At 37.4% G+C, this 144,179-nt stretch overlaps 5 protein-coding genes across 6 annotated transcripts; 1 reads left to right on the top strand and 4 right to left on the bottom strand.

Moving 5' to 3' along the window:
- Positions 1-62,348: 62,348 nt before the first annotated feature.
- Positions 62,349-66,334, bottom strand: LOC122037915. 2 transcript variants are annotated; one of them, XM_042597390.1, is made up of 3 exons: positions 66,082-66,334; positions 63,832-64,093; positions 62,349-62,590 (listed from the first exon to the last, which is right to left on the bottom strand). In XM_042597390.1, the coding sequence occupies exons 1-3, from the start codon at positions 66,247-66,249 to the stop codon at positions 62,523-62,525; spliced, it is 498 nt and encodes a 165-aa protein (XP_042453324.1). In that variant the 5' UTR covers positions 66,250-66,334; the 3' UTR covers positions 62,349-62,522. The 2 variants fall into 2 exon arrangements, with proteins under 2 accessions (XP_042453324.1, XP_042453325.1); XM_042597391.1 differs by lacking the exon at positions 66,082-66,334 and adding an exon at positions 64,757-66,025.
- A 16,296-nt stretch (positions 66,335-82,630) lies between these two features.
- Positions 82,631-86,922, bottom strand: LOC122037914 (YTH domain-containing protein ECT4-like). The gene is made up of 9 exons (XM_042597389.1): positions 86,727-86,922; positions 86,136-86,209; positions 85,845-85,998; positions 85,565-85,641; positions 84,793-85,380; positions 83,923-84,486; positions 83,629-83,841; positions 83,416-83,562; positions 82,631-83,143 (listed from the first exon to the last, which is right to left on the bottom strand). Exons 1-9 carry the CDS (start codon positions 86,758-86,760, stop codon positions 82,892-82,894), a joined length of 2,103 nt encoding a protein of 700 aa, XP_042453323.1. The 5' UTR covers positions 86,761-86,922; the 3' UTR covers positions 82,631-82,891.
- A 2,617-nt stretch (positions 86,923-89,539) lies between these two features.
- LOC122004843 (CHD3-type chromatin-remodeling factor PICKLE-like) lies at positions 89,540-114,256 on the bottom strand. The gene is made up of 28 exons (XM_042559663.1): positions 113,877-114,256; positions 112,059-112,196; positions 111,826-111,980; positions 111,507-111,668; positions 109,558-109,799; positions 109,363-109,458; positions 109,138-109,274; positions 108,838-109,053; positions 108,661-108,768; positions 108,075-108,125; positions 107,651-107,750; positions 106,298-106,440; positions 106,114-106,223; positions 103,509-103,563; positions 103,285-103,391; positions 103,110-103,188; positions 101,977-102,180; positions 100,564-100,717; positions 100,371-100,476; positions 100,053-100,127; positions 96,521-96,582; positions 96,366-96,442; positions 92,653-92,780; positions 91,662-91,827; positions 91,432-91,560; positions 90,278-90,401; positions 90,118-90,182; positions 89,540-90,047 (listed from the first exon to the last, which is right to left on the bottom strand). The coding sequence occupies exons 1-28, from the start codon at positions 114,027-114,029 to the stop codon at positions 89,706-89,708; spliced, it is 3,684 nt and encodes a 1,227-aa protein (XP_042415597.1). The 5' UTR covers positions 114,030-114,256; the 3' UTR covers positions 89,540-89,705.
- A 20,405-nt stretch (positions 114,257-134,661) lies between these two features.
- On the top strand, positions 134,662-135,711 carry LOC122010994 (non-specific lipid transfer protein GPI-anchored 21-like). The gene is made up of 3 exons (XM_042567447.1): positions 134,662-135,047; positions 135,136-135,174; positions 135,252-135,711. Exons 1-3 carry the CDS (start codon positions 134,693-134,695, stop codon positions 135,464-135,466), a joined length of 609 nt encoding a protein of 202 aa, XP_042423381.1. The 5' UTR covers positions 134,662-134,692; the 3' UTR covers positions 135,467-135,711.
- Positions 135,712-138,063: 2,352 nt separating this feature from the next.
- Positions 138,064-142,918, bottom strand: LOC122037913 (type IV inositol polyphosphate 5-phosphatase 7-like). The gene is made up of 14 exons (XM_042597388.1): positions 142,074-142,918; positions 141,898-141,985; positions 141,474-141,539; positions 141,306-141,390; positions 141,105-141,209; positions 140,495-140,998; positions 140,266-140,407; positions 139,887-140,080; positions 139,686-139,794; positions 139,281-139,429; positions 138,936-139,168; positions 138,747-138,820; positions 138,556-138,598; positions 138,064-138,452 (listed from the first exon to the last, which is right to left on the bottom strand). Exons 1-11 carry the CDS (start codon positions 142,101-142,103, stop codon positions 138,952-138,954), a joined length of 1,689 nt encoding a protein of 562 aa, XP_042453322.1. The 5' UTR covers positions 142,104-142,918; the 3' UTR covers positions 138,064-138,452; positions 138,556-138,598; positions 138,747-138,820; positions 138,936-138,951.
- Between the last annotated feature and the right edge of the window lie 1,261 nt (positions 142,919-144,179).

Raw genomic sequence — 144,179 nt, 5'->3', positions numbered from 1 at the left:
ATCGGTCTGGTGACCGATCCACACACACAACAGATTTGTTCGCTGTTTCTACAATTCTTCCACTTTATTTGATCTGCCTAATTCATATGATATAATCCTTTGTGCTGTTAGCTTTTGAGTTTACAGGATCACAGGTATCATTCCAAGCCTAATTTCAAATTAAGTCCATAAGAGGAATACGACAAATGGCCTTTCTGGTGTGATTCGCGGCGCATGGTGCATTTGAAGCATCAACGGCTACTGGTGTGATCTGGCTTGCGATCCGCTTGACTCCTGGTGATTGGTTCGAGCTCAGAAGACACCAGTGAAGGCTGTGATTTCATTGGTGTGAGTTCAGAGAACCAGGTAAGGAGGAAGAGGGATTGGCTGCAGCGATGATTCTGTGCAGATTGACCACGATCCGTGACAGCAGAGGACAGGGGCTTAAGAAGCAGTAAAAAGCGAGAGGAAAACACAACAAAAAAGAAAGAAAGTTCTGTTGATCGTTGAGGTGTGCTAAGTTCTTGAGCTCTCGGGTGAGAAACTGCTGTCTGTGAGTTCTCTGTTTCCACTGATCCTCGCGTGGTTGTAAGCGATAGTTCATTCTTCTTTGCCACCGAGCTCTGTAAGTCTTGTGCTTTAACATATATATTTCTTGATACTTTGTGGAGAGGTTACTCCACCGAGAAGGAGGATCTTTAGCCGGAATTTTTCCGGGGTGCGATCTACCGAAGATCGAGGGGTCGTCCACCTTACGGACACGCCAAGGAGTAGGGGCAAGTTATCCCCGAACCTCGTAAATCCTTGTGTTAGTGTGCTTGTTTCCTCCTTGTTTTAGTTTCCTAATTCCGCTGTGCTAACAAGTTTCTTTGTAGAAATTTGTGTTTAAGTTTTTAAGAGGCTATTCACCCCCCCTCTAGCCATCTAAGATCCTAACAAACTCGACCCGATGGCGGTGGCTAAAGATGGCAGCAGCTAAGGTTGGAGCATACTGAAGACAGTGATGGAAAAAGGTCATAATAGTTGGAAAATTAATTTCCAAATTTATTGATTTTATTTAATGTGATGTTTATGTGCATGTGATGTATGCTAGCATAGGTTAAAATCCTCATTTTAAATAACTAAGTGAGAGAGGGATTTTAAATAAATCTCATGGTCTCCATTACTGGTTTGTAAGTGATGCAACAAGCTTGCGTGTTGGCTCTGAGTGCCTCCCTCCACAACGGATGAGTTTGTTGCGGATCACTAGATCAAACTTCCTTTATGGATAGTTATAGGAAATTATTTAGGAGTGTGTGATCTACTCCAACTGAAGGGGCACAATCTTATTTAATGGACTAACTATCAAGTAATGGTATACACTTAAATGCATTCAATAGTATCCTCCCCAACGAAGTCACTGCTATTGTTTTGTGTGACCAAAGAAAAACCAACTATTAATTTTATTTGTCATAAAGTTAGGATGGCAAGATAATAAAATTAATGGGTTACACCCTCCTCTTACAAATGTTGAATTTGTATACGTCCACACTAATGTGGCATGCAATATTCACGGTGATTTGAGGTGTTGGTTAATTTAAAATAGTATTGTTTGAGGAATCAATATTATTCTAAATTTAGAGTCTTGACCAAAGTTTATTTTGTTATTCTTAGGATGACTTTCAACCCACTGGCCATTATACTAAAAGAGAACAAACTTACTGGTCCCAACTATGTAGATTGGAAAAGGAACCTGGACATTGTTCTTACTGTTGAGAGCTATAAGTTTGTACTGACTGAGGCTTGCCCTGATGCACCTAATGGTGACTCTACCCCAGAGGAGATTGAGTATCATAGGAATGGGTAAAAGCAGATGAGATGACACGGTGTTACATTTTGGCTTCAATGTCAAATGTATTACAATATCAGCATCAAGATTTACCAATAGCTTATGATATAATGAACAATCTCAAATAACTCTTTGGGCACCAGAGTCAGACTGCTAGGCAAGAGGCAATGAGAAAGCTAATGACAACCACCATGTCTGAGGGGACAGCCGTAAGGGACCATATCCTCAAAATGATGGTTTATCTGAATGAAATACAAGTCCTTGGAGGAGAAATCAATGGGGAAACCCAGGTCGATATAATTCTCCAAATGCTACCCAGAAGTTTTGAGCAGTTCCGCCTGAACTATAACATGAACAAAAGAGAGTATACGTTGGCGGAACTTCTGACAGAACTACAAGCAGCAGAAGGAATATTTCGTCACAGTTCTCATATTAAATATGCTGAAAATGATTCTACTTCTAAGTCGAAAGGCAAGAAGAAGAAGAAACAGGTCTTTTCAGCAAAGAAGGTGAATAAACCTCAGGGTACAGGACAGAAAGCTGGAATGAAGAAGCCGAAGGGCAAGTGCTTCATCTGCAAGCAGTCAGGACATTGGAAGGCGGACTGTCCTCGTAGGAATCAGAACAATAAAGGTATATCTCATACTCTAGTAGTTGAAACATGTTTAGCCGTGTTATCTACTAGCACCTGGTGTGTAGATTCAGGAGCCACTGATCATGTCTGCAATTCTTTCCAGGAGTTCCAGGAAACCCGACGACTATTTGAAGGAGAGATAACCGTCTACATGGGCAATGCTACTAAGGTAGCAGCTGTTGCAGTGGGAGACGTCTACTTATCTTTTGATAGGAATAGAAATTTGATTTTAAGAAATTGTCTTTATGTACCCAGTTTTAGAAAGAATTTATTTTCAGTTTCTAAACTGTATTTGGATGGATATTCAGTTTTCTTTAGTAACAATGTGGTTATAAAGAAAAATAAGGTGATTATCTGTTCTGGTGCATTGGTTGGCAATTTATATACTTTAAATCCAATTTCTCCCACAAAGAAAAATATGGAAATTAATAACACATCTTCTAACTCTAATAAGAGAAAAGAACCTTCGGAAATGAACCAAACATATCTTTGGCATCTAAGACTTGGTCATATTAGCTTAAGTAGGATTCAAAGGCTTGTAGCCGATGGACTCTTGGGTTCATTAGAGTTGGAAAACTTTCCAACATGTGAATCCTGCTTGGAAGGTAAAATGACCAAGAGACCTTTTAAGGCCAAGGGGTATAGAGCCAAAGATGCGTTAGAACTAGTTCATTCTGATTTGTGTGGTCTTATGTGTATCCAGACAAGAGGTGGTTATGAATACTTGGTCTCCTTTATAGACGGTTATTCAAGATACGGATATATTTACCTGATGCGCCGCAAGTCTGAATGCTTTGACAAGTTCAAAGAATATAGGGCTGATGTGGAGAAACGTCTTGGTAAAAGTATCAAGACACTACTGTCTGACCGTTGTGGCGAATACCTCTTTGGAGAGTTTAGGAATTACTTATCAGAAGTCGGGATTCAATCCCAAATGTCTGCACCTAGTACACCCCAACAGAATGGTGTGGCAGAATGAAGGAATAGGACTCTTATGGAAATGGCTAGATCGATGATGAATTATTCAGAATTACCAAATTCGTTTTGGGGATATGCTTTAGAAACAACTGTGTACATTCTGAATACGGTACCTTCTAAAACAGTTCCTTCTACTCCCATGGAATTATGGAATGGGCGTAAGCCTAGTCTGAATCATATCCGGATATGGGGTAGTCCATCACATGTGCTGAAGGAAGATACTGACAAGTTGGAATCACGTACAGAAGTTTGTCTGTTTGTGGGATATCCTAAGGGAACGAAAGGTGGTTTGTTTTATAATCCTAAAAATTAGAAGATCATTGTTAGCACTAATGCTCGATTTTTAGAAGAAGATTATGTAATGAACCATAAGCCCATGAGTGAAATAGTTCTAGAAGAAATAAGGGAGGACACGTCTACTTTAGTACCAACAGTACAAGATGAAGTACCACTAGAAACTGCAACACGTGTCACACATGATACACAACTAGAGACAGTGTCTCATCGTAGTGGGAGGGTTGTTAGGCAACCTGAGAGATTCATGTTTTTGGGAGAGTCTTCAGACTTGATCCCAGGTAAACATGAACCTGATCCCCGAACATATGACGAAGGACTCCAAGATATAGATGCAGTATCTTGGCAAAAGGCAATGAATTCTGAAGTAGAGTCTATGCATTCTAATAAGGTTTGGGAGCTTGTAGAACCACCTGATGGTCTAAAATCCGTTGAATGTAAGTGGATCTATAAAAGGAAAAGAGGGACAGACGGGAAGGTAGAAACCTTCAAGGCAAGGCTTGTTGCAAAAGGGTATACTCAGAAAGAGGGAATCGATTATGAGGAGACTTTTTCGCCGGTAGCTATGCTAAAGTCTATCCGGATACTCTTATCCATTGCTGCTCATATAGATTATGAGATTTGGGAAATGGATGTCAAGACACTTTCCTTAACGAAAATCTTGAAGAAAACATCCATATGAAGCAACCAGAGGGATTCATTGAAAAAGACAAAGAGCATCTAGTGTGCAAGCTCAATCGATCCATTTATGGACTGAAGCAAGCTTTAAGATCTTGGAACATTCGGTTTAACGAAGTAATCCCGTCATATGAATTTATTCAGTGTCCAGATGAGTCTTGTGTATACAAAAAGTGTAACGGAAACATGGTGGTATTTCTTGTACTATACGTAGATGATATTTTGTTAATTGGCAACAATGTCAAGGTATTATCGGACGTAAGGGTATGGTTGTCCAAACAATTTGATATGAAGGACTTAAGAGAATGTGCACACATTCTTGGGATCAAAGTTATAAGGGATCGCAAGAAAAGAATGTTATCTCTATCCCAAGCTTTATATATATATACAATCCTTGCTCGTTTTAGCATGTAGAACTCCAAGAAAGGTTTCTTACCTTTCAGACATGGAGTAGCCTTATCTAAAGAGATGTCTCCAAAGACATCATAGGAGATAGAGGACATGAAGGTAGTTCCTTATGCTTCGGCTGTAGGAAGCCTTATGTATGCAATGCTGTGTACGAGACCTGATATCTGTTTTGCCGTGGGCTTGGTTAACAGATATCAGAGTAACCCTAGACAAGGACATTGGACTGTTGTGAAGCATATATTAAAGTACCTAAGAAGGACTAGAGATTATATGTTAGTCTACGAAGAAGACGATTTGCTCCCTGTGGGTTACACGGATTCAGATTTCCAATCAGATAGGGACAATAGTAAGTCTACGTCAGACTATGTGTTTACTCTGGGAGGTGGAGCCATTACATGGAGGAGGAGTGTTAAGCAAAAATGCGTCTCGGACTCAACCATGGAAGCTGAGTATATGACAGCTTCTGAGGCAGCCAAAGAAGTTGTGTGGCTCAGGAACTTTCTAATGGACTTAGATGCATGTGATTCCTGGTTTGCCCAAAATCATCACAATTTATTAGCGGTGCAGTTGCAAACTTGAAGGAACCACGAGCCCATAAGGCAAGCAAACATATAGAACGCAAGTACCACCTGATACGAGACATCGTCAAGCGAGGAGAAGTTGTCGTCGCCAAGATTGTATCAGCAGATAACCTGACAGATCCTTTCACTAAGGCCCTTCCGGTGAAAGCTTTTGATCGGCATGTGGGAGGGATGAGAATCAGATGTATGGCAACAGATATGGCAGCTTAGTCTTTTAGTATAAGTGGGAGATTGTTAGAGTGTATACTAAAAACCTAGCTTTTGTAAACATTTATTTTTGAAATAAAAGAATCACATTTGGTCAATATCTACATTTATTTGTTAAATGTAATTGTTCAATTAATTTATATAGTAGATAACATGGTGAGTGGTGTCACATACAGAAGATCATGTTGTCTGTTCTTTATAAATTATAAACAGTTGCACACGACTAAGATGGAAAGGAACAAACCATCGGAATAGTCGTAGTATAATTAAGTATTAGTTTATCTTGATTAATAAATTACACTGATACACTCTAAGTGTATTGAGTAGGACCATTTTAGGTAAGTTCTTTTTGTACTGACTTAATAAAAGAACTAGACCTTAGTTATTATGGAAGTGTGTGCTCTTAATCCTAATATAATAACAAACACATATATTTAATATTTATTTCTTTAACTTATCAAAGGGTGAGGTTTAGCTCAATAAATCAATATGCCCGATAAGTTGGGAAATGATATTACTTATAGTGTGTGTTGTTGATTATAGAAGGAATCTGTGTCCTAGATATCTAGGTTGAGAATGTCCCCAAGAGGAGCTCATAAGGATTGTCATGTTAAACCCTGCAGGTGGACTTAATCCGACATGACAATAAAGTTGAGTGGTACTACTCTTGGAGCTAGATATTAATTAAGTGAGTTGTCAGTAACTTACTTAATTAGTGGACATTCGTTATCTTAAACACAAGGAGACTAACACACTCATGATAAGAAGGAGCCCATAATGTAATTTGGGAATGGTGCGGTAGTGCGATAATAACTCTCTAGTGGAATGAGTTATTATCGATGAACTTGAGTAGTGTGTTCGGGGCAAACACGGGATACTCAAGCACATCGGAAGGTCAAAGCCAATTTCTCCTCTAGGTCCTTGGCGTAGCCTCATTATAGCCTCATGTCCATTCAAATGCAAGACTCTTCTTGGTGTACAAGAAGGGGGCCGATCCATTGCTTGGTGACCAAGCAATGGCCGACCACAACTTCTTCTATAGGGGTCAGCCCTATTGCTTGGTGACCAAGCTAGTAGGGGCCGACCATAATAATTCAAACAAGGAGGGTTGTTTTGAATTTTTAAAATCTTCTCTTTGTAGAAAACTATAAGTTTTAAAAGAGAGATTTTAATTTTTAAAACTTTCCATATTTGAATTAGGCCACATGTTTTAATAGAGAGTTTTAAAAGTTTTAAAACTTTTCTTTTTAACCATCCTCATGGTTTAAAAAAAAAAGGAAGAGAAGTTTTAAAAATTAAAATTTTCTATTCATGTTTAAAAGGAAATTTTTGAAGAGAAGTTTTAAATTTTAAAACATGGTTTTAATTTTTAAAATCTTTCTTTTTTAACATCCACTTTAGGAAAGAGAGCTTGTAAAATTTTATAAAAGAATTTCTTCTTGTAAAATTTTATAAAAAAAATTATTTCCTTCCTCTTATGGGGGTCGGCCACCCTTGCTTGATGCCCAAGCAAGGTGGCCAGCCAATTGAAAAAAATAAAATCATCAATTAATTTTGGTAATTGATTCAATCAAGAGGAAAGAAAAGGAAAAATTAAAAGGGAAAAGTAAAAATTAAAAGGGAAAAGGAAAAATTAGAGGAAGATTTTAATTTTTGTAAAAATCTTCCCTTATTTGCCTTGGACAACTAATATAAAAGAAGGGGTGAGGAGGCTTCATGACACAATTCTTATTCTCTTGCTTGGAGGATCTCTTGGTGGTCGACCCTCTCTCTTCTCCCTTTCCCTTTGCTCTCTTCTCCTTGGTGGTGGTGGTGGTCGGATTTTAGAGGAAGAGGAAGAAAGCTTTTGGGTGGTGTTCATCTTGGAGGATCGTCACTCACACGATGTCCAAGGCAAGGCGAGGAATACGGCAGAAGATCTCAAGGTCATTAGCATACAAAGAGAATGTATAATTAGCAATTATTTTTCGCATCATGCTAGTTATTTTTCTTTGTAAGAATTCCAAACACAAGAGGCATTAGATCTAGTTTTTTGAATTAGTTTTTCGAGTTTGTGTTTTCTTTGTTTTCGAATTTGTGATTCGATTGTTCCTTTTGGTTAACTTAGAGTTATTTAAGGAAATTAAATATTATCTTTCCTTAAAAGGCTTTGTCTAGGAGGTGGTGGTTGTTCCCATATCCAAGAAGACCATGTGCCTCGTCAAGCAGTCCTAGAAGCCAATTTTGGAAATTAATATTTAATGGAATTAATAACATAGGTGGATTTGAATCAATAATGTTAAGTTCCGCTTGCGATTCAAATCTAAACAATTAAGAACAGATAAGTTAAATTTGGAATCAATTGTTGGAGTGTATACTGAAAGCCTAAGCTTTGTAAACATTCATTATGAATAAAGAATCACATTTGGTCAAATTTTCTACATTTAGTTGTAGTTGTTCAATTAATTTATATTGTAGATAATATAGTATGTGGTGTCACATACAGAAGATGATATTATCAGTACCTTATAAACAGTAGCTCACGACCAAAATGGAAAGGAACAAACCATTAGAAGGTCGTAGTGTAATTAGGTATCAGTTTATCTTGACTGTATAATTACACTAGTACACTCAGAGTGTATTGAGTAGGACCATTTGAGGTCGTTTCTTTTATACTGACTTTATAAAGAAACAAAGACCTCGGTTATTATGGAAGTGTGTGCTCTTAATCCTAATATAATAACAAGCACATATATTTGATATTTATTTCTTTAATTTATCAATGGGTGAGATTTAGTTCGATAAATCAATAAGCCCGATAAATTGGGAAATGATATCACTTATAGTGTGTGTCGTTGATTATAGAAGGAAACTGTGTCCTAGAGATACTAGGTTGATAATGTCCTCAAGAGGAGCTCATAAGGATTGTCATGTTAAACCCTGCAGGTGGACTTAGTCCGACATGACGATAAGGTTGAGTGGTACTACTCTTGGACTAAGATATTAATTAAATGAGTTGTCAGTAACTCACTTAATTAGTGGACATTCGATATCTTAAACACAGGGAGACTAACACACTCATAATAAGAAGGAGCCCAAAATGTAATTTGGGATTGGTGCAGTAGTTCAATAATAGTTCTCTAGTGGAATGAATTATTATTGATAAAATTAAGTTGTGTGTTCGGGGCGAACACGGGATACTTAATTTTATCGAGAGACCAAAACCAATTTCTCCTCTCGGTCCCTATCGTAGCCTCTTATTTATAGAGTTCTATACCCACCTATACCCACCTTCTATACCCACCCAATAGGGGCCGGCCAAGCTAGCTTGGGAACAAGCTAGGGCCGACCTAGGTATAAGATTGGGTGGCCGGCCCTAGCTTGAACCCAAGCTAGTAGGGCCGGCCAAAATAAATTAAAAAGAATTTTTATTTTTATTTTTATTATGTGGAAGAAATAATTTATTAAAGAGAATTTAAATTAAATTATCTCTCTTGTAAAATTTACAAAAGATTAAAGAAAGAGATTAGATCTCTTTCCTTATTTGTAGATTGGTGAGATATTTTATTTTCTCTTTGAAAATTATTCACATGTTGTAAAATTAAAATTATGGAAATTTCTTTTTATTAACCATGAAGAGATTTTTTGAAGAGAAATTTTATTTTAAAATTTCCGGAAACAAATAAAGAAAGTTTTAATTATTGATTGAAACTTGTCCAATTTGCTTCCTCTTGATGTGGCCGGCCATTAGAGATTAATTGGGGAAATATTATTTTATTTTTCTCAATTAAATCATGTCAAGGAAATTAAGGAAATTTTATTGTAATTAAATTTCCTAATTTGCCTAGGCCAAGGAATATAAAAGAAGGGGTGAGGGTGCCTTCAAGAGACACAAGATCTATTATTTCACTCCCTCTTTTGTTCCTTGGTGTGGCCGGCCATCCTCTCCCTCTCTTCCTCTTGTGGTGGCCGAACCTCTCTCTCTCCCTTGGAGCTCTTGTGGTGGCCGGATACTACTTGGAGAAGAAGAAGAAGAAGGAGAGAAAGCTAGCAGCTCTTGGAGCTTGGTTAGTATTTTGGTTTTTCTCCTTGGTGAAGTTTTCCTTTGTGGCCGAACCTTGCTTGGAGGAGAAGAAGGTGGTTGGTGGTTTCTTATCTCGGTAGATCGTTGCCCACACAACGTCCGAGGTTAGAAGAGGAATACGGTAGAAGATCAAGAGGTTTTTCTACAAGGTATAACTAGTAATTTTTATTTCCGCATCATGCTAGTTATTTATGGAAATAATACCAAATACAAGAGGCTTACGTTCTAGAATTTTGAATATGTTTTTTCGATGCTGTGTTCTTTTGTTTTTTCTTTTCCTTGTGATTTGATTGTTCTCTTTGGTTAACCTAAAGTTATTTTAGGAAATTAAATATTAGCTTTCTATAAAAGGTTTTGTCTAGTCGGTGGTGGTTGCTCCCATATCCAAGAAGGCCATGTGCCTCGCCACGTCAGTACTGGGAACCAATTATGGAAATTAATATTTAATGGAATTAATAACTTAAGGAGACTTGGGTCGAACGTGTAAAGTTCCGCAGGAGATCCAAGTCAAAACCTAAAAGAACAAATAGATTAAGTTTTGGATCAAACGTGTTAAGTTCCGCAGGCGATCCAAAATTTAATTTAAAAGAACACATGGTAGCTAGGAAAAGGTTCAGACCTTTGTACAAAATTTTTGTACAGTGGAACCTATAGGTTTTCCGAGTAGCAACCAACATCAATGATGTTAAGTTCCGTTTGCGATTCCTAATTTAACTTTTAAAGAACACAATAGGTTATTTAAGGAAAGGTTCGACACTTGTACAAAATTTTTGTACAGTGGAGCCGGTATGGTTTTCCTAGGACTAACCAACACTAGCTTCACTCACTAGGACTTTTCAACTATCTAGCTTCACTCAGCAGAATTTTCCCCACCAAGTGTCTAGTCAACATTGATCCACCTGGGTTTTCTTCTTCTGCCAACCTTCCCGTTGACCTTTCCTTTACCTAACTTCCAGTTAGGACTTTCCCAATCAAGTATCTAGTTAACCTTGACCTACTTGACTTTTCTTCTTATCAAACTGGTCAAACCTTAACTAGAGGGGAATTGTACCAATAATCTCCCCCACATAGACAATTGTGATAGATCGAATGGGTGCGATAGAGGGGGGGTGAATATCGTGCCATTTTAAAACTCTTATTTTTCTTTGGAAATTAGAATCATGTAGCGGAAAGTAAAAAGACAAGTTCGTTTACTTCGTTCGGAGTCTAGGTCAACTCCTACTCGAAGGCCCGCGATCCTTGACCGCACCGATGGGCAATCCACTATAACCCTCCTTTCCGAAATCCTTGGAAAGAAGCATAACGTACAAAATGAGCAAGATAGTAATATCCTACTATCTTTCTTAATTTAATTACAATGCAAGCTAATAAAATATACCGACAAGTAATGGAGTTGACGCTTTGGTCGGTACTATCGGACAGAGTGACTTGCAGCACTGATGAAGACTTGTAGCACGAGCAGTTTGCAGAAGAGAACTTTTTGTCGATCAGAAAGTATTGTTTAAGCCTCAAACCTCAGCCTCTTTTTATAGGTGTAATGGACGTTCGGTCGACCGATCCCTTTGTTCGGTTGACCGAACCAACTCCCTTCCTTCCTGGCTGGAGTCTGACGTTGGCTCGATCTTCTGGCATTAATTGCTCATTAAGGGTTCAATCGATCGATCCCATTTTTCGGTCGACTGAACAGGCTCCTTCCCTGTTCGTCGAGATTTGCCGAGATTCGCATTTACTGTGCATTAATGTTGATTGGTTCGATCGACCGATCCCCGGGTTCGGTTGACCGATCAGCTCTGTTTCCTTTTGCTTCTGATCGATGCTGATGAGCTGGCCTATGCTGAGTCAACTTGGTTCGGTCGACCGATCCCTACGTTCGGTTGACCGATCCGGCCAAACCTGCAACACAGAATTAAATAAAATATCCCTGTAACACAAAGGTTAGCACAGTAATATATATAATGCATGAGTAATATCAGACAGTAAAACTGTCTTGATCTCAACTTGGAAACATTCCCGGTTTCTTCAGTTGGATCAGCGATCTTAGGTTGTTCCTTTCAAGAACCCGACCACACTGTCGCTCCTCCAATTGTTTACCTCAACTTACCTACCAAACATGATCCTCCAAACATGTTTGGACTTTGCCTGTGTTGGTTGGTCCTAGGAAGATCATACCGATTCCACTGTATAAAAATTTTGTACAAGTGTCGAACCTTTCATAAACAACCTATTATGTTCTTTAGAAATTAAATTAGGAATCGCAAACAGAACTTAACATTATTGATTCCAAATTTAACTTATCTGTTCTTAATGGTTTAGATTTGGATCATAAGCGAAACTTAATAGTATTGATCCAAATCAACCTATGTTATAAAGTTAATTAAATATTTATTTCTAAAATCGGCTCCCAGGTCAAACATGGCGAGGCACTAGGCCTTTTTGGGTATGGGATCATACACCACGGCCTCGACAAAGCCTTTAATAGAAATTCAATATTTAATTTTCTAAAATAACATTAGGTCTAACCGAAAATAACAATCTAATCACAAATTCGAAAAAAAAAAAACACAACTCGAATTACAAATTCGAAAAACTAGAATCTAATGCCTCTTGTGTTTGGAATTCATACAAAGAAAAATAACTAGCATGATGTGAAAAATAATTACTAGTTATACCTTTTCTTTGTATGCTAATAACCTCGAGATCTTCTGCCGTATTCCTCGCCTCGCCTTGGACGCCGTGTGGGCGACGATCCTCCAAGATAAACACCACCCAAAGCCTTCTTCCTCCTCTAAAATCCGGCCACCACCAACACCAAGGAACCAAAGAGAACAAGGGGAAAGGGAAGGGAGAGAGAGCCGACCACAATAGAGAGCTCAACAAGAGAATAAGAATTGATAATCCATGAGGCCTCCCCTCCCCTTCATTTATATTACTTGCCCAAGGCAAATAAGGAAAGACTTTTTACAAAAATTAAAATCTTCTTCTTGTTTTTTCCTTTTTCCCTTTTATTTTTCTTTTTCTTTCCTCTTGATTGATTCAATCATCAATCTTTGATTGATTAATTGATTGGCCGACCCCTTGCTTAGGCACCAAGCAAGGGTGGTCGGCCACTTAAAGAGGAATAAAAATTTTGTAAAAATTTTATAAGCAAAGAAGGAAAGCTCTTATAAAATTTTACAAGCTCTCTTTTAATTTCTTAATGTGGATATTAAAAAAGAAAAGTTTTAAAAATTAAAATCAAGTTTTAAAAATTAAAACTCCTCTTCTAAAATTTCCTTTTTTAACATGGTTACAAATAGAAAGTTTCAAATTTAAAACTCCCTTCCTTTTTTCCAACAACCGTGAGGATGGTTAAAAAATGAAAGTTTAAAACTTTTAAACTTTCTTTTAAACCATGTGACCTAATTCAAATAAGGAAAGTTTTGTAAATTTAAAATCTTTTTTTTTAAACTTGTAGTTATCTACAAAGAGAAGATTTTAAAAATTCAAAACACCCCTCCTAATTTGAAATATATGTTGGGACCGAAAAGTAGCTAGAGGGGTGAATAGCTCGTCGCGCACTTCGTGTTCTTCGTTGCTTGCTTCTTTGATGATGTGCAGCGGAAATTCAAGAAACAAAAACATATAACGCTAACACTTAAGGATTTACTTGGTATCCACCTCACAAGAGGTGACTAATCCAAGGATCCACGCACACACACACACCTCCACTATGTAAACACTCCTTCTCGGTAACTACCGAAGGCGGAAGAGCCCTACAAGACTCTCAATACAAGAAGAAAGGAAAGGGCAGTAAAGAACAAGCAAAAGCTTACAAGAAGTGCAGTAAAAGCCCTAACCCTAACTTCTCTTTTTCGCCTCTTGACTTGGACAATCCTTCCAAGAATCTTCAAGATCTGGTGTGGAGAGCTCTGTGGAGAAGCTGTGGAGTCGCTGGTGAAGATCTGAGATGTTCTGAGAGATTTCTCTGTGAGAGCTTCCGAAGGAATCGAGCGCCTGCTGCTTAATACGACGCCAACGGTCAGATCCCGATCGATTGGATTGCTCCCAATCTATCGAGGAGGCTTTGGATCGATCCACTGATCGATCCAGAGCGCCTCTGTGTTCTAGAAATTTGCCTGGATCGATCAGCGGATCGATCCAGGGCTTATCGTGATATATCGCAGCTTCCCAATCGATCCACTGATCGATTGGGACCTCTGGATCGATCGACTGATCGATCCAGCAGGCTACTGTGCGCTCGCGATTGCCTCCCAATCGATCCACTGATCGATCGGGATGAAGGCTTCTCGCGGGGACACCCCAATCGATCGGTCAATCGATTGGGCTCCAGTCAATCGATCGGCTGATCGATCCAGCTGCTGGTTTTTGCCCAAAACCAAGTCCCAAGCCCCCAAACCAATCATCCGGTCAACCTTGACCTGTTGGTTCATCATGCCTAGCATCCGGTCACCCTTGACCTGCTAGGACTCCCTCACCAAGTGTCCGGTCAATTCCTTTGACCCACTTGGACTTTTCCTCATCATGCCAAGTATCCGGTCACTCCCTTGACCTACTTGGACTTTCACCAGATGTCTGGTCAACCTTGACCCATATGGACTTTCCCCGTGCCTGGCTTCACTCACCAGGACTTCTCATCCGCCTGGCTTCACTCACTAGGACTTCTCATCTGCCTAGCTTCACTCACTAGGACTTTCCATCTGCCTAGCTTCACTCACTAGGACTTTCACCTGGCTTCACTCACCAGGATTTTCTTCTGCCTGGCTTTACTCACCAGGACTTTCAAACTGCCTAGCTTCACTCACTAGGTCTTTCACCTAGCTTCACTCACCAGGATTTCCACCTGCCTAACATCCCAGTTAGGACTTCCCAGTCAAGTATCTGGTCAACCTTGACCTACTTGAATCTTCTCCAACCAAACTGATCAGACCCTGATCAGAGGGGAATTGCACTAAACAATCTCCCCAAATGAATAACTGCACCTGCACTTGTCCATATCATCGAAGTCTTGTATTGTCAAACATCAAAACCCAAACCAAGACTCAAGCTTGGTCAACCAGGTCAGCCTTGACCTGAGGGATATTGCACCAATAATCTCCCCCTTTTTGATATTTGACAATACCACATTTAAGTTAGGCTAATCTCATAGCCTCAACCTCCTTCATGCCACTAGGTAATGAAGGCATAAGTTAAACCCTTCATTCTCCTCCTAAGAGGGCAAACTCCCTCTAGGTAATGAAGTCCTAACTTAAACCCTTCATTCTCCCCCTATTGACACACATCAACAACTGCCCCATCTTTGGGCACACATCAACAAATTCACTTGTTGAAAACTCTCCCCCTGAAGAGTTGTTCATCGTTGTTCACAACTTCACTCGTTGTGATCAACACGATAATGAAAGTCTCATACCCTTCATTATCCTTAACCCTACATTCTCCCATTAATATAGTCAAATGTCCATCCTTGAGCATTTTTAACTTAAACCACTTGAACAATGAGGATATCCACTCCCCATTAAAGTTCAAACGCTCAACCTTGAGCATGTTCTGAAAAGAAGGTTAACCACCTTCCAAGGTTCATGAAAAAAAATAGTTTTCATGTCTTTAAAGAGGCCCTCCCCCTAAAGACATGGTGGTAACTTCTGTCATTGCACCAACAATGACTTGGAATCCCTAAACCTTTAGGAAACCCAAATTTAGAAGTTTTGAGGTTCAAATATTCAATATTTGAAGCAAACCTCAACCTAAACTTCTACTTAGTCTCCCTTAACCAATTCATCCTTGTTTTCAACATGAAAACACCCTTTTTATGTATACTAATGTATTTTTAAGGGTTTGGAATGGTTACCTAGACTAACCATGGTTCAAAAATGCTGAAATCAGGCTTTACCAGCCAAAATCAGCAACTTCGATCGATTGGAGTTGGGTCCCAATCGATCGGACCATGCTGAATCGATCCACTGATCGATTCAGGAGGGCTGGATTGATCGGTGGATCGATCCAGACGGCTTCTGTTCACGAGAAGCCTGTTCTCAATCGATTGTCCGATTGATTGAGACCCTTCAATCGATCGGTTGATCGATTGAGGTCTGATAGTTGCTGAAATTTCATTTCAGTCAACTTCAGAAACCCCTAGAAAATTCTTCAAAATTCCAAAAATCGTGAAAATTTGTGTAGACATTATTTAGGGTATATATTTTCAAGAAAAAATAGTTTTCTAAGAAAATACATCATATTTTCAAAGATTGACACAAACTTGAAAACTTGTAAAAATTTTAGTGTTTTCTTCAAGTTTGTGTCTAACTATTCAATGGTGATTACTATAAAAAAAAAATAGCCTTCACCAAGGTTTTCCAAAATCATTTTAAAACCATTTTCAAAACCAATATCCCACCATGTTTCTTGGGCTTAATGCGCATGACTTGTACATTAGCTTTCCCAATGATGGGAACACACATACTATGTGTTTTGATGAACTTAAAACTCAAAAGAATGCACTAAATCAACATCTTGAGTTTTGTTCATCATCCTAACATCTCACTTGTATCTAATGTGCACTAAAACACATACAAGTCATCTTATAGGTCTTTGTGAGATGTAAAATTTGGTCTTTCCCTACTCTAGGGATCATGCATATCTATCTAGGCATTTTTAGTGGTAAACATCCACCAAGGATGTTACTTGTTGATTCCACTTGTTTATAAATGCCTATAAATGCCTTTTGTCCTTAATTTTAAGGAAATAAACATAATGCATGATAATGTTATGGAGTACATCAAAATGAAATAGCTTTCAAAAGAAAGATTCTTATAACTACATGATGTATGTATGACATGACATGGTATTTTTATATTTTTCATAATAAAAGATGAATGCAAAATACAAACTAAATATGATGTCATGGCATATAGTGAGCAAGCAATCATGGCAAGGTTTAGCATAAATAAAATACCTAGATTACCTATCTAAGTATCCTTAAACCTTAGCTAAATTAAAAATTAAACCTAGATTTCCCTCTAAATGCTCCAAGAAAATGCCAAAACCTAAATTGGCATTTCTAATTCTCTTGATTAATTTATGCCAATTGAAATTAAGTATATTCCTCAAGTGTTGGCATATTTCATTTTTCCACAGGAGTAACACTTTAAATTAAGGCTCAAATTGCCTTTAATTTCCTAAGAACATACCAAAATTCCAACTTGGTAGTTCTTATGATTTTCCCAATATGTGTCATTTTAAAATAAAATCAATACTTCTTAAATTTGGCACATTTTACTCTTTCAAAGAGTAACTCAATAAATCCATTTCATTTTCAAAGGTTAATAATAACCTTGAAAATGCTCTTTGAGTGTCAATTTCTTCAAAGTTGGGTTACCTACCCTTCTTCTTAGAGTTGACACTCTCTAACCCATCTATGGGGTAGAGAAGATGCTCCTAGGAACCCAAAACCTATTGGTGCTCCTTGGATGCTCTAGGTATTCACTAGGGATAACTTCCTTAGATACCTTCCTAGTGACCTTGTTTGGCTTCTTAGAAGCCTTGGTCACATTTTCTAGGTCAACCCTAGGAATTGCTTCCCTTGTGACCTTTTTTGTGACTTTCTTGGACTTCTTAGAAGTCTTAGTCACATTAGTTGCAAAAACACTCCTAGGGATAACTTCCCTTGTATTTTTGACTTGCCCACTAGGCCTAGGGTTGGTTCCATAGCTATATGGAACCTTATGATAAGAAATTACATCCTTCTTGGTTTTAGGTTTGTATCCCAAACCCTTATGACCATTGGATGACTTTGATACTTCTAGACCTAGGTTTTGACTCTTGGACCCTTGTGTCATATTTGTGATTTTTCTAAGAGTCCTCTCTAATTTATCAAGTCTTGATCTCAAGACTTGATTTTCCTTCCATAATTCTTCAACCTTAGGTTTTTCACTAAAACCTTGACTTTTCTTCTTCTTAGGCACATACCTAGAATCCTTAGGGTTCTTGCCTAAGTTCCTATCTACCTTTCTAAACCTAGGTTGAGAGGTCTTAGCATGATAAGCTTCATGATTTTCTTTAATTTTATCATGCCTCCTATTTTCATGGTAAATAGCATTAAAATGATATAAGTTAGAGCTAGCATGCTTTTTACCATTATTCAAAGGAGTAGGCTCAATAAAAGTTACCTTCTTTTTTTACCTTGGAGGCTCCCCCTTGAATTGAACTTCCTCCTTGAGCCTTGACCACCTTCTTCCCCTTAGGGCACTGACTTCGGTAATGCCCCTTTTGGTTGCACAAGAAACACACAATGTGCTCCTTGCTCTTCTTTGTTCCGGGGATGGTCTCCTTGGGTTTCTCCTTGCTCTTTTGTGTCATTTGGCCCTTCTTCTTGGCCAATTTAGGGCATTTACTTTTGTAATTCCATTTTTCCCTACATTCAAAGCATATAATATGATTTTTATTATTAATCGAAATTGTTATACCTTTTTGTGTAGGGATGGCACTTTCTCCTTTAGATCCGGAGGTGGAGGCTTCCTCTTGATCCGATAATGATGATACTCCTCCATTTGATTTAGCTTGACTTGTGGAGGTGGAAGCTTCTTCCTCCACTTCTTCTCTTGACCCGGATGTAGAAGATTCTTCTTGCTCTTGATCCGGTGTCAATGAAGATTGCTCCCCCTCAATCCTAGAGGTGGAGGCTTCTTCATCTTCATCTTGTACATGGAACAAGGAGTATGCTCCCTCCTTGCCCTCTTCATTGCATTCCGTTGAAGATGAGGCTTCTTGGACTTCTTCTTCGGAAGTTGAGCATCTCTCAACCTCGAAGTCCTCTTCCTCTTGATCTTGCTCCAATGAGTCGCCCTCTTTGGATTCCTCTTGATTTGGTACAGTGGAGGGTTCTTCATGGATTGTTGCCAATTTGCTCCAAAGCTCCTTGACATCATTGAATTCTCCGATTTGAGCCAAAATGTGGCTAGGCAATAAGTTGACCAAAAGCTTGGTCACTTTATCATTTGCCTCGCTCCTTTGAATCTGCTCTTTGCTCCATTTGCTTTTCTTGAGGACTTTTCCCTTTGAGTTCGTTGGAGCTTCGAAGCCTTCCATAAGAGTAAACCATTGCTCTATTTCTATCATAAGAAAATTTTTTATTCTTGATTTCCAAGAATCGAAGCTTGTGGATGTGTACGGTGGAGCCACCCTTGTGTCAAATCCAAGTTCATCTTGGAATTGCATCTTGAAGTTGAGCTTCTTGAAATCTTTGACTTTTGATGAATTTTCTCCGACTTCTTCACCCTCTAGCTTTGCTTGTTTTGTTTGCCCCTTCCAACGATGATTCCGGTGAAGAGCGACCTTGCTCTGATACCACTTGTTGGGACCGAAAAATAGCTAGAGGGGGGGTGGTGAATAGCTCATCGCGCGCTTCGTGTTCTTCGTTGCTTGCTTCTTTGATGATGTGCAGCGGAAATTCAAAAAACAAAAACATACAACGCTAACACTTAAGGATTTACTTGGTATCCACCTCACAAGAGGTGACTAATCCAAGGATCCACGCACACACACACACACCTCCACTATGTAAACACTCCTTCTCGATAACTACCGAAGGCGGAGAAGCCCTACAAGACTCTCAATACAAGAAGAAAGGAAAGGGCAGTAAAGAACAAGCAAAAGCTTACAAGAAGTGCAGTAAAAGCCCTAACCCTAACTTCTCTTCTTCGCCTCTTGACTTGGACAATCCTTCCAAGAATCTTCAAGATCTGGCGTGGAGAGCTCTGTGGAGAAGCTGTGGAGTCGTTGGTGAAGATCTGAGATGTTCTGAGAGAGATCTCTGCGAGAGTTTCCAAAGGAATCGAGCGCCTGCAGCTTAATACGACGCCAACGGTCGGATCCCGATCGATTGGATTGCTCCCAATCGATCGGGGAGGCTTTGTATCGATCCACTGATCGATCCAGAGTGCCTCTGTGCTCTAGGAATTTGCCTGGATCGATCAGCGGATCGATCCAGGGCTTATCGCGACAAATCGCAGCTTCCCAATCGATCCACTGATCGATTGGGACCTCTGGATCGATCGACTGATCGATCCAGCAGGCTACTGTGCGCTCGCGATTGCCTCCCAATCGATCCACTGATCGATCGGGATGAAGGCTTCTCGCAGGGACACCCCAATCGATCGGTCGATCGATTGGGCTCCAGCCAATCGATCGGCTGATCGATCCAGCTGCTGGTTTTTTCCCAAAACCAAGTCGCAAGCCCCTAAACCAATCATCCGGTCAACCTTGATCTGCTGGTTCATCATGCCTAGCATCCGGTCACCCTTGACCTGCTAGGACTCCCTCACCAAGTGTCTGGTCAATTCCTTTGACCCACTTGGACTTTTCCTTATCATGCCAAGTATCCGGTCACTCCCTTGACCTACTTGGACTTTCACCAGATGTCTGGTCAACCTTGACCCATATGGACTTTCCCCGTGTCTAGCTTCACTCACCAGGACTTCTCATCTACCTGACTTCACTCACCAGGACTTTCCATCTGCCTAGCTTCACTCACTAGGACTTTCCATCTGCCTAGCTTCACTCACTAGGACTTTCACCTGGCTTCACTCACCAGGATTTTCTTCCGCCTGGCTTCATTCACCAGGACTTTCAAACTACCTAGCTTCACTCACTAGGTCTTTCACCTGGCTTCACTCACCAGGATTTCCACCTGCCTAACATCCCAGTTAGGACTTCCCAGTTAAGTATCTTGTCAGTCTTGACCTACTTGACTCTTCTCCAACCAAACTAATCAGACCCTGATTAGAGGGGAATTGCACCAAACAATCTCCCCAAATGAACAACTGCACCTTCACTTGTCCATATCATCGAAGTCTTGTATTGTCAAACATCGAAACCCAAACCAAGACTCAAGCTTGGTCAACCAGGTCAGCCTTGACCTAAGGGATATTGAACCAACAATATAGTGGTCGACCCCTCCTTTGCTTGGGCACCAAGCATAGGGTCGGCCCTCTTGAGGAGATGGTGGCCGACCCTTGGCTTGGTCACCAAGCCTTGGGCCGGCTCCCTTCTTGGACACCAAGATGGACTTTTATATGGATGGACTTGAGGCTTTAATAAGGCTACGACAGGGACCTAGAGGAGAAATTGGTTTTGGCCTTCCGACGAGCTTAAGTATCCCGTGTTCGCCCCGAACACACAACTCAAGTTCGTCAATAATAACTCATTCCACTAGAGAGTTATTATTACACTACCGCATCAATCCTAAATTACATTATAGGCTCCTTCTTATCATGAGTGTGTTAGTCTCCCTGTGTTTAAGATATCGAATGTCCACTAATTAATTGAGTTACTGACAACTCATTTTAATTAATGTCTTAGTCCAAGAGTAGTGTCACTCAACCTTATTGTCATGTCAGATTAAGTCCACCTGCAGGGTTTAACATGACAATCCTTATGAGCTCCTCTTGGGGGCATTCTCAACCTAGATTACTAGGACACAGTTTCCTTCTATAATCAACAACACACACTATAAGTAATATCATTTCCCAACTTATCGGGCCTATTAATTTATCGAGCTAAATCTCACCCTTTGATAAGTCAAAGAAAATAAATACTAAATATATGTGCTTGTTATATATATTATGATTAAGAGCACACACTTCTATAATAACTAAGGTCTAGTTCTTTTATTAAGTCAGTATAAAAAGAACTTACCTTAAATGGTCCTACTCAATACACTTAGAGTGTATTAGTGTAATTTATTAGTCAAGATAAACTAATACTTAATTATACTACGACTATTCCAACGGTTTGTTCCTTTCCATCTTAGTTGTGAGCAACTGTTTATAATTTATAAAGAACTGATAACACGATCTTCTATGTGTGACACCACACACCATGTTATCTACAATATAAATTAATTGAACAACTACACTTAATAAATAAATGTAGACATTTGACCAATGTGATTCTTTTATTTTAAAAATAAATGTTTACAAAAGCTAGGCTTTTAGTATACACTCTAACAATCTCCCACTTATACTAAAAGTCTAAGCTGTCATATCTGCTGTCATACATCTGATTCCCAACCCTTCAACATGCCCATCAAAATCTCTTGCCTTAAGGGCCTTAGTGAAAGGATCTCTCAGGCTATCATCTGATGCAATCTAGGCGGCAACAACTTCTCCTCATTATACGATGTCTCGTATTGGGTGGTACTTGCGCTCTATTGTGTTTACTTGCCTTATGGACTTATGGTTCCGTCAAGTTTGCTACTGCACCACTATTATTACAAAAATTGTAATAATTTTGGACAAATCAGAAATCATATCTAAGTCCATCATGAAGTTTCTGAGCCATATAACTTCTGTGGCTACCTCAGAGGCTGTCACATACTCAGCTTCTATGGTGGAGTCTAGAAAAGCACCTATGCTTAACACTCTTCCATAGATATGACTTCACCTCCTAAAGTAAACACAAAAACCCCAAGGTCGTCTTACTATTGTCCTTATCTTATTGGAAGTCAAAATCCGTGTAACTCACAGGGATCAAATCATCTGCCTGGTAAACTAGCATATAATCTCTAGTCCCTCTAAGGTACTTTAATATATGCTTTATAGTAGTCTAGTGTCCCGGTCCTGGGTTACTTCGATATCTGCTAATTATGCTCTGGGCAAAACAGATATCCAGTCTCATGCACAACATAGCATACATTAGGCTTCCGACAGCCGAAGCATAAGGAACTGTCTTCATGTCCTTTTATCTCCTTTGATGTCTTTAGAGACATCTCTTTAGATAAAGCTACTTCATGCTGAAAAGGTAAGAAACCTTTCTTCGAGTTTTGCATGTTAAAACGAGCTAGAATTGTATGAAGCTCGGGATAAGCACAACATTCTTTTCTTGTGATCACTTTGATCCGGAGAATATGTGTGCATTCTCCCAAGTCTTTCATATCGAATTGTTTGGACAACCATACCCTTACTTCTAACAACACTTTGATATTATTTCCAACTACCAAAAATGTCATCTACGTATAGTACAAGAAATACCACCACGTTTCCATCACACTTCTTGTATACACAAAACTCATCGAGTCACTGAATAAATCCATAGGTCTGGATTACTTCATTAGACCACATGTCCAAGACCTTGAAACTTTACTTCAGTCTATAGACTGATTGAGCTTGCACACAAAATGCTCTTTTCCCTTTGCAATGAACCTTTTTGGTTGCTTTATATGAATGTTTTCTTCAAGACTTCCATTAAGGAATACTGTCTTGACATCCACTTGCCAAATCTCATAGTCCAATAGATAAAAGAATCTAGATAGACTTGACCATGGCTACCGGTGAGAAAGTTTCCTTTTTCAACAAGACTTGCTTTGAAAGTTTCCACCTTCCCGTCTATCCCTCTTTTCCTATTGTAGACTCAATGGCTTTTACACCATCTAGTGGCTCTATAAGCTCCCATACTTTATTAGAATACATATATTCTAATTCTGTATTCATTGCTCTTTGCCAAGATGCTGCATCCTTATCTTGGAGCGCTTCGTCATATGTCCGGGGATCAGGTTCATATTCGCTAGGGATCAAGTCCAAAGACTTTCCCAAAACATGAATCTTTCAGGTTGCCTAACAACCCTCCCACTACGATGAGACAATGTCTATAATTGTGTATCATTTGTAATACGTGTTGCAGTTTCTTGTGATATTTCATCTTGTATAGTTGGTACTAGATTAGACGTGTCCTTTATTATTTCTTTAAGAGCAAATTTACTTATGGACTTGTGGTTCATTACATAGTCCTCTTTTGAAAAATCGGGCATTGGTGCTAACCATGACCTTCTGAATTTTAGGATTATAAACCTCCTTTTGTTTCTCTAGATAACCCTCAAACAAGTGAACACCTATCCATCTTATCAGTGTCTCCCTTCATCACATGTGCTGGACTACCCTGAATCCGAATATGCTTCAAATTAGGCTTACGCCTATTATGCAATTCTATGTGAGCAGAGAGTTCTGACTTAGGAGGTACTATGCTCACTTCCATTTCCAGAATATATCCTTAAAATGAATTTGGTAATTTTTTGAATAACTCAACGATCTAATCATTTCCATAAGAGTCCTATACCTTCTTACTACATCATTCTATTGGGGTGTACCAGGTGCAGTTAGTTGGGATTGAATCCCGTCTTCTGATAAGTGACTCCTAAACTTTCCCAAGAGGTTCTTGCCACTACTATCTCAGCGTAGTGTCTTGATACTTTTACCTTGACGTTACTCCACATCAGCCTAATACTTTTTGAACTTATCAAAGCACTTAGACTTGCGGCGCATTAAGTAAATGTACCCGTATTTTGAATAGTTGTCTATAAAATTGACGAAATATTCGAAACTACCTCTTTCCTGAATAGTCATAGATCCACACAAATCAGAATGAACCAATTCCAACACATCTTTAGCTTTATACCCCTTAGACTTAAAAGCTTCTTGGTTATTCTTCCTTCCAAGTAAGATTCACAGATTGGAAAGGCTTCCACTATCAATGAACCTAAAAGTTCATCGGCTATTATCCTTTGAATCCTACTTAAGTTAATATAACCTAGCCTTAGATGCCAAAGATATGACTGGTTCATTTCCGAAGGTTGCTTTCTCTTATTAGAGTTAGAAAATGTGTTATTTTTCCAATTTGTCGTATCGTGGAAGTTATAAATTGCCAACCAACGTACCAGAATAGATAACTTCCCTCTTTTTTTTTATAACAACTTTGTTATCAAAAGAGACAGTATATCAATCCTTAAATAGTTTTAGAAACTGAAATCAAGTTCTTTCTAAAACTTAGTATGTCAAGACAATCAATGTTTTATTCCTTTCAAAGGATAAACATCTCCCACTGCAACAGCTGCTACTTTTGCAGCGGTGCCCATGTAGATGGTATTTTCCCTTTCATATAGTTGTCAAGTTTCCTAGAACCCCTGCAATGAATTGCAGACATAATCAGTGGCTCCCGTATCTACACACCAGGTACCGGTAGATAACACCACTAAACATGTTTCAACAACTAATGAATAAAATACACTTTTATTATTCTCATTTATGAGAGGGCAGTCTACCTTAGAGTTCAAGTTTTGTTTCCAATCCTAATTGGGACTACTAAGTTTATTCTATAGTATAACAACTAGGGGATTGCCAAACATTTGAAATCCTAAGAATCACAAAAATATTTGATCAAGACTAACACCTTAAAATCCCCATGAATTTTATATGTCACGATAGTGTGGACGTATACAAAATTAAAGAGGAGATTTTATCCATTAATTTTATTGTCTTGTCAACCTAACTTTATAATAAATAAAATTAATAGTCGGTTTATCTCTGATCAAATATTTGGTCAAAACTTTGAATTTAAAATAATATTGATTTCTCAAAACAATATCATTTAAATTCACCAACACCTCAAACACCATAAATTTTGCATGTCACGATAGTGTGGACGTATACAAAATTAAACATTTGTGAGAGGAGGGTTATACCCATTAATAACCTTGTCAACCTATCTTCATGACAAATAAAATTACCTCAAACACCATGAATATTGTATGCCACGATAGTGTGGACGTATACAAATTCAAACATTTGTAAGAGGGGTTTTACCCATTAATTTTATTATCTTGTCAACCTGACAAATAAAATTACCTCAAACACTGTGAATTTTGCATGCCACGATAGTGTGGATGTATACAAATTCAAACATTTGTAAGAGGGGTTTTACCCATTAATTTTATTATCTTGTCAACCTGATAAATAAAATTACCTCAAACACCGTGAATTTTACATGCCATGATAGTGTGGACGTATACAAAATTGAACATTTGTAAGAGGGGGTTTTAATTTTATTATCTTGTCAACCTATCTTTATGACAAATTAATAGTTGGTTTTCCTTCGGTCACACAAATAATAGCAGTGACTCCGATGGGGATGATACTATTAAATGTGCTTAAGTATATACCATTACTTGATACTTAGTCCATTAAATAAGATTATGCCCCTTCCGATGGGGAAGATCACACGCTCTTAATTAATTTTCTATAACCATCCAAAATGGAAGTTTGATCTAGTGATCCGCAAACAAACTCATCTGATATGGAGGAAGACACTCAGAGCCAACGCGCAAGTTTGTTTGCATCACTTACAAACCAGTAATGGAGACCGTGGAATTTATTTAAAAAATCTCTCTCCCACTTAGTTATTTAAGGTGAGGAATTTTAATCTATGCAAGCATACATCACATGCACACACACACATCACAGTAAATAAAAGCAATAAATTTGGAAATTAATTTTCCAACTATTATGTCCTTTTCCATCACTGTTCTCCGTGTGCACCAACCCTAGCTGCTGCCATCTTTAGCCACCGCCATCGGGTCCAGTCGTCGCATCTATCTTGCTTCTTATTTCGCTGCGCCTCTGGTCCTCTAATAGCACCACATCTCGCAAGGATACGATCCGCGACAAAAATAGAATTTTACATATATCGATCCTATATTCCACGAAGGAATGTACATGTAATCTCGATTAAAAATAAAATTCTAGGGCTAATATAGCTCCTGCTGTATTAGTCACATACAATCATGCACACACAAAAACAATGCCCTTGACATGTCCAAGGGTCCAATCACACACAACATCCATAAGTCATAATAGTTGGAGCCTGCAACCAAAGAGTTAGCACATCCTACTATTATCCTACCTAAATTATGTATGGCATGTGCATAATTAACTGAAAACCAAAACACACAGAGGTGAACCCTAACTCTGTTACCAATTGTTGGTTGGTCCTAGGAAGATCATACCGGTTCCACTGTACAAAAATTTTGTACAAATGTCGAACCTTTCCTAAATAACCTATTATGTTCTTTAGAAGTTAAATTAGGAATCACAAACGGAACTTAACATTATTGATTCCAAATTTAACTTATCTATTCTTAATGGTTTACATTTGAATCACAGGCGAAACTTAACAGTATTGATCCAAATCAACCTATGTTATAAAGTTAATTAAATATTTATTTCTAAAATCGGCTCCCAGGTCAAACATGGCGAGGCACTAGGCCTTCTTGGGTATAGGATCATCCACCACTGCCTCGACAAAGCCTTTAATAGAAATTCAATATTTAATTTCCTAAAATAACATTAGGTCTAACCAAAAAGAACAATCGAATCATAAATTCAAAAAACAAAAAAAACACAACTCGAATTACAAATTCGAAAAACTAGAATCTAATGCCTCTTGTATTTGGAATTCATACAAAGAAAAATAACTAGCATGATGCGGAAAACAATTACTAGTTATACCTTTTCTTTGTATGCTAATAACCTCGAGATCTTCTGCTGTATTGCTCGTCTCGCCTTGGACGTCGTGTGAGTGACGATCCTCCAAGATGAACACCACCCAAAACCTTCTTCCTCCTTCTCTAAAATCCGGCCACCACCACCACCAAGAAACCAAAGAGAGCAAGGGGAAAGGGAAGGGAGAGAGAGCCGACCACAATAGAGAGCTCAACGAGAGAATAAGAATTGATAATCCATGAGGCCTCCCCTCCCCTTCTTTTATATTACTTGCCCAAGGCAAATAAGGAAAGACTTTTTACAAAAATTAAAATCTTCTTTTTGTTTTTCCTTTTCCCCTTTTATTTTTCCTTTTTTTTCCTCTTGATTGATTTAATCATCAATCTTTGATTGGTTAATTGATTGGTCGGCCCCTTGCTTAGGCACCAAGCAAGGGTGGTCGGCCACTTAAAGAGGAATAAAAATTTTGTAAAAATTTTATAAGCAAAGAAGGAAAGCTCTTATAAAATTTTACAAGCTCTCTTTTAATTTCTTAATGTGAATGTTAAAAAAGGAAAGTTTTAAAAATTAAAACCAAGTTTTAAAATTTAAAACTCCTCTTCTAAAATTTCTTTTTTTAACATGGTTACAAAAATAGAAAGTTTCAAATTTAAAACTCCATTCCTTTTTTCCAACAACCATGAGGATGGTTTAAAAAAGAAAGTTTTAAAACTTTTAAACTTTCTTTTAAACCATGTGACCTAATTCAAATAAGGAAAGTTTTGTAAATTTAAAATCCTTCTTTTAAACTTATAGTTATCTACGAAGAGAAGATTTTAAAACTTCAAAACACCCCTCCTAATTTGAAATATAGTGGTCGGCCCCTCCTTTGCTTGGGCACCAAGCATAGGGTCGGCCCTCTTGAGGAGATGGTGGCCGACCCTTGGCTTGGTCACCAAGCCTTGGGCCGGCCCCCTTCTTGGACACCAAGATGGACTTTTATATGGATGGACTTGAGGCTTTAATAAGGCTACGACAGGGACCTAGAGGAGAAATTGGTTTTGGCCTTCCGACGAGCTTAAGTATCCCGTGTTCGCCCCGAACACACAACTCAAGTTCATCAATAATAACTCATTCCACTAGAGAGTTATTATTACACTACCACACCAATCCTAAATTACATTATAGGCTCCTTCTTATCATGAGTGTGTTAGTCTCCCTGTGTTTAAGATATCGAATGTCCACTAATTAATTGAGTTACTGGTAACTCATTTTAATTAATGTCTTAGTCCAAGAGTAGTGCCACTCAACCTTATTGTCATGTCGGACTAAGTCCACCTGCAGGGTTTAACATGACAATCTTTATGAGCTCCTCTTAGGGGTATTCTAAACCTAGATTACTAGGACACAGTTTCCTTCTATAATCAACAACGCACACTATAAGTAATATCATTTCCCAACTTATCGGGCCTATTGATTTATCGAGCTAAATCTCACCCTTTGATAAATCAAAGAAATAAATACTAAATATATGTGCTTGTTATTATATTAGAATTAAGAGCACACACTTCCATAATAACTAAGATATAGTTCTTTTATTAAGTCAGTATAAAAAGAACTTACCTTAAATGATCCTACTCAATACACTTAGAGTGTATTAGTGTAATTTATTAGTCAAGATAAACTAATACATAATTACACTACGACTATTCCAACGGTTTGTTCCTTTCCATCTTAGTCGTGAGCAACTGTTTATAATTTATAAAGAACTGATAATACGATCTTCTGTGTGTGACACCACACACCATGCTATCTACAATATAAATTAATTGAACAACTACACTTAACAAATAAATGTAGACATTTGACCAATGTGATTCTATTATTTCAAAAATAAATGTTTACAAAAGCTAGGCTTTTAGTATACACTCTAATAGCCTGCTCGGTGTCTGATCACCTGATCCACTAAGACCTTTCCTGCAATACTATATTAGCCAACAACAATAATAGTAATACAGAATATAATGGTAAACCTAATCCTAGATTACCGAGATCCGCTGGTCCAGTCGATCGCGCGCGGTCGACCAGAAACCATCCGATCAACCTTGCTTGGAGTTCACTCCTCCAAGACTTCTCGTTACCTAAGGTTACCACCCCCTAGGATTTTCTCCACCTGGCTTCACTCACCAAGACTCAGTATTCGGCTACCCAGGGATCAGGTCCTCCAAACCTATCCACCTAGCTTCCATGATATATCGAGATTTCCCTTGCCTCAGTATTCGGCTACTCAGGGATCAGGTCCTCCAAACCTATCCACCTAGCTTCCACGATATACTGAGATTTCCCTTGCATAGCCTCCAACTAGGACTTCCCTTGCCTAGCCTACAACTAGGACTTCCCTAGATCAAGCTCCATACTTAAACATATTTGTTTGACATTAAAACCTTGGAGGTCGATTGCACCAACAAATTACAACTGCAATCTCTATATATTATCAAATATCAAAGCTTAAACATCAAGACTTAAACTTAATCCAACTCAAGCTTAGTCAAACTGGTACCTAGGTAAATTGCACCAACAATAAAAACCCTAAACAACACAAACTCCCAACACTTTGCCTTTCGTCTTTCGTAATTTTCTCTTCTGCAAACTTCTTCTCTTTTGCACCCTAAGTGATCTAGTAAGTTGCTCGTTCTTTGTTTGCTTCGCGTTCTCTCATGCTCAAGAATCCTTCACCTCCTAGTATACTCTTACTTGCTCGAATTTTGATGAGTCTGGTAGAGTTTACATCCGCTCTAGGTATGAGATCCTTAAGAGTTATCACATCGTTATCCCTTCTCCAAATGGTCATCCTCATTATCCTCCTCTTAATCACATTACCTTCTTTAAGGACCAACTAGTAGTCGGTCTACGTTTTCTCATCCCTCCATTCATGTCAGAAGTGAGTCGATATTTCAATGTTCCTTTGTAATAATTTGCCTCGAATGTCTTTCGATACATGTGTGAGATGTTCATGTTGTTTTGCCAATTGGACATTCCTCCTACACCATGTAATCTTTATTTATTTTCTTACCCCAAGAAATCAGAGTCCGGGGTCTTCCTTTTCAAATCTTGCCCGAAATTGATTTTCTTCGAGGACATGCCTTTCTCGAACAAGGGCTGGAAATCTCACCTCTTCTTCATTGAGATGCTTGAGCTTGCCACTTGGTCTACCGAATGACAGTCTTCCCTTTCTCCTCTTACTAACCTAGAAAATTATAAATGTGACCCATCTTTTATCTCATACTCCACTAAGCTGAGCGAACAATGCTTTAAAATCCATAAATGACTATGTCAAGGCCTTTTGTACTTGTTTGTCTTGAGCCCCATCTGAAAGAAGCTTCCCTGCTCTTTTGGTAAGTCTTGATAACTTGGTCATTACATTATCACTAACTACGGTTTTTTTATTTTATACAGTGGATGTCATTTTTGAATCCTTGGTTGTTGATGAGATTAACCTAGAAGAAGAAGAGCTCCTTGCTCAGGAGTGGGCCTTGTTAGCTGAGCGAGCTCCTCAACCGACCGTCCCTTCTAGTGGGGCCTCTGGCAGTCGGGCAATTGAATCTAGTGCGAACATTGCTTCTGGGGAGTTATCACTCGATCCTCTCTAGGTGTCTGAGGGTTCCCATTTGAAGGTGGAGGCCATCCTAAAAAAGAGACGTAAAAGACGTAAGCTCGTCAACGCCCAAGTCCCTGAAGGATGAGCACCCTCCACCGAAGCACCCTCCACACATTTATCTTCTACCTGAGAAGAGCCCGTCTGGGAGGAGGTGCAAACACCATCCTCCAAGCATTTAGTGCGTACCTTATTGTGTCGCAGTTCTCCAGGTGGTGTCTAATCAGATAGAGGTCGTTGAGGATGTCCTTCAATAGAACGTGTAGTTGTGAAGTCGTCTCTCCAAGAAGTATTATAATATTAAATAAATTATTTAAAAGTAAATCTCTTTTATTTACCTTGGACTCATCAGTTCCTTCGTGTAGCTTTACCAGATGATCCCACAGTTCTTTAGCGTTGTCGTAGGGCCCAACTCGGTTCAAGTCTTCCATTGTGAGCTCACACTAATGGTGTTGATCGCCTTATAGTTTACTTGTGCCTTCTTGATCATTGGGGGAGTCTAGTCTTCTGGTTCTAATGGCATTCCATCTTTCATTGGAGGTGTGTATCCTTTCAGTATTGTGAACCAAAGTTCGATGTCGGACTTAAGGTAGCACTCCATTCTATTCTTCCAATAACTGAAGTTCTCCCCTTTGAACAGTGGAGGTCGGACGGTGCTATATCCTTCTTGATAGGAATTTGTCATACTTGTAGTCACAGAAATAATAAGAGAAATTTCTAAGACTCTTGTCTTGGGATTAGTAGTGCGAGATAAATGAAATAAGAATACAAGAAAAAGGAAATTTTTAACAGAAAAGAAAAAGTTTCAAAAATTTGCTTGAAAAACTGTTAAGTAATTTCAGAGTTACCGGACTCTGATACTAATTGTAGGATCGAAAGAGTGCAATAGAGGGAGGGAGGGTGAATATCTTTTTAATACTCTTTTTTAAAAAAAAAACAAAGTAACACAATGGAATATAGAAACTCATTTCGGTTACTTGGTACGAAGGCTATGTCAACTCCTACTGCAAGACCCGTGATCGTTGATCGCACCATTGGGCAGTTCACTAAAACTCTTCTTTCCAAAAACGTCAGAAAGAAGCAATGCATACAATGAAATGAGTAAGATAGTAATAGACTACTATCTTATTAGAAAATAAGTAAAATACACGCTTTAAAATAAATGTATACCGACACTATATGGGAGATGAAGCTTAGTCGACACTTAAATAAAGTAGACACTTGCTTGAAGATGGGTTGCAGAGCAGTAACATGAACAGAGAGTTTCCACAACGATGAACAGACAACTTCGTTATTTTCTTCAGACCTCGAGCTCCACTTTTATAAGAATCGGTACTATTCGGCTGATCAATCCTTGGGTTCGGACGACCGAACCCGCTCCCTGCCTTCTTCACTTAGATCTGATCCTCGGGCATTAATGATGTTTAATGGTTCGGTCGACCGACCTCTCTGTTCGATCGACCGAACGGTGAGCTTTCCCTGTTCATCGAGATTCTTCATTAATATGCCATTAATGTCTTTATTGTTCGGTGGATAGACCCCCTGGTTCAGTCTACCAATCAGGCAATCTTCCTTCTTTGCTTCAGTTCAAACTGATCTGTGCCACATCATAACTGTGGGGTCGACCGATCCTTTTGTTTGGTCGACCGATCATAGCTTGATCGAACTTTTCTCTGCTTTGGTCTGAACTTGTATCTGCTCTGAGTTAGCCTTGTTCGGTCGATCGTTCAGGCCAAACCTACAAAACAATGTTAGACAGTGTACTCCTGCAAAACAGAGATTAGCACAGTAATAATATATATGATGCATGAGTAGTATTAGACAGTAAAACTGTCTTGATCTCAACTTGGAAACCTTCCCGATTTCTTCAGTTGGATCAGCGACCTTAGGTTGTTCCTTTCAGGAACACGACTTCACTGTCGCTCCTCCAGTTGCTTACCTCAACCTACCTGCCAAACATGAACCTCCAGATATGTTTGAACTTTATCGCTTAGCATTGGATCGGCCACCCAGGACTTTCCCTCGATCTACCGGTCCTCCAAACCTATCGAGCTTCTCCGCCAAGTGTCAAATCCTCTTGACCCACTTGGTCTTTCCGCCTGGCTTCCACAATCTACTAAGTCTTTCCTACCTAGCCTCTAACTAGGACTTTTCCGGTTGAGTAAATAGCCTGCACACTTGGTCAACTTGTTAGATCATAATAAGACTTAACTTGAACCTTTGACAACATCAAAACTTAGGTTTGACTCTGGTGCAACCTGCACCAACAATTAATAACTGCCCAAGCGGAGTTGGCGGCCTACCAAGCGGGGAAAGATGAGCCCTTTGAAACAAGGAAGAAAGCCCTCCTTCAATCACATAACTTCAATGCACCTATCACCAGCTCTATCAATAAAGCCCTTCTTCTTAGAGCTAGTAGTGTGTTGGAGCAACTAAGGGAGGGAGGATATCTGGCCTCCGAGCCCCCTACTCGTTTCCTTGACAACAAGAAATTGATTCAGAATTGCCCGCCCAACTTGTTTCCAAATTGTAACGGCCACCCTTCTTACTACTACTACTACTCTCTAAGAGTGACCGTTACTTATCTACTACTCTACTTAACCGGTTTATTAAAAATCTCTAGGAAAACCCTACCGAAAAATTTCGGCAGAATCTCCCCTGTACCGGTGACCATTTCCCATAATACAAGCATAATATACTCAGCCACAGGCGGCTGGAACAACCACGCAGTATAATATCACAAATAAAAGAAAGAAACTACCCTATCAATAGCAAACATCAATATCACTCCATCAATAGAACCCAACTACAAACGCGGAATAAACTTAAATACAATATTGACTCATAATAGCATTAAAAGAAAACTAAAGAACTCTAAACAGAAATGTCTTAATAATTCCTTAGCAAACTCTTGATCTCCCCATAGTCCAGCCATCACACACCTTCATCACCACCACCTTGTCGCCTTCCTTGCTAAATCTTTTCCTTTCCTTTATCTGCAGTAGGAGGAAGTGCAGTCTATAAGCATAAAGCTTAGTGAGCGCTATCTACTCACAAAAACTCGATATGCATGTATATAAATAAAAACATGCTAAAACTGAATGCTAACATATAAAACTACTCATGCTCATATATATAGCAAAGGAAATCACGCTAACTGAAATACTAAACATGTATAGTTTATCATGCTCATAAACTAATAAAAGAAGCATACTAAACATGTAAAACTACTAAACATGTAAAGATACTAAACATGTAAAACTACTGAACATGTAAAACTACTAAACATGTAAAGCTAAACATGTAAAACTACTGAACATGTAAAACTACTAAACATGTAAAGCTAAACATGTAAAGCCAAACATACTGAATAATCTAGTAGCAAGGAAACAATTGAAACTACTACTGCATGCTTCAAACAACAAGAAACTAACTTCCTAATTTTAAACATATTTGAAGCTTGTTTCATTTGTTTCAAAACTTATACTTTAATACTTCAAAATAATAATCAACTTCTTTTGGGCCCGGCATTGTACCACTTTGCGCGCATTCTTAATAAGAATCGAGGTAGCTAATCCCGAAACTACTAAGATACTTCTAGGCCTTGTGCCTAGGGGCAACTTGGAGCCCATCCCTTGGACCTTGTGTCCGGTACATGCCCTTTAAAAGTAAAATACTTTTTATCTTAATTACTTCTTCTTTAAATGCCTTGGCATTTTAATAGACACCTTGTGTGCCAAAAATCCCTAAAATCTTGACTTTGGGATTTACTTAAGGCCTTGGCCTTTCTCTTTCTTTTCTTTTTCTTTCTTTTACTTGTTAATACTTCTAAAAGTATTTAATAGGATTCTCATTTTTCCACTAGAATACATGGCTATTCATGCATATTAAAATAGCAAATGAAAACAACTTTGAGCTTACTAATCATGCTATAAAATAGAGCAAAAGAAAGCAACTTTGAACTTACTAATCATGCTATAAAATAGAGCAAAAGAAAGCAACTTTGAACTTACTAATCATGCTGTAAAATAGAGCAAAAGAAAGCAACTTGGACTTTCTAAACATGCTGTAAAATAGAGCAAAAGAAAGCTAACTTGGACTTACTAAACATGCTGTAAGATAGAGCAAAAAAAAGCTAACTTAGACTTACTAAACATGCTGTAAAATAGGGCAAAAGAATGCAACTTTGAGCTTTCTGTACATGCTGTAAAATAGGGCAAAAGAAAGCAACTTTGGACTTTCTAAACATGCTGTGATAAGAGCAAAAGAAAGCTAATTTGATCTTTCTAAACATGCTGTGATAAGAGCAAAAGAAAGTAACTTTAAGCTTTCTAAACATGCTGTGATAAAAGCAAAAGAAAGCTAATCTAACCAAGATTACCTAACTTGAAACGCTAAAGATCAAGGGCTGTTTATGCCCATCTGCATGGCCCAAAAAAAAGAAAACAACTTGCTGGAATTTATGGGCAGTAGGTAGATGCATAAGGAGACAACACTGAAATGCTACAGAACTGAAAACAGGAAGCAGAAATTGCTACTGAAATGCTGGAAATTCAGTAAGCACAGAACCTATAGAAGGAAAACAATCCTACATGCTTAACTTAAATCATTCATCTTCTTCCTATAAGACTCACGGTAGAAAACTAAAGAACCCAAATAAAAACCTTTACAACGTGCTTTGAATTCAAAATGAACAAAGAACACAATTTCTTGAGCTTAACATGCTATGCTCATGAAAAGGAAAGGGCAACTTGCTGTGCAACCCAAATACTAAGTCTAGGGTTCATGCTAGGCCTCGGAAGCAAGGAAAAATCAAAACGGAAAACCCGAAACAACTCCTACTGCAGGTGAGAAGCAACTCACCGACGATTCTTGGACTTACAACCGGAGAAGGAGGGATCTAGGGTTCGGGTAACTCAAATTCTAGCGGCTCCTTGCATCCTCCGTGCTCCCTTCGACGAGGGTTCGTGAAGACGGGAAGAACCTCTTGGATCAAACCCTTGACCGACCACCGAGACGAAACCCTAGCTTCGTTCTTCAATTTCGCCCGAGAGGAGTCGGCGCCGCGCAGCGTGAGGAAGAGAAAGGATTTTGAGAGAAATTGTTGATTTTCTGAAAATCCAAAACCTAATCCCCTTTCTTATATTCGGGTTTAATCAAAACTATACCTTAAATATAATCCATTCTTTCCTTAATTAACAAAACTCACCGGCACAGTTGGTTAACCGGTTTTTAACCGAAACAAGAGGTCTCGGCTTCAATCCCTCAGCCGCGCATTTTTTCCAATTTATTTTAAACGTTCCAACTATAGCTTAAATATATTCCGCTACATACTTGGTTAACAAATCACGCGCAACCCAGTTGGTCAGCCGGCTTTTAACCGAAGCCACAGATCGCAGCTTCGATCCCTCAGCCGCGCACTTTTTCCCCATTTATTCCCTAATCATTAACTATGCTATAAACTTAATTCTCACCATATAAGGTTAACAAAACCGTGTAGCCCAGCTGGTTAGGTCGGTTTTGCTTAGGTCAGTCAGACCCGAGGTCGTGGGTTCGAATCTCACCTTCAACGTTTTTTTTTAAAACTTCTTTCTTTTTGTAACCCTACTAAACGACCTCCAAAAATTACGTAAAAATACTCTAAAAATTCCTAAAAATCTCTAGAATATTTTAAAAGTATTTCCAAATATTTTTATGGACTTTTAGAACTTGAAATAAGGAAAATTGGGTCGTTACACAAATTTACTATAATGTACTTTGTCTTCCTTTCTTCTTTTTCTATCCATCATATATACAGTTAAGTTTCTATTGAATTTTTCATCTATCTTTACTTTAATGTTTGGTTGTCTAATAGCTTTTGCTTTCCCCAAGTGTGTGTGATAAACTAAGGACAACGGAAATCCGTCCGGGCCAACGTCCAGACGAGCTATAGTGAGGTGAGGAAAACTTAGGGAAGGGCAGTAATTTTTATAAATCGTTCGGCCACAAATTTGTCCAAACTTTAAGGTCGAACGAGCCATAAAAAATGTTGCTCTTTTAGTTTAATGAGGCAAAACTTGAAATCGTTCGGGCTTAAACTCGTTTGGGCAAAAGTCTAGACAAGCTATAATGAGGTGAGGATTACTTAGGGAAGGACATCAAATTTTAGAAATCGTTCACCCTTAAACCTGTCCATGATTAGCTCTGCTCGGAGTTAAAACTAGTCTGAAATGAATCAGACCAAATGTTTGATTATTTTTCCTTTGGACAAGTTATAAAAACTCAATCGAGTTTAGGACTGATCAGGCTTCCCTAAGGGCTTACGCAAAAATCAAAGTTTACATTGATAAATCCATCGATATTTCGGGCTAAGTACCTATCACATCAATTACAAATGCACACTTCCTATTGGTAACACGTGTGAATTCACATTGTTATCAGTGTACACCTTTCCACACACCCATCATTTTATCTTACCATTCTATGGTCTGAAATTTATCTCGCCTTTTATTGTTATGATCCGATGGCTCTGCTCAAAAAGGCTTAAAAAGTAACTTTCGAGGATTTCATAAGAAATTCTCGAGAACTTTAGCGCATTCACTTCTTCTCCTTCTTCATTGTTTCCCCACTCGTCATTCTCTTCATCTTCTTTCTTAAAATGGCTGAAGATAGCGCGTGGTACACACTTTGTTTCTCAGATCTTCACGCTCTGGATGTCAACGACCTCCGTTTTAACTATGGGATTCTCACCTATATAGTCATACCTAAAGGCCAAGATTGTCCCCACCTTCCTCCCACAGAAAGCATCATTGTTTTTAAGAAGCAGGTTGTAGCGGGGCTTCGCTTCCCTGTCCACCCTTTCTTTGCCGCTATCAGTCAATACTTTCATATTCCATTTCATCAACTTATTCTAAATGCCATTCGCATCCTAAGCAAGGCCACTATTGGTTTCCATCTATTTGGTCCCCCTCAGATACGCTATTCTAAATGCCACGCTTGTTTCATCATTACTGATTCCACCTCAGGGCGAGTGGAGAAACAAATACTTTTTCATTTGAGTTCCAACTTCTTCGTCTTGGCCAACTGTGTGGCAACAACACCTTCTCCTATCCCGGATTTGGGCAATATTCGCACGAATTTGGCTTTGCGCATGCCGTTGGTGAAGCTGAGAGGTCTAAAGTTCAGTCTGATCTAGCTAATTATAGAGAGCTTGTTATATATTTTTAGGCTTAGCCCTGTTGACCTTGGATTACGCGCCACTTTTGGTAAGGAATTTTCTCTCTCCCTCAGTTATTTATGAATATTTTTCTCATAATATTCACTTATTTCTGTAGTAGAGGCTATTACCCAGGCCTTCCTTTTCAAGAATACTCGGATAAAGGAGGATATTTTAAACTAATTGGCTGAGGCCCAGCTAAAGGAGCGCAAAGCCGAGCAAGCCTCATCCTCTATCGACTGCCTTCCCCCCATGGAAACCCTTATAGAAACCTCCTCTTCTAAATCCTACGATTCGGATATTCCCCTCACATTTAAGCGCAAAAGGCCTCAATCAAAAACTTTGGATCTACCTGAGAAACTATTGGATGAGTGGACTTCACTTGATATTACCGAGGTTTTTTCCGCTCAAGGAAAAGAACCCATGCTAGTGAAACGTCGTCAATCTAAGCTTGTTATGAATTTGACCAGTCCTACACCTATGCCTTGTGCGATCACACAGGCTTCTGAGCTAATCGAGACAACACTGGAGCCTTCATCCACTCATCTAGCGTCATCACAAGCCTTAGGTGTTCCTTCCATCATATTGGGGAGTTCTAGACAAAAGTCCATTATGCAACCGGCCAGCCCTACACTTGCGCCTTCTAGGGTCGCACGGGATCTTGAGCCGGTCAAGACAATATTAGAATCTTTCCCATATACTCGTCCGATGTCACCAAAGGCTTTCGGTGCTCTTCCTTCAAGGCCTAGTTCTCCGACTGACCCTCATTGTTATTTCAAACAAAGCTAGGAGGCCCCTTAGCAGAATCTTGGGTAAAAGCATAGAGCCAGTTGAAAGGGTCCACGACTTTGGCACGCGTAGATGAGCACGCTTAGAACGCTACTGTGGTAAGCTCCTAACTTGGCCTACCTTATGAATTAGGACCTCATTGTTTATTCCTTTTAGCTTTATGCCTATGGGTTGAACCTAAGCCAATTGGCCATGGACCTAGAGCGGGATAACAAAATCTTGAGAAAACAGGTGAAGGACTTAAAAGCTACCACGTCCGCTCCAAGCACCGAGACGGCTAACTTGCGAGAAGAAGTGAAGGCCCAAGCCGGGCTTCTCTTAAATATGGGGCAGACATTGAAGGAATTTCAACAATTGATGGATTCTCAGCAAGTGAACAAGAAAAAATTAGAAATCTTGCTATAGACCAACAAATCTAAACTCCGAGTAAAAAGTGCTATAGAGCCAGAGTCATTTCCGACATGGCTCAGAAAAATGTTCTGCTAGAGGAGCTGAGACTCTCTCACGCATTTGAATTCTCTGAACGAACTAAGGAATTATCCTACAAGTACTTATTGATACTGGAACAACAGAGAAAATTGGATATGTAAGAAGCCTAGCTGAAATCACTACAAGCTGAGTTAGACTCTGTAAAGGCTAAGCTGGAAACATACAAGGCCAGGTATGATGAGTGTTTTGAGGTTAGAAGGAGGGCTCATCTCGACTCTCCCAAATTTAGTAAAAAATTTGCCAAGTGCATTTCAAGAACGCTCTCCCATGCAACCAAGGAGTTGTCCAACAATTATGGGAGGACAGCTATCTATCAGCAAAACCTCCTCGGCAATTCATAAACTGTTACCGACTTCTCAAAGAGCTTCCGAAGGACCTCTTGAGCAAATTTGACTAAGCGTATGATAATATTTTTCATATTGTGTAATCCCTGAAGGGAATGAACTTTAAATGTCAAAGTTTGTATAGAACATTATTAAATCATACCTATTTTCTTGTATGTCTTCGAAATCACTAATATTTCTTGTAAAATAGATTTCGTGTGACTTCTTCCTGAAATATTTATCGATCCACATAATAAACTGGATGGGCTAATAACACCGAACAAAATAATTAGGCCGAGTGAATGAACTATCTTATAAGATATTTCTAGGCTGAATAATATGTTAGGCGATCTATTAATGCTGAGCAGAACAATCAGGCCAACCGACCATAATTTTTTTAATATATTTATGAGATGACCTCTGAATGAATTCTTTATAATTGATTGCCAGACTGAATACTAAATCAGGAGAGATGATGATACTGAACGGAATAATTAGGCCAGTTAATACAATGGAACCCTTATAACTAGAACCTGCATGGGGGTTTCGGGTGTCCGGAATGTAAAGGTGTGAGAGCACGCTCGCTTATAACCCGATCGAATGCTCGAGAGTCTGGAATTTGAAGGCATGATAGCATGCTCGCTTATAACCCCTCCGGATGTTCAGTAGTCTGGAATATAAAGGCGTGAGAGCATGCTCGCTTATAACCCTGTCGGATGCTCGGGAGTCTGGAATATAAAAGCACGAGAGTATGCTCGTTTATAACCCGGTCTGATGCTCAGAAGTCTGGAATATAAAAGTGTGAGAACATGCTCTCTTATAACTCACCTGGAAGCTCGGGAGTATGGAATATAAAAGTACGAGAGCATGCTCACTTATAACCAGCCCAGAGGCTCGAGACTCTAGAATTTGAAGGTGCTAGAGCATGCTTGTATATAACCCAGTCGGATGCTCAGGAGTCTAGGATATAAAGGTGTGAGAGTATGCTTACTTTTAACCTGGTCGGAGGCTCGAGAGTCTGGAATATAAAGGTGTGAGAGCATGCTTCTTATAACTCGACCGGAGGCTCGGGAGTCTGGAATATAAAGGCACGAGAGCATGCTCACTTATAACCCGGCCAGATGCTTAGGAGTTTGAAATTCGCTAAGACCTATTGAGATAAAATTGTCTTCATTTTCATTGAGTAAAAAATATTTAAAGTACTACATCAATGCATTATAAACGTATTCTTAGGTCCTATAAGGCTGTAGGTGGTTGTCACTCCAAGGTCATTCTAAATTTTTCCCATCCGCGTCCTAAAGATAGTAAGAGCCCAAGGCGAGCTCTTGCATCACCTTATATGGTCCTCCCCACTGTAACTCCAGCTTGTTGACATCCCCAACCGGCTTGTACCGCTTCTAAACCAAATCACCAACCTAAAAAAAATCTAGAGATTGCCCTTCTGTTATAATTTTGCCTCATTCTTTGGCGGTATGTCATTAGCTGAGCTACCGCTTTATATATGACTTCTTCTATCAGATCAAACTCCAAAAGGCGACGACCGACATTGTCCTCGTTATATAGCTGCCTTCGATCAGATTCCATGCCAATCTCAACCAGAACCACTACTTCACCACTATAAACCAGATGAAAAGGAGTTATACCTGTCGCTTCTCGAGGGGTTGTAAGATACGGTCATAGTACGCTGGGTAGCTAGTCAACTCAGCTTCCTCCAACGCCATCTAATTTGATTTTAAGGCCTATGATGATTTCTCTATTTGTCACTTCTACCTGGCCAATACTCTAGGGGTAAACCACAAATGTGAAGGCATGTGTGATACCATAGGTTGAACACTACTCTCAAATTTTTCCTGCCTTAGAATTGTCTTCCATTATCTGAAACCAGTTTGTGTGGAATTTCAAACTTGTAAATAATATATTGTCATAAGAATTTGATAATCAATTGCTCAATTATATTGGTCAATGGCTCTACCTCCACCCATTTTGAAAAATAATCCACTACGACTAGTAAGAATTTTTTATGGACAGGTGCAAGGGAAAAGACCTCACTATATCCATACTGTAACGACCCACCTTCTGGGTACTAGGCTGTAAGGCGAATCGCTACAGTTAATGCTAAACTATACTGTGCGGAAAGCTGGGCTAATTAAAATTTTGCTAACTATTATCTTTGAAAAACTAATCTGAATGTTCTAGGTGTACCTAAGAGTTGTACACATGCTAGGGGAGGGAAACTGGACATCCCAACTGAGCTAGGGACTATAAACTAAACTTCCCAACTACCTACCGAACCTGCCGATCGATCCACAGATCGATCGGAGCTGCGGTCGCTCTGATACCACTCTGTAACGACCCACCTTCTGGGTACTGGCTGTAAGGTCGGTCGCTACAATAATGCTAAACTATACTGTGCGGAAAGCTGGGCTAATTAAAATTTTGCTAACTATTATCCTAAAAAAAAACTAATTTGAATGTTCTAGGTGTACCTAGGAGTTGTACACATGCTAGGGGAGGGAAACTGAACATCCCAACTGAGCTAGGGACTAGAAACTAACCTTCCCAACTACCTACAAACCTGCCGATCGATCCACAGATCGATCGAAGCTGGGGAGCGTTCTGTTCCCAACTGGATCTGTTCCCAACTACCTACAAACCTGCCGACCGATCCAGTTGGGAACAGAACGCTCCCCAGCTTCGATCGATCTGTGGATCGATCGGCAGGTTTGTAGGTAGTTGGGAAGGTTAGTTTCTAGTCCCTAGCTCAGTTGGGATGTTCAGTTTCCCTCCCCTAGCATGTGTACAACTCCTAGGTACACCTAGAACATTCAGATTAGTTTTTTTTTAGGATAATAGTTAGCAAAATTTTAATTAGCCCAGCTTTCCGCACAGTATAGTTTAGCATTATTGTAGCGACCGGCCTTACAGCCAGTACCCAGAAGGTGGGTCGTTACACATACCCCACTGATCGAATGAACAAGAGACAATGGAAGTTTTCAGCAACTCTGTGGGGTGATGTGGGATATTCTGGTGCTTTTGACAGGATAGGCAGATTCTTACTAATTGAACTGCATCAGCTTGTAGAGTGGGCTAAAAATACCCAGCCAGTAATATTTTCTGAATGAGAGTCTGGCTGCCCGTATGACTTCCACATGAACCCTGATGTACTTCTTGTAAAATGTGTTGCACGTCGTCCAGTCCAACACATTTGAGTAAAGGACATGAACAAACCTATTTATAAAGATGGTCTCCGATCATAGTGAATCGACCGGCTCTTTTTTTGATCATGCTTGCTTGCTCTCCCTCTGTTGGTAAGACGCCCTACTGTAGAAATAATATGATGGGTGTCCCCCAATCACTCTACAATTTAAAGTCGGTATGTCCTTCAATGCAAGTCACTAACAGTGTTTGTTCTATAGGCTTGTCTAGGGTCCATGGAACTATGGAGGAAGCTAACTTAGCCAAGTTATCCATTGTTTGATTTTCTTCCCGAGGAACCTTTTGTATGATTATTTCTTGGAATCTGGCTCTAAGCTTCACGAATGTCTTTGCATAAAGCTTGAGCTGCTAATTATTTATCTTAAAATTTTTTGCTAATTGTTGAGTAGCCAACTGAGAATCTGAATAAATTAAAATCTGAGCTGCTCTCACATATCTGCAGCTTGTAAGTCAGCTGTTAATGCTTCATATTCTGCCTCATTGTTGGTGTTAGTACCCCCAAGGTAGTTTTGATGTGATCAACCAAGTCATGATAAGTCATATTGGTATTTAATCCCCTATGTCTAAGTGTGCATGAACTTAGGAGCATAGAAAGTCGAGCGAAAGACGTAGCTAGCGAAAAGGACGACATGAGAGAGAGCTGACGGCCTAGTGCGTCTGAGGGACAAGATGCTACAGAAGAGTACACTGGAGGATGAGAAGGAGGCGTGCGACGTTTCAAAGGGACGAGAAGCCGGAGCGGAAGACTGCTCGAAGACCGGAAAATGAGTTCAGGTGAGCCCTATTCCGGATGGCCGAAATCAACTAAGTGAGAGGAGACGGAGCGGAAGACCCGGAGCCAAGTAAACGGATGTCACATTCCATTGTGACAGGGATAAAACTTTTGTTGGTTGCTACTCGGAAAACCTAGAGGTTCCACTGTACAAAATTTTGTACAAAGGTCTGAACCTTTTCCTAGCTACCATGTGTTCTTTTAAATTAAATTTTGGATCGCCTGCGGAACTTAACACGTTTGATCCAAAACTTAATCTATTTGTTCTTTTAGGTTTTGACTTGGATCTCCTGCGGAACTTAACACGTTCGACCCAAGTCTCCTTAAGTTATTAATTCCATTAAATATTAAGTTCCATAAAAGGTTCCCAGTACTGACGTGGCGAGGCACATGGCCTTCTTGGATATGGGAGCAACCACCACCGACTAGACAATACCTTTAATAGAAAGCTAATATTTAATTTCCTAAAATAACTTTGGGTTAACCAAAGAGAACAATCAAATCACAAGGAAAAGAAAGAAAACAAAAGAACACAACATCGAAAAATATATTCGAAATACTAGAACGTAAGCCTCTTGTATTTGGTATTATTTCCATAAATAACTAGCATGATGCGGAAATAAAAATTACTAGTTATACCTTGTAGAAAAACCTCTTGATCTTCTACCGTATTCCTCTTCTAACCTCGGACGTTGTGTGGGCAACGATCTACCGAGATGAGAAACCACCAACCACCTTCTTCTCCTCCAAGCAAGGTTCGGCCACAAAGGAAGAACTTCACCAAAGAAGAAAACCAAAATACTAACCAAGCTCCAAGAGATGCTAGCTTTCTCCTTCTTCTTCTTCTTCTCCAAGTAGTATCCGGCCACCACAAGAGCTCCAAGGAAGGGAGAGAGGTTCGGCCACCACAAGAGGAAGAGAAGGAGAGGATGGCCGGCCACACCAAGGAACAAAAGAGGGAGAGAAAATAATAGAGGTTGTTTTTCATGAAGGCACCCTCACCCCTTCTTTTATATTCCTTGGCCTAGGCAAATTAGGAAATTTAATTACAATAAAATTTCCTCAATTTCCTTGACATGATTTAATTTAGAAAAATAAAATAAATTTTCCAAATCAATCTTCAATGGCCGGCCACATCATTGGAGAACAAATTGGACAAGTTTTAATCAACAATTAAAACTTCCTAATTTGTTTCCAGAAATTTTAAAAAATAAAAATTTCTCTTTAAAATCTCTTCATGGTTGATAAAAGGAAATTTCTATAATTTTAATTTTATCAACATGTGAATAATTTTTAAAGAAAAAATAAAACATCTCTCCAATCTACAAATAAGGAAAGAGATCTAATCTCTTTCTTTAATCTTTTATAGATCTTTTACAAGAGAGATATTTTAATTTTAATTCTCTTTAAATTATATCTTCCACATAATAATAAAAATTAAAATTAAAATTCATTTTTTATTTAATTTGGCCGGCCCTACTAGCTTGGGTTCAAGTTATACCTAGGTCGGCCCTAGCTTGGTTCCCAAGCTAGCTTGGCCGCCCCTTATTAGTGGGTATAGAAGGTGGGTATAGGTGGGTATAGAACTCTATAAATAAGAGGCTACGATAGGGACCGAGAGGAGGAATTGGTTTTGGTCTCCCGATAAAATTAAGCATCCCGTGTTCGCCCCGAACACACAACTTAATTTTATCAATGATAATTCATTCCACTAGAGAACTATCATTGAACTACCGCACCAATCCCAAATTATATTTTTGGGCTCCTTCTTATTATGAGTGTGTTAGTCTCCCTGTGTTTAAGATATCGAATGTTCACTAATTAAGTGAGTTACTGACAACTCATTTAATTAATATCTAAGTCCAAGAGTGGTACCACTCAACCTTATTGTCATGTCGGACTAAGTCCACCTGCAGGGTTTAACATGACAATCTTTATGAGCTCCTCTTGAGGACATTATCAACCTAGTATCTCTAGGACACAGTTTCCTTCTATAATCAACAACACACACTATAAGTGATACCATTTCCCAACTTATCGGGTTTATTGATTCAACGAACTAAATCTCACCCATTGATAAATTAAAGAAATAAATATCAAATATATGTGCTTGTTATTATATTAGGATTAAGAGCACACACTTCCATAATAACTGAGGTCTTTGTTCCTTTATAAAGTCAGTATAAAAGAAACGACCTCAAATGGTCCTACTCAATACACTCTGAGTGTACTAGTGTAATTATATAGTCAAGATAAACTAATACCTAATTACACTACGACTTTCTAATGGTTTGTTCCTTTTCCATTTTGGTCGTGAGCTACTGTTTATAATTTATAAGGTACTGATAACATCATCTTCTGTATGTGACACCACATACTATGTTATCTACAATATAAATTAAATGAACAACTACAAACAAATGTAGACAATTAGACCAAATGTGATTCTTTATTCATAATAAATGTTTACAAAGCTTAGGCTTTCAGTATACACTCCAACAACTTTATCCCCCTCCAGGCGCCTAGAACTCTTCCAAGCTCTCCGACCAAGGCTATAAATACAGCCCTGGTCCTAGTAGTGAAAAACAACACTTGTAAATGCTTATTTTTGTTCCACTACTTGTTTGTGAGTCATCAACGCTATAAGTGGACATTAGTGAGCTTTTTATCTTCCTTGAATTAACAAGCTCCCCGGTTGTAACCAAATAAACCTTTTGTGCCTCTTCCTTTCTTTATTTAGTCTCTTATTTCTTTTATGCAAGTGTTAATTCTTATAAAGCTATAAAGTTTGAGGAAGGTTCATTTTCTTTTACAGGACTATTCACCCCCCCCCCTCTAGCCGGCTGCCAAGGGTTCTATAATTAGTATCAGAGCTAGGACACTTCAGGAGGACTAACCGTCGATCGAAGTAAAAGAAATGGTCAGAGCTAGCATCTGTCCACCAACGTTTGAGAGGGAGTTCTCATTCTGGAAACAAAAAATGGAGGTATTTTTTTAAACTAATTTTGATATAATATTTTCTATGAAATTTGGTTTTGATGTCCCCAAAAGAAAAGATGGAAAAGAACTCGAGGAGCATCTTTGGACTTAGACGCAGTGCGACAAATTCATAGAAAATTGTAAAGCCGAGTTCCACCTACTGAGTATTCTTCCCACTTAAGAACTCAACAAAATAAGTAACTACCAATGCGCATAAGAACTATAGGAAAAGTTCTTGGAGCTCTACGATCAATCAACGAAAGAAGAATCTGATTATGCTACGGATACCGACTCGGCTTCAAAAGCATCTAGATCCAAAGAGATTATCGAAACAACGCTATTGCTGAATACCTACCGGAACAGTGCTATTGCTAAATACCTACCCGAAAATGATGAAAGCATCTCAGAAATAAGCATCAAGAGCATCAATGAAGGGGGAGACATTGTAAAAGAAAGCAACAATAAAGGGGGAGCATCTAACGATGAATATATGGTAAGTCAGGTAAGTAAGCTTCCTCCAGAGTAATTATTTAAAATTATGCAAATATTAGATAAATCATTATATAGAAAGAGAACAAAATATGTAAAATCAAAGAAAGAATATGCATACTTAAAAGATGAATTTCATAAATTAATAGATGAAAATATAAAATTAAAAGATAAAATAGAAATGTTAGAAAAGAAAAATTCATGTTTAAATTTTTCGTATACTCCAGAAAGAAATTACAAATATCATCCAAAGCTTAACTAGTATTTTAAATACCTTAAAGGCCATATTGAAAAAGTTGATAGAAAATATATTCCTAAAAAACTTTTGATTAATCCAGTAGGTAGCAACCTATATTAGATTTTAAAGTCAGTTTTAAAGTGAAAAATCATCATTCATGCTTAAATTTCTTGCATTGATTTAATTTTCTTACTTAGAATTATCAATTTTTTAAAAAAAAATTGTTTCGTATAATTTCTATTTGAAATTAATTCAATCCAAACTCTTCTAAAAAAAAAGGAGTTCAACACCTATCAGTAAGAAAAAAATATTTTTTTCTTTTACCTTTGAATCATTTTTTTATTATATCTTGCAGTGTAATTTTTTTTACAAATCTTATTTTTCAATGAATTATTATCAAGTTAACTATCAATGAAAATTTTTTTTCCGTTGGTAACTTTTTTTATAAAGTATCTATCTAACTGTAAATTTTTTATCAAAAATCCTTGAACAATAATTTCTTTTGAAATTTTTTTTAATTGTCATAATACATACTCAGAAAATTTCTCAAATCTTTTTGTTCAAAAACTATTTTTAGGATTTTTTAAGAAAATAATTCATTTCTACTTAAATCAACTCGATAATTTAGTAAAAAAAAATGGCTTTGATTATGTTTGCTTTACTACTATCAAAATTTTTAGAATTTTTAACCAACTAAAACTAATTTTTTATCTTTTCCAAAAAATGGTTTATAACTTACACAAAATCTAGATTTTCAAAATTTCAACTTAATGATTTTTTGGATAATAATTATCCCTTAGACTTTGTTTTAGATTTTTATTTTAAAATATCTCATTTTTAATATGATCAAAGGGGAAAAAGTGAAGTTTAAGTCTAGGGGGAGGGTATCATTAATTTTTATAATTTTTGTAGATTATTATTTGCAAAATTTAACTTGTTATTATTTGTTTATGTTTGTTTTTCCCTAACTTAACTTGGGATTGCTCACATAAAAAAAGAGGAGATTGTTAGTACCCCAAGGTAGTTTTGATGTGATCAACCAAGTCAGGTTAGGTGTTGTTGGTATTTAACCCCTGTGTCTAAGTGTGCATGAACTTAGGAGCGCAGGAAGTCGAGTGAAAGACGCAGCTAGCGAGAAGAACGGCACGGCAGGGAGCCGACGGGCTCAGTGCATCTAAGGGACGAGGTGCTACTGAAGAGTATGCTGGCGAATGAGAAGGAGGCACACGACATTTCTGAGGGACAAGAAGCCGGAGCGGAAGACTACTCGAAGGCTGAAAAATGCGTTCAAGTGAGCCATATTCCTAATAGCTGAAATCACCCAAGTGCACGAAGCTGGAGCGAAAGACCCAGAGTCAAGCGAATAGAACTGGAACGGAAGACCCAGACCAGAGTTTTATCCAAAACTCCATGTGTCACATCCGTTGCGACGAGGATAAAACTTTATTCCCTCCAGATGCCTAGAACTCTTCCAAGCGCCCCGACCAGGGCTATAAATACAGCCCTGGTCCCATTAGTGAAAAACAACACTTGTAAATGTTTATCTTTTGTTCTACTACTTGTTTGTGAGTCATCAACACTATAAGAGGCTTCTCCGCCTGACGGAGACATTAGTGAGCTTTTTATCTTCCTTGGATTAACAAGCTCCCCGGTTGTAACCAAGTAAACCTTTTCTGCCTCTTCCTTTCTTTATTTAGTCTCTTATTTCTTTTATGCAAGTGTTGATTCTTATAAAGCTATAAAGTTTGAGGAAGGTTCATTTTCCTTTATAGGGCTATTCACCCCCCTCTAGTCAGCCGCCAAGGGTCCTAAAGTTAGTAGTCTTATAATTGAGCCGAACAGATAGTTATATTCTATCATCTCTGGGTGATATCATTAGAATACTTATTCCACTACCTTGCCAGGTGGATGATCCATCCACATATATCTTCCAAATTTCTTCAGACTTAGGGTATTACACTTCTGTTATAAAATCAGCTAAGGCTTGAGCTTTAATGGTCGCTCGGGGTTGATATTGTATGTCATATTTACTGAGTTCTGTGGTCTAATTGATCAACCTCCCAGAAGCTTCAGGATTGACAATCACTCAACCCAAAGTGTTGTTAGTAAGTACCATGATTGGGCAAGAAAAGAAATAAGGACATAACCTCCGAGTAGCTAAAACCAGTCCATACACTAATTTCTAGAGCGCAGTGTAATGGCACTCGGCTTCTTTTAATAAATGACTTAAAAAGTATACATGCTATTTATATTTTCCCTCCTGTCTCACTAACACTGATCCAACTGCATGCTCATTGATAAATACACTCATAAAGGTTTACCCGCCACTAGCTTAGCAAGTATAGGTATAGCAGACAAATAATTTTTTAACTCCTCAAAAGCTTCGTCATAGTCAACATCCTACTGGAATTTGATTGCTCAATGGAGGATATTTTAAAAGGCAAGTTTCGATCAGCCGATTGGGAGATGAAACAAGACAAGGCTATGATCCAATTGGTCAGTCTTTGCGCCTCCTTCAGATTGCGCGGGAGAGTCATGTCTTGAAAGGCTTGCACTTTGCTCAGGTTGACTTCTATCTCTCGCTCAATCACAATGTATCCCACGAACCGGCCGCTTTTTGCTCTAAACAAACATTTATTGGGGTTAAGCTTCAATCTGTATTGCCTTAAAGTCTAGTAGGTTTCTTCCACATCGGTGCACAGGTTGGTCGCCCTGAGGGACATAGTAAGAATGTCATCCACATAAACCTCCATATTTTGCCCAATCTGTTTTCGAAACACTTTGTTCATAAGCCATTGGTAAGTAGTACCTGATTCATTAGTCCGAACGGCATAACATTATAGTAGTAAGTGCCTTTAGTGGTTATAAAGCTAACCTTCTCTTGATCATCCTTGGCGAGCGGTACATTAGGCTTCCCACAGCCGAAGCATAAGGAACTGTCTTCATGTCCTCTATCTCCTTTGATGTCTTTGGAGACATCTCTTTAGATAAAGCTACTCCATGCCTAAAAAGTAAGAAACCTTTCTTGGAGTTCTTCATGCTAAAACGAGCAAGGATTGTATGAAGTTCGGGATAAGCACAACATTCTTTTCTTACAATCCCTTATGACTTTGATCCCAAGAATGTGTGCTCATTCTCCTAAGTTCTTCATATCAAATTGTTTGGACAACCATACTCTTACTTCTGACAACATTTTGATATTGTTTCCAACTACAAAAAATGTCATCTACGTATAGTACAAGAAATACCACCACGTTTCCATCACACTTCTTGTATACACAAGACTTATCCGGTCACAAAATAATTCCATAGGTCTGGATTACTTCATTAGACCAGATGTCCAAGACCTTGAAGCTTTGCTTCAGTCCATAGACTGATTGAGCTTGCTCATAAGATACTCTTTGCCCTTTGCAATAAACCCCTACTAGTTGCTTTATATGGATGCTTTCTTCAAGACTTCCATTAAGGAAAGCTGTCTTGACATCTACTTGTCAAATCTCATAATAGATAAAAGAATCCGGATAGACTTAAGCATGGCTACCGGTAAAAAAGTTTCCTTTTTCAACAAGCCTTGCTTTGAAAGTTTCCACCTTCCCATCTATCCTCTTTTCCTATTGTAGACCTGTTTTCACTTAATGGCTTTTACACCATTTGGTGATTCTACAAGCTCTCAGACTTTATTAGAATACATATATTCTAATTATGCATTCGTTGCATTTTGTAAAGATGTTGTATCTTTATCTTGGAGTGCTTTGTCATATGTCTGGGGATCAAGTTCATGTTTATCCGGGATCAAGTCTGAAGACTCTCCCAAAAACATGAATCTCTCAGGTTGCCTCACAACTCTCCCACTACGACGAGGTACTGTCTGTTGTTGTGTATCATTTGTGATACGTGTTGCAGTTTCTTATGATATTTCATCTTGTACAGTTGGTACTAGATTAGACATGTCCTTTATTATTTTCTTAAGAACAAATTTACTTATGGGCTTATGGTTTATTATATAGTCTGTTTCTAAAAATCGGGCATTGGTGCTTACAATGACCTTCTGATTTTTAAGGACTGCAAACCTCCTTTCGTTTCTCTAGGATTACCCACAAACAAGTGAACTCTTGTCCAACTTCTCAGTGTCTCCCTTCAGCACATGTGTTGGTCTATCCCAAATCCGAATATGCTTCAGATTAGGCTTTCGCCTATTCTACAACTCTATGGGAGTAAAGAGTTCTGACTTAAAAGGTACTATGTTCACTTCCGCTTCCAGAGTATATCCTTAAAACGAATTTGGTAATAACTCATCATCGATCTACTTATTTTCATAAGAGTCCTATACCTTCTTTCTTCTACACCATTCTGTTGAGGTATACTAGGTGCAGTTAGTTGGGATTAAGTCTCAACTTCTGATAAGTGACTCCTAAACTCTCCTAAGAGGTGCTCGCCACTACAATCTAACCGTAGTGTCTTGATACTTTTACCTTGATGTTACTCCACATCAGCCTAGTACTCTTTGAACTAATCAAAGCACTTAGACTTGCGACGCGTCAAGTAAATGTATCTTTATCTCGAATAGTCCTCTATAAAAGAGACGAAATATTCAAAACAGCCTCTTGCCTGGATAGTCAAAGGTCTACACTAATCAGAATGAACCAATTCCAACATATCTTTGGCTCCATACCCCTTAGACTTAAAAGCTTCTTGGTTATTTTTCCTTCCAAGTAAGACTCGCAGGTTGGAAAGATTTCCACTACCTATAAACCCAAGAGTTCATTGGTTATTATCCTTTGAATCCTACTCAAGTTAATAAAACCTAGCTTTAGATGCCAAAGATATGATTGGTTCATCTCCGAAGGTTGCTTTCTCTTATTAAAGTTAGAAGATATGTTAATATTTTCCATTTGTTGCATTGTGGAAGTAATTAGATTTTTAAATTGCCAACCAATGTACCAAAATAGATAAATTTCCTCTTTTTCTAGATAACAACTTTGTTATTAAAAGAGGCAGAATATCAAGTTCTTTAAATAGTTTAGAAATTGAAAACTAGTTCTTTCTAAACTTGGTACGTAAAGACAATTTCTCAAAAAATCCATGTTTTATTCCTCTCGGAGGATAAACACCTCCCACTGCAACAACTACTACTTTTGCAGCAGTGCCCATGTAGACGGTGATTTTCCTTTCATATAGTTGTCGGATTTCCTGGAACCCCTGCAATAAATTACAGACATGATCAGTGGTTTCCGTATCTACACATCAGGTACCGGTAGATAATACCACTAAACATGTATCAACTAATGAATAAAATACACCTATATTGTTCTTAGTTCTAAGAGGACAGTCTACCTTAATGTCCAAGTCCTATTTTCAATCATTATAATTGGAACTACTAAGTCTTTTCTATAGTATAACAACTAGGGGATTGACAAACATTTTAAATCCTAAGAATCACAAAAATATTTGCTCAAGACCAACTCCTTAAAATCCACATGAATTTTGTATGCCACGATAGTGTGGACGTATACAAAATCAAAGAGGAGATTTTATCCATTAATTTTATTATCTCGTCAACTTTACTTATGACGAATAAAATTAATAGTTGATTTGTCTTTGATCAAATATTTGGTCAAAACTTTGAATTTAAAATAATATTGATTCCTCAAAACAATATCATTTAAATTCACCAACAACTCAACACCATGAATTTTTCATGCCACGATAGTGTGGACGTATACAAAATTGAACATTTGTAAGAGGAGGGTTTTACCCATTAATTATCTTGTCAATAAATCTTTATGACAAATAAAATTACCTCAAACACCGTGAATTTTGTATGACACGATAGTGTGGACATATACAAAACCAAACATTTGTAAGAGGGGGTTTAATTTTATTATCTTGTCAACCTATCTTTATGACAAATTAATAGTTGGTTTTCCTTCGATCACACAAATCATAGCAGTGTCTCTGATGGGGAGGATACTATTAAATGAGCCAAAGTGTATACCATTACTTGATACTTAGTCCATTAAATAAGATTATGCCCTTTCCGATGGGGAAGATCACACGCTCTTAATTAATTTCCTATAACCATCCAAAATGAAAGTTTGATCTAGTGATTCGCAAACAAACTCATCCGATATGGAGGAAGACACTCAAAGCCAACGCGCAAGCTTGTTGCATCACTTACAAACCAGTAATGGAGACCATGGGATTCATATATTAATCCCTCTCCCACTTAGTTATTTATGGTGAGGAATTTTAACCTATGCTAGTATACATCACATGCACACACACATCATAGTAAATAAAAGCAATAAATATGGAAATTAATTTTTTAACTATTATGCCATTTTTATCACTGACCTCCGTGTGCTCCAACCCTAGCGGTTGTCATCTTTAGCCACCGTCATCGGGTCAAGTTGTGGCATCTATCTTGCTTCTTATTCCGCTGCGCCTCTGGTCCTCCGATAGCACCACGCCTCGCAAGGATACGATCCTCGACAAATATAGAATTTTACATACATCGATCCTATATTCCTTAAAGGAATGTACATGTATTCTAGATCGAACAAAAATAAAATTCTAAAAATAACACAGCTCCTGCTGTATTTGATACATACAATTATGCACACACAATAAAATACCCTTGACATGTCCAAGGGTCTAATCACACACAATATCTATATATCATAATAGTTGGAGCCTGCAACCACAAAGTTAGCACATCCTACTATTATCCTGCCTAAATTATGTATGACATGTGCATAATCTATTTGAAAACCAAACACACAGAGGCAAATCCTAGCTCTGATACCAATTATTGGTTAGTCCTAGGAAAATCGTACCAGTTCCACTTTATAAAAATTTTGTACAAGTGTCGAACCTTTCCTTAAATAACCTATTGTATTCTTTAGAAGTTAAATTAGGAATCGCAGACGAAACTTAATATCATTGATTCCAAATTTAACTTATATGTTCTTGATGGTTTAGATTTGGATCGCAAGCGGAACTTAACACTATTAATCTAAATCCACCTATGTTATTAATTCCATTAAATATTAATTTCCAAAAATGACTTCCAGGACTGCATGGCGAGGCACATGACCTTCTTGGATATGGGAACAACCACCACCGCCTAGACAAAGCCTTTTAAGGAAAGCTAATATTTAATTTCCTTAAATAACTCTAGGTTTAACCAAAAAGAACAATCGAATCACAAATTCGAAAAATAAAACAAAAGAAACACAAATTCGAAACAAATCCGAAAACTCTAGAATCATATGTCTCTTGTGTTTGGTATTTCCAAAAATAACTATACAAAGAAAAACTAGTATGATGTGGAAAACAATTACTAGTTATACATTTCTTTGTAAGCAAATAACCTCTTGATCTTCTACCATATTCCTCTTCTTATCTCGGACGTTGTGTGGGCAATGATCTACCAAGATGAGAATCCACCTAAGTCGCCTTCTTCTCCAAGCAAGATTCGGCCACCACAATAGCTCCATGAAACGATGAGATTCGGCCACCACCAAGCTCCAAGGGATGCTTCCTTTCTCTCCTTCTTCTCCAAGCTAGAATCCGACCACCTTCAAGCTCCATGAGATGATGAGGTTCGGCCAATGAAGAAGAAAGAAAAGGAAGAAGAGAAAATTTCTATAGCCGGCCACACCAAGGAAGAGAGGGAGAGAAAAAGAATAGAGTCGTTAGCCATGAAGGCACCTCTACCCCCTCTTTTATAATCCTTGGTCTTGGCAAATAAGGAATTTTAAATAAAAACTTCCTTAATTCTTTTGCCATGAAAAAGAAATTTTAATTAATTAAAATTAAATTCCTTTTCTCATATATCATGGTAGGCCACTATAAACTCCAAAACAAGGAGAGTTTTAATTAACACAAGAATTAAAACTTCCTAATTTGTTTCCGGAAATTTATAAAAAATATTCAAATAATTTTTCCCTTCATGGTGGTTTGTAAAAAGAAAATTTTATAAATTAAAATCTTTCTTTTAAACATGTGGATGATTTCCAAAAAGGAAAGTTATCTCTAAAAATTAAAATCTCCTTTCAATCTACAAATAAGGAAAGATATCAAATCTTTTCTTAATCTTTTGTAGAAACTTATAAAAGAGAATATTTAATTTTTAAACTCTCTTTTAAATCATGAACATGGTTAAAAAAAGAAAGTTTTCTCAAAAATAAAATCTACCTTTGAATCTACAAATAAGGAAAGATTTCAAATCTTTTCTTAATCTTTTGTAGAAAGCTATAAAAAGAAATATTTAAATTTTAAACTCTCTTTTAAAACCATGAAATCCACATAAGAAAAATTTATAAATAAAATCTCTTTTAATGTGATGTGGCCAGCCACATCATGCTTGGACTCCAAGCATTGGTCGGCCACCAACTTGGCTCAATCCTATAATCTTGGCCGGCCCTAGCTTGGGTTTCAAGCTAGCTTGGCCGGCCCCATTAGGATGGGTAAGAAGTGGGTATAAGTGGGTATAATTCTCTATATACAAGATGCTACGATAGGGACCGAGAGGAGGAATTGGTTTTGGTCTCCCGATGAAATTAAGCTTCTCATGTTCGCCCCGAACACACAACTTAATTTCATCAATAATAATTCATACCACTAAAGAATTATTATTGAACTACCGCACCAATCCCAAATTACATTTTGGGCTCCTTCTTATTATGAGTGTGTTAGTCTTCCTGTTTTTAAGATGTCGAATGTCCACTAATTAAATGAGTTACTAACAACTCACTTAATTAATATCTTAGTCCAAGAGTGGTACCACTCAACCTCATCGTCATGTCGGACTAAATCCACCTGCAAGGTTTAACATGACAACTTTATGAGCTCCTCTTGGGGATATTATCAACATAGATTACTAGGACATAGTTTCCTTCTATAATTAACAACACACACTATAAGTAGTATCATTTCCCAACTTATCGGGCTTATTGATTTATCGAGCTAAATCTCATCCACGGATAAGTTAAAGAAATAAATACTAAATATATGTATGGTTAGAGTGTATACTAAAAGCCTAGCTTTTGGTATAAACATTTATCTAGAAATAAGAATCACATTGGTCAAATGACTACATTTATGATAAATGTAGTTGTTCAATTAATTTATATTGTAGATAACATGGTGTGTGGTGTCACACACAGAAGATCATGTTATTAGTACCTTATAAATTATAAACAGTAGCTCACGACCAAGATGGAAAGGAACAAACCATTGGAAGGTCGTAGTGTAATTAGGTATTAGTTTATCTTAACTATATAATTACACTAGTACACTTAAAGTGTATTGAGTAGGACCATTTGAGGTCGTTCCTTTTATACTGACTTAATAAAGGAACAAAGACCTCAGTTATTATGGAAGCGTGTGCTCTTAATCCAAATATAATAACAAGCACATATATTTGATATTTATTTCTTTAATTTATCAATGGGTGAGATTTAGTTCGATAAATCAATAAGCCCGATAAGTTGGGAGATGATATCACTTATAGTGTGTGTTGTTGATTATAGAAGGAAACTGTGTCCTAGTGATCTAGGTTGAGAATGTCCCCAAGAGGAGCTCATAAGGATTGTCATGTTAAACCCTGCAGGTGGACTTAGTCCGACATGACGATGAAGTTGAGTGGTACTACTCTTGGAGCTAGATATTAATTAAGCGAGTTGTCAGTAACTTACTTAATTAGTGGACATTTGTTATTTTAAACACAGGGAGACTAACACACTCATGATAAGAAGGAGCCCAAAATGTAATTTGGGATTGAGTTCAATAATAGTTCTCTAGTGGAATGAATTATTATTGATAAAATTAAGTTGTGTGTTCGGGCACGAGATGCTTAATTTTATCGGGAGACCAAAACCAATTCCTCCTCTCGGTCCCTATCGTAGCCTCTTAATTATAGAGTACTATACCCACCTATACCCACCTTCTTACCCATCCTATAGGGGCCGGCCAAGCTAGCTTGGAGACCAAGCTAGGGCCGGCCATGGGTATGTTCATGGGTGAATTCATGTGGCCGGCCCTATTAAATAAAAAGGAATTTTAAATTTTAAAATTTTTCTTATGTGGATAATATAATTTAAAAGAGAGTTTAAAAATTTAAATCCTTCCTTTTATAAGATTCTACAAAAGATTAAGAGAAGAGTTAAAATCTCTTTCCTTATTTGTAGATTAAAAGGTTGATTTTAATTTTGGTAAAAACTTTTCTTTTAATTATATTCATGATTTAAAAGAAAGTTTAAAAATTAAAAATTCTCTTTTATTAGTTTCTACAAAAGATTAAGAAAAGATTTAATATCTTTCCTTATTTGTAGATTGAAAGGAGATTTTAATTTTTAGAGATAACTTTTCTTTTTGGAAATTATCCACATGTTTAAAAGAAAGATTTTAATTTATAAAATTTTTTTTTATTAACCAATCATGAAGGGATTAAAATTATTGGAGAAATTTTTATAAATTTCCAGAAACAAATTAGGAAGTTTTAATTTTTGTTTTAATTAAAACTCTCCTTGTTTTGGGGAGAAGAGTGGCCGGCCATTATAATTTGAAAAGAGAAAATTATTTTAATTAAATAAATTTTCCTTTTCAATGGCAAAAGAATTAAGGAAGTTTTTATTAAATTTTCCTTATTTGCCAAGACCAAGGACTATAAAAGAGGGGGTAGAGGAGGCTTCAAGGTGAACGACTCTATTCTATTTTTCCTCTCTTTTCTTCTTGGGTGTGGCCGGCCCTTTCTTTCCTCTCCTCTCCTTTGTGTGGCCGAAACCTTCTCATGGTGGAGATAGCTTTGGTGGCCGGATCTAAGAAGGAGAAGAAGGAGAGAAAAGAAGCCTCTTTTCTAGCATCCCTTGGAGCATGGTGGTGGTGGCCGAACCTCTTCATCCTAGGAGAAGTTTTGATGGCCGAAACTTGTAAGGAAGAAGAAGGTGCTAGGTGGTTCTCATCTCGGAAGATCGTTGCCCACACAACGTCCGACGTTAGAAGAGAAATACGGTAGAAGATCAAGAGGTTTTTCTACAAGGTATAACTAGTAATTTTTCTTTCCGCATCATACTAGTTATTTATGGAAATAATACCAAATACAAGAGGCTTACGATTCTAGAATTTCGAATATGTTTTTCGATGTTGTGTTCTTTTGTTTTTTCTTTTCTTTGTGATTTGATTGTTCTTTTCGGTTAACCTAAAGTTATTTTAGGAAACTAAATATTAGCTTTCTATAAAAGGTTTTGTCTAGTCGGTGGTGGTTGCTCCCATATCCAAGAAGGCCGTGTGCCTCGCCACGTCAGTACTGGGAACCAATTATGGAAATTAATATTTAATGGAATTAATAACTTAAGGTGATTTGGGTCGAACGTGTTAAGTTCCGCAAGAGATCCAAGTCAAAACCTAAAAGAACAAATAAATTAAGTTTTGGATCAAACGTGTTAAGTTCCGCAGGCGATCCAAAGTTTAATTTAAAAGAACACATGGTAGCTAGGAAAAGGTTCAGATCTTTGTACAAAATTTTGTACAGTGGAACCTCTAGGTTTTCCGAGTAGCAACCAACATGTATTTGTTATTATATTAGGATTAAGAGCACACACTTCCATAATAACTAAGGTCTAGTTCTTTTATCAAGTCAGTATAAAAAGAACTTACCTAAAATGGTCCTACTCAATACACTTAGAATGTACTAGTGTAATTTATCAATCAAGATAGACTAATCCCTAATCACACTACGACTTTACCGATAGTTTGTTCCTTTCCATCTTAGTCGTGAGCAACTGTTTATAATTTATAAAGAACTGATAAGATGATCTTCTGTACGTGACATCACACACCATGTTATCTACGATATAAATTAATTGAACAACTACACTTAACATAAATGTAGATACTTGACCAATATGATTCTTATTTCTAAATAAATATTTATACAAAAGCTAGGCTTTTAGTATACACTCTAACAACCTTGACCCCTTCTAAATCTTTAGGGCTGAAGCTGGTTTCAGGCCTAACCGCCTGCTCCGTACTGCAGCCAACCGCATGAATCTCCAAGCAGCGAGCATGCAATTTTCTTGCTCAGTTGGAGTCTCCATCGATTGGACCCCCGTCTATCATGATGATATTGCCTCAAGCGGTATTATTGCAATTCTCATGTTGTCGCGTTGGGAGCTCTTGTTGGACTCGGGTAGGAGCCTGTGCCCAGTCTCTTAGAGATTGGGGTGTCCTTTGGCGTCGCTCAGCCTCTTGCTGGTTTCTTCTGAGCAAGTCGTTCGGCCATTGATAAGGGCGACGGGATGTGTCGACAGAATCTTTGATTGTTGTTCTGGCGATTTGTCAGATTATAACAATCCTGGATGTCGTGAGTGGCTGGCCAGTGATATGTGCAGCACCGTCACAAGGCTCCCCGAGGGGGCTTGGGATATCTTTCCCGCTCGGTCTTCACATGCTGCGCGGCCTGGAGTCGTGGTTCTTGATGATAAAGCTGAGGACCCGTCCATGGCCCTCTTTGTGGAGGAGTTGGTAATGCTCGGCGCTCGAGAGCGGGAGCCAGGGCAAGTGTGGTGACCTCCTTCCTCTGGGCCGACTACACCTCCTCAACATTAATAAACTCGATTGCTTGGTCGAGTAGATGGTCGAAGTTCCTTAGAGATCTTCTGATCAAGGAGCGAAAGAAATCATTATCGGCAAGGTCTTGGGAAAAGGTATTCACCAAAATTTCAGTGGTGGCTGTAGGGGCATCCATAGTCATTTGATTAAATTTTTTAATATAGGGTCTGAGCATCTCCTTGGGCCCCTGCTTGAGTGAGAAAATGCTCAGGGGGGTCTTCTAGTAACGGTGACTGCTGGCAAAATGATGAAAGAAAACTTTGTGGAAATCCTTAAAACTGCAGATGGATTCAGCCGGCAATCGCTAAAACTATCTTTATGCCAAGTCGACAGTGTGGTGAGGAACAACCGGCAGTTCACACCATCCGTATATTGATGCAGGAGGGTGACATTCTCAAATTTGAGGAGGTGATTCTCAGGGTCAGTTGGCCCTGAGTATTCCCCTATAGTTAGGAATTGATAATGTTTTGACAATTTGTCTTCTAGCAACCTCTGAGAGAACGGTGTGCTAATTTACTCAGGAGAGCTGCAATGCAAGTTGTTGGGCTTTTCCCTTACGCCCATCTCGGATAGGTGCTTCTCCGAAGGATTCTTGGTGCGATCCTTCTTAGCCCATGTGCTCGGGCGGCGTACAGAAGAGCCCTCGATGGTACGGGATTGGTAAGTGAGACGTACTGGGCAAATGGGTCGGGACCTCCTCCCTAGCTCCTCTTTCCCTCTGATGTGTTGTTGTCGATGCGACGGGATTGGGTGGCGGCAGAGTGCCACCAGTAGCTACTTGTTGTTGCTGCTACAATAGATTTTGTACTTAAGCGTTAATTAGCATTTTCAAATCCTCTTGAGTAAATGTGATAGTGGTGAGTCGTCTAGTTTCCTCCATCTCTAAGCTTTAGATTCAGGCGAAGAGAATCTCATAGATTGCGCCAAATATGATCTTATTTTAAAACTGAAGAGGTGGTGCGCTAGGCACGATGACTTGGTTGTTGACTGAGAGAAGACTTTTTATGTCATAGGGAGGTTTCCTTTCGATCCTGCGCACACGGAGACGAGCAAAGAAACCGTCAACCCCCAAAAAGCAGGAGGGAGTCCCTGACGAAGGCCCTCCGACGCTCAAGTCAATACAATTTCAGACGAATGAATGAAAAACAGTAGAGAACTTGCGCGCGAGAATAAGATTGAGATGTTCAAAAAACGTGTTGTGCTAGCGGAGAGAACCCCCTTCATATACCACATCTCATAACTTCCACAATCATGAGGTGACGGAATATATCAGAGATTATTAGGTAAAGGAAAATGTACAACCTAAACAATGTGCAATAATTGTCCAAGGAATCTTCTATTTACTCATATGTATAACTCTTTGTCATTTATAACTTTTGTCGTTGCTGAGGTCGTTGAAGGAATATGCTGTCATAAGTGGTCAGCTAATGAGAGACACAATAATCTTTGGAGAATGTTTCAGTAGAATATTCTCTGACATACAGTTATTATTCTGACAGATTGTTAGCATTATCTGTTCATGTTGTCGATTGAGTATATCCCGTCCGGCCCATAAGGTCAGTCATCTTTATGTCTATCCTCACATTAAGTTGCTCAATTATATTCTATATAGTATTAGCTATTTGTTCGAAAAATAATATAATGTATTAGGCGTGCTGAAAATCCGTTCAAGAAATCATATGATAAACTGTACATACTAAAAATCCGTTCAAGAAGTTATATGATAAACTGTACATGCAAAAAATCCGTTTGGAAATCAATATGAAGCTAAGTACCTTAAGTCCGGCTGACCTTTTATCTAGTCGAACATACATAGAGAAATTTGTGAGAATCAGGAGACCCACCCTCATTTTGACTGGACCTATGACTGATCGATTATGAGGTGGGTCAGACATTTCGGCCAACTTATAAGGCCAGCCGTCTTTAAACCTGGTGGTGCGCAACTCCGATGAGTTCCTATTCTCGTGCGCGAGATGCTTCGAGGGAGTGGCAGAGCAGATGGTTGCGCTCGGCAACCGCTGGGGGTTGGTGTACATGGGGGCGCACTGGAACTCTGGAAGGGACTGCGCAGGTCGTCGGCGGAGGTTTGGGAGCTGTTCAGGAAGACGGGGATGGAGAGGCTGATCGAACTTGATCTGACGGGGACGTTCTGCTTCCTCTGCGGCGTGGCTGCCCTGCCGTGGCGGCGGGGGCGTGGGTGCTCGCGTCGCACATGGGTCATGTCGCGGACGCCACGGCCTGCGCCTTCTTCGTTGGCTACTTTATGGTAATCCCACAAGAAATCTCAATTAAGCTTGTTGATATCTGAAAATGGTTCTAAATATTTTTGAAAACCAGACACGCAACGCCATGGCTGGGCCTCAAGCGCGCATGGCGGTGTGCCACGCGGCCCACGCCGCGTTCGCGGAGAGCCCTGCGAACGAAGAGATGGGATCATGCTTACGCGAGCGGCTAAGGCAGTTGAACTCCATCTCCATGCGTCAAATTTTCTGACATCAAAAACACCTACGTTACGTACAACAGCATCATCCAAACAAATGCAAGCTTCCAAATTGGCAATTCGGTGTAATATGTGAAGCATTAGTTGAATATGTGATTAACAGTTTTTAAGCTAGTAGAAATTAGGTTCAGCCCAACCTGAGAAAGAAACGTCCATGCAATTTATATATTCCGTATGAATGCTTGAAGCAGCGGTGGATCAGAGTTAAAAAAAAAATCGCACAGACAGGTTTTGATTTACTCATCCACTCTAGTAGATTTTGCAATTCATTATATTTTCAAAATAAACTTCTATGCTGCTACCAGAATAGGATTACTGGAGTCCAATGTGCCCTCGCCCTCCGCACCTGGAGCACATAATGTTGCCGGTGCCGCCACAACCTACACAAATAAAATGCATCAGATGAGGGAATGAATGATGCAAAAATTGACGGATGAAATGAAACCTAAGCAATTGATACCACATTTCTATGTTTTTCGGTCTGGAGCATTGATGTTATGGACGATAAATTATGAGTAAATAATAAAAGGGCACAAGTTCAAAGATGGACACTACACGTGATTTTTTGAACCAGAGCCGTATTTCAGTAAAATATTGTTTGCTAGAGTAAAATATTGTCTGCCAGCGTAACCGGAAGCTAAATTCATAAAAGAAACTGCAAGGCATGGTTCAGAAGTTTTCATAAGAAGAATATGATGTCAAGAAGCATACAAAGGCATAATAGAAGATTTTATTGATAAATGCAAATTATATGTTTAATCCACAGCAATATATCTATTCCTATAAATTCTCATGGATTATGAAATTTAATAAAACTGTGATTCTCTACTCACCTTCCATAGTTACATATTCCTCCTCTAGCCATTCTCCAAAGAATTCTATTTCCTTTTTTTGGATAACATATATGGAAGCCCTCGAGTCCTCATTTGCTAATGAAGCCAGTTTTGAACCCAAGACCTTGACAATAAAAGAACATAAAGTTTTTTTTGAAAGAAAGAAACCACATCTCTTTCCTTCCTTGCCTTCAAGGTAAGGCAAGCTAGGACAAACCAATTAGGGTCATGCAGGTGCCAAGCAGGCAAATTGAGTGGACCAAGTAGGGGAGTGACTCAAGCGGATCGTGTAGACAGGGTGATCTGCATGAGTTACTCGGGTGGGGTGGGTAACTCTGACAGACTAGGTGGCTTAGATAGGGGTAGGAGGACTAGGTCCAATAGGCCAACCCTATGAACGTAGTTTGGTTGAGATGAATAGACTGAGCACACCTGACAGACCCAATATTCCTAGAAGGCTGAGTGGGTTGGATGAGGAATATAAGTATTTTGAAATTATTCGTTTCTCTATTACTTACAACATTCTTAACAAATGAATAGTTATCATGTCTAATTTCACTTTATGAATCAAACTACGAATAGACATTGAAACTCTATTCATTGTATGTTTGTTCAATTCCCTAAACCAAACAACACGATTAATTGTTTCTGGGGGAAACTTGCTCAGTATGACAACACTTCAGACAACATTGAAGCACCTAGTATGAAACACGCCATATAAAGAAAACAATATAAATTCATAGACATAGCTCATGCATTAATAAAAATAATAATGCAAATTATATTACCTAGGCACCTAACTTTCACGATGATTCCTTGACTCTCCAGGATTGAGTCAACATATAAACCAGAACCTTCGCAAGTAGCACATAACACTGCACCTTTGACTTCACAAGCAGTGCAAGGTGGGTTGTTCCCTATTTCCTTCTTATCCATACATAAACCAACTGGTTTCTCTATATTCTCCTCTGGATAAGACTTATCGTAGCAGAACAGGGATTCAAGATTGCTTCGACACCTCTGTAAATCATGGATTGAACTTGAGTTAACCTGTACCACAAGAATAAATGAATTGAGAATCAACTAGTCCAAATAAATTAAATCACAAGATAATTAAGAAAGATAACATCCTAAAACAAAACAAGTAATCTGTTTGCCTCTAATTAAGTATTCTGTTTTGTATTAGGATATTATCCAATGGAAAAGATATTTCTTTTTTCTACCGATTGATCATCTTCATATTTATAAAGTTTGAGGAAGTTGTTGGTCTTAAAAAGAAATATTTTCCCATTTATATATATTTTAACTTTTCATTGCATATAATATATTTTTCCAGCTGTGACCATTATTTAAGCAAGACAGCATAATTGCATAATGGTTATTCAAAATCAAACTTAATTAGAATGATTCATCGAGGATTAAATGGATGAGAACCAACCAAAAATTGATGCATCTAGGTTGTGAATGAGGGTATATCCTCTGTCCAATATCATATTAACAATCAAATGGATACATGCTCTGCTGTGTCACTAACATATCAATATGTTTAACCAGCTCTACTATAGACCCATCATGGATAACTATAGACAATCTGGTAGCAGCTAACCAAGAGTAGAACTACGGTTAGCTTCCAAAATAGAACAATGAGGCAATCCTAATGATGTAAATTTTGAGAAAGTGGAGTTCTTTGCATTGCAGATATGGTAGTCTTACATGTCTGAATCCATGAGATACTTGCTCAAATATTCGAAGTCTCTTTTCATCACCTAAGACATTGATCCTACTAAAGATGGCCATTGAACTTTTATCTTCTTGAACATAATTGATGAAGCTGAATCCATCTGCATGTCAATGGGCCTAGACCATATATATCGGCTTAGAATATGCCCACAAGACCATCATCATAGGTAAGAACTGCAAAGGGAAGGAATGCCAAACATCTAAATCAGGAAGGAACTACTCAATGAATGTTTGGTAACAGGAAACACACCAGGAATCAATTTGATGTCATTCCTGTGAAGTGGGTATACAAACTAACACAATTTTGTATCTTTCTACTGCATTATGGTTTATGGGTTGAATCAAAAATTACTATGCAACATTACTGATGCAAACACTTAATGGCTATATTAGATTTTAACTCCAAGTTTATAGAAAACACTTCTCCCATTGAAGAATAATGATTCCTAGGTGAATACTGTAACGTGAATAGAGTGTGCTACATTACATATTTCATACCAAGTAAGCTGATTGAATTTATTGGAATGTAGGTTTTTATTTACTCTTGGACGAGCTGAAACAAGGTCTCCTCCATTTTCCTTTAAAAAGGGCAGGCAACTGAGGTCAGATCCTGATACCTCCAGACCTTGAATAGACTGAGATCCTTTTCACTAAAACTAACAACGTATCAAATGCTGTTCTGAGGTTATAGATTGGATCAGTAGTGCATAAATTATCCACATTGTACGGATTATGAATCCTAAACAGTTCATGGTGAAAAAGTTGGACAACGAGGATACTAATCAAATTTTGAGCCAACCAAACAAGTTCAAAGACAAAAGTAGTAGCTGAGACACATAGAGACTACCTGTAAAAGTGATTTGATTCACAGTTAAACGGGATCAAATGAATTTTGTAACGCATGGAAAAGAATAGGAAAACGAAAAGTAACAGAAATAAGTTGATCCACAGCTAACAAGCAGTTTTGTTCGTTGGATTGCCAGTTTTCTACAAGCTAACAGCAATGAAATCGACAGGAGCATGCTCCCATCTAACCAAAAATAATTTGATCTCGATATCCTTTAACCATGCTCAGTTATCAAACACTCACAAACCGATGACAGATCTTGATTCCTCTTTCTAAATCCATAAGCTTAAGACCAATAGTTCATATCAACCAAGAACCCCTTTTGGATTTCTCGACAAACCGAGAGAACAAGAAGCTCAAATGATAAATGGTTTACATATTTCCATGTCCCTAATTTTTCTATAAAAAAAGTAAAAAGAAAAACAAAAATTAAAGGTTAGAAACCACTAGCCAGAGCGAAACTGCAACGCAGAGCGTATGGATGCGGATTGGCCGTAAAGGGGCGAAATTTCTCTGCGAGCTTGCATCCTTTGATCTGAGCACAGAGCGCCCGCTCCCTGCAGCATGGCTTCGAGAAGCAGAACAGTGAGATCGAAAAGGGATTCGCCAAAATCGCCATGGAATTGAAATTTCTCCCTTTACACCCTGGGACGATAACTATTGAGCGAGGGACTGGCTTCGGGCGTATCGAGCCGGGCGGTCCATTACATATCGTTATTATGATCATTTGACTATTTAAAAGATTGATTAATAAAATAAAATCAAAATAAATATATTTTTTTACATTTTTATCTGGAAGAAAAAAATTAACATTTATGAAAGTCACAAATTTGTTATTGGATTAATTGCTACAATTATTAAATATTTTATCCACTTCTAAATTTCTAATTTAAACATATCTATCATCAAAATTTCCAAATGGTCGGAAGATCTAAAATGTATAAATATGAGTGGCAGTGAATTTGACTATGTAATTACACTTTTCCTAAGTACATTTATCACTGGACGGTACAATGATTAAAATATAAAATATTATCATATGAAATTTTGTGATTAAAATTTAACATAGTTAGACATATATTTTTCTATATTTTATTATTTGTATTAATGGTTAGTAGTCATCCATTATTTACCTCTTCTGTGTTAGCTTAGAGATAGATTGGCGAGGACGCTGGGAGCAAGTGAATCGCCTTTTGCCACATGATGACTAACTAGTTATACTAATGACTAGTAGTCATCCGTAATTTACCTTCTCCGTGTTGGTCTAGAGATGGGTTGGCAAGGATATTAGGGGCAAGTGAATCATCTTTTTACCACATAATGACTAACTAGTTGTTCTTCTCAGGATGATGTAGTGGTTAAGGTATAGGGTGTTGTCATATTAGGTCATAGGGTCAAATCTCAGAGTGTCTGAGCATGTCTTTCCTCATGTCTTGGTCACTGCACTAATGGCTAATAATCACCCGTGATTTATCTCCTCCGTATTGGCCTAGGGACTGATTAGCGGGGACATTGGAGGCGAGTAAATCGTCTTTTTGCCACATTGATGACTACCTAATTGATTAGAGGATGATAATTTTGTTATAACAAGGTAAGGGTTTAATTTCTGGTAAGTGCATATCCATGGAAAAAAATTCCTCCCACCTCTAGCCATTTAACGGTTGGTTATAAGTTGACCCTGTGATTTACCTCTCTTCCCATAACCTAGAGACGAACTGTCACATGAGGTGAGCGTAATTACCTTTTGCTACCATTAATGACTAACAAGTTATCCTCACGAGGTGCTCAGTTGGCTAAAGGGTGTCAAATATGCTACAAAGAGACAAGAGATCAAATTCCAGTAGGCGCATACCCTCGGAAAAAAAAATCCTCTCATCTCCTAATCACTTAGCGGTCGGCTACAAGCTAACCCCATGATTTACCTCCTTTCGCATAATCTGGAGACGAACTATGAGAAGTGTCTAGATTGAACGTAATTATCTTTTACTACATTGATGACTAACAAGTTGCTATAGACTATAATGTCAAAAGTGGAATGGCTCCCTAGATAATAATAATTCAAATCTCAACTATGGCATATTACATATGGAGAGTTTGATAATTTTGTGATATGGCATCGTCCATCAAGACTCATCTGTACTTCCTGATTTATTTTGATGACAGGTGAAAAATTTTGATAAGATTAGACCAGTCACTTCAAACCTCCAAAATTAATTAGATCATGGGAGCTTAATATCATGATTATAAAAAAAATAATGACTAACAAGTTAGTGCATGCATTGTTTGATTACTAATACATATTTTTGCCAAAAACATTAAATGATCATTAGTCCATTAACCAATACATACCTCTCGTTTGGTAGAAATAGGCCTCACAGAGAGATTTTGGGGGAGAGACTTAGAAACATCCGTAAATCATAAAAATCTCATGAAGAGATTTATGTTCCGTCATATTGTTATCATATCAAAAATTAAAACTTTTAATTTTTTTAAATACTTCGCTTTACTATCATAAAATCTCTCTCTTATTAAAATCTCACTTCTTTTAAAATCTTCTCTCCATCCTCTCTCCACTAATTTTTTTATAAATTTGGTCCCAAGATTTTGATATAAGTTTATAAAAAAAAAACTATAAACTCCACCTATACAGTGAGAGAGAGGTTTATATTTAGAGGTTTATACCATAGATTGCATGCTATAAATAGTGGAGAGAGGATAGAGAGAGAATTTTAAAGAAGTGAGGCTTTTAAAAAGAGAGGTTTTATAATAGTCGAGAGAGATTTTTAAAGGAGTAAAGTTTTTAACTTTTGATATGGCGGAATATAAACTTATTCAAGAGGTTTATCACTACGGAAGCCCTAATAACATCCATAGTGGTTGGAGCCCTTAGAGAGCTCCTTCGTTGCCACATCCGCGCAACGTCAAAAGTAAAAATCTCTATATATCTTTCCACTATAAAAAAAAAAAAACCCCTCAACAACTCTTTCAAACTCTTTCATAACCCTACATTTTCTCACAATTTTTTATTATTTACTATTTTATTATTTTAAAAATTAAACTTAAAAAAAATTTAAAAAAAAAAAAAGCGGCTCCATGAACATGAAACCGCTTCTTGTCAGAGTTGAGGGAGCTCCCTCCCACTATATGAGAGGGAGCTCCTTCCCTTGAGCCACCTCAGCAATGGGAGTTCTTGTATATGCTCTAAGTAGTTCATAACTTCATGCTTGTAATTGATGGCACCATGCGAGTAACTAATTCAGGAATCAGGAGTGTCAAACCACAGTTAAAAGAGGTTTCCCTAGTTCAGTGGTCTAGCTTCGCATCATTGGTCCATTGGTCGCGCCAGTACTATACAAGGCTTGCAACATTCCAGTCAAATTGGTACTCGGATAACAAAATTATTCTACTGGACCAGTGTCGATTTTCACGGGTTTTATTTTTCTAAGAATTAAATATCCTCCCACCTGAAAAGTCGCTCTGATTTACCTTTCTTCATCTTGCTTGCTGCGGAATGAGATCGATAATGGGAACGCAAATGAGGAACACTGGGGATAAATGAAATCACCTTATGCTTCATTGTTCTTAGTTTTGGCAGAGTTTGGCAGTTGGAATGGATACTTGCAAGAATTCTTCCTCTGCGGCCTCTTCTTTGTTGGAAGACCTCATTCCTGGCTCATTCACGGTCATTTTCTCTTGTGTCACTCGCCATTCTTCAGAAAAGCAAAGGTGGTTGATATTATCTCTAATTAATAGACTTAATTATAATTATAAGTTGTACATATGAATATAAACATAACTCATTAAAATGATCTAACTTAAATTTATTAGTTTGGTTATTGGATGTAGACCTTATATGTGTAGAACCTATAGTCCCGTATTTATTATCATCTATATGCTGATAATAGGTGTTCACTATATATAGGGACCTATAGTCTCGCATTTATTATTATCTATGGAATGATAGTAGATGTCCACTATATATAGGGTTGGTCTCCAAGGGTTTAGGGAATTATCTTGACCTAGTTCCTTGTTCCCCATTGGCAAGAAGTTTTTCGGCACCGTCATCTCCTAAGCCTCTTGGAAGATCCGTCCTGTTTGCTTCTGCTTCTTTCTTTGCTTCTGCTTCTTTCTTAGGATTTTCTAGACGGCGCTAAAGGACAAAGACATAGCACTTCAATCAGGTTTTTTGTCATAAACAAATTATGTTTATGTATTTACTTTCTTATATCATTTTTTGATGAAACTAGATATTCTTATTCTTGTATTTACTATATGTGAGTTCTTTGCATTTTGGAATTCATGCGACTTGGGTTTTACAAGAACTATCAATTGGTATCAGAGCCAAGGTTCTGTTTCATCGTTTTCATTGACAAGAAAATTTAAATTTTTCGTCGATTTATTGTTTGTATGCTAGATCAAGTTTTTCTAATTAATATAATTTTTTTATTATCAAAAATTATATAAAAAGAAACTATGATAGACTTATTTAACCTAATTTGAGGTAAAATTATGATTCAATCAATTACTCTGATCAAATAATCGATTACCGAATGTAAAATTTTAAATAGAAATAATTAAAATTTAATTAATTAACAACCTTAAACTCATGAATATATTAATTTTAATCGATTAAGTTTATTTTTAATCTATTAAGATTAATTTTTATTCGATTATTTCTTCAAATCGGAAAAAAAAAATGTGAAACTGTATTTTTTTCTAACAGTCCATCTAGTGTTTCATTAAAAAAACGTTTCGTGAATTTTATTTCAATTGAAACATGTGGTTTATAATTTTTTTAATGAATATATATCGATACTGTTTTAACGTAAACAGTATAACGAAATAAAAACAAACTGTTTCAAAGAAAAAAAAAAAGTATTAAATAATTTTTTTATTGCATGAATAATCAAAAGAAATAGTATTAAATAATACTATTTAATTATAGAATTTAAAAGGAATTTTACTTTTAAAAGAAGGTTCTATATTTGATCATATAGTTACATATAGTAAATTTTTAAATCAATTATGATAATAAATAAAATTAATCGACTGTCATATACTATCAATTGATTGATAAAGTCTAATTTAGAGTTGTTAAGACTTATTAAGAAATTTCTATTCGAAATAAATTCCTAAAGTTTTCTTAGGTCCATCTACACAACATGCTATTAAATTGAACTAATGTGTCGGCCCAAAGAAAGACACCTTAGATAGATTTAATGCATTTTGTATTGGTAGACGTATTATATCTATACTAAAAGGAATCGGCCTAAAAAAAAGTTACTTTTATACTAGATATATACACAAGGTAGCTTACAACTATATAACAAATTATTATTTTATTCAGATAATGCACAAAATATGTCAGCCCAAAGGAAGACATATTATATAGCTGATTGAGGTTGTTGTGAGTTATAAACCACAATATAACTCATATAAAGTATCATATTATACGCACAATGGGTTGGCCCAAATGAAGGCACATTGTATGACCAATTAAAGTTTGAGTTATATTAGAGAGTATCGGTAACAAATAATGTGAATGCACATTATGTTGTACTTGGTATCTCATAAAGAATTCATTTATATGTATTTAAAATTTTATTTTATTTGTATAATTTTATATTACTTATATAATCTTGGCTTTAGTTAAATTCTAAGTTTAAATAAATTTCTCTCTTTAAATTTCAGTGCAATATGTAACTGCCAGTATTAATAACATCCTTAACTAGTTCGAATTTTGCTGAATGGGAAGAATATGTGATCGTAGTCCCATATATTATGGATCATTTGTGGTGGAGTGTTGCTTCCACATATTGAGGATTGTTTGTGGTAGAGCGTTGCTCCCACATATATTGTTTTTCTTGTGATGGAGCGTTGCTCTCACATTTGATAATCTATTCCTTGGTGTTTATTGTCGGGGATCTTATGGTTGAGGATGCCTGATGTACAGACATTATAAGTTATTGGTTTTATCATTTAGGCTTATAATGCCCTAGATGTTATCATAGACTTGATGATTTGGATATCCCTAGGATATTGGATCAGTATCTGTTATCTTTATTGACGACATGGTGATCTATTCCTGATCCGAGGTGTATCACGTACACCATCTTCGCATAGTCCTAAGAATGTTTCGACGGGAACATTTATATGTGAAATTTAGTAGTGCATATTTTGATTGTCTTCTGTGAGATGATTGAAACACATGATCACCAGTAGGGGTATACCGTGGATCCACAGGAGATAGAGGTTATTACTAGTTGGGAGTTGTTGTAGTCTATACATGAGACTCACAACTTCCTTTGTCGAGCTACTTATTACCGGAGGTTCGTTGAGGGTTTTCCTCGCGTTGCTATGCCACTGACACGCCTGACCAGGAAGGGCGTGAAGTTCACGTGGCCAGAAGTCGGCGAGACCAGCTTCCAGGAACTGAATCAGAGATCAGTGTCGGCACCAGTTCTGGTTTTGCCTCTGGAGAGGACGAGTTCGTACTCTATACTGACGCTTCTCTACAGGGTTTGAGCTCTGTTTTGATGCAACACGGCAAGGTAGTCTCTTATGTTTCTCGTCGGTTGAAGGAGCAAGAGAAGAACTACCTTGTACATAATCTAGGGTTAACCACCATTATCTTTTCTTTGAAAATTTGGCGGCATCATCTGTAGGGTATTACATTTGGGATTCTTATGGATCAAAAGAGTCTCAAATATCTTTTCACACAGAAGGAACTCAATCTCCGATAGAGGAGATGGAAGGAGTTCCTGAAGGATTATGATTGTATCATTAGCTACCATCCAGGGAAAGCTAATGTGGTCGTCGATGCACTTAGCCAGAAGTCCAGAGGGACTTTAGCATGACATCGAGTTTTAGTCACGGACTTGATTTAGGGATTCTCTGAGTTGGGCCTTGAGGAGCAGGGGCAGGCAGAGCAGGGTATTCTAGTTACCATGGTTGCTCAGTCGTCGATCAGGACGAGGATCCGAGAGGCACAAGCCAGTGATCAACGCTTACAGTCCATTGGTGGCCAGATATCTTCCAGGCAGTAGACAAAGTTCACCCGAGATGACGAGGGTATTACTTATTTTCGAGGTAGATTATGCGTACCTCAATCTCATCCGATCTTGGAGGAGCTACTTCAGGAGGCTTATCGCTCTCGATTTGTCATCCATCCAGGTAGAACCATGTATCGAGATTTGAGGCATTCCTATTGGTGAAACAACGTGAAGGAAGATATCACGGAGTTTGTAGCTAGATGTCTAGTCTGACTATGGATTTTATGGTAGGATTGCCTAGAACACGATGAGGCTATGACGCGATTTGGGTAATCGTTGACCGGTTAACCAAATCTGTACACTACTTAGCGATTCGAAAGACTGATGCTCTAGATCGATTGGCAGAGTTGTATTGTCAAGAGGTCATTAGATTGCATGGTGTTCCTTTGAACATTATATCGAATAGAGACTCACGGTTCACGTCCCGGTTCTGGCAAAGTCTGCAGCAAGTTTTGGGCACGCAACTCCATTTTAGTGCAACATTCCATCCGCAGACAGATGGACAGTCAGAGCGGACCATCCAACTTTAGAGGACTTACTGAGGTCTTGCGTTATGAATTTCGGAGGCAGCTGGGAGGACCATCTGCCATTAGTGGTGTTCGCTTACAACAACAGTTAACATTCGACTATCTGGATGGCATCATTTGAAGCGTTGTATGGTAGACCTTGTCGGACGCTCACCCTCTGAGAGGAGATTGGGGAGGCCCAGCTACTAGGACCTCAACAGAGTTGGTCCACACTATTAAATGGTGGATGTCAAAGGTGCAGGACCGCCAGAAGAGTTATACTAATCAGATATATAGACCCCTGGAGTTTTCTACCGACGACCATGTATTTTTAAGAGTCTCGCCCACGATAGGGGTAAAGAGATTTGACCTCTGAGGTAAGTTAGCTCCACGATACATTGGGTCATTCTAGATCTTGGAGAGGATTGGAGCGGTAGCTTATCGTCTGGCGCCACCACCGTCTCTAGCAGGCGTTCACGATGTATTTCATGTGTCCATGCTGAGGAGATATGTATCCGACTCAACACATATTCTGTCATATATATATCAGTTCTCATTCAGCCTGATGTTACCTACGAAGAGGTTCCGGTATGGATTCTGGACTAGAAAGAGCGTCAGCTGCGGAACAAGATTATCCGACTGGTTAAATTCGGATGGCAGTATCATTCTGACGAGGAGGCTACCTGGGAGCTCGAGGGTATGATCCGAGCTCGATATTCCCATCTTTTCACTTGAGGTATATGGGTTAAACTTCCGTTCAGCATGTATACTGTTTAACTTTTGCTAGTACTTACTGATGGTAAATAATGAACTTTGGGGACCAAATTTTTATCAGTAAGGGAGAATGTAAAATATGACAATAAATAATAATAAAATAATAAGGTTTAATAGGCAAATAACTTTAACGAAAATTTTAGAAATTTTTAGAAATTTTCTGGGAATTTTTCGGAGTTAGTATATCGAGGTTAAGGGGGATAAATTATTGGGCCAGGAGAAAGTCTGTTTAAGCTACCCGATTTAAATGAGGAAAAGTTTTATTTCCTTAAATATTTATTTTTTTCCTTTTTCTTATCTTTTCCCGTGCCTATTTCTTCCTCGCCATTTTCCTGAACTTCTCTTCTCCTCATCTCGCGTCGCTGCATTCGATCCTTCTCCTCCTCTTCCAAGCCGCACGCCACCGCCAACACCTCTCCTCTTCTCACCACCAGCCAAGCTTCTTCATGCCTCGGAGTCACCTTTGGCCAAGGAGAGGTTTTGTGCCCTAGCCTCTACCCTTCTTCTCTTCTACCCGACGCCAACCCCCTCTTCATTTTCCTCAATCGGCACCGCCATGACGCCTCTTCCTCTTCTCCCTCGCGGATAAGAATCGGTGGCCAAGGAGAAGCCTTGAGTATTTTGCCCCGAGTTCGTCTCACACGATCTGCAAAAATGTCACCGCCGCCACCTGAGGCCGCACCACCGTTTGCCGGTTGTCGGGCATCGACGCCAATCGCCTCTGCCCCGATTCTCGCCTCCTTCCTCTTTTCCTCCTCTTCGTCACCAACGTAGAACAAGTCGTTGTCCCTCTGCCCTATCGTCGGCAGCCCTCGCTCAATCCATCGCAGCTTTCCTGTGAGTGAGTTTAAATTGGTGAAGCTACAAACACAGGTCAGGTAAGAGTTCTGGTTACCCCTCGATTTCACTGCACTACGATCTCCCTCTTCCGATTGCCATTTGGACTAGGTTAAAGTAGTGTCGCCTACTCACCGACTAGGCGTGGTCATCTTCACGAACCATCATCACAAGCCAACAGCTACTTCTGATCTAGAGTTGGTAAGGTTGTTGAATTAAGCTTGATTAATCTAAAGTATAGGTCTAGGTACAGTGCTTATTTGGAGAATCTGTTTGGGTGGCTAGCAGTGTCATCCAACTCCGGCCACCAATTTCCAGCATCAAACTTCTCCGATCGTGGGTCAGCATTAGCACGATTGTAGTTGGGTGAGTTTGTTTGGATTTGTTTGATTTATTATGTAGAAGGTTGATCATTTAGGGATGGATTGGTTATTGGGTAATTGATCGATGGATTAGGGTTTCCTGGTTTAATAGAAATTTGATTTAGCTACTGGATACATATTAGAGTAGCTAAATTATATGTTTGATATGCAGGACTTTGATTTGAGATGGGCGTCTCGACGTGGGATCTTTCGAATACGGTCTCCATTTTTTTTAAGCGGGTACTTCTGACTTATCTTTTTGATATAGTCATTTTAGATATGCATAATAGTTTATAGCTAGTAGTAATGATTATATTTGCATCTGCTTTGATATATCACTATTTGGTTCTTGTAGTTTGCATATATTCTTGTCTATTTTGCATTCATGCTTATATTCTCTTATTTGTTGTCATGTTTACTCCTGTTCATAGGAATAGTGGCATACATTGTCCTACTATGTAGTAGTCTAGTTATTTGATATATCTGAATTGTGTACCTGGATTTATGTTACCTAGATCATTGATGTAGGATCCCTTTTCCTTTTTGGCACATATTATGTAGAGGTGGTTATAATTAGGATTTACATGCTTAGTGTCATGCACCATCTTGCATGATTGCATGCTGGCGATGGTCGACTGCATTATTGTTGAGTGCATCGTCAGTTACATGATCTGCACACAAAACCACTCATGGGTTAGTGGAACATCAGGTAGGGTGTGTGCAGTTTGCTCTGTTAGGGCTTTGCTGGTCCTCTCACGGGTAGCGATGACTGCAACGTGTAGCGGGCAGGGATCCCTCCCCTTGACTATGATACAGGGAGATGAGAGCATTGAGCTCCCCCACTCTGTTTGGGATAAGAGGATAGGTGTACTCCGACAGCATCCTGTCCACTCGGTCACTCAGAAGCAGTGATGGCAGAGTGCACAGTTGTCATAGCCCTACCCACTCAGTCTCACCATCGCGTGTGAGATGGTTAACTGCCGTCAAGGGTGACACATGTCATTTTACACCATTTTGCATGATTGCATTTATTGCTTGTGATTGATGCATATTGGTTGCTGCATTTTGGTGGTTGCATATGTTTGACATACATACAGGAGATATTTTGTATCTGATCTGACGACCCTTATGTTCCGGATAGGAGGTCCTGGTGAATACAGTTTTCTTCAACCCTTTCAGGTTGTATTTCTTACTTTTGTTCAGGAAACTGTACCGCATGATTATTACTATTAGTTATAACTTATTATGTCTGTCTATCTGGTATCCGCTGAGTTGTTGAACTCACACTGTTGATGTATTTTTATTTCAGGCATCAAGTAGATATTTCTGGAGTCACTTGGAGTATCCTGTCTATCGGTTCCCACGTCACATCCGAAGACATATTTCTGGTTTTCATTTGTACTTTATTTTGTCTATGTTTTTGGTTTACTTAGCAATGTAAAATTTTGGTTTTGGTTCTGGAGTGTTGTGATGTGGTGTTTTGCATTGTTTGTTGTGTTATGTAAGTCTAGCTGGCTAGCAGTCGTTCTTTTGGTTTGTAATGATTTTCTGTTGTATTTCCGTTGTTCTTCTTTTTAGTACATCCGAGTGGGTTGTTAGATATATATATAATTGCGTGGTTGTATTTTTATTGTTATAGTTGAGTGGGCTGAATATAAACTACGTGGTTATGTATATATTTCAATCGTATGTGGCTGATGTATATCTGTGGATGTATAAATGATTCAGATTGTCACTGATACAGGGGAGATGTTGTCGGATTTTCCTCTGGCTGAGACTCCTCGGGGCGTGACACTTAGGCTGCATGGACTTAAACTATGCATTAAGAAATGATTGGCCCGCACTTCTGACCTGTGCTACACTATAGAGCAGAAGGCTGAATTTTAGCTATGAGAGAAATCACATCACATGTGTCTGAGTATCATGAAACTTTGCATACCGGCATCAATAAAGGGCTCAATAACAGAGAAAGGAGATGCTATGAGTTTCCTGCATCAATTTGTAGATCGATTCATCTTAAATGAAAAGGGTTGAGACTACCACACTTCTTACGAAGTTGGTAACCATGTAATACAATGGTAAAAGAAGCATAAGGAAGTACATTATGGAGATGCTCAATATAGCGACACTGAATGAGCTCATTGCTTAATGTGTGCAACAGGAATGGAGACTAAAAATTGAGACATCTGAGAGTGCTCACTTAGCATCTGGTTCTCAAAGTGCGAGCAAGAAATGAAAGAGGATCAATAATAAAGGAAAATGCTAACAAACTACAGATTCTAGAGGCAATGGTCATAAGGACCACAAGAAGCAGAATAAGGAATCCACTTATTTCTTTTACAAGAAGAAAGGTCATATGAAGAAAAATTGCCTCAAGTACGCGAGTTGGCGTGTAAAGAAAGATAAACTTATCAACTTTATTAGTTCAGAAGTCAATCTAGTTATTGTACCCACTAACACTTGGTGGATAGATACCAGTGCTACTACTCACATAAGTGTCACTATACAGAGTTGTCTCAAGAGCTGACTTCTGCTTGATAGTGAAAGATACATCTATATAGGAAATGGAAAGAAGGCTAAAGTCGAGTCGATTGGTGTTTTTAGGCTTTGTTTAGGAACCTATGTTTTTTTGGATTTAGAAAATATATTTAATGCACTGCCTTTTCGACGGAATTTAATTTCAATTTCTTGTTTGGACAAATTAGGTTATTCTTATTCATTTAGAAATGGAATTTTCAGTATTTTTTTTAATTCAGTGTTGGTTGACAATGGTTCCTTGGTTGATAAGCTTTATAAATTGAACATCTTTACTCCTATAGTTGACAACTTAATAATCCATAGTATAGGTATGAAACATAAATTGATCGATGAGAATTCTTTCATGTTGTGGCATAGGCGTTTAAGACATATATCCAAACAATGTCTAAAAAGATTAATGTCACATAGAATTCTCGATTCCCTTGATATGTCAGATTTTGATATCTACATAGAGTGTATTAAGGGGAAGACCACTAACAAAAGGAACAAGGGGGCTAGCCCTTGTAGTGATATTTTGGAGCTAATACATACGGATATTTGTGGATCATTCCCTAAGACATCTTGGAATAGAGACATATTTTATTAGCTTCATAGACGATTATTCCAAATTTGGCTATCTGTACCTTATTCATGAGAAATCGCAATCTTTGGACATGTTTAAAATTTTCAAAGCTGAAGTTGAACTTCAACTAGACAAGAAAATCAAAGTCATCCAATCCGACCGTAGAGGTGAATATTATGATCGATATGACGGATTAGGTGAACGTCCAGAACCTTTTGCGAACTACCTTACTGAGTGTGGGATTGTATCTCAATATACCATGCCTGATACACCTAGTCATAATGATGTAGTTGAGCGTCACAATCGAACCCTAAAAGACATGGTAAAAAGTATGATGACTTTCACTTCTCTACCAGAATCTTTATGGGGTGAAGCGCTCAACACTATAGTTTACCTACTCAATAAGTACCAAGTAAGGCAGTAACTAAAATCTCATTCGAGATGTGGACAGGTAGAAAGCTTAGTATTAGGTATTTACACATTTAGGGTTGTCCAGCTGAAGCTAGGTCTTACAAGCCTAATGAATGGAAATTGGACTCAAGAACAGTTAACTGTAATTTTGTAGATTATTCTAAAAAGTCAAGTGGATATAAATTTTATAATCCCTATAATAGATCCTTCTTCGAAACCAGAAATACCAAGTTCATTGAGGAAAGTGGGAGTAATAAAATCAGGGAAGTATCTTTTGAAGAAAGCATTGACGATCCTCCTGTGGTCACTACTAGTGCAATCAGTAGCAGAATGGTTACCATACCGCATATTATGGGCATCACACATTTAGTGAGCATAATGAACCATGATATTCCCATGACATCTCCAATGTAATTGGAGGAACCTATCACTGAAATTGAAGTATTGCCTCATATTGATGAGCAAGTGTCTCAATCACCTCAAACGCAAGTATCTTTAAGGTGATCCACAAGGGAACGGAGAACCGCTAATTCTCGTAATTATGTTTATCTCCAAGAGCATGATTTTGACATAGGGTTGGAAGGTGATCCTACATCTTTCCAAGAAGTCAAACAATGCTCTAACTCTGAAAGGTGGATTAACGTCACACAAGAAAAGTTGAAGTCTATGGTAGACAATGACGTTTGGGAACTTGTCGAATTACCTGAAGGAAAGAAGCGCGTTGATTGTAAATGGATATTTAAAACCAAGCGGGATTCAAGGGGTAATGTCGAAAAGTATAAGGCTCATCTTGTTGCCAAGGAATTCACTCAGAAAGAATACATTGATACAATGAGACTTTCTCACCTGTGTCGACGAAAGACTTCCTTAGGGTAATCATGACACATGTAACTCATTATGATTTAGAGCTACATCAAATAGACGTAAAGAGTCTATATATATAGTGCAACCACAGAACTTTGAGTCTAAGGACTCAAAGCACCTAGCATGTAGATTAAAGAATCCATTTATGGTTTAAAGCAGGCGTCCCGTCAATGGTACCGAAAATTTGATCCAGTGGTTATCTCATTTGAATTTAAAGAGAACTCCATTAATTAATGCGTATATGTCATGTTCAGTGGGAGAAAGTTTGTTATACTTATTTTGTATGTGGACGATATATTGCTTGCGAGCAATAATAAGAGTATGTTGCATCAAACTAAGTCATTTCTATATGATAATTTTGAAATAAAAGATTTTGGTGAAGCATCCTTTGTTTTAGGTATACAGATCTATCGTGATCGTTCAAGAGACATTTTTGGACTTTTACAATAGGCCTATATTGAAAAGGTGCTTATAAGGTATGGTATGCAAAGTTGTACACCTGGTGACACACCTATGTCAAGAGGTGACAAGTTCAATTTGCAGCAGTGTCCATGGCTTAAACTTGAATAAAGGAGATGGAACAATTCTCATATGCGTCAGCAGTGAGAAGTCTTATGTATGCATAAATTTGTACTCAACCAGATATAGCATTTATAGTAGAGATGTTAGGCAGATATGTAAGTAACCCAGGACCATCATACTGGAAAGCAGTAAAGAGAGTGATACGGTATTTACAAAGAACTAAAGGACACATCCTCACGTATCGAAGATCAGATCATCTGGAGGTGATTGGATATTCAGACTCTGATTTTGCTAGATGCTTGGATAGCAGGAGATCTACTTCGGACTATATTTTCAAGTTTGCTAGAGGGGGTATATCTTGGAAGAACGTCAAACAAACGCTAGTAGTCACTTCTACAATAGAGGCAAAGTTGATAACGTGCTATGAAGCATTCAATCACGGGATTTAGCTGCGGAACTTCATCACAACATTACAGATCGTTGATGGCATTGACAAACCATTGAGGATCTACTGTGATAATAAAGCTGTGGAACTTTATGCCAAAAACAACCACAGTTCATCGAAGTCTAAACGCATCGACATCAAGTTTATAGAGGTTAAAAAAAGAGTTCAGAGTTGTCAGATTATGATATAATATATCAACACAGATTCCATGTTGGCCGATCCACTTACCAAAGGTGTTTCATGCGCATGTTGTAGATATGGGAGTCCTTCTTATGGAAGAAAAACTCATCTAGTAGGAGTCTGTATTTATTGCCCTATATTGATTAATAAAGATAAATATTTATTTTGATTATTGTATGTACTTAAAGTTCAAAATATTAATGGAAATTTATATGTTATTTTACACTCTGACTATGATATCATTATTTACTGTTGTTTAACATTTGATGTTTATAAATAACATATAGATTCCATTTGGAATCATATAATTTGGATCATGATTTACTATTACAGTTTGGATCATGATTTACTATTACAGTTTAGCATACAGTTTTGGAATCATATAGTTTGGATCATGATGTACTAATCATATTTCATAAAAATTTTACTCTACACATCTGCATCTTTATCTATGTCATTAATAATATTGGTATTGTGATTACTGTTGAGATTTATTACGATCATATACAGTAATTATGACTTCTTTAATTCTATACCAATGAAGTTAATGAACCAGATTATTTATAGGAGCATTCTGTACCTATAAAGTATGATATCAAGTAAAGTTACTTGTATTTCATATACAACTCACAAGTAGTTCAAGTAGAAGATTGTTGGTTATTATCTCTAATTAGTGAGCTTAATTGTAAGTTGTGCATATGAATACAAACTGAACTCATTAAAGTGATATAAGTTAGCCTTATTGGATTCAGTTGTTTGATATAGATCTTGTATATGTAAAACCTATAATCTCGCATCTCTTATTGTTTGATATAGATCTTGTATATGTAAAACCTATAATCTTGCATTTCTTATTATCTATACGCTGATAATAGATGCACAATATATATAGGGTTGATCCCCAAGGGTTTAAAAAATTATCTTGACCTAATTTTTGTTTCCCATTGACAAGAAGCTTTTCGGCACTGTCATCTCTTAAGCCTTTTGGAAGATCCACCCCGTTTGCTTCCGTTTTTTTTTCCTAAGGATTTTATAGACGACGTTAAAGAATAAAAATATGACTCTTCAATTAGATTCTTTATTATTATATTTATATATTTACATTCTTATATCATGTTCAGGATTAAATTAAATCTTCTTATTTTTATATTTTATATTTGTAAATTTTTTTGTATTTTATAATTCATGCGATTTAGATTTTAAAAAGAATTATCAAAGGAAACTTCTTTCTCGGTGTCAGTTGCTCCTGTGTAGACATGTAGTGTAAATTATGGAACAAAGGACACTCAATTCTATATTATTTCTCTATTTCTGGCGGGAGAAATTATCTTCTATGGTTTTTTTTTCTCTATTACGATATGGTGCTAGGTTAATTTATCAGTGGGACTTATATCTAGTAGTATAGAGTTTGCAAATCTAGCAAATAGACTTTTGTTTGTGAGCTTTACCAGCAGTTCCATTTCGCGCAGGAAAGTGAAGCACTGCATTCCACAAGAAAGTGAAGCAACCATGATACTTTTGTGTTTCAAGTGAGAAAGGCATGATCAGTCAAAAAATTTGCCACAACAGAAACAGAAATTATTATTATTATATAAGATGGTATGATTTTATTGGTTTCCTTAAAAAAATTCTGAATTGAAGCAGAATATATGTACACTTAAAAAAAAATTATATGTTTCTCTTAGACGTGGAACATCACCATGATCAAACCATTTGTCCCAGGTCACACAGCACTCGACAACATAATCATCAATTGTGAGACAACCCACCCATACAAACAAGATAATCAACATCTATTCAGCATAACTAAAGGGATTTATTAGGATTAATCTGCAGGTGGAAGAGCTAAAAGATGCAAGAGAAGAAACAAGTGTCATTTAAGCAAGCATTTAACCAAAGAGATCCTTGCAAACAAAATAAACAGCAGAAAATACACAGAATTACGAGTAGAGAAAACAGGTTGATTGCATCTAATACTATGAAACTTAAACACCAATGTCCTACTCAAGGGGCAGCTTAGAAAACAAACTCAAATCAAATATTAAGCTGGAATTAGAAGAAACTACAGCTTTTCTACAATGCAACAGCCAATATAGACCTAAAGCATACATGTCCACCATCTGATGCCCCAGATTTTGATCAAGTAGCAAACAGTCGAGAGCAGCAATCTGAGGAAGATAAAAGTGGCTGTGGAATTGGCTGATTAACTTAATAACCGTTAGATACACCATTAGCCACAACTCGCTTCTCAGTCACTGGTTTAGCATCCTTCGGAGCAACACCAGCAACAGCAGGGACACCATTTTTTTCTGCTAAAGTGAATTCTGACACCGCAAGTGCATTTTGTGCAGATTCTTTCTTCAAAATAGAAACCAGTTCCAAGGACTTCGACAACACAGGCTTCCCATTGGCATTATCCTTTTCTTTTTCATCAAATATGACTGGTTTTCCATCCACAAGCTGAAATGAAAAGATATGGATGAGCGTTCAAAAAGGAAGGGCAACAGTCCTATAGATGAAGATAAAAATTCCCAAACACACTAGCATGAATTTCAAAAAAAAGAAACTTGTGGAACTGAGCCATTAAAATTATTAATGCATAGTCTCAACATTCAAGAATGCATGTGTGGCCCATTGATTAACCTTTAGTTACTAAATTTTTGTTGATTGCAGCATAAAATCAGTGTATACAAATACTTGGCACGTCAGAAGGATAAAGGACATGATCATGCCTTCTTCTGTAACTGTTGTTGCTTTGGTCTCTTTTCTTGCATCACCTTCTGGCGGTTCTCATAGAAAGTAAAATCATCCAGAATTGAAGTCACGCTCACATGTTCCTTGAAAAGCTTGAGCAGTTGAAATCCTTGTTCAAGCTTCACCTATAGGAAGGATAAGGCAGGTAAAATTGATATTTTAAATGATTAACACTTAAAAGTTTTTCTTACCTCCTGAGTATCTCTGCTGTTTGTCACAGGTTTGTTGTCATTGTTCTCCAATGTAATATGTTTTAGGATGCTATTGGGCACATCCTTTACAATATGCCATTTAACAGGAAAACACCCAATCCACTTGTCCTGCTGCCAATAATCTAATGTTTTGTTGAAATCAACCGGACCAACCATCTCTGCAACACCTACAAACTGTCCACTAGTGTTGACCTATAATGCAAAAGACATAATCAACAATTATATCATATAAACCTGAAAAATTAGAAAGTGCAACACAAAAGTGATGCTTACAGAGAACAATAAAAACACCGGGCATCCATTTTTCTCTTTAGATTCCTGATAAGCAGCATCAAGCTTCTTGTTCCCATGGGGAGTACTAGCCCAAACATTGTACTTGATACTCTTGTGAATATCATCCTCGCTGTATGATTTTATTATAAAAAACTTGGCATCTGAATAAGTTACTAGGAAATCTGTCTTGTTGTATTTGTCTTTATCAGGAACTTCAGAAGAGTCCTGGACACTTGTAGAAAGACTTTGCCCCCTTACTGCAACAGAAAAATTAGGCCCAAATCCCTTTTGGCTTCTAAAATGACCTGCCCTTGGTCCTTTATTAAGCTCACTCAGGCCTTCTAAGTTCTCATTACCATAGCCATAGAAACCATTGCCCTGACCTCTATGCTTATACTTGTTATCCATTGACATTACCCATCTTCCATTCATGCTGGAGTCAAAGATATTTGATCGAAAGCTCTGGTTACCTCTGAATCCATTAGCATTCTGACCATATATTCTATTGTTAGGGTACATCTTGTTCACTATTCCAGGAGCTGATGATCTTGGAGTATGCATTCCCTGACAATCATAAGATATTCTCACTAAACAATGCCAAGAGTGCAAGAAGTATCACAGATAATCGAATATAAAGTTCAATATGTTTGGAATTTGCATAATGTTCAGCAAGCAGATGCCAAAGTAAGTAATAGTTAAGTGAAACACTTGACTTGCAGCAAGCTAGATTATGACTACTTAGAACAAATTATAACAAAATGCAAGCATCAAAGTGTGCTGTGTTTTCTTACACATGATGCCTACTCAGTTTCACAAGAATAAGTAAATATATCAGTTAACAGACAGGATACTAATTTGTATTGTACATACAGAAAGATGAGGGAGAGGATGGAGATTCTGATTTCTTGTTGACGTAGTATTTGCAATATGAGATGTCATTGAAGAGCCATTGTTAGTGGAAGTTGGTCTCTGCTGCCCATCAGGAAACATGGAACCATCATACCATGAAATAGGTGACCACATGCCATCATATCCAAATCTTGGATCCTGGTAACCAGAAGATGGATTCAAGCCAGGTAATGTGCCTTTACCAAATGAGACACCTGTATTTGATGGTGTATTCTGTTGGTTTGGTTTTGCTTTTGTTGTCCCATTGTTGCTATTTGTACTTGCTTTAACAGTTTCATTTGAATTAGCTTTTGTTGTATCTACTGGAATAGGAGGAAGTTCGGTGGCAGTAGATGTAGAAACATCTCCTTTGGAACTAGGATTTTGGCTTGCTGTGTATGGTGCACCACTGGGTGTCTGTGGCTGGTAATACGTAGCAGGGAAGTGGTAATGTTGGGGTGTGTATAGTTGATTGTTGTGCCCCATAGTTGGAACTGGGGAACCAGGAGAAGGATATGGACTATATGGAGAATAACCATATCCAGGATGATACATATCCCCATAAACCCCCTGTCAATGACCAGAAATGCCATTAATATATGAACATAGAAAAGAGCCAAAGTACATAAATAATATTTGCAAAATAACTTGCTCTGGTTTACAAATTAATTGATCAATAGGCAATAAGCCTGATCATCAAAATGAAAAAGGAATAAGATACTGAAAATAGAAAGGAGAGTTGAAAGCAACTTACTAGTGGAGGTACCTCCACTCCATCAGAGTTAACATATCTAGGATAATCCTCCCACTCTGTCATTGAGCCATCATAACCTGAATTTTTAAAAAAATATTATGTAATTCCTCAAGTAACACTAAGGAAACTAAAGAAGATATTTGCAATCTTAGCAAGCATCCTGAAATAGACGTTTATACAGAAATAAAACATAGAACGAGTTTACACACAACATGCAATTCAAGTAATTCGGGTAATACCTAAAACATAAAAAAAAGATCATCCATGTATCACATCTAACCTCCATAGTACAAAGCCGAAGAATATCCATTCGGCAAGTAGCACATGCTCGCATCAGTATGCTCCTGAAGCCAAGGGGTCAAAGACCGCTCATATGTTGGGATTGGAGCAATTGGTTCCCCGCCATTGGATGAACCATATTGAACTCCAGAAGTCTTCATAAAAAAAAATAAAAAATCAATCAATAATAACTCTAATTGAATAAGAACCTCAATAATATCATCCTTCCTCAAAAAGAAAGTATAGATAAAACGCCAATAATAATTTCCAATAGCTAAATTTGAAAATCTACCTTTGTAACTTCTGAAGCATCTTCACTTTTGTTTTTTGAGTCCAGGGATAACTTTTGCATCAGATCTGCAGATTCTGAGACACATATTAAGGACTACCAAAATTGAAAAATTGTAACATTATAGTTATAGAACTCAAGCAGTACGAATCACATTAAAAAAATTGATCTCCATGCCAAGTTTCCAGATTGTGCATAGTGCTGTATACGAAACAGAAATTATAGGTCAACTAAAAAAGTATTCCTCCACAGGCTTAAAATAATAAAACCCACGATAAATCCATCGACTAGAAAACCTCGAGACGATTGAAGAAACAACACAGCACTAATATTCCATCCAAGAACCAAAAAACGTAGCAAGAGAAGAAAAAAATGACGACCCTAAACCCCCTCCTGCCCCAAAAAAAAAAGTATTCCACCCTTCATCATGCTTGAGCCTCCGATCCAACATAACCGATGTGAAAAAACCCAAACAAAGAAAGGCGGGAAGCAAAATCCAGTTTTTAAACCGAAACACCAGCATAGAAGCAACAGAACAAACGGATCGAATCAGATCAAGTAACACTAAATCGATTCCCTTGGAAGGAAGGATACGGTCGGCAGGAGCAGCGGGGGCGACTGTCGCCATGGACGGATCTGCAGGTAAGCCGCGGAGTCGGAGGAGCGAGCTGTTGCGGGAGGATCAGATGGCCAAAACCCTCGAGAGCGTGGAGAGGGAGGAGGACAACCCTAGGAGAAGAAGGAAGGAGTTGAGCGCCGCCACAGGAGAGGGGGAAAAAAGAGAGGGTTTTGGTGTCGAAGAGGAGCTGATTAAATACTCACGCTTTTGCTCGAGCCCGCAGTAACCCAAAAACTGATACATCCGTGGGACCCTCTTCTACCACTCAAATTGTCGAATTATTACTCTGGGTAGGAGTACGGGTAGACATTCCTTCCCCGAAGATCGTTTCCGAAATAGGAAAACATGGCGACTGCTCTCTTTTTATTTAGCGGATAAACGCAATTAAAATCCTGAGAAAAATGTAGGAGAGCTTACAATTTTTTTTTTAAAAAAAAAAGGGAAAATCTATATTGCATTTTGAGTTTCGAGTAGAGTTGTTTTTGTACAATTTATAAGTTATTTTTTAAAAAAAATCATAGATATAATCTATATTTTAAATATATATATATATATATATATATATATATATATATATATATATATATATATATATATATATATATATATATATATATATATATATCTACCTTAAAAATATATCTGCAGAGATAGATATTTAAAAAAACGAAAATCTATATTTTTTATCGATTAAGAAATATATGAAGTTGAATGGACTTGTCAACGACTTCTCTAGGTTGGTCTATTATTGCCCTACGGCCCCCTGAACTCTTCATATGTGACAATCCCATAATAATCTTTAATATTTAGAACAATCTCATTCATCCTGTTAACAATTCCACAATAATCTTTAGCATTTTAATCATCCTTCGAGCAAATCACTCTATCTTAGACGCTCAAATGTCTTTTTGCTTTTGAAGTAACCACCTTAAGCATTGTTGCTCCACCCCCATTTTTTTCTTGAACCATATTCAATTTGACCCTATGCTTTTTCAATCTCACTTTCAAGGGTTTACTATATCAATAAAATACAAACGAAGCAAGAATGATTTTGATACAATTTAAAATGAAAAGAAGTAAATATATATAATTGGAAAGGCCATTTTATTACCTAATATTCTCAACAATCACCTAACAGTCTACCCTACTCTAGGTATTTGGCAATTCATCTCCCTTTCCCAACACCGAATTATGAGGTGTCGATTTATGTTTGTTCGTGATAGGAGACAAAGATAGCTCATGTTAGTGAGTGATCATTATGTTATCAACTCTATCTATTTTTTTTATTAAAGTTGACACTGAATATCTAGTTGCTTATTAATTCTGAAATGACTCATTCACTCCGATTCATTCACTTTTTTAAAAAGGAAAATAATTGCTCGTTATCATAATTAGAAAGTATTCATAGTAGAGAGTCTATCAATATTATATTTTTAAACAATACTCATTAAAAAAAAATCATCTGTTAATTTATCAAAATTGAGAATTGATCCTTAAAAGTCTGAAAAATTAAGAATACGTCTGCTGCTACACCATTATTCTGGGACATCAACTTTTATTTTTTTTTTTTAGTAGTCCAGGTATCCAGCTTACGGAGGCTCATTAATATAAATCGGAAAAAGCTTGCGGGCATCTAAGCAATCAACATTCTTAGAGTTGTCATCCCACTAGAAAAAATCCTTACAGTGAGCCGCAACTGAGATTTAATTTTTAGATGTCTAGTTAATTGTTTGTAAGGTATAATTGCTACACCATTGTCTCGGGACATCAACTTTCTATCTATTGCTATAAATGGTCATACGCCTGGTGCCTCACACAGTAAGAAATCAAACAGATCACTATATGGAAGGATATTTTTGATTGCTTCCTCGGGAATATTTGGAAGCATCAACTCGATTATATTTATTTGGAAGCATCAACTCTATCTATTAAAATTGATAATGTTGCTCTTAGCACTCGTTAAAAAAAAAAAAACTACTGCATCTTATCATAGAATATGAAACGAGCAGTGCATTTTGAAGGATCAAGTTGCACAATTCTGGAAGAAAAACAAAATAAAAAAGGTTTCAAAATGTTTTACGAATCAACCGGATTGCGTGAATTATAAAAGTAAATATGTAGCAAAGAATTAACTTTAAAATGTAAAATGGAAAGATGAAGAGTGCAATATATTAAAATTAAAACAAAGAATTGAAGAGCTTGGCAGCCAGCTTGAAATTTCTACTTGCTGCAGTTCATCTTTATTCAAAATTCTGCCACTCTAAACCCACACACACAAATGAAACTTACATTCTTACATAGCCAAAATCGAGGAGCAAAGCCAAAGAAACAGATACAGCTGTTTGCTCTAAGCCCCTGCAAAGTGCGAACCAGACTGCTCATGAAAATTTGTCAATACCGAAGTCAACAAAAGCAGAACCGAGAGCACAAAGTCGCAAATGGTGCTAGTACTGGCTCCCAAACTGTACTGGCTCAGAAACTAGAAGGTGGTTTAACGCTCGGAGCTACTATGACACAACGGAACAACAGCTGAAAACACTTAACAATAAATGCTTGCAATGTACACAGCTAATTAGCACATTAGTGAGAACACCATAAAGTGAAATATAATCAGCTGATCAACTTTGGAAGTGCCCTTATGAACCCCTTGAGGTACCCATATTCGTAGAATTTCATTTTCAACCGTTTGACTTATCACCAGCTCTCACAACGTTGCTCTCCAACCTGTATCAAGCAAAAATAAAATTTGGTATTACATAGATCAGAATTTTTTCGAACTCGGATCATGTTTGGTGACGTAACAATGCTCCACTATTTGTAAACATTCAGAACAGATGTATAGTCACAGCACCGTATGCCTATACAAGAGCAAAAAGGCTGATTGCATTCAATTAGTCAACGTGCGGTCAAATTAGCCTGACAATTACTTAACCTACGATAATGATGACATTATATTAATCATCAACGGCAATCACTCTTTCTGATGATGGATACTTGCAAGTCTCTGCCCCAATTGTTTCCCTGAATTGTCCATGTGACACGTTCACCTCCTGTGATTTTTCATCCTTTTGAGATTGGGATTCAGATTTGCTACAAGGTTGAGTTGCATCTCCTACAGTTTGTACTTGGGGTTTTTCAGCAACTGCCGGTTGATTTGACTCTGCAATAATTTGACACACATCATCGTGGATAGTCTCTAGCTGATGAAAGGTCTTTTTCATCCTAGAAACAGCGGAGGTATCGCCCAAGTGTGCATGCACCGAGTCGATAGTATTTTCTTCTATTACAGTGCACATCTGTAAGAGCAAACATTAAGTTGCAAAAAAATCTGACTCGGGTCAATATGAACCAGCAACCATGGTTTACCTCGTTATAAAGTCGGTGCAATCCTACTCGGCCATCTTTCTTGTCACAGGCAAGTTCTTCTGGAGCTGGAATTCAGAGTATAATCAGGTTTTATGTATTTTGCTAAATAAAAAAAAAAGCAAAAAGACCTTAAGAGCATACTAAAAAAAAAGATACGTACGTATCTGTTCCACAGCAGGCATTTGCCCCAACAATTCGGTGACATCCATGTTAAGATTACTTGTTTCTGAAACCTTTGTATCAACTTGTGGATCTTGAGTCAGCTGCTCACTTGCATATTTTTTCTAAGTGCCAAACGAGATAAAGTGAGTCAAAGTATATCAAGTACAAACCATTCTTGCATCTAGTAGACAATACATAAAATAATTGTAACAAGTACATAGTCAAGCAACATACTAAGATTCAAGTTGAATCAAGCAGGTGTAAGTCTAAGGGCAGAAGAAAAGAAATAGTAGACAAGGAAAAAAAGTAGATAAGAAACCTGTTGAAGATGCTTTTTTTATCACTTGCTTACCGGGGTGGATGAATAGAAGGGAAGCAGGGCCAAGGAAAAAAAGTGTGCTCTGCCCATGAAAAAATGATCACTTTTTCATATTCCTTTCTTTCATTGCATTTCCTGCCATTCATCCACCCAAGTAAACAGGCAATTGACATTTTACTTATCCAATATAAGTGATTTTATTTAGCTAGTTTATCAAGAAACAAACATGTTTCTCATTTCTTATTTTATCTTGTAGCATTTCTATACAAGGTAGACAAGCCCTAAAATCAGAGAAGCTTAAGAACTGATAAATAGGTTTTAATATTTAGAAGATCAAGCTATTTGGAACATGCACTATCTTCTGAAGTATAAAATTCAACTATAATAGTTTGGTGCAGCCAATTATACGAGTGTTTAGTTTTCAATCATGGAGCTAATCTCGTATGGCAAGAAAGATACTACTACCACCAACTTTATCAAGGGCTAGAAATTTAGAAAGACAATTCAAACTGCATCCACAATTACAGGCATAAAAACAATAGAAATAATTCTAGAAACATATTAAAAACCGAGGATTAACCAAGTAGTGAAATAGGATATGTCCTTTGTATTACTATCTAAAAAAATAAAGCACATGTACATATAACCTCTAGGTCTAAATGATTATCCATTATTCAACTATTGGATTAAGTCTATTTTTCCTATTATTTCAAGCAAAGCACAAGAAGTATAAATTTAACAAAGTTAAGTTATGGAAACATGCAATTCCCTTTTATAAAGCGAAATAAACTAAAACCCATACCACTTTAAATGAGTATTACATTATCCGTTACCTTAAAACATTCAAATTCTAAAGCTTTTTCTAAATGAAAATATCTCTTCCTTATGAATTCAACAACCCTTCTTTGCAATTCTCTTGACTGATACGAGCTGTAGCCGTCTTTTAAAGATTCAGGAATCCCCTGCAGAGAAAATACAAATATATAGTTTTTCTAAAATAAGTTTTAAATTTTTTCTAAAATAAGTTTAACTTCCCAATTTTCTAATGTTCTAATAAACTTACATTACAATTTTGAGCACTACTTGCAGTTGGAACAGAATCAACATTCTCATTAGTATGAACACTTCCAGAAAATGACCTGCCAGGAATATTTAACTCCCTACGGACAATATCAGCTATCCCTATTTCTTCGTCTTCTATGATATATTGCCATCGAGCATAACCATGCCTAACATAGAAAAAAATTCAATTTAGTCAGATGCAATACCGTCTTGACAAATATGTGACAAATATGAGTAAATGTACATTAGACATGGTTTAGGATGATGATACAATTTCACTAAATGAAAGTATAGCTAGGAACAAGCATTTTTTGATAAGCTTATCCGTCAAAAGGAAGCAAATTAAATATGAATATTTTCAAAAAACAAAAGGTAATCAGACAAAAAAACAATGACAGATCACTCCTTTAAACTTATTACTGAAAATACAAGCATTAATGTTTTCGGTAAATAGTGTAGTTAGCAAATTATAACAACAGAGTATGTGTACATACACAACACCATAATTGAAAATCCAATGAAAAAAAAATCAAAATATCTAGTGATTAAATGGATGATCTACAGAGAAGAAAATTTATCATTTTTTCTTCAGCCACAAAAGAGAAAATGAAAGGGTGTCAAAACCACGCCCCCTGTTTCTCCATACAATAATTAGCTGCCCAGCTTATGGGGCAAATTTGTAAAAGCAGCTAGAATATCAGACCTGGTGGAGATCAAAAGGTGAAACGTAACAACTACCTTCTGACTTCTTACTAGCTCAGGTTAAAATTCATACATGGCAAAACGATTAAGATATTTTCTTAGATTCAAACTTCATATAATTTGAAAATTGAAAACAGCAGAACTAGCTACTTAGAAAATGTGATATACAAAGTATCAAACTACAGGGATCATATTAAAATAGTCTGAAATTTAGTATACACAAACCAATGACATATTTGCCTTAACCAGTATTTAAACAGAAATCAGCCATAGTAATAATTGTTGCATACTTCAACATAGCTTTCAGCAGTGATTGATCGTGTTCTTCTTTCCAAAATCTTGCAGTCAGGCCAGGAAAATGCACCATTATATCTTCTGAAAAAAGCTTAGCTCCTGGATGTTCCGCGATGAACCTCATCTAACAATCATACAAGGGAAAATGGCCAAAACTGAAATATATAAGGAGAGCTCATAGAAGTAATATACAGTACGTGCAAGCAGTTCTTAAATAACAAAATTCTTCAAATATGCAGAGCATGATGCACAATATATTTGTCTAGCAATTAACAAGGTAAATGCCAATGAATCAGTGTGCTACTGACTGCTAAATGCATCAAGCCACTACTATAGCTAACTTGCAGCAATTTTCTTTTCTATCCACTTTATATTCAAGTCAGTCATCTTAGTTTGTTTTTACTCAGAAAATATAGGTAACATACATTCCAATAGAGTCTACATATAGCACAACTCTCAAACAAATAAAATTATTATGTTTACTTAGGAACAAACATGCAAAGAAACAGGGTCTAGGAGTCCATGCTTGATGCAAACCTAAACTTTAGAACAATCAGTACATTTCCAGTAATAACATATACCATAAGCATTGATAAAAATTATTAGATATTCTATTTTTCTCTAAATCCCACAAAAATAAATGTTCAGTATCATAAATCTTTTCTAAAGTAAAATAAAAAATCAATGTAAATATTTCTTTAGTTTATATTACTCAATTAGTTTTCTTAGTAAATGAGCAGCATGCATAAGCAAACTTTCAAATACAAAACTGTACTACATATTTTTTATTCATCTCTTATTCTTATGTCAACAGCTCTTCCGTCAAATTTAAAGGTTTCGCACATTAATAAAATTCATAAATAACTAAAACATCAATCCACACATTTATAAAAGCTTTCCTCCAATCCTCAAGCAATTTTTAAACTAAGCAAATTTTTAATCTTCTGAACTCTTTCAAACTTTAATACGAACATCATACAATTCACACTTTACTTACCTTTACTTTGTTTAGAGCTTCTTCAAAATTATTACAAAACTAAATTTTTCTGCATAGTCCTCATTAAATAATTTTTACATCTTAGCCTAACATCCAAATATCTTTTTTTTCCCTGTCTTCGTATCTAATATTGCTTAAATCGTTACATTCCAATTTTCTACCTTTGGATATACAATGAATATCCTTTCCCTGTTCTTAACTTATAGGTTCCATAGAACATACCATGCTTTAAGTTTCTTGTACTTAACAGATTTTCAACCTCAATTTAAACTGCTTTATACCTATTCAAGTTCTCATCTACTTTTATTGATCATAAAAAATGTCTTCTTTATACTAATAGCATTTGTACTTCCTAATCAAGAACAATTTTCTTTATATGTAAAACCCATATTCTTGAACTCAATCAATTTCAATAAGGTGGGCAAAGATAGGATCTGATTATGGTTGATATCTTGGACATGCTCGAAAGTCACTGGAAAATCTAAGATATGGTTCAAAATTTAAAAAGATTTATTGAAAATCAAACAAATTGAGTGAGGATAAAAAAGAATCAGGGATTTATCTTTTCTTTCCAAAATCAGTTGACTTCTTTTAGAATTTAGATCTAGACAAAAATCTGTAACAGCTTATGAGAACTAGGAAAACAAGAATCCAGAAGAAAATCCACGAGAAAAGCCCCAGCCAAACTCCTTTCCAAAGCCGATGATCCAATGGGCTTCATGATAGAAATTGTTTTTGTCAGTGGGTTGTAAACAAGCCGAGCCGAGCCAAACATAATGGTGTTCAAGTTTGTTTGATAAGATAACTGAGCAAGTCTAAAATGAACCAAGCCAAAAGATTGTTCAAGCTTAGCTTGATTTCTTTATTATGAGCTTGAACTTGATTCGAGCTTGGCTTAGAGCATGGTTCGTTTAGATGTTATGGAGCTCTTAATTCAAGCTTATTTGATTGGTTGAAACTTTAATATTTTAAGTTTGTTTGGTTGGTTAATGAGCTTGATAATACAATCTTATTTGTTTAGTTTAAAATTTATTTATTTATTTATTTATTTAGCATGTTAATAAAAGTTTATTGATGAACATGGTTCATGAATGTCACGAACATTAACGAACTGAACACATGTGTTCAAGTTTGTTCAATTAGTTTAACGGATTGTTCAAGCTTGTTCATTTAATTAATCTTGTGCGCATTGAACGAATATAAACAAGCTCTGACCAAGTTGAACACCAAACTTATTCACAAACATTCAGTTCATTTAAAGCCCTATGTCACTTCCTTGTATGTGAGAACAAAAAGATAAGGTTTGCTTTAGAGGGAATTGAGGCCTTGCTTGTGAGGAAGGCTAGTGATTTCATGTGAAAGAAGCAATTAACTTTTTTTTTTATACCAGGTATCCAGATTTGGTATTAGTGAGCAATTAACTATCGATATTCCTGCAACAGTAATAGCTAAACGATAAATACCATTTTGTAGTAATAGTCTTAGGAGCTTTTGATATGCAAAATTAATTACATAAGTGATGGCAAATAAGGCGATAACAACATATGTATGTTACAAATAAGGATAACAGCGTGTAAATATTATTATATGTATAACTAAATAGTAAATATATGATATGTATTAATACTGAATTAAATATTTAAGAGATGATAAATAACTATATTCTACTACATAATCAATTGTATATTAACAATTAATAAAGAATAAAATAAAATATTTGATAAATAATAGAATAATTAATAGATTAGTTATATTAATATTATTGCTTGATTAACACTTTAAATAACGATATCATGGTTAATTAAAATAATAAAGAATTTATAATTATCATTAAATATATAATTTATTGATTAATTACAATCAATATAACTATTGACAAAAGTATAATAATTAAAAAAAAAAAAAGATAGCATGGTGCACGAAGCTTCCGCCAATGCAGGATCTAGGGGAAGGGTCTATTGCATTTGATTATGAATGCTCTATAATTATGAATGCTCTATGATCGATATCATACCAATATCCATGTCAAACATACTTACAAATCTGATAATATGATGTTAGGTCACTTAAATATGATACATCATACAAACTTATTAATCTGATGATACAACGTGCAACAACAGCAATAACAACTTAATTGTTTCATTTTTTATGAATTTATCTTTTTATAGATCTCAATCTAAAAAATTATAATTATCCAAAAAAGTAAATTACTAAAATTTTCAAATGGCCAATCACAATACAGATATTGATCACACATTGTTAAACCTCTACCTTTGTCCTCTGCAAGAATTCATTGTCATAATCCTATCTTATTTGTTATGAAATTGCACACTATTTCAAAATTATCAATCTATTTGTTGCAAACTCCATTCTCCATTCAGTCTTCGAAAGGATAATATTATTGTCTTTTGAACTCTCATTATCTATTTGAAAGACTAGAAGCAATCTTTTTAGTAAAAAATTCAACTGGGGAGATGCGATCTCAAAGGACATAATAAAACAAATACCAATGAAATGCTTCTTAGGCCACGCATATCCAACCAATAATGCATTCATTGTTAAAGAATCAAAATTATAGTTAAAATGAGATTAATAGTTGATTGTCTTGAGCTTCTTAGTTTTCAAAAAAAAATAGAATTTTCTTTAAAGCATTTTATCAAGCACGATTGTTAAACAAAACTGTTAAGTAGATAGCACATTATTACATACCTTCTCTTCTATCAATTGAATATGTGCTATTCTAATCAATATATCCTCGATACGCGCTCCTTCTTTGGGAACACCATCTGTCAGTGAAGAAACATAGAAAAATGGTTGTCATTATAAATTAAAATGAAACAGTTGATGAAGTTCATGAATAGAACCTGAAAAATTGGGCAAGTCTGTCATATCCTCCTGGAGATGTCTCATGAAAAGTTCAGCATAACTGCCAAAGAGAAAAAACAGTTTAAAATACATATTTGCATTTCAGCAGCAGAAATAAAGAGGGTAGAGAAACAAGTAAATTTTTCCTCAACATAAGTCACTCTTAGTTAATGATATCCCACATTTATAGTTTAGGCAAAAAAAATTAAGAAACTCACTTTGTAGAGTTTATGATATTCATGTGAGGTAGTCAAAACTTCCATAAAAAAAGAGAAAATAGGTCCTTGGTCTATGTGTTCTGAGCCTGCTAGGATTCCCAATGTATGTAATTCTGAAAATATCAAGGCTGCAACATCTTCCCACTGCCTCTTTAAATAGGATATTGTTGTAACATCATTCCCCAAAAAATCATTTGAGGAGACATTGTTTCTCCTAAATGAGGCCGATAAATTTTCTTGAAATAATCATAAATTATGGATATATCTCCAACAGAGTTGAAAATGGGTAACAGAATTTTCCAAGGATAGCTAGATTGTGTGACTGAATAATAATAAAGAAAATACATTCATTAACAAAAAAAAATGATTTTTGCCGGTAACTATCTTGCTTTTGCATCTATGCAATTTTGTTAATTTTAATGATCACCTTGCTGTAAAAAGTAATAGGTAAATAGCATTATTGGTGTAGTAGGTTTAGTCTCGCAATGGTATTTAGTTAACACAATACAAGAGTGGTTTTTCAGGTCAAAGTTTTCCAAAGAGGTATTTCCCCTTGATGCAGCCTACATGTCACTGCCAGTGGATCCTTTTTCTCCTTCCCTCATCCATGTCTTCGAGCCTTCTCTTCAGCCAGCATTAACCATGCAGAATCCGTAATTTCTCCAGCACATGAGCAACATCCATGAGCACCACGCACCACAATCTCTTGGTGACTTCCCGCAAACCAATACTGCAAAGAAGCTGCAATCATCGCCATCTCCACCTACGTTCATGCCTAAGGCTGTAAACGAGCCGAGCTGAGCCAAACAGTAAGACGGCTCGGTTCATTATCTCTAAGCTCGAGCTCGGCTCGAGTTCGATTCGAGCTTTAGTTCTTAAGCTCGAGCTCAGCTCGTAATAAAATTAAATAGCTCGAATTCGACTCAAAAAAAGCTTGTTTAAAAATTTAAAGAGCTTAGTTCGAGCTCGTTTAAGATAATTAGCTATAATAATTGATAATATATTATTATATTTATTATTTATGTGATATTTGATTTTATATATATATATATATATATATATATATATATATATATATATATATATATATATATATATATATATAATAAGATAAATGAGTCTCTTAACGAACATGTTCGCGAGCCTCTTAAAGAATACGTTCATGATCCTCTAAACGAACATGTTCGCAAACTCACGAACCAAATATTATTAAGCTCGAGCACGACTTGATAATATTTTCGAGATCGAAACCAGGCTCGAGCTCGGCTCATTAACTTAATTGAAAGAACTCAAACGAACTTTTTTTCGAGCAAAGATCGGAATAGCTCGCGAGCGGCTTGGCTCGTTTACACCGCTATTCATGCCTATGGCACCTAAGATACTTGCAAGTTGAGTACCCAACCCAATTAATAATTTGTTAGATGAACCCCATTAATTACCCACTTTGAATGATAAATTAGCACCAAGACCAAATAATACGCATTTTACATTATTAATATATATGGATACCTGCAGGTGCATGCAATTTTAAGCAAGCTTAAACTTGACATGAACTTCAATATTAAGATAATCATTTACTGAACGCAACTCTAACAGGTCGAGTGCCTGTGGTACCAAGTATCAGATATTCATAGTCAATCACTAACAGAATCAATGCCTGTATGGGCAAATTCCCACCGTCACCTCCAATAAGGCCAATGCCTCCACCCTCAGTGGCTCTTGTGTGTAGTACAAGCCATCCTCACAAGATCTGCCATTCATGGGTGGTAGCTTCCTCAACCTGTTCAAGTGAGGGATCAAGATCCAAATCTCAGGTCGGCAAATGCATCTTCACACCAGCAACAGCAATGAATTCCATATGTATCACAAAAATGTCTCTCATTGTCACATGCTGGTTACCTTGCACCAGAGGAGAATGTTACTCTTTCTGCGTCCAGTGCTTGCACAAAGACAAGGCTGATTAGATCCTGCATCAAATATGGGAACAGATCAAGACCGCATCTTCAACAACAATATCTCCCAGAAAATCTCTAATAGACTACAAGGGTGAATTTCTATCACCTTTTTCAGTTCCAGGATTTCCTTAATTGCTGCTGATTAACTGATTTTCTATTATGTAAGCCATCTATGTTGCTTCAAATCATAAAATTCATTCTAGTTTTCCTGCCTTCCTCTAATTCCTGCCCTATCACGTATCCATTTTTTCTTAACTTCTTCCGATCACAAACTTTCTTCTTCCACTAGGCTAGAACTTAGATCTGAAACTCCAGCACACAATCCATCTCCTTCTAGCTTCTCGCCTTCCCTCAGATCTAGCTAAGATCTGGAACTGGTATAGATCTTCCAGCCTCTATTTCTTTGGTCTCTTCTCCTCTGTCTACCATCAATAGTTGAAAAAGGCCTGAACTAGAAAAATGGCTTATCCTCAATTTGCTATTTCCAGAAAAGAGTCAAGTTGAGACCTAATGATATATCACCTTGTCTCATTTGTCCAGCAAAAGAATGATCTATTTATCCATCTCCCCTCATAGGCCCTCAAATGCTTTAATTTTCCATCAAAGTATTGTGTGTTATATGTACTGCTTCAAGGAGAAGCCATTTCAGATTTTTGATCCTATTATCTATGTCTCCATCCTCGTTTCATTTGTTATTCTCTCTTAGTGGATGTGTTTATATAAAGTCAAAGAAATCATTGCCTATGTGTTCAGTCAATAATTCCCAGAGCTTTGCCAAGTTGTGTTTTCAAAATCATCTACTGTTCCAGATTATGTAACAACCTGAGCATATATACTACATACGCTCCATCTCAAGGGAGAATTTTAAGAGTACTAAAAGGATTACTGGTTTAGTGAGTTAAGTCTTAGAACCGTATTTTATATTAAGAGTTTAAGTACATATGAAGCCACCTAATCCCAATGTTGTGCAAAGAGAAGATATAAGAGTTTGTACAAACAAGGCAGGAAGTCTAAGAAATGACTACTGGCATCAATGAGAATCTTCTTGACAAATGAGAACAAACAGTTCCTCTCACTAAAACAAATTATCTGCCAACAAGTAATTAATGGACTAGGCGAGATTCTTCAAGACACACTAGGGAACAAAGACATTCACTCTATGAAAACATCTGAAAAAGCAAGGCTAGTTTCTGGAGAATTGTAGTAGCATTGCAGATCATGTCAAATGATATTCAAACACCCATTCAAATAAACTTCCTAATGCAAACATATTGATATGAATAACCAATAATATCAGAAACAGAGATCTTAAATCATAATTTTTAGTTAAAATAACAATCTGAGTGTATGTGGCATACTCTTGAACCTCTTGCCAGCTCTTCCCCTTTATTCTGGGAAGATATTCCTTCCATGAATAATCCTGAAAGCCGAACCTGCAAGAGAAAAGCTTGAATCAACTCAAAAAATTTGTAAAAAAATAAAGGAAAAAGAAATCCAAGACTTAAAATTATGCAAAAAGCTACAATGACATCACAGGTAAGCTTCATAAATAAAACCATGGCCAATCAGCAGATATTGAAATTTGAAAATATTTTCAAAGTGGAATGTCTATATAATCAAAAAAGAAAGACAGAATGATAAGAGCATAATCAGAAACCTATGCAATTCATTGTTACCTCATGACCAATTGCAGGAATAAAGACCTCTGGTTATGATTGAAACCAAGAACCCTGAAAGATTTCCCCTCACCCTCCATTAAAGGAAGTGGCTCTGAATAATCAGCTGTGATATTTTAAGAGAATTCAGACCATGTTTCACTGTAAGAAATTAAAGGCTCTGTGACTAAAAAAAGGTAGCCAGATAAAATACCACGTAGTTTCCTCTTTGAATATGGGCCCCTTCTTCCAGACACATTTCCTGGTAGATTAGATTCAGTATCACTCAAATCATCTTCACAACTGTAATCCTCATCTTCGGAACTCACATCTTGAACACCAGTGATATCATCCTCAGCAGATGCCATCTGGAATAAACCCAACAGAATTTTCAAATAATTGTCTACACTCATTATCTCTGGGAGTTCCCATCCAAATTCAAACACGGAGCTAAGTTCAGTGGTGATAAAATGTTCCATGGGTTTAGTATTCAATCAAAAACAAATAGCAGAGAAGGCAAGAAATACAATAGTGATAACTAATTAAACTGCCCAGAGAACATCTCAGAATCCCATATGAGAACTGGAACTTTTAATAGAATTTTAATGCCATGACAAAGAGAACCGAGCCATACTGAATCTCATTTCTAATCATTTTTTAGAAACAGTAAAGCAGTATAGTAGATAATCTGCAAGGGATGTTTGGGTTCGGGTGCACAAGTGGAATTTGTGGAATCAGATAGAGAAAAAAAAACCATAACTTGCTCATGTTTACTTAACAAGATCCAATTAAAAATATTATTAGGCAAAGGGTCAGTCACAAATAGCAGGAAAATCATAAATTTCAGTTGTTGCCAAAACTTGCAACCACCCTTAGATGCAATTTTTGAATGACAATTACCCTTCTGCTGCAAATATAAATCTCATTTCACTTTTTTTTTACTTTTCCAAAAAGGGTCAGAAACTATGCACCACCTATATGCACCAACCAGCATCATTGAAAAGGAAATTAAAATTCTCACATAAGACTTGTTATATAACAGCAAGAACAGTTAATGACATTGAGTTGGACCAATATCCTGAATGAAAGGAAGATGTCCTCTCCTAAGAGTACTCTGCAGAACCGTCAAACACCCTTGTTTTTAAATGATCAATCTACTTTAAGTAAAACTTGCATGTCTATGTAAGTGCATTGTATAACCACAAATTAAGGACTTAAAATAGCCGAAACTGAAGAACCAGCAAATGAAGATGGAGAAACAATAGCAAAAACAAGGGCTTCTCTTCAATATATTACTATCAAATACATTGTGCGAGAAGTTAAAATGTTTAATGACAACTGGGGGTATAAAACAAAACATTGTTGAGCGAGTGTCCCAACTACCAAGAACATGAGGACATAGGGAAACCATCAAATAATGAAATGATAAAAGTTATTCTCACAATAGGGACGATAGAAGAGAGAGCTATAAACGATGAGAAAAGGGTAACCCAACTGTAAAAAAATTGTAAACTGAATGTTATGCAAGAAAACCCAGAGAAAATGCATCAGAAGTACTTACAAGAAAGCCTTACTGGAATATATGACATGGAAAATAGGCATGTATTGCTACAATAAAGAGCCATACCTGTTTACGACTGCGTTTACCCTTGCCCATAGCTGTGAGCTCTTCAATTTGCTGAACCTCAAACTTGTCTTTCAGCAGTTCATCCCAGTAGTTTGCTCTGTCAGTGTTAGAGTTAGAAGCTCTCTCAGCCTCCAGTTGCTTCTTCATTTTTTCTTCTTGAGCAGCTGCAGCTTCCACTTCATCAATGTACTCAAAATTCGCCACCTAAAATATGCCAGGTAAATGACGAGCAATATTACAGGATGAAAAGTAAAACTCTTAGTACATAAGATCAAGATTATGAAATCATAGCAATTTCAGGAGTCCACCTTCACAGCACTACCAACGACAGCTGCATTCCTATTAAGCATATTAGGTAAAATCGGTATCTAATAGTTGAAACTGTCACAACCCATTAAATAGAACCAGTTTAAACCAGATGACCCAAAATGTTTAGGTTGTGTTTCCTATGAAGGAAGACAAGTAGGAAGGAAATAGAGTGAATGAAAGATTTCCCTAGTGACTAGCCTTATTAGATGTGCCTGGAAGAATCTTTTATTATTATGCCGTTAAATAATAAGAAGAAGAAAAAGTAAAACTCTAAAGCATATAGCAGACACCAAAACTCCTCGATGAATGAATTCAGCATTTAAATTAGGGCGTGCCATGAATCAAACTGCAAGCCAATAACAATCTATGTCATACCAATTGCTACCAGAAATCCTTAACAGTAAGGAAATATTGCTCTTTTCACATAAACCAATATCATAATGTACCAACATCAAAGAGAACTTGGCAACAGAAAAATAATCCGTGATAGATACAGTTATGAAAAAAGACATTTTAATAATAATCCTTAAACACCTTCCAATTTGACAAGAATAATCTTTTAGACTATGAGCCAAAGATCCAGTTTCAATAATATAATATAGACTCACACATGTGGCACGTCATAAATATGCAGATGAAATTAAATCCCCCTGCACCATGAATGGGTGATAACTTAAAATAAATGAACCACAAAAATACAAAAAAGATGTGACAACAATATGATGTATAGCTTTCAGAAACATGTCACGCACTTGAACCACAGTTCAAAATTAAGTCAAAAATACTAGCAATACACAATACAAGACGTTAGGCAAGAAATATACCTTAAAAGCTTTTAGGAAACCATCATCCTCTTCATCAACTGAAGATTCTTCACCATTAATATGGTCACGATTGAGCAATCTACATGGCAACATGCCAAAACCAATGTGATAACACATAAAATATGAATGACTAATCTATCTAAACAATCAGCATAATTTGTCAGAATTGTTGTACCTATCAATTGCTGCATCATCATAGTGTATTTGACGAGCTTTAGCTTCATCACTTTCATCAGCAAATAACTCCTTTGAACCATATCTTATTATGTCATCCAACTCCTCCTAGAACCTCAAACGCAAGACATCAATATCAGCACAATGCGTTAGCAAAAGTCAGTTGACTCATAGCCAGTAAAAGGCTTCCAGTTTAACATCAAAAGGGTCAAAGGCTAAATAAACCTCATGAAGATGAGAACCAAAGAGAAAGCAAATGGTTTGAAATCGAAGAAAACACCTGTATCAATCCATGGCCATTGTTTTTAAATTAATTATGAGTCTGCATATTATAGATATTTATTGTTAAGTATCATTATGAGGAATTTTTTACTCCAAGCCTTGCTACAATAGCTAATGCCAAGCTAGCTGGCACCTAAATAAACAAACTTAATATCTAATACGAATAGTCTATTTGTCATAAATACCAAGGCATTGTATGCCTTTCTGAAATAACATAATAAAATTTGAGTACTCACACTGATACCACTCTAAAAATCTGAAACCACACAAGCAAGTCTTGTGGATCAACCCATGCACCACATGAATTTATTGAACAACCAGCTTACAATTCTATAGTATTGGCTGTGTATTGAGACACTAGATATAGTCATTCAGTACAGTAGTTGGAAAACATATACAAAAATTGACACAGCACATCAGCACATGATATCCTAGAGAATAATTGAGTAATTTTCTATAAAAATGAATTGCAAAAAAGTATCAAATACTCAACGTTTAATGATATCACTAGACTAGTGTGTTGGTGATTGATGGTGTTATTCTATGGAACCTCATTAGAAATTTACTGGAAAGATAAACCAAAAAATAGTGTTCGCTTTTGTCATAAAATTGCAGGAAGTTACAGAAAAGAATCACACTTTCTATCTGATTTGAATGAAAATGTATTAAGAAAAACTGGAGAAATATTATAATTCCTCAGTTGTTTCTTTCCCCTCTATTTCCTTCCAAGGATGCAGAGTGATCGTGCACTTCACTACCCTGAATTCCTTCACAAAGCCTTTCTTCAGAAAGGCCCAATTTCCTATGGGGGAGGGAAATACCTAGGGAGAGAAAGGATATAGGAAAAATAATTTGAAGGAAAAGATGACAAATTTTCCCTAGTTTATGCTTCCTTGAAAGGAAACAAAGAAGGAAAAGTTCAAATATATAAAATTGATTGTTTAAAGACAAAAAACATTGAAAATTTTAATAAATCTTGAAGAAAAAATTACTTTGATGGGAATTCAAGATAAAAAAAATTCTCAACAGTGTTGCTACTGCACAATTTAGGCAGAAGTTATGTCAAGAAGTAGGAGAAAGCAATCACTAGACTCTTCCTTCCCTCGATCTGCACAAGAAAATGAAGGGAAACAACGTGGTGACATTGGGAAGCATTACTCTAGGCACATTTCATTCCACATCTCCTTCATTGGAAACTAAACCTTAATATTTCTCAACCTCTTAAACACTATAATCCAATTGACATACAATTTGTTCTACCACAACCTATTAGTGGTCATTAACCAAATTCATATCATCTCCACTTAATTTCTCACTCTACCATCCATCAAGATATACCTAATTGCTGCCAAATAATAATAATTTAATTATATTTTTCTAGTAACTCCGCACTCTTAACGTATATTTTCTACATTAATCTTTTTATGTGTTATTTCTTAAACTATCCCACACCTTAATCAAAAATGTGTGATGAGTCATACCATTCTTATAATAGATTAGCAGAGTAGATAAACCTGGCCATCCATATACTATCATTTTTTTTGAAGAATACATGAAGTCATGCTTTTCAATTGATTGATATTCTTTACCTACCTCATCCCCTTAGATCTTCCATTATAATTCAACTCTTCTACCTATTGAACCCATTAGTTGTCTTTCAACAAGTTAATATCATCTCAAAATATTACCTCAATGGGAGCTAGACATAAATGATCTCGAATATTAATATTTTTATTTTTATCCTTTCGAACATCCCTTGGCATTCTTGTCTCTGCTACATCTCCTATCAGTTCAATAGTCCAATTCATCAAGTATGATGAGTCAAAGAACAGTCTTTTGAACTTTCCCTATTAACAAAAGACTCAAGAATCTAGTTCCCAGTTTGACCATTCTTCCATCATCCTATAACTATATCCTCATCAATAGTCGATTCTTGTTGGATATCATATTCAATATATCTAAAACTCTTACGGAGATTTTATGTCCATCTATCTTAATCAATTGATTCTTTTCCTGTTACCTAAATTACATATCATATATTAATTTTTGTTCTACTTAATTTAAACCCTTCCATTTTTAATTTTTTTCCTCCATAATTGAAGCTTCAAATTAATCAAACTACACTCTCATCAATGAACATAATATCAATCTGCAAATAACATATATCAACAAGATTTATCTTCAATATGACACATCAGTTCATCTAATACTGATGTGAAAAGGATAGGAAAACAATTGGCGCACTCCCATAAGCTCTCACAAAGGTAACCACATTGTAATGCATATCATTTATCACATTAATACTAGGTAATTCATTGGCTGAATAATTAAGAAATTGATGGAGGATCAAGGAACTCCTTATAGAAATCTGCAAATATGAAACCAATGTTCGGAAACATGGTATATCATCGATTAACCCTTCAGGTCATGAATGGGATAGCATTGTACAAGAGACCTGAATCTTCAAATAAGACTTAGCATCGTGTAACAAATTCCTTGTTTTATCACAATAAACATAACGAGCACAAAAAATGAATTCAGACTTCACCTGAAACCTTCATTAGCATCAGTTGGTTCAATTGCAGGTTCTACACCTTCCAACATATATGCATGGCAGCATAGCTTACGAAGTTCCATAACAACATTGATGAGTGATATCTGCATTTACAAAGAAAAATAGGCAATGAGCATCAATATTGATGCACCATCTCACTTCAGCCCAAAAATAATACCTGAGGCCCGCCACGACGAGCAAGTATTTGGTAATTACGAGTGAGGATGGCCTTATAATATTCTTTTTGCACATTACTTAACTCAACCCTTAAAATTAATTCCTTCTTTGGAGGAAGATCCTTCATAACATCTTTCTTTACTCCTACAATAATGAAAACAGTGGCCTCAATGAGTTAAGAAAGTATCACACTTCCAATTCCAAGTCCTACTATAAATACAACAAAAATACATGCTAAAACAGGTTAACATCCAAAAACATTGTACTGTATCAACAAGGAAACCTGTAAAAATTGCTTAACAAAAGAAGCTTAAATGGGAACCATATTTTATTGTGCCAGTTGAACTTCCATAACATTCCACATTGAAACACAATATAAAGTTCTTATCAGAATTTCATAGCACATCCCTTCTTAACAAAAGCATTTATCCTTAGAACCCCATACACATGATATCCTTTATATTCTTCAGTTTTTCTGTCATTAATTGAATGAATAACCAAGTGATTCAGGAAAAAACCGTTTCCAAATCTTAATAATTGATTGGGGAAGAAACTATCTATGCCTGCATGAGATTACTTGACCTATATAAAGTGTGAGGATGTGGCAAGCACAGTCCAAGAGCACAAGCTCTAACCATGCATGGATAAATGTTATAATCCTAATTCTAGCAAGCTTTGAACAGAACGGGAACAATACCAAGATATATACTAACCTGCACCGCCAAGTATCATTCAGCAAGACAACAAAGATAAGGAAACTCTTGTTTAGTGGCATCGATATGTCAGACAAGAAAATACAAGTTTCCACATTGGGTCTTAAGAGGCCAAATAGTTGAAATGTAGGGTCAGGGTTTTGGATATCTGAAACAGATTTTGGATTTTGACAACATGACAGACAGTCCTGTTATATATCACTCAATAAAATCACAAATAAAAATGAGCATGCAATCTATTGTGCCAATCTATTATATCGATTATATGCATGAATACCAGCTAGTCAAATCATGATAAAAAGTATGAACAATTTGATCTATCTAACCAGGCCACTAATACACAGAATTTTGTATGAGTAAGAATATAAACACAAAAATAGGTTTTGCAAAATACAATCAGCACACTTGTAAATAAAGTCAATCAAATACATTAATATTAAAAGAACTACCAAAATCAAGTAACTCAATACAATAAATCCAATTTATACTTTTGAAAATTCCAAGAGCATATACATTCATCAAAGTAAGAAATATCAACAGTTAGCAATTGCAGAGAATATTCATTATATTAAATGTGTGTGTGTGTGTCTAAGAAAGTAGAAATATATTCTCTGAAAAAACGAAATAAAAAAGAAGACTACTCTTTAGGAGGTGTGGGGCCAGCATCTTGTGAAGCCTATCAATTTGCTCTTCCTGATTTATATCCTTGAACTCCTTCTGGAAATCTTCGATGCTTGCAAACTAAAAACAATAATAGTTAAATACTATAGTTAAATAAATTTCTAGAATGCATGTTCTTCAAAAACGAAACTCCAAGTAAACTTGAGCAAGAAATCAATAATTCCAAATAACAAATCTCAAGCAAATTGAACAATGTGAATCCTTCATAAATCTTGGTTGAGGAAATGATAGTTCCACTAAACCATAAATTGGATGAGATGCATAATAAATATGCAAGAAAAGGAAAAAAGAAAAACAACATGTGAATGTGCAACTGAGTTATACGATAAAATGTTTCACCATCCTACAAAGGACTAGTAGAAGCAAAATTCAAATAATACTAACCTTTCCTGCATCAAGGAAGTGCATAAGCATGAATAGCTCGTCCAGGTTGTTCTGAGAAAAAACAGAAATATCCTATGAATGACTAGACATTTTTAATTGAAAAACAAATTGAAGATATAAGGAATCCCAGAATATCTAACATACATAAATTTACACAGCAAACAAAAACGATGAAGCACTAAAAGTTCTTGATGCAATAGAAAGATTATCTTCAAGAAATTATATGAGAACTTTTAAAATGATCTTATCCATAAACAGCATCTAACTTTAGTTCGTAGCGCTCAGAAATGAGAAATTTACATGATGTGCATTTGTTTTTCATATCTTGGAAGTCACAAAATGTTAGGAAGAAAAACCCATTGCTTTTAATGCATTTACAATCATAATTGATTAAATCAAACAGTGCAGTATGTTTTTTCAAACAAAAGAATTCAACCTAAGAAATATAATCAACAGATGAAAATCATCATTATGAGATTATATATCAAGCAAACTCATCCAAGATTCATGTCATAAGGGCACATCATCAGGTAGTAAGTTGAGAAAACAAGAAATTTCCATTAAAATGATCAGAGAGCACAACCACCTGAAGAGGGGTTCCAGTTAAAAGTACACGATGTTTTGTTGAGTAGAGTTTGAGTGAATGGAATAATTTGGATTCCTTGTTCTTCAGTCTGTGGCCTTCATCCACAATCTACATAGGTACAATTGTTAGAAATGTGCAAAACTATATTTAAAGATAAACACAAAAAGAACGACTTACCATGCACTCCCATTCTATAGACTTTAGAACAGCTGAGTCCATGTTAATCATTTCATATGAGGTTAACAGTACGTTGAACTTGATCCGTGCTTGTTTATTTTGGTTACTAGATTGAATAAGCTTCTTTTTTTTATGCTTCTTAGACTTAAGTTTTGGGTAATAAAACTCATATTTCCTAATAACCTCACGAGCCTGGGAAGATCCAACGTACATCACCTATAACAGATATATTAGATTATTTCATAGAAAGGATTTGAGCATATAAGCACATAAGCAACTTCACAGTTGTTCAAGACTCACAACATTCATATGTGGAGCCCAGGTTGCAAACTCACGCTCCCAGTTGCGCAGTGTTGATAGTGGTGCAACCACTAAATAAGGAGAGATGTTCTCTTCAAACAAAGAAGCTAAAAAGGCAATGCTTTGTATGGTCTTTCCTGTATATAACAGAGATTTGTCTCAGTCTTAACAAAAGATCAATTTCACATAGATCATTGTTTTCAAATTGCTACAAGGTAATATTACCAAGACCCATCTCATCAGCAAGGATGACATGTGTACTTTTAGACCATGAAAACCTCAGGAAATTCAAGCCCTCAAGTTGATATGGATGCAATTTACCTTCAATAATACCAAAAGCAACATGACGTTAAACCAAATCTAAAAGATATTGATATTCTAAATAGTTAACATGATAATGATATTAATACATAAACTTACCAGAAAGAAATTCTGGAGTGGCATCATATTGTTGAAAGTCTTTCTGTTTTTGCTTCAACTCTAAATTGGGGTTAAGACTTTTACTCTTACTGCGGGATTTCTTTGGACGTCTCGATTGAATCATTTCATATCTTTCGATATCAGGCTTGAAGGTGGAAATATCAGACCCCACTTCCCATGTACACTCATCATAAGCAAGTTCTTTCCATTTTACAAAATATTCACGCTCATCACCAGTATTCCTGTGAAAAATACATGACTAAAACAGTGAAGTAGTGCAAAATTAAAGTAGCATTTGAATCCAAAAAAAAAATGGTAAACACACACATCATAGAAACAAAAGTGTATGGTCAAACAGACACGATGGCTCAGCCATACAGTGCAATGACATGTTGAGATGTTATCCAGAAACTTGTGCAAGCTCAAAATATGAGATATAGGATGAACACAACAATAACCCAAATGAGACTGCCTTTAATAATACAACTCAGCTAAATGAGCTATTTCCTAATATTTAAATACATAAAGGCTAATATACTCCCATCTGTTAGTCTATAATCTTTTTCCTGCACAACAATAAAAGTGTTCCCAGCCATTTGAGATCATCTAAACAAAGATCTTTCTTCCAGCCACTTACACTAATCTTGTTTACTGACATAATTGTATGAAAGAAAGTTAATCTTGTGTTTATTAGACTAAAACTTCCTTTCCCTTCACCTCTGCCCAATTTTAATAAAAATAAAGGAATTGGACCGAATAAGGAATTAAATTCCTTCCTCCTCTCCTCTCCTCTTCCTGTCAATTATCAGGAAGAAATTAATTTTTTGGTTTTTTTTTCCTTTTCTTTTACCTCGTACTTCCATCCAAGTAAGCACTGCAGTAAAGAAGATAAAAGAGGAAGAATAAACAAGAACTGTCTTAACTTTCATCAATTTGTTCTTGTTAGTTATTCCATAATCAAAAGCAATTACACCTACTCACGAGATATTTGTGGTGACTGACAAATTTAATCTATTTAGCCTAAAATGCTAAAAAAGGACACGAAATTGCCCACTACAATTACTTGAACCCATAACTTGAACTTGCAATTCATTGTTATTCTGTATAGATGAATGAAAACTAAAGAAAAGGAAAGAAACATAGACCAAACATGCTAGTTTACTGTAACACCAAAAACAAATTTAACTGAGCAAAGAACTACCAACCATAACATTGATAACTGCACAAATGAAACAGACATGGTCATTAGGATGAAATCCTACCGATATACAAGGAGTGATCCATAGGTTAGGATCATAGTATCAAGAAATGTTGGATCCATATAATTTAATAAGAATATTTTAAAAAATAATCCACTATTTGACATTTAAAATTTATCATATGTATTAAATGTCAATATTTACTATTAATATTAATGTTCACACTATCATTCCAAATACATGAAGCATATAAAAAAACTACTGATACAGTAAATATATTAAAAATACAAAAAATTATCAAAGTATTCAGCTCTATATATCAAATAGTAACTTTTATAAGGTGAATAAAAATCATGAGAAAAATAATAATAGCTGAGAGGATAACAATAATTAAAAATAAATTTTCTACTTAGGAATCAAAAAGTATCACAAAGTAATTATTTTCTATAGCAAATGTCAATTGTTATTTGACTGAAAATTTATTGTTTGAAACCAAGATTCTGCACAGGAATGGTAAGCATGCATAAGATTAGATTGTAGGTTCATAAATGCCAACCCAATTCAGATCTTAGTTGGGATCTAAATGCTACTAAAGATTTGGATCAGGTTAGTTTGGATCAAAGGAACCTGTAATCCTTAGATATGGATCGCAATTTTGGTTACTATAAAAACAGATTATGTTCATAGTTGTTGTAAATAAGGTGAAGTGAATGATAAACTAGTGAATTCCTTCAGATACTTAATATCAACCTGCTAGCAAGGACTCTGTCGACAGTGGTCCACTCAGGACGAATAGCCACCCAATCATCATCTGACTTATTCAATGTTTCCATTTGTTTGTGGAAAGTGTTTAACCTACTCTTCAATCGAGGATGAGTCTTGGCAGCTTTTATAAATTCTTTCTCGGGAACCCTGATTAAGAGGCATAATTGCACGGTTAAAATGTGCTCAAAATTAAGTAATACTCCAGAGAGAATGAAAAAAATAAAGTACATTAGGTAGTAAAATAAAATCAATTAACAATGCATATGAAACTATTAAAAGACAAAATTAGCTGATATTCAAATACCAAGTGCAATGAAGGTATGAAAACCCTTTCCATTTAACAAGATATTGTTTGACTTTAGTCTGACTTGAAAAAAACTTGGTAGAATCATTCTTATCTGCCATTGTCGGGCGCATTTCACAATCTAAAATCTTTTCAACTTCAGTTAAGGGGCTCACCTGAAAATAAGCAGCGTCAACAATAATCAGAAACTCATTAATAAACACAAGATAAAAGTAAGGACCTAAAAAACATACACATTCAGGACAGCTCCATGTATCACCTAAAAGTGCTCTGGAAGAAGGGTATAAGCACCCTTTGTGAAAAGCATAGGTACATGTAGTACAGTTAATGAGGCTCTCACTGGCCCCACAAAATTGGCATGAATCTTCTTTCTGCGAAGGGGAAAAAAAGTATCATTGATATGTTAGTAAAAAAAATTACAGCCTAGGAGCATAAAAAAAACCTGAAGCCAAACTGAACTAGTGGATATTCCATACACTATGCTGTATATATGTCTCCTTTTTGGGAAAGTAGGATGACAATTTCACACATACTAGTCTTCCTATTAATTAAATATATCATTGTATCTATAACAACTTTGTTAAACAATGATTTTACGGCATAAAATGAACTGTCTAGATAGAAAACAACATCTTTGAATAACTAGCCTGCACAGAAAGGTGTAACTAGCAATCAGTAGCACAAAGAATTTGTATGACAATGTAGTTCCTATTTCTACTTCCCAATTATAATGGTATGGCTCTAGGAGTATGGTACAAAATCCATCACAAATTAAGTACTGACAAGTTGTCATGATTAAGATAGATACTGATGGTGTAGTAATTTGCTATTTCATGACAAATAAGCAAGAAATGCAAAGTCCAAAAACTATAGCATGTAAGCAATGGCGGAGTATGATTGTATAAATAGTATCAATCAAAAATATTACAGAAATAATGCAGTGCTTAAGAAGATTACACAGTAAATTAATGGAAATAATAGTTTGCATATGTTGGCCTACCATTCAAACCAACAAGCCATGGACCAAGACATTGCTCATGAAACAAAAGATAGGCAATTGAAGTGGAAAGGGCCATGAGGTTTTGCATGACAATTGTGCACCCAGAATTAGGGAGAAAAGAAAAACTATAGCACTGGGTAGTTAAGAAACATGTACAAAAAACTTAGTATACCCAATATAAGGAACTTCAAATGAATGAGGTATCTAAGGCTAAGCTTGCATTGGTTATAAAAACAAATCAGATCCAAAACAATGGTGATGAAATTTTTTCCATTCTTTACTTGGACAGAAACACTTGAGGCTATATGCTTAAATCGTTAGAAATATAGGGCAAATAAAAAACAGTGGATATTTTTCCCATTTATTTAGAGATATTTTATGGCAAAAGTGGTTGATTACAAAGGGTCCAATTTTTCTGAATTTTATATCTGCCCAAATGTGGGTGGAAATGAAAGCAAAACTGTGTGTGTGTGCGCGCGCGCGCGTGTGTTAGCTATGAGTATACATATACAAATCACTATAGAGCTCTGTTCTCACCTTAGCCACTATACTCACCTACCATGCCAAAACATCAATAGCCATTTTCCTAGGAGACACCAAATTTTCAACATCTCCAGTGACACTTTGCACACAACCACACTGCACGAGGATATCAACAGATATAATTATTCAGATTTTCCTCCTTCAAGTGATCCTCAAAGTAAAGGTCGTTTTTCATTCTCCCAGCATGATACAAAATGGACCAACAGAATTCTTTACAAATTCAAGAGCAGGCAAAACTAGGTAAGTTGTTACTGCTTTGTCATCCATTGTTTTCCCTGAATAATCGAAATCATTCAAATAAACAGAGAGTGACAGTTTTCATCTTCCATTTTTCATCCGCTCCTTTCATTCACCAAACAGGGTGAAAATTCAATAATAAAACAAAGCTACAAAATAAACGAGTCACAAGCCCACCCAGCTTCAGTTTAAAATTATATGTCTTCCTTTAAACAAAACACTCGAGAATCGCCATGAGAGTAGCAGAGAGAGAAAGGGGGAAAAAACGTACCGCGTCAACCCTCTTAAACTTTTCGGCCGGTTTCTCCTCCAGCTTTCTCTTCAATGCCTTGGAGACGACGAAATCGTCGTCGTCGGACTCGTCAAGGTTATAGAGAGGCCGCTTCTCGGACCTCACTCGGAGTCGCTCCACCAAACTACTCATTGTCGCCGATCCTCCCTAGATCCCACGGCCAGCGCGGGGTGACAGACCTAGCAGACACCTGCACAATGCTTCCGACGACAAGAACTGGGATCTCGTCCCACTCGCCGTCTCCTTCCCTCCGACTGAGAAACCCTAGGACACCACCGCGCCGAGAAGGATCGACGGGCAAATTGTCACTCGGTGTGCCTTCAGATGAGTCTAACTTTATTGAGCAGAGGCCGATTAGATCGCGACAACGACTAATTAAAACATTCGATCGTAAACTCCTCCCCCGCATTTGCGGTGACAATGGGCCCATGCCTAGCTGGGCTGGGTCTAGCTCGGCCAGAACTCGATGGACTAACACCAAACATGGATAAATAATGCAGCCATTCACCGACATAGCATCAACAACAACGGTAGCCTGGATCGAATTGAGCATTGAACTGAATTAGGAATGATAATAAATAGAATTCAGATCGGATTTTATATTTTTCTTCTACAGATCGGCATCTATAAATCATAGGATATTCATAGATCGGATATCTATTCTACTAATAATTTATTATTATATCTTTTCATCCAACTATTATTATTATATCATAAAATATAATTAAAAATAATATATATACTCTAAAGTTGAACAAACGAAGACTCCTCGCTATCCTACGTGTCAAAAGGAACGTTAACGACCGGTTCAGAAAAAAGATCTCTAGTATTGATCCTCCGATACTCAAATCAATAATCGACTTTTAGAAGAGGAACAATGAAATTAATAATAATAATAATAAGCGTATAAAATTATGTAGCATCACATATCTTCGTCTGTGGACTAAGACTTTCATTTATAATGTCACTGGTGTATCTATACACGAATTTCGAAGTACTTTCAAAAAAGGATAGGTCACAACATGACTCTAGCACATTTCCTAAAATGAGCTTCAAATCTCTATGATTTAGCAAGTTGGAAGCTTTAAAATTATGATTTACTTGTAAAATATTATATGCCCTCCATTACACAAAATACAAAAATAGTGTATTAATCTGTTGGGATATGGGGCCTGTAATTGACTATTTGACTAACCAATCGAATCACTGATATAGTCCGACCAGCCCTTACTCCTGAGAGACATCGAGCCAGTGTTTATGAGTGCAGTCAACAACTCGACTTTTACTCAGCTTCTTTATTTGAACCGCAAGCAACCAAGTGGTAGCATATTCGATCGGACCATACGTCTGATCAATTAAAGCACTCGGTCGAGATAATTGATACTTGGTTTCATGCTTCATCATTGTTTATGAAATCGGACTTCGAAACCCGATCAATTGAAGGGTCCTATCGGGCGAGCACCTGGCTTAACACTCCATCCGCGCATAAGATTGGAACTCGAAGCCCGACTAGCTCAGAGATCCAGTTGGTCATTCTCTTATTTTGAATGTTGTTGACCATCCTTTAACTTGGACTCCCACATCAGCCAACCTCTATATATATATATATATGGTATTCGGGTCAAATATCGAATCCTTCATCAAGTTCAGAAGAAATTATCATCCCTAGACTCAATTCTACCAAGTCTAATCTAGGCGAGGCATAATATACAAAGTAGATTGAGTTCCACCCGTATATCATGAAAAGAAATAATACAATTAATACTTCAATAACTTAAAGCATCTATGACATAATAGCTGATATAAAAAGTAATTAGAGATTTCCACACATATCATGGAAGTCGAAGTTAAGAGGATCATTTTGATCATCTCTATCTAGGTCATATCTACCAACTCAACAACCCCTAACTTGACAGTCTAGTCGGGTCGAGAGGCACTCCATTCACCTTAGTGCCCCCACTCCATAAAATATGTTTGTCTTAGTGCTCCGACCTGACAATCTAGTTAGATAAGCTCTAGTTCATTCAACTCAACTCTTCGATTCCTCCAGTTGATCTGCCCGACTCTAGGGGCTTAGTGTTGAAGTAATCAGTGTGCCCCTAGATTTTGATGTTTGGACAAAGGTTTAAGTCAGGTTTATTATTGTATTTGATACGTGTTTGTGAGTGTACAGGATGCAAGTAAAGAAAAATCCAAGTGTGATCTTGGCAAAGGTAAAATCCAAATGAGATCTTGGCAAAGGTGAAAGTTCAAGTGGAGTCTTAGCGGTGTAAGTCCAAGTATGTAATCTTGGCAACATAAGTCCAAGTGTGGCTTGGCAAGGTTGAAGTGCAGGAGAAAGAAGCTCTTAGCAAAGGATGAAGTCCCGGAGGTAAGGAGTCTCTTAGCAATAGAAGATTCAACAATAAGGACAAGACCAAAAGAAGCTCTTGAAGGTAAAGTATGAATGATGGGGAAGCATCTTAGGAATGTAAGGCTGATAAGGAAGCTAGAAGGTAAAGTCAAGGTTGTGTGGGCAAGGGCGAGTACATGAGAGAATGTACTCAAGTAAACCTAGGGTTATAGTTTACCAATCGACTGGTGATTAGACTAGGCGATAACAAAATACTTCTGTTCTCTCAACCAAAGTGGACCAATTGACTGGTTCTGGCAATAGTCAACTAGTATCGAGTCGTTGTATTGTAACGGTTGAATTCCATAGAGGACCAGTCGACTGGTGGTGTGACTAATCAACTGGTAACGATAAAAACAACTTGGTTGTTTTCCCCAAGCTTTACATAATGGAGCTTACGGTAGTTGCCTCGACTAGTATCGAGTTGTTGGATTATAACGATTGAATTCTATAGAGGACCAGTCGACTGGTGGTGTGACTAATCAACTGGTAACGATAGAAATAGCTTGGTTGTTTTCCTCAAGCTCTACATAATGGAGTTTATGGTAACTGGCTTGGGTGATAAAATTAGAGATGGTTAACCCCTAATAGAGTCTCCCAAACTCAAAAGTATTCCAAGAGATCTTGATCAAGTTGTGGTGAGGTTTCTCCACCGACAAGGAGGATTGAGTTAGCCAGAGTTTGTCGTGGAATCATCCACCGATGGATTGGGATCATTCACCTTACGGACAACCATAAAGTAGAAGTAAGTTATCTTTGAACCATGTAAATGAACGTGTTGATTTTTTCTTCTTATTTTTATTATTTTTAGGTTAGTTTTCTATTTGTTTGTTTGTATTTTCGTTGCGCTAATAAGCATAGGAAGCGATCGAAGTAGGTGATCGACTATTCACCCCCCTTTAGCCGGCCATAAAGGTCCCAAATTAGTATCAGAGCAAGGTCACTCTTCATTTGACTAATCACTAAAAAAGCAACCTCTAGAGGTAGAAGATAGAGTCAGAGGGAGCACTTGGATGTGATATCTAGATCCCACTTCCATATAACTGAGAAGACTTTGGCTATTGGAGGTCACATTTGGAGACTTGGTTCTAAATAAATTGGGACCATTGGATGATGTTGGAGGATCCATTCGAAGCTTCGATAGATAAGAAGGGGAAATGCCTCCATCCTTGGTATTGGAACAAGGAACAAATGGAGCAATTGGAGATGGATAAGGAGGGAACAAAAGTTTTGATAAACTTATTACCTTCTAATATTGTTTTAAGTGTAGGTAAATACGAGAATACAAGTGACCTTTGGAAAAAGGTCATTGCTTATCACAAGAACCCTACACAACTTCAAGGAATGGAGGAGCCCAAGGAGAAGGGCTCATTAGTCAAAGAGGAGAAGGACCAATTAGATATGGAGATGAGCTTAACGTTCGAATAAAAGGAAGAGGTAGAACCGTCCACATCTTCAAGTGAGGAGGAAAAGTCCAAGAGAAGTGAAGAAGAGGTCTTGGAACCCTCAACCACCTCAACTACCGAGAAGAGTATGAAAAATCACATCAAGTGATTTGAGTATAATAAAGTGGGACACTACAAGAGTAGGTGTCTATTGCTCAAAAAAGTAAGAGAGGTAACTCCTAAACTCATTAAAGTTAGTTTAGAAACTAATATAAGCTGTAGGAAAAAGAAAGATAATAAGCATATTAGATGCTTTACGTGTGGTAAGTGAGGTCACTACCGCATGAAGTTCCCAAGGAAAGGAAATCTTAAAAAATTGGCGCACTTAAAGAAATGAGAGAAGAAGAAGAGCTCTAGTCAAGGGGTAGTTTCAAAGGTAAAGGATAAGATAAACCCTAGTCTAAATTTGAATGCAAATTTAAATTATTCCATGCATAGTAGGAATAATTATTATTTACCTATGAAAAATCATGGTTTTAGATATAATGATAGGAACATGGTTAAGGTAGATGATAACCCTAGGAAATCATTTTCAAAGGTTAGACCAAGCAAAACTTAAACAACTTTGCTTAAGGGAAAAGAGTGGGTGAAAACCTAGGCATTAATTCTAAGAAAGTGAGACATATACCTAGAAAGATGGGTAGGTCTAGGAATGTTTAAGATGGACAAGTTGACTCTAGGATGAGAAACCTAGAGTTGAAAAATCAAGTCTTACAGTCAAGGCTTGAGAAGTTGGAAAAAGTCCTAAATAAATTTATTATTGGTCCTAGAGGACTTGATATGTGTTTGGATAGTCAAAATCAAAAAATTTTAAATTGAGTCTCTCCAAGACCAGAAGGATGTCAAGTGCTAGGGTAGCACATGACATTGATAGGGGAGAAGTGACTAAGGATAAGGGAGTGTCATCTAAAGTTTGTGAAAAGAAATATGCTAAGGTGACATATGATTATAGTAATGAGAAATCAAGAGATGGCAAGGGAAAGTCATTTAATTAAGGATAAGAAGAAATTAACCAAAGACAAGGTACCTAAGGTTAAAAAGGTAAGATTTATAGGTCAAGTGTTACTCAAGGCGCACCAAAGTGGCCTAACCATAGTAGATAAGTCACCTAACGATGTGGCTAAGGTTAATAACTCTAGGAGCATCTAAAAGAGTCTTTTCAAAACTCATGGTCAATGTATCTCAAGCAAACCATGCTTGGGATTATAGACAGATCATTGAATGTGTCAAAGGGTTTGGAAATGGACTTGAGTCTTAAATATAAGGAATTGGCACAATTGGGTTACACTCATGCATGAAAATATGAATTGAGTTTATATTACATGAAAAGTAGTTTTTAATATATAGATACCGTATAAACTAATGTTAGGGATGTATTATGGTTTGGTATAGACAAATACATAAAGTGGAAGTCAAAACTATGACTTTATGTCAATATTCAATTAAATCATTTAGCTAATTTTAGGTTTTATATCAATTTTGGGATTCGAGATATAAATATTTTTAAATGTATTTTTTCAAGTAGACACTAGTAAAATAGACCTTTCCATAAAATTTAATAATTTGTAGAGATCTATAGAATTTCTGGTGCATTTCTGAAATTGAGTTCAAAAATATAGTTTGGGTTGAAATATGGTGTCAGTTTATTGGCTCAGATATCAGTTGACTGGTAACAGTATTCATCAAGCACAGAATGATTTTGTAAGATTATTTCGATGGGATCAGTCGATTACTGTGTATAACAGTCGACTAATACATGCTAAAGCTATTTCTTAGCAATAGGATATAACTAAAAGGATAGTAAACATGTATGTAATCTCAAGGGGGATTAATATATAATAATTATGATTATTATAGGTTTAAAAGTTCAATAATTAGGATATTGTTAAAGCTCTTTTCGATGTATGGTAAAGGGGGAGAAATTTAAATTTAAGTGGAAAACTTAAATACCTTTGCAAGAAATTTTAGCTCAAAGGGAGCTTAGGTGAAGGGAGAGCTTAGGATTAGATTTCATGATATAAGAATGAGCAGATTGTTTATTTATTGGAAAAAAGAGAAGTTTACCTTTACGGAAAATCCTAGCTTAAGGGAGAGCTTAGATGAAGGGGGGCCTATGATTAAGTTCTATGATTTATATATAAATTAATTTGTATATTTATTTGCATATGTATTGTTATATTATTTCTCTAACTTAAATGGATTGTCAAACATCATAAAGGGGGAGATTGTTTGAGCAATCGGTTGATCCTAGATTTTGATATTTGGGCAAAGGTTTAAGTTAGGTTTATTGTTATATTTGATATGCACTTGTGAGTGTGCAGGATGTAAGTACAATAATAAAAATCTAAGTGTGATGCTGCAAAGGCAAAGTTTAAGTGAGATCTTGGTAAAGGTAAAAGTTCAAGTGGAGTTTTGGTGATGTAAGCCTAAGTATGTAGTCTTAGCAACGTAAATCTAAGTGTGACTTGGCAAGATTGAAGTCCCGGTGTGAGGAGCTCTTGGCAAAGAATAAAGTCCCGGAGGTAAGGAGTCTCTTGACAATAAAAGACTCGACGACAAGGGCAAGGTCAAAGAAAGATCTTGAAGGCAAAGCATGAAGGATAGGTAAGCATATGAGGGACGCAAGACTGATAGAGAAGGCTATAAGGCAAGGTCAAGATTGTGCGGGCGAGGACAAAGCATGAAAGAATGTACTTGGGTAAACCCTAGATTTAGGATTTATCAGTTGATTGGTGGTTGGACTAGGATAGAACAGAATTCTTCTATTCTTTCAATTAAAGTGGACCAATCGACTAGTCTTAGCACCAGTCGGTTGGTATTGAATAGTTAGATTGTAATGATCAAATTTCACAGAGAATCAGTCGACTGGTGGTGTAACCAGTTGATTGGTAACGGTAGAAATAGCTTGGCTGTTTTCCCCAAGCTCTATATAATGGAGCTTGGGGTGACTGACTTGGATGACAAAATTAGAGGTGGTTAACCCCTAATAGAGTCTCCCAAGTTCAAGAGTAATCCAAGAGATATTGTTCGAGTTGTGGTGAGAGTTCTCCATCGGTAAGGAGGATTGAGCTAACCGAAGTTTGTCGGAGAATCATCCACCCACAAATTGAGATCATCCACCTTATGGGTAGTCATAAAGTAGGAGTAAGTTATCTCTTAACCATGTAAATGAATGTGTTAGTTTGTTTTTCTTATTTTTATTGTCTTTAGGTTAACTTTCTATTTGCTTGTTTATATTTTTGTTGCGCTAACAAGTATAGGAAGGAATCGAAGTGGGTGATCGGCGATTCACCCACCCCTCTAGTCGGGCATAAAGGTCCCAACACTTAGCTCCTTCAACTTACTGCTCCTCTCAATCGGCTCTCTCTGATTCCTCCATTCGGTCCGCCAAACTCTAGGGGCTCATCTTCCTCAATTCACTGCTCTAGCCAAGCATAAAGGTCCCAACACTTAGCTCCCTCAACTTACTGCTTCGCTCAATCGACTCTCTATTATTCCTCCATTCGGCCCGCCAAACTCTAGGGGCTAAGTTTCCTCAACTAACTGCTCCTCTCAGTCAGCTCGACTCTCCGATTCGGTCTCTTCTTCTTACTGGACCGGATCCCTAGACCCAACGGAAATGTATCTTGTGGTCTAGCATCATAAATGCTATAGCACGTGCATTATCAAAGCAAGTGGAGTGGCATTATTATACAAGATATGGAGGATGGACGATATTATACAATGGAGATACGATGATAGGACATCTTTACCATGATATGATATCTAATTAATGAAGAGAGAATACTCTATCAACGGTATTATAAAAGGAGACCATATCTACGAGCAAAGGTATGCATACTTATACACTCACACCTATTGTTTTGCCTTATTCCCATCACGAGAACTTGACTTAAGCGTTTGAGTGGTTGAATCGGGCATCTCCTTACATCCATTCTAACCCTCATCTTCTTCCTTTCTCTCTCTCTCTAGTCTGATGTACACCCTCAAAAAATAATATGGAACTATCACATCAATGACCTCATGGCATATGGAAGGAGATTCAATATGAGCATAAATGTCAAGCGTATGGTAGGGCCTTTATAGGTGGTGAAACTATGGGATCAACCCCTGCCCAATTTGAACAAAATATCATGCACTTATCATTTTATGGCAAGTCATGGGAGCTAGTGTACACCTTCAAAAGCCCTTATATTTTTTTGGCGATTTGTGACTTATTCAACCTCAAAGTTAGTTCACCCATAGTTTGTTCGGCAATGATCTCAAATAGAAATAATATATAAAATAGATAAATAAGAATAATGTTGTGCAAGTATAAATGAAATTTATAAAAAGGAATAAAACGTTGTTTGATGTGGGGTAGAGGAAGAGCCACATGGACAAGAGAGTTTTTTAGGGTTTCACTGGCTTCCTTTTTTTAAGGGTTGACCTTCAACAAGGAAAAAATGATTGACCCCTTTTTTTCTCATGCCTCCCCTCATACAAATTTTTTGACCTAAATGCCATCACTGTCTTCTCTTACATGTCTTCCCCGTCGTGAGTGTCATCGCACAGCTAACCACCACATCCTTGCCTACGCTACATCCACAAGATCTACCATTTCCTTCATCGACACCTCCATCTCCGCTTCGTCTTCCTCCGCCATCACACCTCTCCCCTCTCGTCGCCTCTAAAAACAGATCATACCTTCTCTCCCCTTTAGCGCGCTCTTGTCGTAGTCATTGTCTCTTAATACCACTATCACTCCCCCCGACTCTGTGCCCCCTCCCACAGTGTCTTTCCCTTCCAAGTCTCACTCTTTAAGCTCTAGTAGTGCATGCCACCGTCGATCCGACTTTGAGCCCTTGATGTTGCTCCTTTGTGCTTCGTCTCCTAGAGCCCTATGGTCTCCAAGCCCTTGTTATCACGCGACCATGCTTAGCCTCTAGGACGACTCTCCATTTAAACTCATAAATCTCAATCGAGCGCTCCATTTGGCTCCACCAATCTAGTGCTCCATTCAGCTATGCTAATCCAATACTCTATTCGGCTCCTCCAATCCATCGCTCAATTTGGTCTCGCTAATCCTGATCCATCTCATCTCTGATCAGCCGCGTTGTTCCCGTTCTGATGCTCTAACTCACCTCTACTTTGATATGACATCTCTTTACCTCCCGCCCGATTATCCAACTTGTTAAGAGCACGCGGTGTAGCATATGGATTATCATAGCAATAAGTGGCTTATTAGGACACATGCAGCGGCATGACTGACACAGTGTGATCCCATGAGATCTCCCATAGTACCAAATATGAGTGATGTGATCCTCTGATATGGCGATGGAACAACCTCTTTACTAGGATGACATTCTGTCAGAAGCATGTCATCCCCTCCACCAAATGAGGATATGACATCTCACTCATTCGTGTTATGAAAAAAGCCTGCTCCAGTTGTTCAAGATACACAAACACATTTACATATAACTAGATACACACATCTACTAATGTCTATCTCCTTCGTCGAAAATTGACTTCAAGGTGAATGAGTCGGAGCATCCCTGACCTCCATTCTAATTCCTCCTTTGCTCCTTTATTTTTCGTAGGCTCTTCAAGTAATTCATTCCTTTCGGCAGTGTTTGATAACTCACATCTACAACCCTGCAAACATCACTAACTGCCCCACCTTCCTCCTAGCTCTTTCAACAATGAGGACAACTCACCCCCTTCTTCCGAGACTTTGCAACTTGGTCAGCATCAGAGACACCTCACTAGTGGCTCATCCTCTAGCACTCTCAAGAAGAATCAAATCAACATCGTTTGTGAAAACATTTACCTGAATTGAAACGTTGAGATGGATAATACCGAAAAATTATCTATCATCACTATGACCTTTGAAGATTTTAACAAATTCATCGCTGTCATGTTACAAGAGTGAGAAAGCAATATTTCTTAAACGTTATTTTTATTCGAACATTGCCCTAAAAGTGATCCTTACTCTCTAGATCCTCAATCATTATAGGAGGTAAAAGTTTCATTAAATTTTATACGTCAATTTTTTACATATCTCATTCTGTCAATCAGAGTGATTTTTATGAGTTGACTAGTTGTCTACCTACATTATCGAGTCGAGTTTCTTATTATATTTTTTCCTAACTTTGTAGATACTTGAGAATCACATGATTGAAACCACTATTCTCTCTCTGACTCTACGGACGTTTGGGAGTCACAGGATCAAGCTCATATTATTATCTCACTTAGCGGGATCAAGTCTTATTTCATTCTCTCACCGACTCTGCAAATGCTTGGGAATCAAGCGATTGAGTTATTCTCTTAGTGGGATTCTCTCTCCAACTCCGCATATACTTCAAAGTCTAGGAAATGAGCCCGTTATTATTTCTCTGACTCTGCAGACATTTGAGAGTCGTAGGATCGAGTTCATATTATTCTCTCTCTCAGTGAGATCAAGTTATTTCATTCTCTCTCCAACTTTGTGGATGTTTGCGAGTCGAAGGATTAAGTTATTTTCTTAGCGGAATTTTCTCCCTAACTTCGCAAATGCTTGAGAATCAATGGATCAAGATTATCTATTCTCACCCTCAAAGGGATTAAGTCATATTTAATTCTCTCCCCGACTTTGCGAATACTTGGGAAATGAGGGATCAAACTCATACTATTCTCTCCCTCAGTGGGATTGAGTTTTGTTCCATTCTTTCCCCAACTCGACGAATTCTTGGGAGTCGAGGGATCAAGTAATTCTCTTAGCAGGATTTTCTCTCTAACTCCACGAACACTTGGGAGTCAAGAGATAGAGCTTATACTATATTCTCTCCCTTGCAAGATCGAGTCTTATTCCATTTTCTCAGTGGAATTCTCTCTCCCACTCTAGGAATCGAGGGATTAAGCTATTATCTCTCTCAGTATGATCAATATTACTATTTCTTTCTGGCTCTATGGATACTTGTGAGTCAAGCGATCGAGCTATTATCTCTCTCAGGAGAATCAATATTACTATTCTCCCCTACTCCACAGATACATGAGAGTTGAAAGATCAAACTATTATTTCCCTCAGTGGGATCATTATTATTATTCTCTCCCCAGCTCCACGGATACTTGGGAGTCGAGGGATTAAACTATTATCTTTCTTAGCAGGATTGATATTGCTATTTTATCCCTGTTTTATGGATAGTTGGGAGTCACATAATCAAGCTATTATCTTCAGGATAGTGGTGAGGTCACCTCAAAATTGCACATCAGGATCGAGTGCATATAGTTTTATTTTCGAATATGAATTGTTACTATTCTTTGTAGATTTACCTGAAGGTGCTTCATCGATCTCCTCTGAATTGGACATAATCGGGTCGAACTCACAACTATCCTTGTCACGGACCATGGATCTCCATTAGCAGTTGTTGATTTTCTAATCCAATCATTCACAATTCAGACATAGTCAGGGTCGAGCTTGAAGCTATCTTAGTTATGGACCATGGATCTACACCAGTAATTGCCTGTTTCTAGGTTTAATCTCTCCCGACTTAAATATAGTCAGGACCAAACTCTTATCTATGGTTTCATACCATCTCCATTAGTAAATGTTATTTTTAGGGTTCAATCTCTTCTAACTCGGACAAAGTCAGGATCGACCTTATATATGCCTATAAACCTCTCCTAAGCACGATATCGATAAGTCTCTCTTGACTTTATGGACACTTGGGAGTTACAGATCAAATGTTATCTATGTCGGTAAGTTTTCCCTCTGCACGATGTCAATAAGTCTTTCCCAAATCCGCGGACAATTGAGAGTCATGTATCAAGCACGATGTTATCTATACTAGTAAGTCTCTCCTAGGCACGATCCCAGCAAGCCTCTCTAGATTCCGTTGACGCTAGGAAGTCACGTATCGAGCACAATGTTATCTATGCCGGTAAATCTCTTTCTAGCACGATGTCAGCAAGCTTCTCCCGACTTCGGGGCACTTGGGAGTCACGAATCAAGCATGATGAGATGTCACCCTACTCTCTCCCTACTTTGCCTTATGCTAGGCTTGGATTACCCATACAACATACTCGGATTGCTTTACAATAGGTTCGGATTGCTTTACAATAGGCTATGAGCTTCTAGCCCTACGCTAGCGATTCGTCTTACGATATATCTGGAGTTTTATTTCCCGACTCCTCAATGGGAAGACACTCAACATTATGATAAGCTCGAAACCCCTAGCCTCGCGCTAGTGATTCGCCTTACAACATACCTAGAGTTTCTTTTCCCGACTCCTCAGTCGGAAGATGCTCAACCTTACAATAGTTTAGAGCCCCTAGCCCCTCTCTAGCAATTTGCTTTATAATAGGCCTGGATGTTCCTTTCCTGACTTCTCAGTCAAAAGACATTTAGCCTGACAATAGGCTCGAAGCCCCAAGCCTCGTGCTAGCGATTCATCTTACGATAGGCCCGAAGTTTTCTTTCTCGACTCCTTAGTCGGAAAACATTCGGCCTTACAACAGGCACGAAACCTCCACTCTCATTCTAGCGCTCCGTCTTACGACATGTCCGAAGTTTCCTATCCCAACTCCTCAGTCGGAAGATACTCGACCTTACAATAGGCTCGACGCCTCCAATCTCGGGCTATCGAATCGTCTTACGACAAGTTTAGAGTTTCCTTTCCCAACTCCTCAGTCAGAAGACACTCAACCTTAAACTAGGCTCGGAGCCCCTAATTCTATGCTAGCAATTCACCTTACGACAACCTTATAGTTTCTTTTTCCCACTCTTCAGTCAGAAGACGCTCAACCTTATGACAAGATCGGAGCTCGTAGCCTTGCGATAGCGATTCGCATTATGACAAGCCTGGATGCTCCTTTCCTGACTTCTCAGTAGACATAACCATGGTTCGGAACCGTCGGTTCATGGTTCACCACAGTTAGGGTTGTAAACAAGCCGAGCCGAGTCAAGCTTTAGAATGTTCAAGCTTGTTTGATAAGATAACCAAGCCAAGCTGAACTGAGTTTAAAATGAACCAAGCTTTTGAAATGAGTGTTCAAGTTTAGCTTGGTTTATTTTTATGAGCTTGAGCCTGTTTGAAGCTTAGCTTGAGCTTGGTTCATTTAAATGTTATCAAGCTCTCAATTCAAGCTTGATTCAAGCTTGGCTTGAGCTTGGTTCGAGCTTGGTTCGTTTAGATGTTATCAAACTCTCAATTTAAGTTTGTTTGATTATTTGAAACTTTTAGTTGTTTAATTGGTTATTGAGCTTGATAATTTAAATTTATTTATTTATTTTATTTTATTATTTATTTAGCATATTGAAAATAGTTTTATTGATGAATATGATTCATGAATATTGTTCATGAACGTTGTTTACGAACGTTGTTCACGAATGTTGTTCACGAACGTTAACGAGCTGAACACATATGTGTTCAAGCTTGTTTGTTTAACTTAACGAGCTGTTCAATCTTGTTTATTTAATTAATCTTATGTATATTGAACGAACATAAACAAGTTCTTACCAAGTCGAGCACCAAGCTTGTTCATGAACGCTTGGTTTATTTACAGACCTAGTCACAGTTTACCACGGTTCAAGATTATTATATTAAAAAAATTAAAAATAAAAATTACAAATTACAAATTAAAATTTATTGTAAAAAAAGGGTTTGTACTTATTTAAGTTGTCTACGTATCCTCTTAGGGTATAAGAGAATCAAAGTCCACGTATTTCTTTACATTTTTATCCTTTACATTGTCACTCACTTCTATTTCTCATTCCTATCGTATTCGTTCCTTCAGTATAAAAATCTTCAATTTCATCATATGAAAGTTGCATTCCTTGGATTCTTTTCTCCGCTCTAGTCCAATCGTCTAGTAATGTTTGAGCTTCCAATGAGTTGGGAGACAAAGTTGATTGTCGTTCATCTAATATGTTACCGCCAACACTGAATGTCTGTTCCACAGCAACAATTGACACTGGACAAGTTAAAATTTCTTTGATAATCACAGAGAGGATGGGAAAGCTTTGAGCCTTCTGTAACCACCACTTTAAGATATCAAAATTTTTGTTATCTGCTTCATTAAAATCAAAAGAAGTCGTAAAATAATTCTCAATTTCCTGTGTAGAACTTGAGGATCCTCGTGGACATTTTGTCCGTTCTTTTAATAAAAATTGTATTTTTATAAGTTTAAATTAATACTAGTAGTTTGTTGTATTTCAGAAACATTAATTTGTGTTCTATATTTTACATAATATTGATTATAAATATCATATAAATAAATTCTAACATTATATATAATATTAACTGGATCAAGAGAAGAATAATCTTTAATTGGAATTAAAGCGTCATAATATAAAGTTAACATTTATTGTAAAACCTCTAATTTAAATCTAGGATCTAAAGCAAATGTAATTAAATAAATTTTAGGAATAAAATAAAAATATTTTTTCCATTTAGTTTTCATAGCTATGATGCAGAGAGAGATAAAGATTCATTATTAATATGCCCATTTAAAACTAATATTATATTAGAAAAAATTTCTAAAACTAATTAAACAGTGAGATAATAAACACCGGAAAGTTGTTCGGTTGTATCATTAAATACTTTTAAAATTCATAAATACTACTATAAATATTCCATTGTTGTGAAAATAGATATATATTAGTATTAGTATATATTTTGTGCAAAAAATGAACATAATAATTCATCATATTAAAATGAATCTTGTAATAATTGGTATGTTGAATTCCAACGTGTTGGTACATCACGTGGAAAGTTTTTAGGTCTCATTCCATTTGTTTTACAAAACTTACCCTATTATTTTATTATAGATGGATGAGACCATAAATAAAAAAGTCTAATTATAATTAGTTTAATATAACTTTCTAAAATTTTTAATCCATCTTGAACACATAAATTTAAAACATGGCATACACAATGAATATAAAAAATTAAACCACCAATAATAGATTGACAAATAGATTTTAGATCATCTATATAAGCGGTATTGAAAACTAGCATTATCTAATGATATTGAAAATATTTTATGAATTAAGTCATATTCTTCTAAAATTAAATATAATAATTGTGTGATGTTATGAGCATTATGTGATTCATCAAAAACTCTATAAGCTAACAATTTTTTTGGAGGTTTTAAAAGTTATCGATCCAATGGCAAGTCACACCCATATATGAATGTGTTTGCCAATGATTACTCCAAACATCGAAACATAAAGAAACTTTATTATCTAATTTACTAAATTCATCAATTAAATTTTTTTTCCTTGTTTTACTAAATTTTTAATTGTACGAGTAAGTGTAGTCATAGGAACACGTTTAGTATATGGATTAAGAGATTTTTACAAAAATCTTTAAATGTGCATTTAGATCCAAAACTAAAAGAAAGATGTTCTACGAAAACAAATTTAGCTAATGATTCTCTTAATTTATTATTTGAATATAAAAATAAATCAGAATCAGTACTACCGCTAGTTGAAGAAAATTTTGATAATTATGTTTGAGAACAGTCAAGTCTATATTCTGATAGGTGCTTTATTTCTAGATGTCATTTCAACGATCCATAGCCGCCGCCGGCTTGGAATTTGTAGGAAGCATTGTAGTGCTTACATTTTGCACGCATTTCTCCCGACAGAACAGTGATCTTCTGAAAATGTTTAGTAAAAATAGAAGACTTTAGATGAGGAAGTTCCCGAACCTTAGAAGAAATTGCATCGATACTTCATTGTATTTTGGTGTCGGATTTGGAAGGTGCTCGATCATATCATCGATGGATTGAATGTTGAGGTTCTCTTCCCGCCGATTCATTATTTCCTTTCCCTTCCGAGTTTGAGATGATGCACCTCCACGACATCCTTCTATTGTAATTGAAAATTGGAAATGAAAGCGTATAAATAATACAAATTGGAGATTAAGAGTAGAGAATATGTGTGGGAAAATGATGAAATGAGCTCTCTATTTATAGAGTTTGGATAGTAACAAATATTAAATCATAGTTATTGATGAAATGATCCTAATCGTTGAAAAAAATACCCCAACCCCCCCCCTCCCCACCCTTCCCAATAGCTAGGAACCACCGGTTAACCAGTGGCTCAAATCGTAAAAAAAAAAAATTGGTTGAACCGACAATTAACCGACGATCCGCCGGGTTTTCACTAAAGGAATCGAAGCAGACCCAGCAACATGCCGGGCCAGTTCCGATTTGACCCGACAAATGGGGTCAACGGATAATCGACCCATTGACCCGGTTACGGGCTCGGGCCGAATCTGGGCTAGACCCAGCCCGGGGTTGGGTCTACTTTTTAGTCGAAAGACATTTGACCTTGCGACAGGGTTAAAACCCCTAGCCTTGTACTAGTGATTAACCTTATGACAGGTGCAAAGTTTCCTTTCCCGACTCCTTAATCGAAAGGCACTCGACCTTACAATAGTCTCGGAGCCCCTAGTCCAGTGCTAACGATTCACCTTACAACAAGTTTGGAGTTTCTTTTCCCAACTCCTTAGTCAGAACATGCTAGGACGGAAGAAATTTAGATATCTTTACAATGATATGATATTATCCACTTTGGGCTTAAGTTCTTATAGTTTTATTTAAAAGATTTCATACCAATGGAGATATTTTTTCTCTCATAGACTTATGATCTTTCCCATGTGTTTTCAATGTGAGACCTTGTTCGCAATCTTGCAATCCCAATAATCTCTCCCTCAAATGAAGGACCACAGGGACCCCTTCAAACTGAAAGTCTACATATTTGATGTCCAATCCTCGATCTACCGGGTCTTTCTGCCCCTTGGTCAAACTAGTCTGTTAGATTTTCCTGCCCCTTGGTCCATCCGATCTACTATAACTTCCTTGTCTAAAAAATAGTAGATAAACACAAATAGGTGAACCATACTTGAGTCGGGTCAAACCATACCTAACTTGCTTAGTAGCATGAACCTGCAGTTTGGTGGACCAATTGGGTTTGTTCTAGACTGTTGAGTTATCAAAAATGTTGACATGAAAGATGGTGTAGCAAAAGTTTGGTTCAACTTTATGATGTGGATGAGGATAAAGATAAGTCAGATAATGTGGATACAAATAAAACTTGATTTATGTATAACTTGATCGAGATAAGTGTTGGTCATGATAAAGATCTGATCTAACTCTATAAAGGAAGATAAAGGCTCTACGTTCAAGAATAATTTTTGACTCTACACTAAAAAAACAACAAGGCTCAACTTATGCGATTGAAGAAGCGTTAGGAAGGGTGCGAGACATTCAGGACTTCTGGACTCATCGAAAACACTTTATTTGTATTTTTCATTACAAGTTACACTTTGTTTTATATCTCTTGTGCTTGTACTTAATTTGTAAAACTAGTTTCTTTACCTCCGGAAAGGAGACCACTAGTGGGCGGACGTCTCTTGTGATTATGCCTTTGACGTACTGACAATGATGGATTGGGAACCAAGTAAATACAAGAGGCTTTCTTTTTGTTTTATTTATTATTATTCCATTGAGTACTAAATAAAAAGTTGAACGACTGAAGAAATTGAAAAGAAAGATGATCGATATTCACCCCCTTATATTAACGTGCACTGATCCTACAGAACACACTTGGTCTTACAATAGACTTGGAGCCCCTAGCTAGCCCTGTGCTAGCGATTCACCTTATGACAGGTCCGGAGTTTCCTTTCCTAACTCCTTAGTTAGGAAGCACTTGGCTTTACAACAGGCTCGAAGCTCCTAGCCCCGTGCTAGCCTTTCACCTTACGACAGGTTCGGAGTTTCCTTTCTTGACTCCTCAGTTGGAGACACTCAGCCTTATGACAGGTTCGGAGCTCCTAGCCCCGTGCTAATGATTCACATTACAATAAGCTCGGAGCTTCTATCCCATGCAAGCGATTTGCCTTATGACAGACTTGTGATTTTTCCATTCATCCCACCTCAGCATAATAGTCTAGTTAGTTGGATTAATGCCTACTTCAACTAGACTTGAGAAGGCTTGTGATGCGTTGTAGAGGAAGATCCACAAGGAGAGGAGGGTTTTTTGGGATTTCACTGGCTTCCCTTTTTTTTTTAGGGTTGACATTCGACGGGGAAAAGAGTATTGACTCCCTTCTCACGCCGTCATCTAGGGGTGTCAAAAATGAACCCGACCCGACGACCCAACCCGAGTCGACCTGAAAAAAATCGGGTTCGGGTTGGAGAGTAAAAGAGTCTCGGGTTGGGTTCGGGTTGACCCGGGTTGACTTAAATATAGGGTTTTGTGGGTTTTTTTGAGGTTAAATCAAATTTTATTTTAAAAATTTAGATGTTTTTATGTATATTAATATCATGTTTGTATGATAATGATGGAATATTGAGATAAAAGTGAAGAATTATAGAGAAAATAGTCCAAAAAAATCGTTTTGAATCGGATTTTCGGGTTATATGGGTCGGGTTCGGGTTGTGTTAAAAAAAAAAAACTCAACCCGACCCGACCCGACCCACCTGAATTGACACCCCTACCGCCATCGACGCCCTTTCCACACACCGCCAGCCACACCTCCCCTCACATGATTTTCTCAACTTCGACGCCACCACCACCTTCTCTTATGCGTCTTCCCCACTGTGAGAGTCATCACATAGCCAACCACTGCATCCTCACCTCTGCTACCTCAGCCGAGATCTACCACTTCCTCCATCGGTGCCTCTATCTCTATTTTGTCTTCCATGCACCATCTCACCTCTCCCCTCTCACGACCTTCGATGATGGATCTCACCTTCTCTCCCCCTCTTGGTATGCACTCGCAATGACCATTGTCTTTTATTACCGTTGCCGCCGCCTCTTGCAGTTGTTGTTGCTTCCCCTAACCGCATGCCCTTGCGCCCCCTCCCGCAATGGCTTTGCCCACCAAGTCTCACGCTTTAAGCTACTATAGTGCACGTTGCCACCAATCTAACCTCTGAGCTCTCGCTGTCGCTTTGTCATGGTTCGACCTCTGAGTCATTGCTATCGCTCTGTCATGCTCTGCTTCTCGGAGCCCTCGACCTCCAAGCCTTCACCGTCGCGCATTGTGCTTCGCCTCCCGGAACCCTTCAACCTCTAAGCTCTCCCTATCATTATGCCAACTTCGCTCACCATTCAACCCCACTGATCTCGATCCAGTGCTCCATTTGGCTTAGCCATTCCAGCTCATCTCCGATTGACTCCGTCGTTTGGATGCTCCGACTCACCTACACTCCAACTCGACGTCCCTTAATTCATCTCCCACCCGATTACTCGACTGGTCAAGAGCACGTGGAACAAGACATTGATTATCAGAACAATACATAGCTTATCATTGTAATTAGGACAAGTGGAGCATTATGACTGACATTACGTGAATTTTTGAGATCTCCCATAGTACCATATATAGGTGATCTGACCCTCTGACATGGCAATAGGACACCTACTCTCCTTGTCGAGATATGACATATTGTCAGAAGCACATCATCCCCTTGACAATCATGGATATAACATCCCACCCATTCATGTTATAAAAATAGCACACTCCTATGAGTTAAAGTACGCGGACACCTTTACATACGATTATATATACACATCTATTCTTTTTAACGATCCTCCTAGTGTCGGCCATACGGATATGGAGGAAGGTACATGCAGGTACACAGGCGTCAAATGTATGATGGGGTAAACTCCAGGTCGTCAGTTTACGAGAATCGACCTCTGGTTATTACGCCAGAGATGTCATGTACCCACCGTCTGTGCTACACCGGTGAATGAGTACCCTGGGGGATTGAGTAGGGTATCAGAGTGAATGAGTCCGTGCTACGCCATACACATCTATTATAGTTTGTCTTCTTTATCTCTCCATCGGAGACTGATTTGGGTATCGGAGTGAATGACTCGGGTACATCAGCCTTGATTCTAACTTTGGCGACTCACTTCTACAAATCCGTAAGTATTTTTGGCCACTTCCACCTTCTTCCTGGTTCTTCTGGCGACGAGGATAACTCACCCCCTTCTTTTGAGATTCCGTGACTTAGTCAAGATATCTCATCAGTGGCTCATTCTCTGGCGATCTCAACTAGGATCACCGTTTAAGGATTCTAAGACGACTTATCACTTAATCCTACAACTTCATTGAAAATAAAAATATAGAAATAAATCTCACCGTGTTCTTCCTTGATATGCGTGTGTTTTGTCTCTCCCTTTTGTTGTCGATCGGTTCTTTTGCAGCGATAAATTCTTCGTTAGTATCTTCATGTTCCTCCGACGAAGAAGAGTTATCGACATTATACAGAGGTCTCTTCTCCGGTCTTATGCGAAGCCTTTCAACCAGGCTACTCATATTTTGTTTTCTCTGAAAAATGAAATTTAATCAGAGATATCTGTCCCCTTTGGAGACAGAGGAAAGTGGGGTTTTTGACAAATTCCTTCCTTATGAGATCCGAACAAGTTGCGAATAAATCAATTTATCTTCTTTTAAAGAATAAATTTTAGTAATTACGTAAGTTGTTTTAGCAAAATTTCAAACAGACGGCTATATTGTATTTGATTAAATAGGTACTGAAGGCATAAATATATAAAACTGTTTTTTTAATTGCTTTGGTTTCAAGAATATAATTCCATAGACAGTTACCATCACGCACGCGACACACTAACCTACATTCCGTGCTAATATATATATATAATTGATGATTTAGAGTCAAAGATCTTGATCGCTTCCAAATGTTTAAACGTTTAACACTATTTAAAAAAATATATTAAGATTTTTTTTTAAAAAAAAAACCTTGCACCAAGTCATACAAAAAGCCGCGCGCCAACCTCGCCTAATTCCGCGACTCCAAAACTCTGCGCTCACCAATAACAGACTCGAACATTCAATTAGCTCAGGAGTTGGTGAACACCGCCACCCAACTCCGAGTCAGTCCACCCTCGACCATTGACTATATAACCAAAGAGCTCATTCCCCGTCCCGCAACAACAATTCACCCACCGCACGCGCGTATGATTCATGATGAAGCCCCAGCACTTCATCGTCTTCGCGATCGTCACAGCGACGCTACTGGTGCAGGTTTCCGGTCAGGCCTCGATGGCCTGCACGACGACATTGATCAGCACCTTCACGCCGTGCCTGAACTACCTCACCGGCAGCACTAACGGCGGCGGATCACCGACCCGAGACTGCTGCAAGGCATTTAATTCGGTTATCACCGACAGCACCGACTGTGCTTGTCTGATAATAACAGGGAGCGTCCCGTTTAGCCTCCCCATCAACAGGACTCTGGCCATTTCACTTCCTAAAATTTGCGGTTCATCGTCAGTGCCCCTCCAATGCACAGGCACGTCCATGCCACTTCCAGGCGCAGGTCTGTTACCAGCTATAGATTTTCACATTCTTCGTATACTCGAAGGCACATTAGAGTTTGACTAAATGAATATATTATCATTTGGCAGGAACTCCTATTCCATACGGGCCTTCGCTTCCTCCGCTACGTGAGAAATTTACCCAACTTTTCATTTATGTTAGGCAATTTACTGAATGATGGAACCCTACATAATTATTGTTTCAGAGCCATTCTCTCCGCCGCCGCCGCCACGGGGAGGCCTAGAAGATTTTCCTCCGTCGCTTCCGCCGGCATCCAGTACCCCGGCCTACCAAGGGTTTGACCAGGGGCAGCATCCACTGCTGCTGCCGAATTCAGCTGTAAAGCTCACTCATGTCTGCTCGGTGCCTGTATCCACTCTGCTTCTGCTTCTACTTCTACTTCTCAGACTGTTATTTTAGGCAACATTTTGTTCCGATCGTGCACATTGATACCAAACGTTCTTTTATACACAATTAATTCGAAATATGATTTTGTGGATTGAAAAATAGCGGGTATGTGGCCCATCAAGGGCAGTTAAGAGGCCGAGCCTGTATGACTAAGCCGGGCCTCTTGTTGACGCTGGCACACAGCCCAAACGCTCAGTTCAGCGAATTTCTGTAAAGAAAAAATTGTATCCAAATATTCACAGTTTAAATCACTGATATCCATATTGCTTTTAATTATTAAAAATGATTAAGCGCTGCTAGAATGTGCACTTGTTAGTAGGGTTGTAAATAAGTCGAGCCGAGGTGAGTTTTGGAATATTCAAACTTATTTGATAAGGTAATTAAACCGAGCCGAGTTTAAAATGAACCAAGCTTTTGAAATGAATGTTCAAGTTTGGCTTGGTTTATTTTGTATGAGCTTGAGCTTGTTTGAAGCTTAGCTTGAGCTTGGTTCGTTTAGATGTTATCAAGCTCTCAATTCAAACTTGACTTGAGTTTCGTTGGAGCTTGGCTTGAGTTTGGTTTGAGCTTGGTTCGTTTAGATGTTATCAAACTCTCAATTCAAAATTATTTGATTTTTTGAAATTTTTAGTTGTTTGATTAGTTATTAAGTTTGATAATTTAAATTTATTTATTTATTTAATTTAATTTTATTGTTTATTTAGCATATTGATATGAGTTTTATTAATGAATATGATTCGTGAACATTGTTCATGAATATTGTTCACGAACATTGTTCATGAATGTTAACGAGTTGAATACATATGTGTTCAAATTTATTTATTTAGCTTAACGAGTTGTTCAAATTTATTTATTTAATTAATTTTATATATATTAAATGAACATAAATAAATTTTTATCAAGTCGAATATTAAATTTGGACATGAATATCTGATTCATTTACGGCTCTACTAATTTACCTCAGACTGCCTTACTGCATTCGTGCCATAAATCCACTTGTCACATGCTGCAAAAAGCATGCGTGCCTACGTTGCTAAAAAAAATCCTCGTCCAATGAACACATCTGTTGGACGAAGTTATGACGCGTGCCATGCGTTTCCATGTTCGACCTGATTCTTGCTAAGACGCGGAGTTTGAGGGATCATCAATTCTGTCTGTTAGGTATTTTTCTCACAAAAGTAAAAGGTGTCACCGAACGATGTGTCTGACAGCTTGATACGCACGCCACATAGATGATGTATTGCGTGGCTGGGCAGGCACTTCGCAAATTCAATTCACGAGTGTTTCAATTAATGCTGTTTTCATATGTGCAAAGAGATAAAAGTTTTCAATTACAATTTTATACAGGATCTTTTGTACGAAAAAATGCACAGGAAGGTAAACAAATGTATTAAGTTTTCTAGATGCATTAACAAATTTATCACAATTAACGTGATTGAGTCATTTTACATTTAAATTTGATCTATAACTCATTTAGGATACGATAGACCACACCCCCCACTAGTAAATCATATATTCTAAAACAAATTATCTTAAATTCAAATCTTAGACGAAATTACTAAATTCAAAACTTAAAAGTGTAAACTGCTACTTACCAACGTCTATGACTCTCTTTCAAATCCTCCGTACTGGCTTCACATGCATTTCACGAAGCCCCTGACTGATACCTTTCACAGTTACGTGTGTAAGTGAAGACATTGGACATGCAACAGTTGCAGTCTTGCACCCCAAATCGATCATCACTTCATTTCAATCATCTCTTTGTCAAGCGAAGACCCTGGACGGTACGTACGTGCCCCGACCCTCGCCCGCTGAGTTCTTCATTGACGTCGTCGCTTTGCGCACCCGTAATTAACTGCGAACGTGACCACTGTATGCACATGGAAACCATGCATGACGCGCAATGCGCGTCACGTTGCCTTTTTTTGTATAACTCGCAGAGTTTGCAACTTGGTAGTCGTCCGAGGTTAATTTGCCAATTAATTCGGAGGGGCATGCAGATTTTTGATGAATTGAATAGAGAGCAGTACTGCAGTGGGCTCACGAGAAGAGACTTTCTCGGCCATTTGCGTAATCTTGCGTAAGGATATAAGGTACTGCTGTTTGGACAATAATGGAAAGTGAAGAGATCGTTCTGGGTCATGCGCGTCTTAATTGATCTGTTTGAATTTGACGCCAAGTTTTGCACACAGTTTGTGTGTGTACCAGACACTGTGATGTACCAGACGTCGATAACAATATTGACAGCAGGCATGCGAGAAACATCACCGGATCGATGTCATTGTTGACGTTTAAGATCAATTTACTAAATACCGTCTCTTTGCTCTTCGGGGAAAGGGAAAAAGGAAAAACAAAAAACAAAAGAATTTTTGGACAATCCTTCGAGTGCCCCACTTTTGATCATTCAACCATAGATCATGAGGCCAGGTCAAAAAGCTTCTGGCTCAAATTAAATCTGTCATCTACGCCCCGGTCCATTCCTCCTGGCTATTTTTTAAAGCTTCCCAAAGCTGCTGTCCCCAACTATGCCAGCCAAATCTGTCATCTTCAGCCTCATACTTTTGCTAATTCCAATTAACGAAAGCAGCAGAAAAAGCAAGCAACCACCATTGGTCATCAATGCCAGAAACTTTTCCAGCAAACTCCTTACGTATGCTCACTGAACATGATTGATACATTTCTTTATCACAGATTCACAGTGACAATAAGTGCGCTAGGAGTTTACCTATCTTTTCCTCAACATATATGACCGAACTAGCTCTATGCACAATTGGGAGCCTTAATCCTCTCATTCTATATATAAAAAAAAGATTCCCTACACTCTTCCAGAGATCAAACTTCTTGATGATGTTCCTTGAGTCAATGATGTCCCTTGCTAAAGGCGGGCACCTTCTTGATAGACAAAATTAGCTGTATACGAGCTAAAACTGGTTACCTCGTGTTGTTAGCAGCTAAAGAATTCTGGTGTGGAAGTCTGAAACATGTTTCTTGATCTTTCCTGGTTATCACACAAGCAAAAATGAACTCAGTTGTAATCCAGCTTCGACACTAGTTTTTTTTTTTTTTTGAACAAGATCAAACGAAAGGTACCAGACAGTTACCTTTACAGTCACTTAGTAAAATATGGTTGACCGAGGGAGGCTTCTGCAACGAAGAACATCAACATCAAGTTATATAATTTAAACAAAAGAAATCATAGTGGAGTCCTTACTTTCAGCAACAAGAACAGGATTGGAGAAAGGAATTTGGGGGAAAAGATGTTTATCCAGTAACTGAAATACAAAATAAGCACCTGCTTTCTTTGCTTGACACCGGGTCCACAGAGATTCTGAAGCTCGTTGTTGGGGCCAATAAGTGCAGAATAACCTGCATTAGTTGAAGACAAAATCAATTCTTCAAAGTGTTCATTATAATTCACTCTGATTTATGCACAGGAGACAGTTTTTTGAATAAAGAAAAAGGCTTAGGGCCTTGGCTTTACAATTTGTGCAGCCACTTCAATAGTAAGTCTCTGTGAAACCATGAGAGTATGGTAGTAGCTCTTCGACCTCTATTCGAGAGCTAGAGCCCATGCTCCTGATTCTGTTGCGATTTATGATTTCGACCTCTGCGTTGAAGACAGTGTATACCGGTCTATGATCGGAAAACCTAGACTCTCCGTGTAGATAAGCCAACTGCGTAAGACCTCGGCCATACCACAAGATACGGTCACACCTACATTGATACAAGAATATCTTATTTAGATTTGGTACTAAATTCTAGAAAGTAGACCAATTTAAGGAAGGCACATTTAAAAAAATGCGCCAAAAATATTAGTTAAGAGTACCATGCAGGTGTTCGCCTCTTCTCTTTTCGGTGCATGTCTTCGCCAGCATATCTGTCTGAGTTGTTTGAATATTTGTAGGTGGGAGGAAAGGATATCCCTCCTTCCTTCCATCCTTCAAAAACATGTCCACACCTTTGCTCCCTCCGAAGCTGTTCATGAAGGAAACAGAATAATTAAAGTTGGGCATAGTAGTAGCACTCTGAGAGAGAAGAATCGAAGAATCTTGGCTTTTCCCTATGGCACAATAATTTTTATTTTTTGCCTTCTTAGGGGAGCATCTAGAAAAGCATTACATTCTTAATTGCCCAAGATATTTCCATACTTTTGAAAGATCAAATCCGTCAAAAGCAAAACCGAAAAACACTAACAGTTAAAGTAACACTTGGAAAAAGATGAGCAAACTACCTGATCCTTTTCCAACAATGCTCTCCAGTTGTGCATCTCAACTAGTGCTTTTGCGGACTGATATGAAAGAGCAATACGGTAGTTCAAGTCACCAAGCCATATGATGCGACTAATGCAAGAACAAAAAAGAGCAAGAGAGTTGTGATCATAAAATTCATCCTTTTGCAGTCATAAAATAGTAAATTGTGAAGGTAGTCTTACTCATGATCAAGGATTGTTTCGGGAGACATTTCATTGAATACTTTGCGCACCCTAGGAAACTTTGTTTTCCTTAAGATCTCAATCACATCTGCGTTCCTCCGCAGTTCATCCCCTTCTTTCTCTCCTGAGGTTAGGTGAGTACAGATGAAGCAAAAGCTTGTGCGGTGCAACGACATGCTGATTGCTATTGAGCCCTACAGACAGAGAAGGGAACATTCTATTCAAGAGCAGCTCACAAAGGTTTGCAAGAAACAAAAGCAAATAATATTAATGATTTTTAGGTAGGTAGAGATTTAACAAGACTTTAAGCAAAAGGAATGTAGCATCCATATCTTGTAAAATATGAAATTAAATGTGAAATAGAACAATATTTACATACCTTGTTTCCAAGGTAACCCATTAATCCCCTGCCAACACAGGATACCTTCAAGTTCTTTATTTCGCTTCTAATTTCACTTCGCACCCAAACTGTTAGAAATATGCCTACCATCTGCTTACTTGCAACCAAGCAATACCTAGAACTGCAGCATAGCGGAATTAGAGCATATGAAAGACACAAGATTTCTACCACTGAGAACCAAGCCAAATGAAATTGTTGAAACAATTACCTAGAGCAGCCAGAAAGTCTATCCCTTTCTTCCATATAATGTGGAGCACCATATGAATATGACATCGGCGAGTAAAAACCAGTGTAAGATATTTCTCCCCCAACAACCTCATCATAGGGTGAAGCTCCAAAGTTAAAATATGGATCAAAGTTACTTTGTGCACTCTCGATGCTCACCCGGTCACAAACACTGAATCTTCGATCCAGCCTTGGTTGCATTGCCATGATATCGTTGTCCATTCTTGAACTATGACTTATGGAATGGAATGATCGTCGATGGAAGAATGACGAATTCATCTGCCTTGTCGAATACCCCTCAAAATCAGCATCCAACTCCACAACAGGATTGGCAATGGGGGATGGTAAACCATAACCTCCACCACAGCCATCCATGCCAGGAAGAGTGTTTAGTGTCTTTCTAATGAGTGCTAACCATTTCTTTGCTGGGATATTGTCTTCTGAACCAAGAACATTTCCAGCATTGAGAGGTACAATCTCTTGAAATCTGAAAAAAAAAATTGAACAAAATTGATCAGACCTACCTCTATATATCATGCATGATATTAAAAAAAGTTATAAAATTTAGTCGAGAGAAAAGTGCAGAAACCGACCCCAAAACATATATATGTGCAGGAGGAGATGCATGGATCCATTCCTCAAGATTCAATTTTTTTGTTGGGGATTTCCCACCTACATTCCATGTTGATACAAAAATCCTACAACCAAATTTATAATCACTAATCATATTGAAGTTCTTATAACAAGAGGCCAAAACAGGAAAACAAATTCCGCAAGGAGAAAAAATATAATACTTGTAGTCCTGCATATCTGTAACTTGAGCAGCATCACCATCAAATCTTCCTTGCCGAACCCGATCTGAGTTCTTATACAAACGCTCTGAAAACCAAGATAAAAAATTTTTGAGAAAGGAACTTTAAAAACCAGCTCTATTTTATCCAAAGTTTCCATACACTTTATACCTGTCCTGCTTTTCTTCACTGTGCTTGTCTTCCTCTCCATGAAGCTGGTCCTCCTTTCTCCATCGCCTGGTGATGAACTTGTAGAATAATGAATAAAGAAAAAGTATATAATAATAAAAAAAAGAGGATGCAAAATGTGTGCTAATATCATCATGATTTTTTTTTTTTGTGTTTATGCATAGCTGAAGTAACACTAATGGAAGCTTTGTTTACCTGACACGCAGTTTATAGTTTATTTCAGATTCGGGAAAAACCAAAGGGTAGTTGAGCAGAAGTCTATTCACTAACATGTGCATGATATGGATGGTATTATAACGGAAGAGCATATATCCAAGTTATGGATAAGAGAATCAATACCAAAAGAGGTAGCTTAAGCAATACAGAAGGAAGGAAGCTGTCCAGAAAAGAAACAATCAAAACCTACCTCTTCCAAATACATCATCATCAGCATGGAAGTCTCGAGGGTTGTTTTTGATGTTGAACCATTTTCGAACTGTCTTCGACCATGATGACTTCTCCAAACAAGATTAGAAAAGACTAACTCAGAAATCTGGAAGACCAAAAAACAGTGTTCAAACTCAAATGTGAGAGTAAGAAAACCTTGCTTTTCTTCAAGTTCTCATCTTTCATTGTTTCAGCAGTCCTTCATGCACACGCCACAGATGGTTCCCTTTCCCACCAAAATGTCGGAGACGGCAAAACCGACCTTTCTTGTTGGTATTCCTCAACGGAAGTAGAGGAAGGAGGAAAGACAATCCCACTTCGGATCCACAAGATGCCGATTAAAGAAGATTTTTTTTTTCCAGGAAAATAAAGGGAAAGCTTGTATCTCCTTCGACAAGGTAGATCACGTCCAGTGGAGACGAACCGGAAGCCGCAGAAGATAGACGCCAAAAGGAAGCCCAAGGGGGATGAGCAAATTCGTCTCCGCAACAACAACTCGATCCAAAGTCGCAGGATACCGGCCAAGCTCAATGGAGCGGTGGGGGAAAAAAAAAGAGGAGATTTGCGTACACAGAGCAACAGCGAAATGGGGAGGCACTGGAGTTGAGCACAGAGCACGCACACTCAAAGACACCGCCACTCTTACTCCCAATTCCTAAGCTTCGTTCTCAGAGCACAGCAAAGTGTCCAACTTGGAAGAGAGGAGAATAAAGCGCAAGAAGCCTTATAGCCTCTCTCTCTCTCTCTCTCTCTCTCTCTCTCTCTCGCTCGCCCTCACTACCCCCACTCATCTCGAGGCCTTTACCAGAGCAAAACTTGTAAGAGAAAGATTAAAACTTAGAATAATAAATAACTAACCAGCATGGCAGCATCTGCCCCGCCTCGCCAGTCCCGGCTTTCAGTCGTTCTGCAGTGCATTCTCACATGCTGCCCCGGTCAGCCTTGTGTTCCCTGCACAATGCGTTGAAGAGAAAACAGAGGAGGAATGGAATATGAGAGAAACAAACACTAAGGAGGCACACTAGATAAAGACTTGCTCAATAGAGATAGAGAAAGCGTGTTTTTTTTACCAATAAAAATTTCAGTTTTCATCATCAATTCGAATGCAGAACATTGCTTCATCACATGATCAAAGCTTAAAAATCAGAGTTTTGCAGCAAAAAAAGACGAAACATAGTTATTCAAACCAAAAATACATGATTTTTTCCTTTTAAAATTCTCAATGTATACCGTCGGCAAATATCTGAAAAACCCATAAAAGAGAGACTGAAGAAATCTTAAGGGCATGTCAATTCTCCGAACAAATCCCTGAGCTAGTATTATTAAAATTATTTTGTAATGCAACTCCACTATTCTGCTTGGGTAATGGAATGCATGGGGGAGAGCGCTTAGGTGTTAGCCTCTTAGAGGTCCTACAATCTAGTGGGGGTTTGGCTGTGATCCTCCTAGACCTTTGGGGCTACGCGTGGCTAATGCTGCATCAAATGCCGATCCATCTCCACGTTGAGGATGCTCATTGCTCTAGCCTCCCCTGCGCTTGAATGCAGGATATCAGGGAATAGGTCCTTGTAAATGATGGAAATCAAGTGTTTTTGGTGACAAGATTGGTCATGCATTGTTTAGAATTAGGCTTTTGGCTGGGGTGCACTAAGCCAACAGAAAGACACTGTGTGCTTGATTTAATTTAAGGCCAAAGATCAAGGTGTGAGTTGTATTCACATCTCTATATTCTAATTTAGTGTGTTAAAATTCACACATAAATTTATTTTAAGGTTCTTACATTAACAAAGACCATCCCTCTTAATAATAACACGTGAAGCTGACCTACGTATATCATTTGCATCAGCATGAATGAGGAATGCAGTGCCATGCAAGGTCCTTGTAATGTTCCATTAAGTTCTCGCTGTGGGGCACCTGAATAAAAAGCTCACAATGCGATATCTCTACACACTAAATGACACACATGTGGAATGTTGAGTGTGCGTGTGAGAAAGAGAGACCCTCTCGTTCCAACCCTTTTCTTCTCCACTCATTGAAGCACAAGGACAAAATAAGGGTGAATTCCATGGAGGAGGCATGATGAGCGCATTATTAATTCAAGGGTGGAGTTGGATCTTATCTGAAACAGGACACCAAGTGGCTCTTTGTTCAGCATTAGAAGCACAGAGGACAATGGGAAGGTCAATGGCAAATTGTTGGCAAAAGGACATTAAGTGGCTCTCTGTTCAATCTCGACTGGCGCTTAGTGCCAAATTGCCACAT

Source organism: Zingiber officinale, chromosome 1A (genome assembly GCF_018446385.1).
Source record: "Zingiber officinale cultivar Zhangliang chromosome 1A, Zo_v1.1, whole genome shotgun sequence".
In the NCBI taxonomy this organism is placed as follows: Eukaryota; Viridiplantae; Streptophyta; class Magnoliopsida; order Zingiberales; family Zingiberaceae; genus Zingiber; species Zingiber officinale.
The sequence above is the reverse complement of the archived record's forward strand: the minus strand, read 5'-3'. Positions and strand labels throughout refer to the sequence as shown.

Coding starts and splice junctions, on each gene's coding strand:
- LOC122037915 (XM_042597390.1), bottom strand. CDS start 66,249: ATGGCGATTTTGGCGAATCCCTTTTCGATCTCACTGTTCTGCTTCTCG. Junction 64,094..66,081: donor TGCGTTGCAGTTTCGCTCTG/GCTAGTGGTTTC, acceptor CTTGTGGTACAG/GTTAACTCAAGTTCAATCCA. Junction 62,591..63,831: donor CGTGAAAGTTAGGTGCCTAG/GTAATATAATTT, acceptor TTATTTGTGTAG/GTTGTGGCGGCACCGGCAAC.
- LOC122037914 (XM_042597389.1), bottom strand. CDS start 86,760: ATGGCGACAGTCGCCCCCGCTGCTCCTGCCGACC. Junction 86,210..86,726: donor CCCCGCTGCTCCTGCCGACC/GTATCCTTCCTT, acceptor TATGTGTCTCAG/AATCTGCAGATCTGATGCAA. Junction 85,381..85,564: donor GAGTGGAGGTACCTCCACTA/GTAAGTTGCTTT, acceptor GGTCATTGACAG/GGGGTTTATGGGGATATGTA.
- LOC122004843 (XM_042559663.1), bottom strand. CDS start 114,029: ATGAGTAGTTTGGTGGAGCGACTCCGAGTGAGGTCCGAGAAGCGGCCT. Junction 100,477..100,563: donor TTCAAAGAGGAAACTACGTG/GTATTTTATCTG, acceptor AAAATATCACAG/CTGATTATTCAGAGCCACTT. Junction 100,128..100,370: donor TTCCTGCAATTGGTCATGAG/GTAACAATGAAT, acceptor TTTCTCTTGCAG/GTTCGGCTTTCAGGATTATT.
- LOC122010994 (XM_042567447.1), top strand. CDS start 134,693: ATGATGAAGCCCCAGCACTTCATCGTCTTCGCGATCGTCACAGCGACG. Junction 135,048..135,135: donor CATGCCACTTCCAGGCGCAG/GTCTGTTACCAG, acceptor ATCATTTGGCAG/GAACTCCTATTCCATACGGG. Junction 135,175..135,251: donor GCCTTCGCTTCCTCCGCTAC/GTGAGAAATTTA, acceptor TTATTGTTTCAG/AGCCATTCTCTCCGCCGCCG.
- LOC122037913 (XM_042597388.1), bottom strand. CDS start 142,103: ATGAAAGATGAGAACTTGAAGAAAAGCAAG. Junction 140,408..140,494: donor AGACTTTCTGGCTGCTCTAG/GTAATTGTTTCA, acceptor GCTATGCTGCAG/TTCTAGGTATTGCTTGGTTG. Junction 139,795..139,886: donor GAAACAATCCTTGATCATGA/GTAAGACTACCT, acceptor TTCTTGCATTAG/TCGCATCATATGGCTTGGTG.